This window comes from Phaethon aethereus (genome assembly GCF_964289735.1).
Source record: "Phaethon aethereus genome assembly, chromosome: 8".
In the NCBI taxonomy this organism is placed as follows: domain Eukaryota; kingdom Metazoa; phylum Chordata; class Aves; order Phaethontiformes; family Phaethontidae; genus Phaethon; species Phaethon aethereus.
This window is the reverse complement of record NC_138584.1, coordinates 11,633,562-11,777,226: the sequence shown is the minus strand read 5'-3', so window position 1 is coordinate 11,777,226 and position 143,665 is coordinate 11,633,562. Positions and strand designations below refer to the sequence as shown.

Genomic DNA, 143,665 nt, shown 5'->3' with positions numbered 1-143,665 from the left:
CTCTGTTATAGCATTAATGGTATCCCTTTTACTTGAAAAACTGATAGCCATTAAGCTCACTGTGACAACTGCTGCCAATCCACTCTTTTCTACAGTACATTATACACAGAGGTATTCTGTTGCATTCAGAAAGTAAAATATGTGTTTCTACAGGAAACAAAAAAACCCCCCAATATTTTACTTTTTTCCCCTCCAACATGTTACCTTGTTCAAAACAATGTCACATAGTAAAAACAGCAACATTTCACCCAGTTTAGCTGAAAAGAAAAAAACCCACACTAGATAATGGACCATAATCAAGATGTAGTTACTGCCTAATCACCTTTAAAGTTCAGAATTTCTTACTATAAAAATTGAAATTGTGGAGATGTTATAAAGTTTGACCTCTCATTGAGAAGCGATGACTATAACAGATCTGAAAAAACAGTGGAAGTAATTATCTTTTATGTGCATGTGTGGAACTAGTTACATACAGACTGGATTAAAGTGTTCAACTTAAGTGTCTATATAAAATTCTCATTGAGGCAAAGACCAAGGAATGCAATTAATACCAAACTGTAAACACGTCATTCATGTTACTTTGAGTGCACATCGACAACGTAAGAGTTCTCCTCATAGACTTTGGCAACAAGACTACAACAGGTCACAGCAGCATGAGTTCACATGGAAGACTGAAAGCACTGCAAAAGAATATACTAAAAACACCAACACCTCCTAGAAACCAGAAAAATCTGTGAAAAATGCCCCTCCTCTTGGTAAGCTACTCTCCTGCTCAACTGCTGCTCTCTCAAAGCCTAATTATTATTACTTTGTTTTTACAGTTCTATAGTCTCAGGTCTCTGTGCTTTAGCTGCATAGGTTGCCCTTGTTTGCACTCTAGCCATTGTAGGTCCAAAGGGTTACAGTTCTGTCTGCAGAAGACGACAAGAAGGAAAGATCTTGTGTATGCCATCTGCATTGAATAACTTTGTCCTTGTGCTCTCCTACCACCATAAGAGGCAGCTGCTTCGTGAGGTCCCCTACAGCAGAGGAACAGAAACCATTAGTCATTTCATGAATTTATATCCCAGCTCTTTGGGGGTTTTTTGGGGTGGGTTTTTGTTTGTTTAGTGAAGCTTACGTATGTGTTTCACCTTATGAAGCATACTTAACACAAGGCCTCAGTGTTTTGGATTTTAGGGATTACTGGACACAGTATAACTTTAACACACAGGTATTCAATTTTTAAAAAATATGATTAAAAACCTAACAGTACAAGAAAATCAAGTTGATTACGTATCTCTTATCTTCTCTAACTCTTCACAATAAAAATAAGCATTATACTTCTTTTGTTTAAAGGTCAATTTTATGAAAGCTGCCTGAAAGCAATGGCCATCTCATCAGGCAACAGTGTTAATTAGTTCTTCTGTCATAACCAGACCCGCCCAAGATTTAGTTCATAGCCTACATTCTTAGCAACACAGCTAGCCAATTGTGAACAGACACAATCACATTTGTATATGTTTCACACCCTTCAAAGCTCTACCATTTTTTCTTCCTTTAAACTGAGGCCTGACCTTTGAATGAAGTTCTCTTACAACTGCAATATTAAAAGCACCAAATTGAAAATTAACCTAGTATTCTTTGTAGTATGTTACCTTGCAAGTCTGTCACCTTAATTTTCATATCATATGATCCTGTGAGCAAGTAGTGTGCTCCTGGAGAGAAGCGAACAGAACGAACATCACTGGAATGAGGATGATAGTTCTGCACCATTCGTCCTCCTCGAATATCATACAACATACAGCTAGAGTCCTCTTGTCCTGTAGCCAGGAGACGACCACTAGGATCAACAGCTACTGAGGCTACAGCACTTCCTACAAGAGGAAAAACCCAAACACACATTACACTTAAGTCCATTTGTGCAACTAGCCAACCTTTTTTTATTAAACAGAAGATACATTGTATAAGAATACTGAATGTTGCCCTTAAATTTAAGGTGAACATGTCTAGTACTGTTATCTTAAAATGAGAAAATTTATGTTCTGGCACTTAAAATTCTGAAGCCATAGGTCATACTGCAATGGTAGCAAAGATACGATTAAAGCTGCATGAGAAAGTGTCTTTCTTGTGATGACACACATGAAGTCACTCTTTATGAAAAGATGTAGAAAAATGCAAGGAATTCCCCCCTCCCCTTTCTAATTTATTGCCCTCCCCCAGGTTTCAAGAAATAAATCCAACCAAGTAGTTCCTAAGAATCCTTTTGCAGATTTCTAGAGTATGTTGACAACTTGCAAAAACGGCTGCTCCTTCCCACCCCTTCCCTTGATTCTGAAACAGTTATCTTGTGTCTTGTTTCATTTTAATGTACTTGGAAGTGTCTGTTTGAAGGTCACAAGGCAAAGAACTAGCTAGCTTTTGAAAGGAAATGTTACTTAAAAAAACCCACACACCACCAACACACAGGTGAAGATATCCTCACAACTTCTTTCTTTTAAAGCCAAGCCTCCATTCTGTGACACAAAAGACCCTTACGTTACTCTACACTACTCAGACATCTTTAAAATACATTTTTTATGCAAGAATGATCAGAAGCATAATAGCAAGTTTTTACCTGTTCCATGAAACGTTGTTCCCACAACACGAACACAGCTTGGCACTCTCAGATCCCAGAATCTTACAGTTTTGTCTTGGGATCCAGATGCAATCATCCAGCCACTCCATGTATAAAGTGCTAGAATATGACCTGTGAACAAGGTAACATCTTTCTTTGAGCATTAATCAAACCATGAAATATTACAGTTCTAATAATATTTTTGCATTCAGAGATTTAGCATTCCTATGGAAAACCTGTACGTTGTATCATCTAAAATGCCAACAGCATAAAGCAATAACCAGTTTTGCATGTTCTCTGGAATGAGGCATGCACTCTCTCCATCACATTAATAGCCAATATATCTAAAGACACAAACACCCCCTGCCCAGATACCTCAAGAGCAATCTGAAGAGAAAAAAAGATTTGTGTAGAAAGAAAAACACAAAGACATTAAAAAACCCCAAACCAGCAACTTCATTAGAATACCATACATACCAGTGTGACCACTCAGCGCATGCAGGCCTTGTCCTCGCTGACAATCTGTTGTGTAAATATTACAGTCCCCTGCTCCAGCACTTATTAGAATAGCACCACCACTTTCTGGGCCTTCCATAAAAGCAAGGTCTCTGATTGTCCCATCGTGCATGCTGAACTCCAAATCTGGTCCTAAAATAATTGAAAAATGGAGGAACAAGATGAAGGAGGCTTCCTACAGTTCTTAAAGCTTTGCAAAAGGTATGTGGACCATCCCCACTCCCAATTCCAGCCCAGGTTTATAGAGCATATTTCTTTCTTTTTGTAAGCTATGGTAAACTAGAAAGGCTGTCTCTGCCAGGAGGGAAGGATCACTGAGAACACTGAACTACACAGGACAAGGTAGCCTAACTTCAAAACAGAAAAGAATAAAAATAAGAAAATCTATTAAATATATAATCAATGTAATTTGAATGGTTTTGCCAAATATTGGACAAATAACTGAAAGTAAATGCACACACACACTACCTGTTGCATTACAAGTTTCTGCATTAAAAGGCAGTACTTTCACATATTTATCATTAGAACCAGTAGCTAGCAGCTGTCCACAGGGACTCCAGGCTACACAGTAGATTGATCCTTTATGATGCTTGTTCCTTTTGAAGCGAACTATAGGTTGTTTCGGAGTATTATAAGCACTAGGGGGAGGAAAAAAAAAAAAAAGAAATACGCAATTTCGTTTTACTTGTAAGGAAAACAATGTATTTAAAATGAAAATACTGTTTTTCTATTATTTTAGGTAACATGAAATACATGTGACTGTTTGCATTGAAACATATACATGTGATCTAAGACAAAACAAAAGGATCTTCTCCATCCCATTTTTTCAGTTTTTCTTCATCTTCCCATTGTATTTGTGACTGGACATGCAAAAAGAACTTACACAATCCCTTTATCTATAAAGAGTTGATAGAGAAAATACAGTAATTACTAGCAACGTACAATGAAACCCAGAGTCCTAAATTTGTGGGATTTTTCTCTACATCCTTTATATTTCAACATCTTGATCCTGTGGCCACTTTTGTATGTACTTGAGTTCAGTTAAGCAACAGTAGGTTAAGAAAGCTGATAAGGCATGCACTATCTATGGTAGCACCCAGTACAGCTGGCATGGCTAAAGGCTGGGTCTGGGACTAAACTATCCGGCTGCAGATTGGAAAAATCCAAATACCTGAAAGAAGAAAGCAGAAGCCTGAGTAACCTCTATGTATGTGTGCAGGAAGGTGTTTCCTCTTCCAGTTTTTTCCACGCACCAGATAAAACCCCTAACTGGGGATTGTGTTTGGTATGACAGCATAATTATATGACTGGGCTCCATATACTTGTGTTTGGGGCTGCTGTTGTGCCTGATGGTACTGGACAATAAAAACTGAGGCTTGCTGTTTTTTTGAGGAAGTTGTTGTCTATGCCATCCTTGCTGTTGGAACAAGCGGGACTCATCAAGCACTTGAAGTCGTTAAAGGATCAAGAAAAATGCTTCTGTGTTAACCCAACCTGGGAGACGCATAAAAATACTGCCCTGAATCAAGTACTGTCTCCTCTTTGGCCATTAAATAAATAACAACAAAAAACCCACAGACAACAAAAAGAAAAAACATCATACATGTTCATCATTATGCAGCTCCATCACACGTTAACAGTTACTTGGGAAGACAGACGCCATAACTCTGAATGTCTCCCCCTTCCTCCTCCTTCCCCCAGCTTTACATGCTGAGCACAGCTCCATATGGTTTGGGATACCCCTCTGGTCAGTTGGGGTCAGCTGTCCCAGCTGTGCCCCCTCCCAGCTTCTTGTGCTCCCCCAGCCTACTCGCTGCTGGGGTGGGGTGAGAAGCAGGAAAGCCCCTGACCCTGTGTAAGCACTGCTCAGCAATAATGAAAACATCCCTGTGTTATCAACACTGTTTCCAGGACAAGTCCAAAACAAATCCCATACTAGCTACTATGAAGAAAACTAACTCTATCCCAGCCCAAACCAGCACATTCTCCACCCCTGAAACTTTCTGCCAGACTCCAGGTAGGGCCATTCTCCCCAGCTGTGGTGTAGAGCACATTTGGCACCTGCATTGGATATTACTTGTTGAATAAAGTGACTCTCAAAGCTTCACTCATCTACTAGAATATCTAATACAGCAGTCTGTGCAAGAAAGACCCATTCACCATTCTATGTTAATGCAGAAATCTTCACAGCATCTAATTATGCCATACATTCTTATTTCTGAAACCAGATCAGCTTTACACATGGCTGAAATAAAAACTGAAATAGAGGAAACTGATGTACCTCTATTTCGATTGATTAATTTCCTACAATGTTATTTCTCTGTTCCCACAGCGGGAAGTAGTCAAGTGCTTAACTTCAGTAACATCAACAATAGAAATTCAACAAATGAAATTGCTATTGAAAGAAACCATACTATAAATACTTGAACAAAAGAGGCAGAGAGAAAAAACAGAAGACAAACATCTAAATCTGTTTAAAAACTTTTGAGATAAACATGGCTTTAGTAAAGAATACCAAAATAAATCTACATGGAAAATAATTTTATTTTGTTGCCAGAGAGGAAATCATGACAGATTAGCCTAAATCAGGATCACCATTCAACACACACTACAGAGCTTCCTAAGTGGCCTAATGCACTCAGAGTTTGGATTCACAACATCTGTCCAGAAGCGGAGGCAGCAGCTAAGAATCACTGACTTTGTCCCGACATGGGAGCACCTGCCTAGCAGCACAGAGAGCACATGCTGCAAATCAGCTGTGTGGAACCACTGTGATTATTTGAGCAACATTTGCAGAATTGTAACATGGATCTATCAGTGTTTAAATCTCAAACATGTGAAAAAAGCGCACTGCTATTATACCTTTAGAGAAAGGAAAAAACCCCCACACCAAAACCAACCTGTCCTGAATCATACATCAGTTTAAAGGACAATTTAAAAAACTTAAAAATCCCAACTAAACTGTGATGTACAATTAAACAACTGCCATTTACCAGATATTCTACACAACTATAGTTTTTTGAAACACATGGAAAAATTTGAATGTGTGACTAGACTCAGGCTGTTACAAAGTTTAGAGTACCTTTAAGATAATGTAATCTCTCTGCTGACTTGTTAATCCCATGATGAAATGTTTTTGGGAGACTGTAAGCACAGTGAAAAAAAAAAAAACAATAAAAGGAAGAAGTACATGTTCAGAATTAAGGAAATCTCAGTATCCCCTTCATATCCAGATGCACTATGTCATTTGCCACAGCAGATCGTGCACTGTAACTAGAGACTAAGGCCGCAGAGTCAATCTAACCTTTCCCAGTGGTTAGAATAAGTTGTGTGAGAGCAGAGTTAGCCAATAAGGAGGTGTCCGTTCCACTGAGAATGTTTTGCATTGTTTACCAATTAAGAGAAGGCTGGCTGGGCTTCAAGCCCAGCAAGCCAGCTTGCATAGGCTATCAGAGAAATCAACTTTTTTTTTGTTTCATACATTGCCAATAAGTATTTTGAAATCAAACTTCAAAGGCTGCCTTACTGATGATATTTAAGGAGGAAAATAAAAAAACCAAAACATCAGATTACTTTTTGAACACTCTGGAAGCCTGAACATGAGTCCTAAACTGGTAAGGTGTCCCAGATAAAGTCACTGTCCATACTTGTAGCTCCTTCTGAAATTGTGAGGTTTTTAGATGTCTGCACTTTCCCCTATTCCAAGAAAATAATGTAACAGGAGCAGAGACAAGGAGATGGTTATTGAGATGGCAGTATTTATTTCCAGGTGAAAAAAATATTTTTCCCCCACCTATTAAAAAAAAAGGGTGAAACGAAAACAGAAAAGATCAGGTGCACAGTAAAGTGCTTTTCCTGTCAAGGAACCAGAGTATCAGGAAAACAATGTTTATAGCAACAATGGGCCAACAGACATGCTCTGGCAAATTTTGCTGTAAAAGTTGAAGAAGGGTATTGCTTTCTCTACTGTCAAGTCTGTCCTCCTGCCAGAAACTGAACCTCATGAAACCCAACTTGTGCTGTCTTGGGAATTGACACTTTTACAGCTGGAATATCAAAACCAGAAGCGACCACAGTAAACACAGAAAAGCCCACCTGCTGAGACAAAAAGAACACTTCTATAAAGAAAGGTGTGGTATTGTGGCAATGCATCTTGCCAGTAATGGAAGAGAGCAAAAATATAGCCCACAAATATACAAATTCTTCAGCAGATCATCTTATTTTTGTTTGGCAGTTCAGGTTTCTAGAGGAAAGCACTGCACTATTTACGACAAGGAAAAAGGTATGAAAAGTACAGATATCAGTAGCTACATGAGAAAGGAGTGCTATGATCCAGAAAAATAAACTGTTATACAAGCTTTCTCACCTTGGGTCAATTACTTCTGGATAGGCACACACTCTCAAAGTTTTGGAGTTAGAGCCAACAGCATATAAACTCCCACTGGGATGAAAGGCTACAGCTCTGACAGCTTGTGTGTCTTCTAGAGTATTAATGCAAATGAACTGCTTTTTTGATTTGTCATCCTGTGTAAAAAGATAACAGTCAAATTAGGTTCTGCAGCATAAAACTGCACATTTAAAAGTGGATGTGACTGTTTTGCAGAATAATGTAAAACTATTGTACCAAGTTATTGGTAAGTAGCAGCACCAGGCTAAACTACTCAAATTACAGATTTGTAAAACAATGCCTACTTCAGGTCAAGGAATAGCACACTTCAGAATGTTCTTTTCTTCAGCTCATTCGTACAGCTAACATTAGATTTGCATTTCTCATTCTCCCTTCAGGCTTCCAACAGCTTTTGTTCTTCTAAACAGCCCATCTCAAACACATGATATTACAGTTTATTTCTGTGTAGACACGTTTGATCTGCGTGAAACTTGCAAGGGGAGCAAAGCTGCATTTTTACTGAAAACAGTCCAGTTCATAAACACGGTTTATAAAACAATTATAATACTAAACCTAAGAATCAGCTTTTCACCCTGTAGATAACACAAAGTTATCACTAAATTATGCTAAGCTTTATTACATCATCCTCCAGACAACTTCATCACCACCTTTCTAAAATTTTGATTTGTATTTATCTGATGCAGAAACTTTGGTATGCACTTATTGCAAAATTATTTCCCTAAAGTTGGACCATACTGACCGGAGTCCAACAATCAAAAATTTCAACATGGAAAACACAAAACAATGGCTGTAAAAGACACCCGTTGGAACTTCTGTTGTACAAGGAGAAGCTGAGAGAGCTGGGACTGTTTGGCTTTGAGATCAGAAGGGCTTTCCAGGGAGTATGTGTGTAAATCTCATCTGTGTACATAAATACCTGACAGGAGGAGTAAAGAAGATTGAGTGAAATTCTTAGCAGTGGTATCCAGTGAAAGGACAAGAGGCAATGGGCACAAATTGAAATACAGGAAATTCCATTTAAACTTCTTTGTTGTTTTAAAAACACTGTGAGGGTGGTCAGACATGGGAACAGGTTGTTCACAGAGGTTGTAGAGTCTCCATCCTTGGAGACAGTCAAAATCCAACTGGACCCAGCTCCAAGCAACCTGCTCTCACTGACTCTTCTTTGAGCAGTGGGTTTGGACTCACTCTCCAGACATTCCTTCTAGTCTCAACAGTTCTGTGATTCCGTAGGTACTGCCTCAACCAAAATTCATTCTAAATATCTACTAACAATGAGAGGAAGTCACATATTCAAGATTAAATACTGAATCTTGTGAAAACATAAATTGTAAAGTACAATAAGAAAAAACTCACCTCATCACCTCTTGTCCTAGTCAGATTCCCTGAAGAGTCTTCCAACTGTGGCTGAGTGACAGCATGTTCTGATACACTGCTTTGATTCGATGAAAAATTTAAATTCACAACAAGACAGAAAAAACAAAAGCAGGGACAGATTTGTTTAGAAGTATTTTTTGGACTCAAGTTACTATTTCAGTCATTCTCAGAACTGACTAATTTGCGTGGATGTTATGTGTGTCTGATTCTTTATCACTAAACTATTATTTTTACAAGGGGTTGCTGTTTTTGCAGTAACTCCAGGCATTGAACAAGTAAATGCAAGTTAAAAGTATTTGTTTTCAATCCGTAACATACATACGTATACACATGTATATACACACACGTGGAAGAACGGTTGTTGCTTTCAGGTCAGCACAACCTTTAGTTAACACTCTGCCCTGCCTCTCTCTCCATCTAGTTTGTATTTCTTAAAAAAGCTTTCAGAACGTTAGAACACCACAAAATAAACAAGAACTATAAGATGGAATAAAAAGTGTGAAATTAAAAAATAAGCACAAAATACAAACCATAACAAATAACTACTATTTCTCATGTGTTCTGTCAAAAAAATTATAATCCCTATTAAAATATACAGAAAACACTGAGAATGCGCTAAATACCCCTATTCAAAGGCAAATTCATTTGATAGCTAAAAATAAATACAATCAGGTCGTCCCACAGTGCTAACTGAAGGACATTTCCAGTCCTGAACAGTCTCACATAACTTACGTTTGATTCCCCTGGACAGGTGACTCTTCAGGAAAGGGTATCTGATTAGCTGATCCATGCTTTCGAGGAGTGCTTGTATTAACATTTTGGCTATCCGTTGTTATCCTCTGGCTAGCATCTGAAGGTGGTGATGTAAAGTTACTTGCTGGACTGGTAGATGCATTCCCTTTGCTCCCATTACATTGCTGGCTAAGTGTTTGTACATCATTTCCAAGACTGTCCATGCCTATATTTAGTTCTCCTAGCTTCTGGATAGATCTAATAACAAATGACAACAACAACAAAGACCAAAACAGATTATTATAAGAACTTGAGGAAGGATAGGAATGGGCAGAGGGAGAAGCAGCAAAACCCCCCAACCTGTTAAGAAACTGTTCAGTAAGGTTCTGCTGCTGGTCAGCTCCATCTTCTTGATTTACACCTCCTTCCAACAACATCTGCTGGTACAACTGTCGTTGTTGCTCTTTCTGTTCTAAGTGCTGCTGGTATCGTAGTCTTTGTCTGTAATATTCCTGAAACTGCTCTGTTGAATCACGAAGCTAAAAAGAAATGAGAATTACTGATTAAAAAGAAAGAGTTAATTGCGGTATTTAACCTAAATTATTCACTTTCTAGTTTGTTATTTCAAACAGGCATCAAAAGGCCAGCAAATTCTCCTCTGAGGTGCAGCGCTTTTGTTCCTCCCTAAAACCAGATACAATTTACATATTAAAAAAAGGAAATTGCTGCCAGCCTGTGCTATTCACTGTTGAAGTAGTTTTGCCATAATTCAGATGACTCCTCTTTCCTACAAAACTTCCGAAGTATTACTTAAGATCAAAATAAATAGGCGATTGGAAACTGATAAAAATCAGAAAACAATGTAAGCTACATGCCAAATTCCAAGTCACATTTTCACTACAAATTTAGTCTTTTCTACCACATTGACACCTATCTGCCATCAGTCTGCAGAGCCAATTTACCTCTCCCAGTAGCCAACCCTGGTCTACCCAAGTGTTACATCTTCCTTCTGAAATTGCGCCGCCTTCTTAACTTCCTTACTTTCTGGAACAAACACAAATACTTGAGCTTCCTTTCTCATAGTGTCTTCCTTTTTACATACATCTTTAGCTTCCCACACTGCCAGCTCTCTAGAACTCACTGCACTTTAGTCCAAGGTCAAACTATCAACAGTGAAGTGCCATGCATTTTCTAAAGACAACATCCGTAACTGTGGATTTACTAACTAGCACAAAAAAAGTAGTAAAAGAAAAAAACCTCGTAGGTGGGTTTCTTTGTTTTCACAAGTGACATTCTATTGATTGTAAGTTGTATAAATTAGTTCAGACAATTCATGCAGAGGATCTTTCTTTGTAACTCTGAGCCTTTATATTTCTTCTAAAACAAAAAAACCCTTCATTATTATTTTGTGTTCGCTGATGCAATAATTTTCTGCTTTACAATAGATTTCCTAGCGCTGTTGCATTTGTAAAATGTTTACCACCTTAGGTTTCCTGAGATCCATACTTGCAATTTAGAAACTCCAAAGTTATCTTCAGAAGTCTACAAAGCATTCATTCTCTGCATTTCAAACGTGTGAACTATTCCCCAGTCACTGGGTTATAATCCTTCTAAGCAATAGGTATATTCTTGTCTATACTTCTTTCCATGACTGATTCTTGTTTGTTGCAATTGCATTCAATCCTTTGATACTTTGGATGCCACGTCATTATTACCCAAACTAACACCTAAACCTAAAGTATGTTGCCCAGATACTCTACTCGGGCTTCTAACTCAATCCTTCCAGGAACAATGCAAAAATAAAGCTATAAAAAGAAACTTAAATTAACTTCTTACTTGCATAGGTATACACATATACCACTACGATGTGGAAAACAAAACAAAGTGAAATTGGACTGCGTACTATATTCTTTTCTACTTCTGTACAGTAGTCTGGCCAACATCTTCAGCTATAGCACAGCATCTCCTGTCTTCATTCTCTCCTGTAAATTCTGCTTCCGGTTTTTTGCTTTCCAAAGCCTGCTCTGTTATACAGCTAGCTAAGCTCTCTCCTCCCTCCCCTTATTGCCAATGTGCATACACAACACTGCTGCAGCAGAGAAGTTACTCCGCAAAGTCCTGGAAGGGAGTCAAGCCCTCATGTTTGGAGGACTTTGTTAATCCTCCAGTATACCCCCGTTGCCTCACTCAAGTATCCAGAGTCTACAAGAATATAGCCCTGTCAAGACTAGACTGGTTTTCAGTACCATATAGGTGTCATAAGCCAAGACAAAGTTTACTTAAGAAAATCAAACTGGAGTCTGCAAACAAAACAGACCGCGTGCTCCATATTAGTCATCATTAATGAATTAAGAGACAAATATTTAAAACTGTGAAAAAAGAATCGAGTAGGCGGCTGTTTTGATTGTTTCCTACTGAACTATTATTCCACTTCCCCCATATTGCTGCTAAAGGAGAAAAAAAGGAAAAAAAGGATAGTGAAGGCACAAGCTTTGAAAGATGAATCCAAAAAAAGTTATGCTATTGGATTCTGAAGAACAAAGATACATTTACTAGGGAATTATCTGATTTTTATGTTCTCTGTGTTCTAGACAGAGAATAACGTAAGATGACGTTTGAAACTTGGTGTTAATAGCAAAAATTGCAGGCTACGTGCCAAATTCCTTGCTAAAACACTAAGAGGATTCTTAAGCACTGTTTAATCTAACATTGCTGGCTTTGAGTTCTGCAAAGCCTTTTTTTTCTCCGTGTTTAAGAAACACACAACACTTTAGCATGCCTTCTCACATCAGCAGTGTTGCTAATCAGCTGCATTACCAACTCAGATGACAGCAGAACTTTATACAATGGGGAAAAAACAAAAGAGTAGTTTCCTGTACAAGATGGAATATGGTATTTTCACTATAGTAAAAAAAAAAAAAAAAATCAAAGCAACTCATTGTCGTGCATGAAGCCCTCAACACAAAGGCAAATCATTATAAAATGATTAGAACACAACTCAAAGGGCCTCATTATTTTTAAACAAACAACCACTACCTCATTCTTCTCTTGTTTGGCTGATCCCTGACTCTGTGCTCCATTAATTGGTTCATTTTCTGGAACTGAACTTTGGCACAAAGTCTCACTGCTGATGGGATGCTGTGGCTCCACGGGCGTATCACTTCTTGCAGCAACATGGAAGAGAGGAGAAGCTTAATTGAGAAAAAATAAGAGTAGAAAATCCCCCAGTAAATAGAGAAAGATAACATTCTAGAGTAAAATATGATAATGCAAGGGTGCAAACTACTGCATAAAACTGAAGGTATTGCTTAGGAAAAAAAAATCCCACTTGCAGTGGGTTACACTAAACAAAACAAACCCCCTAACAAACAAAAAGCACAGTCCGTGTGCTTTTTCCACACGTTTTCCAAAAAGCCTGACCATCACAGGACATCCAAATTCCATGTTTTCTATCCCTACACTGGAATTACATACCCTTTAACTAACAAGTTATTCAAGATCTCCTGCTTTGAAAGCAATTATGTGCATGGAATGTATCAGATACACTATATGGCTAATGTCTTCTGTAAGATACTAATTTAATTAACACTACCAATCTAAATTTTATCTATTCCTAACATCCATCAGCTTGGACATTCCTGAAAGTGGTATACATAAAAATGTTTAGATCATTTTTGCTATTCTTGTATTATACAAGTATTACGGTATGGAACACTTTCCAAAATGCTTTAGCAATCAGTAAGTGTGCAGAACACGTTTAAGGCCTTGGATTCCTGTCTTCAGTCTTCTCAACGTAAAGCCCTCTTCACTCAGTGACTTGGAGCAAAGCTCTTTAAGAAGTTATTTCGACTATAACTAAAGTAACTTAGCTGACTAAAAGACAAATAATTGCTTGCTGAATATAACTTATAAAAGAAATACCATATTTCTGTCATGTGCAAGAAGCAAGGCCCAGATTTATGTAAAAGCTCAGCTTCTCAGCTTTCACCCTTGCAAATATTGCCATTTAAGTTGGACGTGTAATGTGGAGTTGGATTTTTTCTGAAAGATATAATGCCTTCTTGAAAACTATGGGTCTGGCCCCTTAACCTAATTCTAACCTTCAAGAGACGTATTAATTATGAAAAAACATGTTAAGATCTAACAACTTCATCTAACATCACATGCAAACGCCTATACAAAGAAAAACTGCAGCAATTTACACTTTATTTAGCCCACAAGATAACTCTATTTGTGCAGAATTATTCCAGTACACTAAAATTGAAAAAGGAAACAAAAAACTTTTGAGAATCAGTTTTAACATTGGTCCCTGGGCTACATGCACAAATGTTAAGGTTTGTGCATACAGATGTGTAAAACTAGAGGATTCACAATTCATTAGTATCTTCAGGAGGTACACTTTGTAATAATGGATCTCAAGAGATACTTCTGCAACACTTAAGCCATCCACAAAAACTCCAGTTGTGAAGAGGCTGGTAAAACCAAAGATTTAAAGTGGATCATTTAGAATCAAACAAAATAGCTCCTATCAAAATAAGCATTAAGAGAATGTATTAAGACATGTTAGTGCAAAAATTTCTGTTATTATTGGTGAACCGACATCAGTATGATATTTTTTTTTTTTAATTGCCTTTAGTTACAGCTGGTCTTTACCTTAACACAAAACACAGAATATTGCTGTAAGGCAAAACTAACAGACAATGTCATCAATTATGTCCAGGATTGAACACCACAACACCACAGCCCTAAAAGTGTCCTCTGCGGTCCAGTGCACCCAAGTACAGTGCTAGTTACCCACCTGGTTCAAAGAGCCAAGAAAGCTGGCAGCTGCTCTCTAGAGAGGCATGGGTATAACATTTAGAAAGGGGCAGAACTGCTGATCAAAATAAAGGCCAAGCAAAGCATGATGATAAGCTCTTAATGGACAAGTATCATTTCTTCTAGTTACCAGGACTTTTCTCTCAAAAGGTAAAACACACAAAGTTTTGATACAGGTTTAGTTCTGAAGAAAGGAGAGAAGTCACCTTTGCAGCCTACATTGCATTAAAATAAGTTATTAATAGCATTCACCACTATCGTAACCCAACTATTTCCAAGTCCAATACAAAACCCATAATACATTGAGCAGCCTTATTGAGATTTGGTTTGGGAAGTGGTAAGTAAATATTTAAGCCAAACTACTATTGTTAAGTGTTAGAGAAATGCTACAATGATGGCATATAGTCATTTCCATTGATTTCATTGGGACTACTTCTATATGTAAATTTTGAAGTATACTTAACCATTTACAATGTCAGGACCAAAATTTACAGACACTTGAGAACAGAACGGGATGGGCAAAGAAGAGAGAGTTACAGCTATTCGACAGTCTCCATTTCAGAATTCAGTAATACTGAACATAAGTCTTAGCTAGACTCTTACTATATAATTAGAGCATATTTGTGCTCTGTGCTAGGATTACTACTTTAAGAAAGTCCAGATTGAATCTATATTGCTCAAGACAAAATATGAAAATTTACTTTGATCACAAAAGCGTAAGGAAGAAAACCCCTTATATACAGAGTTTTAATTACAACGGAATTTAAACAATCAAATTATGTTTCAATGTTACAATTATGTTCAAAGTTACAGTGTGGGTAAGAACCCAGTAAGATAAAGTGCAACATAAGCCAAGGTAAAAATAAAGCTACAGTTGCACTTACCGCTCAGGTGACTCTTCAAAAATGCTGTGGCACTCAGTATTTTCAAGCATGAGGCTTCGGCTGAGATTCTGTACTCCTGGGTAATGGAAATTAGCAAAGGAGTGCGACATTGGAGAAGTTTTGGTCCCAAGGTCTGTGACTCGCTTATCGTGATTTGTTAATCCACACGACAGCCCATCTAAGGCAGGGTTTAAGGAGCGGGTCATGTAAGCATCTGCTGACTGAGGCCGCCTCATTGGGGATGATGGGTAAGGAGAGAGTTTGCTAATAAGAGGTGTCAAAAGATCAGCATATGCAGCTTTTGTAGGCTTGAGGAGTTTATCAACATGAATATTAAGCACCTTTTGTTCAAAAGCACAAGAAAAAACAGTAGCTGGCAGATTCTGCAGCCATGATAATAAGCTGAGGTCCAAGTCATCACAGCCATTACCACACAAGAGATCAATGCCCAGCAATACTTCACTTTCTGTGATTTCTTCTCCTGTTGCTTTACTCTGACAGAATTCCACACAACATTCATAAAGCAATCCCTTCATTACAAGCTGAAATAAACGATTGTTACTTGCTTTGAAGCCAGCCTCACTCAGTTTCCTATCAGCAGGAATAAACTCCGCCACCATGACGCAGGCTTCTTCAAAGCAGTGAACCCGTGCAGTGCTGGGATTCCAGTCCTTGAATTCTGCGTGGTTGGTCAAGCGAGGCAGCGTCAGTAGCAAGCAGAGTTTACTATAGTCTTCCTTAGAGGGACAATATTCCTCCAGCGCATGCAGGCACTGTACAGCCTCTCTCATTGTAAACTCCAGCTACAGAAATATTAACATTAACACAGTAGTTTGTAGTACATATGTTTCTACAATAAATCAGTTAGTTGAAGAAAAACAGGAGGTAGCAGAATTTCTCCGCTATCACTCCTTTATGACTATTACTGCTTATATTTCATTAAAATGGCATAGAGTTTGAAATTGCTGATGCAAATATAGTTACAACAGAGCCATATTCCTGGATGCTTTGGCTTCCTGAAATCCCCCTTCCTCATCTTCTACAGATCTATGGAACTTTTTCATGTCACTGCAGGTTTAATAGGCTCAAAATTTTAAAGCTGCAGCTAAAAAGCTTCAATTCTACTGTAGCACAAAAGGTTACTTCTATTCTCAAAGCTAACCGATTTTTCCCCTTTTTTATGTCTATAAAAATCTACTGGCGTAAGTTATAAAAGGCTGGAAGATTTCTCTAGTTCCCAACTTTTGAGTTGGCTTTTGTATTGAGATCTTCTGTTCTTCAATGAAAAACGTTTAAGAAGTTCAATAAGTTCCAGAAGATAAGACCTCCAAATGAATAGAGGGCTTTCGTACAAAGTTTGTTGATAGCTAAAGCTGAGAACCATGTTAAATACACATAACTTAGTATTTTTAGTTACAAAGATTCAAAAAATAATAAAAAATCCCACTTACCTATGTTACCTAGCATTTGCTCAGTACAGCAGCCTTTCATCCACAACATGCCAACACATTTGGTAACATTCAAAACAAAAAATAAAGGACATACATCTGATTTTTTTTTCTCTGCTGCTACCTAGTAACAGTATGCAGATCGAGCAATTAGAGGAATAATACGCCTTCCCTTTACAACTATAAATAAAGACTTACTTTTAGCTTTCTCTAGTCTGTCAAGAGAAGACCTTGCAGTGTAACGTATGTGTAATATCGCTCCTATGAGGACAGGCTGAGAGAGTTGGGGTTTTTCAGCCTCGAGAAGAGGAGGCTCTGGGGAGATCTTACTGCAGCCTTCCAGTACTTAGAGGGGGCTTACAAGAAAGACGGGCACAGACTTTTTAGCAGGGCCTGCTGCGATAGGACAAGGAGAAATAGTTTTAAGCTAAAAGAGGGTAGATTTAGACTAGATATAAGGAAGAAGTTTTTCATATGAGGGCAGTGAAACCCTGCCACAGGTTGCCCAGAGAAGTGGTAGATGCCCCATCCCTGGAAATATTCAAGGTCAGGTTGGACGGGGCTCTGAGCAACCTGATCTAGTTGAAGATGTCCCTGCTCACTACAGGGGGGGTGGACTAGATGGCCTTTAAAGGTCTCTTTCAGCATCCTATGATTCTAATAGGACAGCTAATTAAAATCAACTCAGTTTTGAAAACAAAATCAATTCTCCTAAAACTACTAGCATTCTTAATTTTTAATTTCATAATATTTTTCTGTTAGAAATTTGGTATTCCTGCATTATCAACATAAATGAAAAACTGTAATTTCATAATCTGCACACGTTCTTTGTCAGTTTGAAGTTAATGTCTCTTTCCATATCGAAAAAAATCTAAGTTCACAACTCCTGCTATTTGCACATTTAACTGAATTGGTCCTTTGTGTACACATCTATCCTTTCCAAAGAAACAACTGTGTGCTTTCTCTCTAAAAGCAACAGAAATTAAGATTAATTCAAACCTGAATATTTCACCTGGTCCTGATTATGACAATAAATTTCTGTGATCCTGAGGCTTGCTTCAGAGCATTGGGGATAGGTGGGGAGGTGGGGAGAGAGAGCCCTGTACTTTAGCATAATGGTGTAAAGTAAATATCAGGATCAGGACCACAAACACAGCATATGGTCACTGATCTATGCTGCTAGGTTTCAAGCAACCCTTTTATATACAATTCTACTCGAGACCTGGGACCCACATTTATTTCCAAAGCATATCAGTTATTTCTTCCATTGTTTATGAAACCATTTGGTAATAGCTAAAATGTGTTTATTTGGTGCTGGGAACTTCTGCTTTGCCTTTCATCAGAATATCTCAAGAGGCTTCTTAACAACAAAAAAATTCCCATAACAGACAATTCTTACATGCTGAGGCTCATCTTCCGCTGACATCGCATTGTTTACACATAAGGCTTCCAAGAACTTCTGCTTCATTATAATGTAACGAAATCTGCAGGTGAGAAATGAAATTATCATACATCTTGATCCAGTAGCTAAATATTCTTTTAGAGACAAGCAAGGTATTTTACAGCTAATTTTTGAGTTAGACTTAGAAATTGCCATGACGAGGAACTCTGATCTCAAATTTTAACAAACTGGTAACCACAAAATTATTTTTTAAACAGAAAAATGTTATTTTCAATTGTTGGTTTCAGAAATACTACATTAGAAAATATTAGAAGGCTAATAAGAAAAAAAAGTGTATCAATCATGCTCATTTCTTAAATAGAAATATGACAGAGCAGCCAACTATAAAAACCTAGTACAACATGCACCATATTCCTAAAGTGTACGACAAATGACAATTTAGTACAGATTGCATGCACATATTTTTCATAGCTTAAGTTAAAACACACATGCACACACTTTAGGAACTGTATACACGTTATAAAAAGCAAAAACTAAGGTAAAAAAAACTTGGAACTACTGCTTTCATACACAATACTTTTCATGTATTTTCGACAACTCAAAGAAATTGACCTCTGACATAAACTCTATTTTACCTTTTCTTGTCGAATTTTTCCATACATTCAAGAGGCTGAATGAATTGAAGAACCTCATCCCACTGCCCATCAAGAATCAACTGCCTAGTAAAAAAGAGTCACTCCTTTAATTTCACTGGAAAAAAAAAAAATCCTTCCTTCCAAGCAGGCAGCTCATTTAAATACACAAGTCATTTAAATATATATCAGGTGATCAACCTGTTTTGAAAAGTTAATGCTTTGCACAGATGCCAAGATGACTGTCTGATGTAACTCGTAATAAGAGCAAAATTAAAGTCCTTTCTCAATATTTTATAAAAATAACTGCATAGAAGGACAAATATTACTTTTAAAGACTCATAAAAAAGGACAAAATGGTCCTGTCTCCTGCTTTACCTGTAATTCTTACTTTAAAAAAAACTATTACTTGAAGAATATGAATACATATATTGATTCCATGAATACAACCTGAAGAATGAAAGCGAACTTAAAAATGAGTTAATTTTGATTGTATAAATACTGCTGGGCCTAAATGGGAGTGTGTGGGGTGTCAGAGGGACAGAAAACATGCAGCTCCCATATTAAGAATGGAGAGGAACAGCTTGGCAGGAACTATGCCAGCACAAGAGCTCCAACTCCAAGACCAGTGGGCTATACTGCACATGCACATTAGTTACATTTCTTCATGCTCTCTTATCACACAGAGCTCTCTATAAAAGGTCCAGATCTACATGGAATGGGTGAGTTTCTCATTAGATGTATACTCCAACTAAGCTACGAATGAGACAAACAAATACGATTAATAACTTTAATCTTTCATTCTTTCATCTTTTTCCAATACCCGTAACTATAATCAAAACAGAAACCAGGTGAGAAATCTTGTTCAGTGATAAAATTTATTTTTAATGCTTTTAAAACAGCTGGATAAATTATTTTCTCATGCTTCTATAAAGCTAAGTACCTTTGGCATGAAATAGAAAACAGCAATGTTAAAACACTACTGTAACTCCTTTTAATAATTTTGAGGGCAACATCATGAATGGTAAAATCACACCAACTCTCACACCTTAATGACAGCAGAGACCCTTTTCATATTGTTAAATTTATGATAATAAATAGGTATTATTTTGAAATGCAGATAGTATTTTGGAAACCACTCCACTCATCCTAGATCTTCAAACTAGAGTATTGTCAAAATATTTTATTTTAGATGTCAACAGACCACACATTCAGTTCCATGTGACATGGTAAGCAAATAACAGATCACTGCTGCCAACAGAAGATCTTGCTCTCCCATCCTACTCCTGCTCATATGCTTTCTGTGACTTACCCTCTTCCGACACTGGCACTTGTTAAGACTCCTTTCCACTTTAATTTGTTAACATGCCAGAAAAATAGCCAAGGTAAAATGAATGAACAAGCAAACAAAAAACCGATCTAACTCTAAACCTGTGTTGATGATGCTTAGACAGTTACTTCAAGTGGCTCAAAGAAGGAGGTCATTAACTTCAGAGCTGGAACACGATACAGGGGTGCACCATGGAATGGAGACCAAGAAGCAGCAAAATAAGATAAGGGCATAAGACCTCCTGCTTAGTGGCATGGGGCTGCCCACCAAATCACAGTCCAACTGTATGTTTTCATGCATGTGGTATTTAAGCACCACAGAAAGAAGTCCTACCTTAGAAAAAGCATGTCATCTGAAAACAGGCCATTAATGACCCCACTTTCTTTCTCAAGCGCCAGCATACTGATATGAAGTTTCCTTGAGTTTAGAAAATCTAGTATTAGTTTAATTATTTCAGCTTCTTTAACATTCACTGTTTCTTCAGCTGTCATGATGGCAGTCTAAAAGGAAAAAGAAGACAGAATTTTAGCTACAATCAATATCTTATTTTCTGCTTGGTTACCAAACATTGGCTACTAAAAAAACAGTTTTACAGGACAGAATATTGTAGCATTACAAAAGTTACATTGACAAGATTAGGAAACCGATTTTAAGAGGTTGGTTATGAAGCCACAATTAAGACCTAACAATGCATCTGCATCTTTTTTGTTTCTGCCCTATCCTTATATAGGGGCCCAGATAAACAAATCTGCCAAGAATAACCCTCCTGCAGTGTGAAAATATTGTGGTTACCAAGTCTGCAGTATGTAAAATTTTCCTGTCTGAAATGCAAACAGTGAAGTTCAAAGAGCATACAAAACCAAACCAGTCACTATGTCATTATCTAGAGATCTTACATATAAAGTTAAATGTTTCTAACACATACAAAAAGCACAGCGCACTAAAAACGCAGTTTTCCCCCACCCTACCCCTCCATTTTTGAAGTGGTGCATGGCAATTAAGCCAAGGCTTTTCATTCTTCCTTCATTAGGACACCTATTTCCATCTATACGTTTTATGAAACGTCTAAAGCAGCAAACCCAAGTTGGCCTAAGCCAGTTTGGCCACTGACTGCCAGAGCCCCATTCACTCACCTGCCTCCACCTGCGTCTTCCTGGCCCGCCCTTAGCACGCCTCACCTTTGTGAGGAGTTAGCTTTTCCACCAACTTACATGCTGAAGTGGCTCAACAAGGCAGGTCTAATGAGCTCTCCAGCCAGCAGAAAGGAAGAGTGGGAAGATTCAGCTGGGGCAGTGACAGGCCAAGGCCCTGGCTGCCAGCAATCAGATTGTTTAAAGCTCCCATGGATACAACATCCAAACTCTTTTGCAACACAATTCCTTCACGGACATGAAAGTTGTAGCATGTACTTCGCTTAGGAAACCTAAAATAAATTCTGCTTCTGGCTGTCTTGCATGGTTCCTTAAATCTGACTAAAAGTAGAAGCTGTTCTCTTTTTAAGGTTAAAAAAAAATTTAAAAAAGTAGACTTTACAGCTGTAGCTCCCACATTGATCTGCTGAAAAGTATCTCGGGATGTGGGGAGAAACCCTGTAACACAGCCAAGCCACGTAGCACTGCCTCATCAGGAGCTCTTCAAAACAAAGCTAGTAGCTACAAGAGTACAATTTCACATCAGGAAAAATTTAATTTAAGCCCATGTTATTGCAGAAAGGGGTGGTCCCTCTTCCCACCTCTGTACTCCCCAGACACAGGTCCCCAGCCACTTCATGGCACCTGCAACGGAGCTTTATGGTTAGCCAGACCACTCCTCTGATCCAGGCACAAGTTAAACATTTATCCACCCTGGGGACACAAGGGCACTAATGCCAACATAAGGAACTTAGAGCTTTGTTTTCTGGCAGTAGCAAAGTCTTAACCTAACTTAAATTGATTATGAGAATGCACCAAAGAACAGAGAAGCCACCAGTATCACTGATGAGCTGTCAGCAGCAGGTGATATCCCAAGGAACAAGGGGAGACAGTAGAATAAGAGTGATCAGAAAAATAAATAAAAGGAGATGACCACAAGAGAGGAAGATGTCCACAGCCATAAGTTATAGTTACCCCAGCTGTTCCTCCTTTCAATTCAAAAGAAGAAATAAAAATACTTCTTAATTCCCTTACACAAGCATTTACTTATGTGGAAATGTAGCAACTGTGATGCTGAAAGACAACCAACTGTGCGTAATGCAGCTCCCAAGACAAGCTGAAGAGATGATGCATACCCTACCTTGGAAAACTGGAGTCCATAAGCTAGTTATCTATCTCATACTAGCAGAGATGCACAGAAACTGGTAATAGGAAATTAAAGAACAGACACAATGAGTTGAAATAATCCGAATAAGACACTCAAAGTACTAACAACAAATTAATTATTTGCTGGAGAAGAGGGGAAGAGACAAATACTCCAGTGAAACTTCTCACTGTTCATCAAAACCCAATGCTAATGACCTCAAGAGGATACAAAGAGTTAGGCATTAATAGGAGGGTTTTTGTACTACGTTGTCTAAATCCCCAAGTTCTCCATCTTCTTCACAGTTTTATGCCAACTTTTTTCCAAGTATGTTTTTGCCAGAACGTTTGACTAGGAAAGCATTCGATTATAGCAGCATAGTTATTTTGGAACAACAGAGACCTAACTGTGCCAGATGAAATGGCCTAACTTTGTTTTAAAAATGGCTGGGTTTAGTTCTCATTTTAGTCACAGAAGACTCCAATCACCAAGTATTTTGACAGGTCTCATGAAAAGACACACCCAGAGACCACACGCCCACTCTCAGTACAGCCAAAGGAAAAAATTAAAATTTGTCCTGCAGCAAAGCTTTGCTGCAGGAAAGAAAGCAGATAGACACACAAATCCAAAGCCGGAACATCTTTCCAGATGCTTTTTCCTTACATATTAGCACTGTTTCAACTTCCCCTTTTGGCAACTGGATATGGATTTTCAGTTCCCAGAAAAAAACTCAACCCTAACCTTATACACTGGAGGGGAAACAAAAAAAAAAAAAAAAAAATCAACACAAATTTAACCAACCAGTTTAGTATTAACATCTTAATTCCTAACCTCACCTAATGCGTTTGCATTTCTCTTATCATACTTCATGGCACTTGTGTTTTTTCTATAGATTACATTAACTTCCTTGCCAGAAGACAAACGAAAACTTCGGCAAAGCTATATTGAGACTCCCCATCAGAAAACGACCAGAAAAAATTCAGAGTAAGGCTCCCTTTGAAGAACAGAAAACCAAGTTCAGCCTTCATTTCAACTGGATCTACAGGACTCAAGTCTAAACAGGAAGCCACCCTACATAGCTTCACGGTTGTCTTAAAATGAATTACTTATATACTCTATTGATGGAAAAATGAGCATAATACTCAGTACTTTGCTTAATAGTACAACTACACTAAGTAAAAACTAGCATCTGCAAGAAGAAGTTGTCTTCCATTTTCCAAAGTAGTTTTAAAAGAACAGGTTTGTCCTAAACATAAAGCCTTTGCCAATTCTAACACTTAGTTTCATTTATATTATTTATATTGCCCATATAAAGTAGGATAAAGGACGATCGACACCCTCCATATGTGATATGGGACTAGTAACAGCACTTCTGGTGTCCTGCTAAGAAAAATATAATACAATATCCAAACATAGTTTGGATACTAAACTTCTGAAGAATATTTGAAATATACCAATAAGCTCATACATTAACAATACTAGGAAAATATTTAGTTTGCATTTACCCTCAGAGCAACACTCCCATTGGACAAATGGCTCGAAAAGAGCAGTAAACCTACTAGAGAAGGTTTTCACTTAATTGATTTTTTTTTTTTTTAGGCCAATGAGCATTCTATAACGCATTATTAACACTATCATGAAACTATAAATATACATAGAACTACACATCACCCCCTATGAAATATATCAGTTTTTCTGACATTCAGTGGTGCGGTGTGTATGTGTATAAATAAAAATAAAAATAATTAAAAAGCAAAGAACAGCAGGGAAACTCAAGATTAGAGCTCAAGCTGCATCTTTGGTCCATCCCACTATATTGCTTTCTGCCTGCACATATGGCACATAACATCACAATCTGATCAGCTCAAGCACTAATACTCAAGAATGATTGAAGCACAGCATTACTTGAAATGAAAGTAAATGAGTATTACAGCTTAACATTTCAGGTGCCTTCAACCAACCAGGTTTTTGCTGCAACGTTTTTATCTTACCCAGTCTTTTCAGACCAGCACTTTTCCACACCTGTCCTCCTTCCTTCCCGTTCACTCCCCCTTATCATCATCTTCCCTTAGTTCTGCATTTACATTTGGTTTCCTCCTAATAAATCTATGTCAAGAAAAAAACCCAACTTCTTGCCACAAACCTGTCATACCTTTTCTCTGTAGCTTGAATTGACAAGATGTCCTTTAAACAAGCTCTTTGGAACATAGATTACCTCCTCCTAAATTTTCCAGAGAGGCTTCACTCTTGTTCTATTCTTACTCATGTTCTAAGAACATACCAACAGCAAGAATCCTCTCATGGTGTTACACACATAGAAAACAATTATTGAAAAAAACCAAAACAAACCACATTTATCCATATAAATATACTATTTTAGGAAAATGTTTATAAACTAGAAGTGAATTTTAAATAGTCTTTCTCTTTAAGTTACTTCCCTTAGAAGAAATTTAAAATTCATATGCATTCACATGATAGAAAGTTAAAGTAAGGTTTAGTACTTTGGAAAATGAGTAAATAGTGAAATTCTAAAATAAGTGTTATTCCTATATTATTTACCATCTGAAATAGAACGCTACCCAATAGTATACAATATTAATTCACAAAACTGGGCAAGGAATATAAAATTTCTAACTACTCAGAAATACAAGAAAGAAATATTATAGTTCAAATCTTAAGTGTCATACTGAGAGTGCGGTGATATGTTTAAAGGGAGAAGCAATGCCTAATTAGAAATCTTGGTTTGCTGACTTCCCTGGCAGCTGCAATGCCTATCTATAACCTCAGCATCTTGGTGAGCTACGTCACAGAAAAAATGAATGTGAAGAAGTAACACATATTTTAAAAGCTGGCTGTTTTGCATGAAGTTATTTCACCTATTAATCCATCCTGCAGTTGCTTACATATGACTCTCGGGCCTGCCCAGAGGCCACTCCGGAGTTCTGTCTACACAGACCCAATGGGGGACTTGAGGCCCAGGGGTCAGTACCTAGTGGCTCCGTTGCTGATGTGCCCTCAATCAACTTCCAGTTATTCTACACCAACAGAATTTATGAAGAAAAGTCTATAGGCCATATTTTTGATTACAACCGATTCCTGCAACGGCTAGTGAGACTCACTGACGCCCACTTTAACCTAAGAGATACCACAACTCAATATTTCAAATGAACGATATTGAACATATTAAGGCCTTAATAGAAAACCTTCACCAAACTTTGTACAGTTGAACTCTGTAATTGAAACCTTTTTCTACTCCAACGGGCAGCAAATAGTGTCCTCTTACATACTAGCCTTTTCTTCCTCACACAGATTTTTCACTGGCTTGCCCTGTAGTAATCCCTTTTTTTACCCTGCTTAGCTCAGCTGTTGCTTTAGAGCCACCACAGTAATCCTTATCTCACCAGGCTTTAGAGGTGACTGGCAGAGCTCTTTGCATTCACCAAGGCCTGTTACAGCACGCACACTCTTTGCTCAGAGCATTCCGCGTCACGAATGCCAAAAAGGTGACAAATCACGCAATACTTCCATACTAGAGTCAAAACTGAATGCAGAAAAATAAAAAACCCAAATAAGTTACAGAGGCTCTAAATGAAAGCATTTTGACTGAAAAACAACCTCACTTGCTCCAAATTCTTCTCTCTTCTCTCTTCACGTGCCGTTCCACACGAAATTCACCTCTGCTGGCGAAAGGGTTTAAAACAGCCGCACTGCTTAATTACACAGCGCCGAGCCTGAATTAGCATTTCGGGCATGTCAGCTCAGCACCCGCAGCAGACAGGGCCGCAGAAGAGCCGACGCTCCTTTGAAGCGGCCTCGGAGACAGGGCACACCCCGCGCCCGCCGCCTCGGGGCCGAGTCCCGGGCCCGGGCCCGCACCGCGCCGGCCACCGCGGCCGGGCTGGCCCGGCCCGCCCGCCCGCGCCACAACAAAGGGACGGCGGCGGCCGGGCGTCGCCGCCGCCGCGCCGGGGCGATGCTCCCCTTGGCGGGGGAGGCGGCGGCAGGCCCCGCGCAGCACGGCCGTGCCCTCACGCCAGGGACGGGGCGGGGAGGCGGCCGGCTCCTCGCCAAGGCGGCCGTAGGGTTGGCGAGGCCGCCGGGCAGCGCCCACCTCGCAGGTGCAGCCGTCAGCTCGCCCCGGCCCCTGCGCGGCGCGGCCCCCCGCCCCGCCCGCCGACACTCACCTGAGGGGCCCAGCGACCCGTTCGCGCCGTCACCGGCGGGGCGTGAGGAGAAGATGGCGACAGGCCTCGCTTGCGGGGTGGGCCCAGGCCCGGTGTCGGAGTCTCGCTCCCGCTCCTCGCTGCGGCTGCCACCCGCCCTCCGCACTGACTGCCCGGCGGCTCCGCGCCCCAGGACCCTCCCCGCGCCGCGCCGGGGCGGGGTGCCCGTGCCGCTGCCTGAGTGGAAAGCGACAGGGGGCGGGGCGGGGCCGGCGCGGCTGGGCGGGGCCTGCGCTGCGGGGGCGGGAGGGACAGATGGTGGCGGCCGCAGCCGCGCTGGGGCGGGGCCCGCTTTGTTAGCGGCGGGGCGAAGAGCCCCCGCCCGCCGGGGCCGGCCGCGCTCCCCCTCCGCGCCCCGAGGCTGAGGTAACCGCGGGAGGGGGCGCGGCCGCAGCTGCCAGCCCCGGCAAGCGCGGGCTCACCGGCGTCCTCCCGCGCACGTCCGCCGCTTTCCCGAGGCGCGCGGCGCCTGCCCCGCGGGCTCCCTGGCGGTGGGCAGGGAACGCGCTTGTAGCGGGGCGGGCTGCTGCGGGAACACCTGACAGGTAATTCGGTGTCCCCACACAAAGGGCTGTCCCCGCGGGGCGGCCGGGCCGCCCGCCCCGGCTCCCCGCCCCGGCTCCCCGCCCAGCCCCGGCCCCTCAGCGGCCCGCGGGGCCAGCCGGGGCAGACGCCCGCCCCCTCCTGCCCCTCGGCCCTGCCTGCCAGGGGCTGGGGTGGAAACTGTCCCCGGGCCGCCAGGTACCGATGCGCTGGTGCCTGGCCGCTCAGCTGCCTCCCGAGGCACTCCAAAAAACCGCCTGATTAAATAGAGAGCAGATGCGCTTTCTTTCCCCTCTCGATCAGGATCGCAGCCTGCCACCGCGCTCCGCCACCACCGCGTTTCCTTTGCTCATGCGGCGGAGGCTTATGGCTGGTTGGCAACGCCTTTAATTACCGCATGAGCTGCTGCCACATTTCAGGCCAGCCTTGGATTTTTTTAGTGTGTTTTTGCTGTCTTCTGCTTCTTGAGACTGTTGAAAAAATAACATTCTTTACAGAAATCCTATGTTATAGATACTGTATATGTATGTAATTTCACATTCAGTTACATTTAATGCATTTTTGTAATTGCCAGAAGACTATGGCATCTAAGAATTATCATGGTGGACAGTTAATAAGCTTTCTCTGTGTTTAAATATAGATGTGAGATGAGACACAAAATCATTTTAAAATGCTAGTGTAGCACTTGGACAAAGCCCCAGCGTGTGTGCAGCAGTGCCTTGGCAGGCCTTGCCAAAATGGAGACGGTGACAGTTTTCTGACAAAAGTTGTATCAGAGACCCGATTTATTTTTTTTTATTTATTCATGTGTGACATGTATCAGCAGTCCAGGGAAGGTTGTCAGGGATTTAACCAAAGCTGAACTGATGGTTAACGTTAAGAAACACAGCGAGTTCAAGTCTGCTGGCAAACTGTTTTGCTGAGTGTCAGCTGAAGGGCAGAGAGGAATTGTGTTGTTATTCTCTCTCTCTTTTCTTTCTGAAGAGGAATACAGAGAAATGCCCCACAGGCCGTCCAGCAAGGAGTGCTGCCTGAATGCACAGCAGTGACTCCACCAGGGACGAGCAAGGAACGTGGAACTTGATGGTCCTTCTGCGACACTCCAGTCCCAGCATTATGTCCCAGGAAGCTTGGTTCACTAGTAAAACACTGAATCCTTCCATTTACTTATAAATCTGTCACGTGTTGCTTAGTTGCCTTTGGAGACGCTCCAAAGTGCAATAGAAAACGTAACTATAGAAATGAAACTGTTTCCTAATACATATGATATAATAGAGATGATAAATCAGAGGCAGTGTGGAAAAACAAGATGACTTTAGTTGTCTCAACAAAACTGTATGCACAGCTTGCAGAACATAGCTGCTCAGAATGTCAGGCCTTTCACAAGGAAGTAGCAAACTCCTGTAGTCTGGAAAGAAATTTCAAGAACCAAATATCCATTCTCAGGAAGAGGTAAAGATTAGGTAGCATTACTTACATTAACATACAAAGTGCCTGCTTTGGAGGGCAATCATACTGCTCTTAAATATTTGGAGACGAAATGTAGTAGCATCCTATGAAAAGGGCAGATGGAAGCCCCTGCTCTCTGGTTATTCATAATTTTTTATCGGGCATAGAAAGATGTCTTTGCAATGGTCTTATCTTGCTTTGAACTCCTTAATCATTATTGCAGAGAAAGTAAGTCCCATGAACAGCAAAGCTCTGTTGGGTGTGGGTTTTAAAGAGCTTGAAAATCAGGATTAGTAGAGGAGGAGTTCTGCATTGCCTAGTGACAAGACAGGGCACTGCAGTCTGTTCTTAGAACCCTTCAGAAAAGAAAATGGCAATCGTGTGACTATTTTACAGAAGTTGCAGGTGAATAAAGTTGATGTCAGCAGGGCTGGAGACTTATTCCCCAGTGCTAACCTTGCACAAGAACTGCCAGCGGAGTCCAGCAGTTTGTGCAAACCATTTTTTGTGTTGTCAGCATAAAAGTGGGCCAATCCCCTGATTTTTAGTCATTATAACAGAGCCATTCAATTCTTTACACATTCTATTATGTTTACATGATCTTGCAAAAAGTTGAAAAAAAAATTCTGTTTAAAACTTCTGGAAACAGTTGTCACTCACTTTAGGAAAAGATTTCCTGAACTTTGGGGTGACAGTTCAGCAAAATGCTTGTGTAATCTATTGCAGAATTGTTTATGTCAGCATGGTAGCTCCAGTTTCGGGTAGCTTAAACAAGAAAAATACTGAGCCAAAGTATAATTTGGCTTCAGGTAATTTAAATAATTGCAGGCTTGTGGGGCCTTGCCAGGTCTTGTAACGCAGGCGTTTAGATCATTGATGATGTAGAAAGGATAAGACAGAGCTGCCTTGATGGCTTCATATTGCCTTTTAGTCCTTCTGCAAAGCTCCTTTAACAGATTAAGTGACATAAAAATACCTATAGATACTACTTTGTATGTCTCCATAAAGTTCACAAACCATTAACTGAAAAGCTAAACACATCTTACATGAAAAAAATTCTTTTAGTATCTTGCTTAACAAATTTGTCAATGGATAATGAATTATTTACTCCTAAGTCTTTTATGCATCTAGTTGTTCATAATACGAAATAAGAGTCTGAAGAAAGTTTTAAATACATTTTTCAGGGGAATGCTTAACCTTTTCCTACTGTTTTCTGTCCTTTCTTGAAGTCCTAGTTGTTATTAGCTTTGCTTATCAGAAGCAGTTCTGTCTAGCGTCTGTCAATGTTATCCTTGAATTCAGAAATTTGATAAAAAGCCTGGTGTCAAGAACGCCCATCTCCCAAAGAGTTTGTACTGAGCTCCTGAATATATATGTTGTATATTGCTTCCCTGACTCTTACGAAGACCAGTAGTTCTGAGTGTGTAACAGGCAAGGTAGCTGCTTTTCTCTCTTGCCAGAAGGAAATAAGCTAGCTTAGCTTCACTACCATTTTTAACTCTTTGGTGTAGTTGTCTAAATAGAGTGTATTTCTTCTTATGTCTGTGTGTAAGCAAGTAAGTCTGAAAGTATGTGTGCATTTATCTGTACACATACACAAACACACTACACATCTTTTTTCCTAAATGGAATAGTTTGCTTTTAAAAACAAACTGCTTATAAATGAACAAAGATGCTGTGCATGTTAAAAGTACTTTCTTTTCCTCTTCCATCTAGACTTGAAATAAGAGAACTTGTGTGGGCTTTTTTGTTTTTTCATTATTGTTGGGTTTTTATTTTTTAAAAATTAATTAGAAAATGTAAAAGCTAATGTAAAGGGCTGTGGCTGTCAAGATAGATCTTCATAGCCACAATTCTTCAAACTGTGTATTCAGCTCATTAAATTAGTAACAAGGCAGCAAAGAAATGCTAATTTGCTATTTGGAAAAAATATTAGTAGTCAAAGATTTAGCCCTTAAAAAGCTGCATCTTTATGTATGTATTTATTATGTTGTTGGAAAAAAAGACATCTCACATCTACACCTGATCAGTACAGCTGGATTTGAGAAATAAAGCTATTTTTTACATCACCTTTGTGTGGCGATTGATCCAAAAAGCTTAGGTTCCAAGTGTAATGGAGATGATTATTCTGCAGTTGGTGATACCAGATCTCTGCACTGGATCCCATAGCAGTACAAATTTTGATTCATAAACTCCGTACAAATGCAGACACACAGTACAGTTATATTCTGTCAAATTAACCAGGATGTGATCTAAAGTTTCTCAAGTATGGTGTTACTTGCTGAGGGACAGAGAAAATGAAGTCTGTTCTAAAGCCTGCCTGTACAAAGGCTGGTTTTATACGAAAATTCTGAACTGAAAAAAACTGGGTGCCACTGGGTGTTTGTGTTACAACATAATTCCTTGCTTGTGTCAGCCTGTTTGTGATGCCATACAGGGAACCGATTGAGCTGGCTGAAAAATAACCTGTTTTGGGGAGAGGAGGGAAGGCTATTCACTTTCATCCACATTAGTTTTCAATACAGCACTAAAAGCCCTACTATTTCCTGTATTCTTGAAGCTGCCCTCTGAATAGATCTGAAATTTAGAGATTCTTTATCTCCATAAGTTAGCCCAGCAATTCAGTCTGCCTGATGAACACATAGTAATGTCATGTCCCCTTTCAGCAAGTCCTTGCTTTTGCTCTGCACCCCAGCAGGACAACACAACCCCCCCCAAATGGCATGATCTGGACTAAAAAAAAAAAAAAAAGTCTGATTTACAAATCTGGAAGAGAGACCTTATTGTTTGAATACTGTTTCTGTTCAATTGCACCACTAACAAGTACAGGTTACTTGAATAAGAGTCATATTCGTTATTAGCTGTCTTGATGAAGGTAAGACTTCAGTTCATCTCGAAAACATTCCCATCCAAAGCAATCCTGTTACACCGACCAGGAAGCTTCTATGGTTTTGGAACAATGGAAGCTAACTGGAGTACAGGAGTGTATCAGTTGACTCACTTCTGAAGAGACCAGGGTAGCACCACGTTGTCCTCAAAAATGAAACAAGAAGCCTAATTCTTCAGTAGCCTCCCTCTGATAACATCAGAAAGCTAAATTATTCATGAAAGTAACACAAACAATGGGGAACAAAAGGAGAAATAAAAATGGTGCATATTTCCTACAATTTCTACATTGCTGAAGTACAAGAAGAATCAAGATTTAAACATTAATGGGAACTTTATATAGTTTCAGTTTATATTTAGATGTAAGCAAGAAAACAAAAAAATGTACTTTTGGTGCCATGCTTTTATTTAAATGAAAGGAAAAAACTACACTGTACCACATAAGTAGCGATGACAATATTTTACAGCACAGCATTTGAAAAAAATATGGAAGCTATGCTCCATAGTAGTAGACAAGTAAGCACACAATACACTGTACATTTTTCAACAGTGCCCATTAAACCATAATTAAATAGCTGAATTTGGCTTTAAACAGCCAAATAATAAAAACTAACAGTCATACTAACATAAAAAAAAATTCAGTAGCTATTATGACTGTTAGAATATGAAATTTTGCTCCAAAAACTAAGACGAGAGTTTGGCAATTCAGTCGTTGCAACAATAATAATACCCCTGATGAAAGCACCAGTGTGTTCTGAAAAGGTCAGTGATAAATACTGGCCTTTATGGAAAGCTTCCTTTTTTTTTGTCTTTTTTTTTTTTTATTCTTTTTTTAAACATGATCCCAACCAAAGATCCACTGTAATTAGAAAATTTGCAGGCTTAAAAAGGAAAAGCATATCTAGCTTTACTTTTCCTGTATTAAGTAAAACTTCATACTGCAAGCAATGAAATTTTCAACTGCACTATTCACATTCTACTTTTAGACATTGCACAAATCTTTAACCTGTTGACAAATGTAAATTTCATAATACATTCAGATATATTTAAAATGACTCCAAGAATTCCTGTCATGTATTTAAGCTCACTTTGATTAGATTGATGCATGTGTCTTGATGATGTTGCAAATTTTCAGTTAAATCATAGTACAGATTTTAGAAATAAAAAGCCTCCCATGATAAAACTTCTTTTGAAGTTATTCATCGTATGTGTATCAGTTAATTCCAACCTCCTGTTTTTTTGACTCACTGTATATTACACACAGTTTCATATTGTTATTCAAGATGTTCCTACAATGGTATTTGCAGGAACTGTCTAACAGGCAGAATGTGCAAACCCTCTTTCCCCTTTTTTAATATTATTTATATCCTATATACACAATATGTATACACTTGAAATAAAAGAGTTACATATCCTGGTGATACACATGCAAACAGTAGGAATCAGCTAACCACAAATAGTTTTGAGCCACATACATATTAAACATGTATTTTAAAGTGTTTTTTCTTTTTTTTTACAGTTTTAACAAATATACATAAATATAAGAACATAAATTACAGTAAAACTGACAGCATTTTTGAGAAAAATGTTTATAACTCAGATGCATTGATGCCTAAGGCCTTATAATAATTTAAAAAAAGTACTGTTCTAAACTGCTTAATGACATCTCAATTCCTGTGCATCTTTTATAGAAGTAAATGAGCACATCATAGTAGTGAGGCATAGTTTCTCTCTGAGCAGTTTAATGAGAGAAACATGAACATAGTTTTAGTCTCCCCGTGAAACAGAAAGGACTACATACTCATAGCACAATACTGTCTTATGTTAATGTAGTTGTCACAACACTGAAACAGAACAGAATCACAAATCATTCAATTCTTTTCCTGAGAATGAGATTTTTTTTTTTCCCCCAACAAATCCTCTGGTGTACATTATCAAAATAGCCACAGATTTAGGGGAGGCTTCAAGTTTGTAGTTTTTTTTTTTTTTTTTTCAGAACAGTGCTATCTTAAAAGCAAATTATAAGAGAAACAAACACTGAAACGGAATAGTGTTCTATAAAATAATCAAACACTGTTTTGAAATAAAACGCAGCCCTTTATAACTAATACTGAAAGATGCCTAGAGTTTCTTTTTGTAAATGGTCATATTCTAAATTTATTGAAATGTTATTTAGGCTTTTTTGCAATATGTGTTTAAAATCATTAAGTGTCGCAAGACATGATCTGTTAGATCGTGTCAAGAAAACAATTTATTAAGACACACTGAAAATTCTTCTCAGATGTCTACTCCCTAGAAAACTGATTTAAGCCTGAGCTGGAAGATCTGAAGGCAGGAAGAACAGACAGTGGCCTGCATCTTAAAATCAATGGGAATTAGATACACGACTCCTGAAAGATTTGTGACTTAGTGAATTCTGTGATTCTTCTGAATATTTTTAGTGTTCTGTCAGGCAAACATCAGGGATCTAGTTCCGAATGTTTCACAAGTTCCTATTCCTACCTTGGAGAAGCAGCACCCGACCATGTGCTTGCTCTTCATCTGGAACAATGCAAAATAATGCACATTTGCTTCAACTGTTTCAGAGGTCTACCAAATCTTTTCACTTTGCATTTTAATGGTATTATGAACATGCACACGGTCAGTCATTACATCTCAGATCGTAACTTACTGAAACAGGAGTAATTGCATCACCTAACTATACCCTGAGTTGTAAAAGAATTCATTTGAAGGAAACTTCAAGCAGCTCAAAGGTTTTTCCTTTACTGTTTAGCAAATCAGTATTGAAAAATAATTATAAATATTCAGGGGAATGAATATTGATTTTGTTACAGCACACAATAAGGATCTTGCAGAAGAGATCCATTCAGCTGTTCTTCAGTGACATACAACTTATCATTTAGTCTTTACTATAAGTCAGTATGCAAAGTTCAATGGTATTGAGAATATTAAGAAGTATTCCTTTAGTGAAAGAAAAAATATTTCAAGACAAGCACAAATACAAACATATAAGGCAACAGATATAAAAAAAAATGTAGTTTGAGTCGCTAAAGAGGAACATTCAGTGCTTCAGTGTATCTAATCAAAATACAGAGCAAATATACTCTATATGTTGTATTCGCACATACAAATCTCCACACAAGTCAAACATTTCCATAACCACTCATAATTATTCACCTACGTGATAATCTTCTGCACTCCTAAACACGGTGTTTACATTCCAGTTGGACATGATAATAGAACTTGGTGTCCAGTTTTAAGTTCTAAGAGTCTTGTTGGCAATTAGAAATCTATTTCCTATAGGCAGTAAAGATGAAGTGCAAGTTTATCATAATCGTTTGAAGCAGATTTTTTCCCCATCTACTATGCCTTGGTGGGTAAAAGTTTCTTAGGAGTTACTGGTCTCTTGGTTTGCCACAAATGGCTGTGAATGGTAATTGCATCAACACTGGCAGACAACGTTTTAGCAGGTATGTGGCTAAATTGCTTCCTGTCAGAGTTGTATTTATACAGTCCCTCTATCATTTTCTTTGTGATAGATTTGGGACCTATTCCCGTTAATTTATTGATTTCTTCAGTGTCAGGGCAGTATGTATACAGAGATCTGAACTGGCAGCCTGAATCCCGGAACAAGATTAAGAAATTATTGGCATCAGATTTTTCCATTTCCTTTAAAAGAAAGAAAGAAAGAAAGAAAGAGATTCACAATATGAATTTTGGATTGCAGTTAGAAAACATTCAAAATCATTGGACTGTCACTTTGAGTTTGTTTTCTACCACAGCTAAAACTTACGTCTAACTCTGTCCACTAAAAGATGTTATTGTCAATCTTTAGAATTTGCTAAGCTTTACCCATCTGAATTTTGATAAGGTAGTTATTTAGACAGTTTCAGCTATACTTGTTTAGACGTGTTCCTCAAGAACAGACATCCTAACAAGTTTTTTGTAGACCAAATGCAAATTCTTTGATCAGTTTCATCAAGCAGGTCTAATAGTTGCAAGTTTGGGAACAGGAAATTTAGCTATGTCTAGATGGGCCTGAAAGATCCTCCAGTGCTAAAATGGGGTTTCAGGCATCCCGAAGTCCGTTCAAGTTTGGTCAAACCATAGTGTCAGTTGAGGGGATTAAGCAAAGGTTCTTTATTAGCTGAAATCTTCAAATTCCTATTCCACCCAACACAACTTCTACAGGACACGTGCCCTGAACCTGTACAGCTTCTACCAAGTGACATACGCTGCATCCTAGAGTTAAGTATGACCTTTTTACAGTTGTTCTTTCCTGGGATTTCTGGGGGTTATTATGCTCCCAGTTACTTGAACTGAAAGAGTGTGTCTGGATTTCTCACTTCTTACTTCCAAAAAGTAGCTGGAAAGACAGAGAAGGCAGCATCTAAACATGAATGCAGAATTATGAAGAGAAGAAAGGGCAAGAAATACTGTTGTGTAATGTATTCCAGAAAAGGAATTAAATCCAGATTCCAAGTACCTGTGTTCTTTGATCCATTTAAATCTGTCAAATTTGTCATAGTTGGTAAAAGGAACAGTCCCATTTCTCTCAACCCTCAGACTCCGTGTTATTCCTCTTGCATGGAAATACACTTGTCCCTGAATTCTCACCCTTAAAATATTTGTGCATCTTCAGAAAGGTTTATACTAGCATAAGAGAAAAGGCTGGAAGGCACCTTTCTGTAGTAGAAAGTCCTGAATTTTCCCTACTGCTTGGAAACTGGAGAAAAGCCTAGAAGGGATGTATTTCAGTTCTTTCTGTTCATGAGAGCTGTGCTTTAGTTCTAAAGGTCCCAATCCGAGGATTCGTATGTCTAAGACGGGTAGTTTTCATGTTAGGGAAAACAAGTTTGTGAGCAAATTATAGAAGTCTACATATTGAAGTTTCCTCATTAAACAAGTAGTAACATATTAATTAACATGTCAATTCAGCTTCCTGGGCTGCATGTACAATGTGACAGCTATTGTTCTACAATACTAGAGAACCTTTCTCTCTGCACAGGAAGCAAGTCACAGAAGTTATTCAAGCCTTTCACTAAGAACTGGCATAACCTCAGAAGATTCCTTTCGGTATCTGCATTTATACTTGGAGTGTCTTCCTAATGTCCGACTTCGGATTGACTTAGGTGTTTATGCTTTTTAGGGAAAAATACCCTTACCTCCAGTATCTTTTTCTTTTGACCTTCATTTACTTTTCCAGCCAAGCAGCAATGTGCCAGTGCATTCTGAATTATATACTTATTAGATTTAGCACTAGGTTCTTTGAAGAGCTTTGGTCCTATGGAGGAGGAAGGACAAATCAGCCAAGTTCATCAATAAGCCAACACAGAGTTACTTTAAATGCTGTGAAGAACTTCTGGTACGGATCTTTTGCATCCATAAAAACACAAATTCAGGAACAAAATAGAATTAGGCTAAAGACCACAAATTTCACAAACAAATAAAATGTCATTTCTCAACTGTTACTGAATTTACTTACAAATACGTCTTTCATTATTAAGTCAATATAATTGGCACTCTTGGTAAATATATTTTCTCTCAGGGGACCTTTTCTATGAACAACAAAACGTTTTGCATTTTCTAACTGAAGTTTCAGTTGTCCAGGAGGGAGGAAATTCTTTTTCTTCATCTACAGCTGTGATTTCAAGGGTGAGGGTATAACAATGAAGCTGATGCGGTACTTAGAGTAACTGTAGCCTGTCCACCTTGGAATTGCAGAAATGTTTTACCCAAAAGTAGCGATAAAGATCTGGCCTGACTCTTGTCAGGTTATTCTGTCTGTAAAAAGACTTTGATTCATCTGGTTGAAGGAGAATCTCCTCTGTTTTTATTTCTGAAATATATGTGTACTTGTATAAAGACCATTTAAAAAACCACCAACATGTAAGTACCAATTCTGAGTCTTAAAAAGGAACATAATATACAAGCAATTACCAATTAAATTTAAGATTATCTCTCAGTTTGTCTATGCTTTGGGAAAAAAGCCAATAATCAACACAAAAAAGCTGTATGAAATCTGACTGACAGAGTGAATATATTAAAACATGTGAAAAAAGCTTTCTGTTCAGTTCCTAGGAACGGTATTTTCCTTCATTTAAAAATAAGCTCTAGATAATAATCATTACAAGATGATCTTCAGCACTATGGGTCTTCATGAGAAAACTCAGCAAGACCACCCAGACGAAGTCTCGTTACCCCTCCTGTAATTTAATTTGACACGCATGTGGCAAAAACTGACAGATATTTAATGATTTAAAAATAGGTAAGTACTTTCAGATTTTCAGGATGAACACTTTGCTTTCCCAGACTGTAGTAATTTCAGTGGAAAGGAGATAAGATTATTTTTAAAACAAACATTTTCCAGCACAGACAGCTATGCAGGCCCATCAATCAAACCTGATCTCCCTAAAAGTTTATCAAAAATATCTAATGCTATTTTACTCTTTACCAAAGCGGTAGTAGGTGGGCAAAAATGGAGTTTTTAGTAATTCTGATGGTGCTAGGTCTTTGCAATATCATGTGCTGTATATTTGGAGAAAAGGAATGAAAATACCATTATTATTTGATTCCTAATATAATAAAGAATTAGAAGTCAGATTGCTGTTTATTAAAAACTTTACAAAGGATCTGTTTGGAAACAAAGGGTGCAGAATATTTAGATTCACATTACTAAGCAGGTTTTTTCCTGTTGCAATTTGGTTTTTGCTTTTTATAACTCTATTCTAAATTGAACTTAAATTCCAACTCTTCTTGCCTTGCTAGAGAGACTACTCAAGTGCACATTGATCTGTGAGCCCATTTGTTGTTCTGATCCTAACCGCAGTTTATTCTGGTTATCACAAATGCTACTTAGTCAGTACTTTTATTTTTGATTTAAATTTTAACCTTGTATTATTACCATCTACTTTAAAGGTGGTGCAAGTAATATTTCTATGAAAGCGTCCTCAATCAAGTTTTAGGAAACCAAATAAAGAAAACTGAAAACTTTTCATGCATAGAACCACTAATAGCCAGGTACTTCTCTGAATATTGTTGTCACTGACCTGTGTATTCTGTAGCAGAGGCAACTGAAGAAGTTGTAGATGCGTTTTCCCAATCTTTTTCTCCATTACGACTACCACAGCGACTTGGAGATAAGAATCCTTCCACAGACTCAGACCTAAACATAAATTTTAAAATCTATTAAAAAAATTATGATGTTCAGCAAAAAAGCCTTCTTATGTGAAAGGAAGGCAAAGTGTATTAAGGTAGAACACAATTGAGTTGTAGACTATAAACCTAAATGCACAGTACTTACAGAAGAAATTAATGGATAACTGAGTTCATGTTCTGTATAAAGTATTTTGAATGATGCAAAAAGTTGGTGTTTAGTCAAGATGGATGTTAGTAACTTTTTGGGCTACATCTGAGGGACAGAAACCTAACATACTTTAGGCTGTGGAACATCATTACTAAGTGAGAATTCAGGTTACTTTTACATTGGTACTAGCAAAACATTGTTATCTCATGTAGCAAACAAACCAGTTCTTGATAGAATGATGAATGTGAAGTAAAAATTTAGCTATTTTATACCTATTGTTACAACGATTGTCAATGGGAACTGCTGTATTTAAGATAGCAAAACAATTTCCTTTCTAATTTTTGTTTTCACAAGAGGTAACTTCTCTGCTGTAATTCTTCAGGCTGTGTCTGCACTCCAAAATGAAGAATTTTGCATTTAAAGGTCTAAGCAAGATGGCAATGTTTTCTTAAAATTATTACAAGATAGTTAAAGTTTTTGGTTTTTTTTGTTATGGCTACTGCAAAAGCCAGTCAAATTTTCAGCTTGGAATGAAAGCTTTTCTAAGTGAGAAGAACGGCACTACTAGCATAATAAAAATAAAATAAAATAAAAAAAAAGTGGCATTATTATAACATTTATCTGCACACTAACTTCCAGTGAAATCAATAGATGAAAATTCAATTTATAATATATCCTACACCTTTTGTGATTAGCACCTGCATGAAGGAGATCTCAAAGGTATCACTGAAATTCACTCAGTGTGATCATCAAAAAGCAATTCTGATGCAAGGAAAAGGTGAAAGTATGAGTCTGGAAAGATACCAAAAGTAACTCTGTTACTTTCAGCAATTTGTGCTGTATTTTATCATATTTGAAAAGTCTCAACCCCCTAAATCAAAGCCAAAGCCAGAGGAAGATGTACTGTTCATTACAAGGATAGCACAGCACTGTACAACTAAAATTACATAGATAGGGGTAGTCCCCTGTAAAGTCTGTGTAGATAAGCTACATCAAACCTTTTCTAATAGCTAATATAGCTGTAAGAACTCCCTCTCTCAATTAAACCTCATCATTTCTAAGAGATGACAAGAGATGTTAGGATACTTGGATGACTTTAATAAAGTTTCTTATGTAATAACCAAAAAGTCAGTTCTCAAGACACCAAGGAAATCGAAAAGTCAACTGAAACCAGCTGCTGGCATGTCAAGAGTTGATGAGTAATGCATAGTAGCCATGCAAACACGACATGCGATATGGTAACATGTAGTACTCCTTATCAAACCCCTTCTCCTAGTTTGCCTTTCTTCCCTATTTCTTTTCTAGACAAAAAAATAGTATTTCTCTGAATATAATTCAGTTGTTACACAGAAATAATAATTTCCCTCTGAAATAATATAGATTTTGCATATAAAGTAAACAATTTCCTGTTATTTTTATCTCTCTCCATTTAAATCTCAGGTGATTTTTAATGCAAAATAAATTCTGGTTTTGGAAAAGGCTTAAGTCCTAGTGAACATTGAATACTTCCCTATACGACTAAGGGGAAAAAAAAACAGAAAAGAAGATTCTATGTTAAAAATAGAAAAGAAGCTATGTAAGTTGCTCGTAGCATACAGGTTTAATAAAATATCCACAAGTTCAGACTTAAATAAAAGCAGGTGCATTAAAGAGGCTGTGTGTACAGCATTTTGTTTTGACCTCATTTATAGCTGCCCAACTGGTTTACTTGGTAAAATTTGTGAAACAAATGATCATGGCTTGGTTCTCTAATGCCTGACAGTGGAAACTATCAACGTCTCAAATCAAGAAAACATACTTGTTCTTGGAGTACGCAATATATACACGACCTCTTTAAAATTCATGCTAGTTTTACATAGCTGATTATCAAAGTTTATTAAATGAAACTGTTATTTTTAGCTTTACCTTGGTGTTCTCTTGCCTGACTGCACACTCTCATTGTCCCCTGTATTCAGCGATGCCAATGAAAGACTAGATACTGAAAAAACACGATAAAGCTGTGAACCTGGATAAAAACAAAGTTAAGGCTTATAAACTTATGCAAGTAGTAGAGTCTGTTCATTAGATGCAACACCAGCATCAGAAAGTCGGCAAGAGACTATATATGAGACTCTTACACCCATACATGATATACCTGCATGCATATGTGGTGCACTTCATCTAAACACTTGCTGACACCCAGCCATTTGCAGCCACCTGGGATGGTCTTAGACTAGGCATTAATGTGGAGCATGGACATGGGAATACTGGTGCTATGCAAATCAAAGAATGCAATCAAAGTTAATAAGTTCTCATGAAAGAGAGCTTAAGAGACTTAATTTAAAGCTTGGGATGCATTCTCTGAAGGTGTTAAGGGAATACTTTAAGTTACACTGGAAGATGGAGGGAAGCAGCTGGAGAAAATGCAGCAGAGTAACAAGGCTATACGATGCTATAAGAAAAAGGATGACTGAGCAGCCTGGTTAGTTTTTTCCTAATTGTAAATCAGCATTACTTTTTACAAACATTACTGCAATTATGTGATATCTAAAAGAATGCTAAATTGTCCCACATGATTAGTGTTGCTATGTTCATAACTACACATGCAGTAGGCGAATGAAACAGGGAAAAACATGAAATCCAAAAATAATTTGTTTATTTTAATTTTATCTCTATTAAGCGGGAGTTTAGGTACTCTTACTTTATAATCACCATTTTATTTATCACTCTCTTATCTCCCAACTTTTATTCATTCTTAGCTCTACAGGTGCAAGAAGAGATTAGTGAAGAATACACGGGTGTGTATGAAACTTGCAACAGACATCGGTGCTTCCACTGGGTTTTCATACAGCTAACGTTTTTATTTGTTGATATATGCATGCATGCATAGCAGGTAAGTGACATTAATACTTTAATTTCTTTTAGCAAATTTTGCTTTCCAGTTTGGTCACGTGCAGCTTCAATTTAGCACAAGACACTCATAAATGCACGTGCTTGTTAGTACCATAAAACAAGCTGGTGTTTTAGCATGAACAGACTCTTTTTCCACATGAACATTTGTTACCTGGTGGACCTTTGATTGGTGTCTTAGGTGATTCAATATGATCTCTATGAATAGATTTTGGACGTGGCTTTTTTTGTTTGATTGAGAGGGAACGTGGCTTTATGACGGTATCCATTTCTTCCATGAGCTTTAGTTGTTTCCTTCTCATATATTCCTGCTTAATAAATTCTCGCCGTGCTCGTTCATCTTCCTTCTTCTGACGTTCTTCTTCTGTTTTGCGTCTAAAAAAATTATCAAATAAATCAGCAGCAGAAACTTTCCAAATTAACAGTTTTAGCTAGCACAGAGAGGACAACAAAGGCAGCAGATGTTTGGAACGTCAGAGTTATCAGACATCAGTACGAAGAACTTGGTTTTTTACAATTGTCAGACAGTTTAAACTTTTTGGGATACTGTTACTAGTAAAATCAAGACCATGTTTATCCACTTAACTGCTGTAACAGAGTGACTATTGTGCATTTGTGCAGAAAGAAGTCCAAAGTTATACACTCTCCCTCAGAATACAAAGTGCAAGGCAGGTAGTGCTCTGAGGAGCTTCACTCAGGCCAGCAGTGCTCCTCCGTTGAGTCTGAGCTACAGATTGATGCCACCTGCTGATTTTGCAGGACCAGCTGGCACGTGTCTTCAGCTGGGCTCCTCAGCACATCTGGCTCTAGGATTAAATACCTTGGAATATGAAGATGCAATTCTTTGACGTGGAAGTTACACTTTTAACTAAACCAGACATTTTTACATTCACCATTACTGATCACTGGAACGAGGACATGTAGTTTTACCTTGTCTCTTCCTTCTTATGTTCCAGTTCTGCTTCCAGCTGCTGCTTTCGAAGCAGAGTCTCTCTTTCCCTTCTCAAACGCTTCTCCAGTAATGCTGCTCGTTTCATTGCCATATCATTTTCTGCCTTTTGATCATCCTAGCAGCAACAGTATTTGAAGGAAAAGGACCCAAAAATATTAACATCTCTGAATTCAGCAGCTGATTTTGCCAAGTCATTAGACACTTAATTCTGTACACTGGGTTGCAATATCCTAACATACTTTTGCAGTATTTGAAAGAAGTTTATTTTAGAAGATTTTTCTTAAGACTACTAAAGACTTTTCATAAAGGAATTTTTCCTTCCTCAGTCAAACATAAAAATCAACACTGATATAAGAAAGCTTGCTAAGTGAAAAATTTTAGTTTAGAGTCAGATCCCACACTGCATAAAACTTCTGTCTTCAGCTTCAGAGAATTATATATATATGGAGATGAAGGTAATTTATCACAACACGCAGTAACTATGCAGCATATATAAGGAACCTCTGCTGACCAAGCCAGGTGTTTTGTTAGAACTGAGGAATGCTTCCAGACAAGCAAGGTACATCTCACATATGTGATACAAGATTTTGGGGTATTCCAAGGTGTAAATTCAAAATCTTGACAGCCTTAAACGTCTAGACCACTCTCTTACAATGTGCATTATAGTTAAAAGCCTATCTGAATCTAACTCTTTAATAAGACAACTGGGAGTGCTCTCACATACCAACTTCAGAAGGGAGTCTCTCCCTCCCAGTCGAGAGAGGGAAAAAGGCTCTCAGAAGTACAACTCAGAGACATTCCATATTTTAAAAAAATGCAGGCTGTTAGGTACTTCAAAAACTTTTAGTTAAATTTGGAGGCGGGATGGGGAAGTAAGGGCGAGATGGGAGCATGTTTAATTAAGGTCACCAAAGCTTATGTTAAAAATTAATCTACATTCAGCACGCATCTTCCTCACCAAAAATTCCAAGCACTCTTCCACAACTATGAGTGGAAAGGGATACTATGGCATGCTCAGAACTGCAGTATGGTAGAATCTCACCACTTTTATGATGCCAAATTAATCACCAAGTGCAAAAGATATGCTTGTACATTTAGACTTGCAGAACCATCTGCTTTGACTTCCATGGAAAGTCATCATTGAAATCCGTATCTGAATTAAGAAGTTCCCTTTCAAAGGAAGCTTAATAGCAGACATACACATCCACTAGTTCTCTTACCTTAAAAAAGAATCCACAACACACTTTCTGGTCATCCTCAAACTGTTCTCTATCACTCTCACCTTCATATTTCTCAACAGATACTTCATTTTTTTCTGGTGGCTTCAAATCTGATAGGGAAACTTCAATTAAGTTAGCTGTTTTGGGAGTTGGTGTTGGTAAAATCGGTTGGCTTAGCTGATCTTCATTTGGGGTGAGGCAGACCGTTTCTGTGACAGGCTGAGATAATACTTCAGAAACATTAGATTCAATAGGCTTAATCTCCTTTTCCTCCAACTTCTGTTCACACTGTTTCAGCAATTGTGGTCCTCCTCCTTTTGCTACCTCTTCCATAGGCTTGACTTCCTTCAAAAGACTTCCCCTTAACTGAGGTTCACCTATATGTTCACCATCATCTCCAAAGCAAACAAATGATCTAGTCTGAATAGGAACCTGACTTGGAGAAAACCTCCTCAAACGGGGAAGGCTATCCACAGACCGTGGGGCAGTCAAGGTACGATTTAGAGGTGTTATTTTTAGTTCATTTGGCCTAGGAGTCCTTTGCATTTTAATGTGGAAAGAGGCATTCTTCCTGTTGGAAGACTGTGGAGATTGATGTGTAGAGCGAGGAGATTCCTGTGAGAAAGGTGCAATGGGAGATGGAGTTCCCATCTGCCTTGATGAAGACTTAAAGTCCCTAATCTGCTTCTGAGGAGAAGGCTGAGGAGGAGAAATAACCCAAGCCTGTTGCTCTCTCATCTGCATCAACATCTCCTGTTGAAGGGATAGACGTTGCATTTCTTGTTGTAGAAAGTGTAAGGAAGAGTTTAGTTTTTCAATAGATTTTGTATATTCTAAGATATCTCCTTCATTAAGATTTTCTTCTGAGGGGCTTGCTAAATTCCATTGCTTTTCAGCATCCACAGAAGTAGCAGGAGATTTTAACCATTTGCCATGAGAATTTTCAGGGGTTTCTTTTATTAGTTCTGAAGTCTTAGTTTGTTCATCTGATTTTTGAGTTTCTTTTTCTTTCAACTGATTACTGTCAGTGAATACCTTCTCATCTTCAGCCCCTGCTGCTTCTTCTCGGAGAGGTGATACTCCATCACCTTTCTTTTTCACAACATTAAGAAATGCTGTTCTTCCCATTTTTTGCCGCTGCTTTGTGAATGCTGCTTCAACTTTCTTCTTCTGTGCTTCAATGGCTCGCCTCTTTTCCTCTAGCTTCATCCGAAGATGTACCATTTCAGAAGCCAGTAACTGTGTAGTGTCTCTTCCCTGAGGAACAGATGCCTCCTCAGGAATATGAGTCCAAGCAACCACATGAGGGATGTTCAGCTCAGAACCTTCTGGTGTGGTTTTCTGAGAACTGCTTCCACTGCTTCTACTATCTGCGTGATTCAACTTCCGGAATTTCTGCTCTGCAAAGCTGGTCATTTTAACCCCTGAACTTGAAGAAGCACTGCTGCCTGCCTGTGATCTAGTACTTACTGAGCTGGGACATGGACTTAATTGATCTCTGTGATTGCTAGCTCGCATGTCATATTCCTGGAGAAATTTAGATGGTTCTTCCATGTCAGAGTCCATGCTTACAGTATAATCTCTCAAAGAAGAATCCTCATCCATTGTCTCTGGAATATCTTCTGAAGGGACATGTATTCCGGTATCTACTTCTGTATTGTCAGTCACAGGACTTAGAGCACCTTTGGAGTCTGTAATTATGTCAGGCGTAGACTGATTTGGTTTAACGTTTGAATTCAAGATGCTCATTTCCTGATTGTGAAGAAAGAACCCATTTGTAATTTGGTCTGATTGGGTAACTCTGGGAGATTTTTCAGTGTCATGAATTATCTGCAAAGCCTCTTCAATGGTTGGTGTCTCAATCTGATTGCCAAAATCATCCAGAACTGCCCTGTTTTGCAGAGCTCCATTTGGAAACCTGTAGTGGCTGCTCTCATTGGCATTTTTTTGATTAGTGTTAAAAGACTGATTGGCCTTTGTGTCTTTATAAGCTATCATGTCGTTCTCCTCTTCAATATCTTGATTTTCCTCTTCTCCATTTACTGGTTTGAAGGACAGATTTTTTCTAATATGTTTTGGCATGCGGTTGATGTTTACTGTAAGGCCTTCATTGCTCACAGACCTAGTAATTCCTCTGTTTGAAGTAGGTACTGGAATGCTTTTTTCTTTGTCAAAAGAAATGTCAAATGAAACTCCATGTAATGATGACCTAATAGAGATTAGAATAAAGGAAATAACTGCGCAACTCATGGTTAATAATAATGAAATAGTCACATTTGGTTTTAAAATTATTTTAAGATTGTAGTATTAAAGGCACTGTTAGGTGTACTGTATTTTGCTTAGCTTCAAATATAATATAATATTAGTATATACATACATATTTGTATATTAAATAAGATATAAACATAAAAAATTAAAAAGCACAATAAAATCGAATATGACAAGATTTTCTTCAGAGAAAGCCAATGCTTTTTATTACTTTGGAATAAATTCTGGGCATTTTAGGAATATAGGAATTGCCATAGTAGATTAGAAGAAAAGTGTGAAGAGAGACACAATTTACACTTTACTGAATAACCCACCACTCTTATCATTTTTAACTTTAGTTTACACCCTACAGATTTAAGAGTTTATGACCGATCTAACTGAAAAACAAAACATTCAGCCTGATTGTTCCTACTATTCACAAAATAATGCAAGTTTAAATACTATTGAGCTCATTAGCCATGTTACTCTTACCATTTTTAGTTGATTGCGATAAGTAAATGTGAACATATTTAATGCCAACAATTACAGTATCTCAGTTATACCCCATTTCAACATTAAAAAATAGATCACTTATTTCTGAAGTTCATTTCCTATTACAGAGTTCTTGAACTATGACAGTTTTCTCTTTCTTTTTCTACTTTTGCAAGTCATTACAAGAACTCTTATTACAGGATTCTGAAAATCCAAACTACAATGGAGCATTTATTACTATTTATGACCAATAAATAGTAATTTTTTAACCAACTGGTATGGTAAGACTACTTACCTTTTTTCTTTGGGCCATGTCCCTACATATCCATCTACATAAGACATTGATGTGGACCTTCTGATGACTCCTAAGTGAAATTAAAATAGAACCCAAGGTAACTGCTATGAAAAATTATTTTAACATGACCTTCAGTTGCTTTAACAAGTTTGCTTATCTACTTAGAACACTGCAATGGCAAAAAACCGTATTTTTATATTGAGAATACAAGTAGAGCAACTGAGTCAATTTAATCCTGAATATATATTATATCCCTCATCCCTCAAAGGATTTAATATTGAGTAAAATATTCTACAAATACTACTAAAATATAATACAAATACTTGTTGTAAGCCATATTCCACATAATCAAAACAGAAGTCAAATTAAAAAAAAAAATACACAATATAAGAGAAACAAACACAAACTTCCCACTTGTACATTTTATAAATTACAGAACTCATTCATTAGTAAAGCACTCCCAGTAATTTCTAGATAAATAATGTTTGAATAACTATAAGCAAGATAGCAATTTACTCAGCGGATGACACCTTGTCTCATTGCCTCTTCCACCCATTTCTAAATTGTTACCTGGAACAGGTGAATAAGGCTGCTGGGGTGTATGCAGTTGGTGAGATGGTATATAAGTTGGACTTCCCAATCTATAAAGCAAGAGACATTAACTTAGAAGTAATACATCAAAAGCCACACTACAAAAGGGCAACCAGACTTCATGTCCTGGGACAACACAAAAACAGATTTATTCTTTGTGACAGGGGAAAAAAGTGAGGTGTAATTCTGTTCTTGCAATATTAATGTATTAACTAAAAAGAGAACACTATTATTACCTTTAACTGGACCTAATGCAGCTAGACCAAAAAGTCAAAAAGGTATTTCTCCTACACAAACGGCCACAGAGCAGTCTTAGTTTAGTTAACACACTTGTCTCCTGATTTATTTCATGAAAATGTCATTATTAGAAGGTTCTCATTTTTAGGTTTGGTTTTAGCAAAAACCTCAAACATAAACATGAACAAAATGAGGCAGTTCCTACAGGCCTCAAAACTGAGTGACTGCAGCTAATAGCACATACTTTTCATGCATCTCTTTTCAGTTGCTTAGTCTGAGACTTCTACTTTGTGTCTGGACTGCAACATGCACTAGAAGTGGATAAAGGAGATTTTGTGATAGACATGACTTTATAAATACAAAAAATATATTCATTACTTAAACAGTAGTTACAAAGATTTCCTGCTTTGACTTACAACAGATACTTTTTTTTGGTTCATAGAGAAGGTCTGTAATAGACTAGCTATGTTAATCCAGAATAGGATTAATGTAATTCAATGTTTTGTTCAAGGCGCTTCTTCAGGATCAGAATAAAGACATATGCATAGAGGCATGCATTTGTATGTAAAACACTTCTAAAGAAGACAGACTTCAAAAACAAGCTGGATTAAATCTTTCATGCTTTGAATTTTGTTCGCTGAGTTGAAGAGCACACTTCCAAACTCCCTTTTTTCAATCAGTAATTTTAAAAATATTTTTTTAGTGCTTTTACAGTATATACACAGTATGCTGTAGAAGTGCTTCTAAGTAGTATTTGTGTGAAGGATATTCACATCAATTTAAGAAAAAAATTGTTTTACAATCTACAAAAGCATCTTATGTAAGTATATAATAAATTACTCAAAATAGGTTCCCATAAATTCCTGATTTTTTTGTGCTAACACTACACACTAGCTACACGACGTATCTGTTTTAAATGGCTTTTGAGATTTCTGTGAACATTTAAAAATTATATATATAATATCCATAAGTTACCTTAAAAGAAAAGCATGCTTTCAAAATTTCATCCAGCAGCCTTTGAAAATTTGCTACCACGAAGAACATCTATGCACTTCAATTTCCCTCAAGAAAAGACTGATTTTGGCACCATGACTGTGGTTCCACGGCAACCTCGGACATCGTAACTGCTTGCCGCCACAGTCCCACTCCCTCCTCTGTGCTGGATCTGGCTCTCCATCCGATCCTCTGAGTCATTTCAACAAGCTAAGCCAACAGAAAAAACATTCCCTTTTTCCGACTGGGTTAGTTTTTTCTGTCTTTGTGGACTGAAGCGACAATATCAAACACTCAGGGGGGCAGGAACTCACAGTCGGGACAAGGAGGAAGGCCAGGACCATGACATCCTGCAGCCAGGTCTGTTCTGCCAGGGAACCTGCGGCCTGTGTGATAGATTCCTACCATCTGAGATAGCTTCTTAGGCCCCTCCTTTGTCCTACAATGCAGTGAAGTATCATTACGTTGGATGAAGTACCCTGGTTTACAAGGAAAGATATAGCTCTTTCTATTATTGATGGACTGTTCTCATAATACTCCAACACAAAACCATATCCATCACCTGCAGAGATGCTAAAACAGTGTTGTGATGAGCTAGTACAACACACAATCCACCACCCATAAGGTCTTCACAAGGATTTTTTCTGTATCTCTGAATAAGTCTCAGGAAACATGAGCAATATTACAAAACACATTGGTGGCAACTTACGGACTTGAGGGTTAAATCTGGAATGATAATGGCACTAAGAAATGTAAAGGCTTTTGTAAGTGTTTATGAATTGAATTCAGATGCTTATCGTAAAAATTCCAATCAGTCCTCTTCGGTTTAGAGGCCAGAACCATCTGCACAAACAACATGTACACATTTTAAAAAAAAGATGGATTTATTTAGATGCAAAAAAAAAAATATGTTACTGACAGAATTTCTTAGGCCAGGGATAAATGCATGGTTAATGGCTTCAGCTGTGGGTTTTTTTTTTTACCCAGTCAAGGCTACAGAGAGTACCGATAGCTACAATTGTGGTGGTGTCTAGTATTCACCTACTAACTTTCTTTACATTTAAAGAACATCTTCTCCACAGTGATCACTAAAGCACAAGAATAAGCACGGCACAGAACTCTGTTTCTTTAGTTTAATTTGTTTTCAGTTGTAACTGACATACGATTTACTATCTTCACAGAACTTCTAAAAGATAAGTCACTGAAGTTTTGTTCATAAAGGGGAGGACATCAGGTTGGAAGCCACATACAAGTAGTGATTTTTACTGCACACCCTTCTCTGTTCTATAGGACAGTCATAGTTACAAGCCCTTTGTTGGACTGCTTGCAGTGGCTCTGCAAGGTGCGAATGGCCTTGGGAACTCCTGTTGCAAAAGATATGTTCAGAAGTAGAGTTTCTTGTTCTCCTGGTTTATATGCTTGGTTTACACTAAAACAACTTCATTGTCTATAAGGGAAATGCTTCAGATACACACAGAAAAAAAGATTTGGAATCACAGCATTTAATGGTAGTAAGAACTATTACTCCCTGATTAAAGTCAGCATAGATTCCTAAATACTAAAAAAACCCAATCCCATAAACCAACCCCCCAAAACCAACCAAACACCCCACAGCCCATCCAAAAACAACAGAAAAGGCTGAATAGGATTAGCTGGGTTGGAAACCAACAATGTGCTGAATATCCAATTAAAATGCTAATTTTATCTTTCTCCTCTGCGTCAGTTCAGACACAACCAATAAACCTTTGCCCCCAAATTATAAATACAATGCAATGCTACCCCTCATCCCCTGTGTTCGGATCAGATCACTGAAAGGCTTTCTTTACCCTGTCAAAAAAAAAAAAAGATTAAAAAGAAGGCCTAACATGCAATTTCTTCCTGTTCTCAAATGTATGATCAGCTAGACAACACAAGGGAAATAGGATGTTTGCATATTGCTTCCAAATCTGTAACAGTAATACTAAAAATGATGTTTCAAATATATTTACAAAAATGTAACTAATGCAAAACATATTTAATAAAGCAGTTAGCTTTCCATTCTTGATGCTCACAAGACTTGGGAAGTTCATAATAGCATAAGTATTTATTTTTACTTATTTGACCTTCACAGTAGTTAAGTAATATAACCAGACCAAACTAAAACAATCACTCAGTGGTTTTCTTGCTGTTATCTTTGTTTACTTTATCATTTTTGGAAAATTTGCTGTGAATTCTGGAAAAATAGATCTTTCTGAGCAGACCTGGTCAGCGGCCCCCCATGAAATTGAAGAGGACAAGGCAGCCATGTGACACTTCTCTGCTGAATGGTAAGGGCTGTTTTGGAAACGGGTAAGACAACAGCACGCTGCCCAAGTGGCAGACATGTACTGTACAAACACGAACATGCTGCCTGCCATGCAACAGGGCAGTGGGGGAAATAGTTGAACTATGGGATCTTCAACAAAATTCTACAGATTATATTTGGTAACTCAATACTTGAGCATTGCAAAAAGGCAACGGAACTAAATAAAAATTGTGTTTGATTTTGAATAGAAAGGAGAAGATTGTGAAACGGCACTAGTGATTCTCTGACATTACCTGGCTATGAAGTCAGAACCAGATGGGCCATCCACATAATTTCTTCTGTTAGCATTCAAGCTGTGAGCAGAAGCTTCATCTTTTGCAGTTTCAGCTGCCAGGAAGAACAAAGTTCAAGTTATTATAGTTTAGTATTCCATTAAAATCTACAGTAGAAAAGCTGTCTGAAATAATCTGATGTAATTATTTCCAAAGATTTAAAGATTATTAATTGGTTCCATTATTTAGATTAAAACTCAGTCACTTCCTTTCAGCTTTACCTCCTCCAAAGTTCCCATATTGGCACTAATTCAAGGAATGAAGAATGACAAAAATTACTAGAAAAGGCAAGGAAAGAAATAATGGAAAAAAAAAACCCCCACCAAACTAAAAGAGAGCCACAAAATTAAAAGCAAGCAATCTTTTTATCGAAAATAAATATTCTTCTTCTGGAAGAAAATTTCATTCCCCCAAACCCTCAGACTGACTTTTCATCTGGAAAATAGTATTTTGGTCATATCCTGAATTAGTTAGCAATATTTAAAAGATTTAAATGAGATTTGTATATGCTATAAAGCATATAAATGAAAAAGAGGTACAAAAGCCACACAACGAAAATCTCTTCCTAGCTGTTGGAGAGACAGTCACAGCGCTACTGTATGAATGTTTAAGTTCAATGACTCTACACTCATTAACCGATCTCAAGGCTTACCCGAGAGGTGGATTTTAAAATTTGACAATTTACTGATGGAAGACTGCCGTTGCAGTCAGGTACCAAATGCAATTTTACAATTAACTATCTGCCCCCTTTCCCCAGATTTATATTCCTTTCTCTTGTATCTTCTCCTCAGCAATACAAGCTCCTCAGGCTTAGTTCTGTTCTTGGCTCCTTATGTCTGTAATCCCTGCATGGGCATAAACGGATTCTAAGCTTGTTTAGGTCAGGAAAATTTGCAAGTGCTTATACCACAACAATTTAAATGAGTTTTTGGTAATAGACAACAAAACCTAATCATGATTTCTGAGATGAGATGAAGATTAACACGAGGGAAGAGTACTTTGCTGCTTCTTTATGGGGGTCATACGCTACCAAATCCTGTTAACTAAAATATTCACTGTATTGGTAAACACAATGGCAATCTGTACACATACATATTAAAAATGATCCTTAATATAATTACCTTGGGGATGCACAACAACACGAGGTTGTACAAATGATGGTTTCACTACTTCAAACCACCAGAACAATTCTGCCATGAACACCATGTAGTTGCTCTACAAAACAAAACCAAAAAAGTTAAAACACAAGCCTACAAATAAATAGATTAAGGAGCATTTGGGATATGTCTCTGCATTTCATCCAGCTTTCATCATTCTTTTCTCTACTGATTTGTTAGAAAATGAGATCAGTAAGACCAATCTGTAGCATCAACTATCTAATACACATCACTCGACCAGATAGTAACCATTTGAATGTTGAATGTTTCTTAAGAAGTGTATGCTCAGGCCTGATGTCTTGCAGGCAGGACAGAGAGGTACCAGAAGGGTGGAAAAAAAGAGTAGTGAAAGGGCCATTGTTATGCAAGACTAGGCAATAAAATTTTCAGAGCTTTTTAGCATGAAAAACTCTGGCAGCCCTTAGTTTTAGTGTTAAGAATTTGGAATCTGATTTAGGCCTTTGTGTCAAGCATGCGCTTTTTGCCACATTTGCAAAGATCTACCCAAATTTACAAGTCTTTCATGCAAAATAAAACCCAGCAGCAGCATTTGTTCAGTATGGGTTAGGATGAGATTTTAGCTCCAATAATTTATGCACACTTAATATATTGTTGATATAGCTCCCTGCTGTATTTTCCCATTACACAGCTCTGAAACACAGAAGTGTGGGAGCCATCAGATTTAACACAAGAGGTATAACAGGTGAAACGGAGGAAACAGCTGCTGACACGAACTACAACAAAAAAATCCAGACAGGAAAACCAGGCAGAAGCAGGAGCAGCAGCTTCTGCTAGGAGTGCAAAAAGACCAGAAGGTTTGTTGACTGTGGAGGCTGAAGAGTTCAGATGCCCAATGATCACGGTCCTAAGCTGCTATGTCCATATGGTTCAGTGCTACTTCATATCTAGAAATATCAACCGAATGAGAGCAATGGGCAGACAGGCCTGAGCTGACTCAAGCAAGTGCACAGGCTTGTGTCACTCTTCATACAAAGGCTGAAAACGCACACAATACAAACCTCTACTTCCCCATTAAGTTGGGAAACCCTAATTAAACAACTTTTTAGAACAGTTTGTTTTAAAAAGTTTTTCTGCTATAAGACACAATAACATCTGGCTAACAATACTTAGAAAAGTGAGTGACCTTGGTCACCTTTTTCATGTCATTAACACTGAATAATTTCAAACATCCGGTTTATTTGCTGCACTTTATGCTATTTTAATTTAACATTCCATGCACTTAAAAGAGAAAATATAAATTAACAAGCTTATTGGTTTAATTTTTACAAACTAACAACAACTTCAAGAGCACTTACAATTTATAAACTGATGTTGAAACCCAGTAATATATTTCCACGTGACCTTTTTTAAAAATAAAGCTTTCTTAACATTTGGTCCTATAAAACTTTCTGTGCTTGAGAAAATTAGCATTTCTATACTAAATTATCAGATGCTATCTCTCTTTTTATTTTTCTTTGACAATGGAATTAAGTGAAAAGAACCTCTCAGGGAAAGTAGGAATTTATTTATTTGCTTCAGAGAAGAGTTTCAAAGGAAAGCAATGTCTCTTCTGAGTTTTGTGGCAACACAAAATCAGAGCTGATTGGGAAAAAAGCAAACAATGACATCACTTTGCCCCCCCCCTTTTTTTTTTTTAAACAAAGGGGAAAAAAATCTGCTTATAAGTAAAGGATGTCCATTGAGTACATAACGTTACATGGCACAACATTATGTAGTGAATTAAGAATTGTGATGTTAATTAATTAATGTGATGTTAATTAATGTTGTGAATTTAAGAATTCTTAAACCTATTCACAATAAAACCCACAGCTTGCCCTGGTCTTCCATACTTGCTTTGGCTTCTGCCATTGGCAAAGTGTTGTGGGAAACAGGATACAGTGCCAGGTGGACTTTCAGTTTGACCAAGAACAGCTGTTATTTTGTTTTTTTTTAGACTGGAGTTGGCTTCTACATTTTCTATATGACTGAAAATGATGTTCAGTATAAACTTTGCTATCATAGACATATTAATAGAGCAATCTTTATATATGTTAAACATTCAGATTAGCAGAGCATAGGACATTTTTCTAATTTCCAGCCCTTTGTTAGCAGCAAGACCTTCATTTGTCTCCTTCTGAAGCCTTGGTGCAGACTAAGAACTGTGTTTGGGCTTCTGAAATAAACATATATAGTCTTTAAAAATTCGTTTAAACTTATAAATAATTTACTCATTCAACTTCACAGAAATTTGTAGGAAAGAGACCTACCTATCAACATATATGTTATTTCTTTTCAGGAGGATTTTAGAAGAATGAGGGGTATTAAATATCAGCCAACTAACTGCAGATTTGTAAGAGTATAGCAAATGATTTAGCTGACAGTTCTTTGACAAAAATAAGAAAAACTCTGAGAAAGTAAAACCAGTGGTACACTGTTTCTATTTTAACTTTTTCTTGGTCCGGTGAAAATAATCCCCTGGTTGATTCAAGCATTTAAGGCTGCAAACTCTTCTGTTGTCAATTCACCAGCTAGGGGAAGAAAACCTAGGCAGAAAAGATGAAGTTTTTGCGATCCAGTAGGAAAGAGAAGAAAACTGCTTCGCATTCTGTCATGGACCCATTAACTTTCTACTGCACAGCTAAATAAATAGGCATGTTTGCACATATTCAGATTGCTCACATTCAATGTTTAACTGTCTATTTGAGCACAGCTGGTGTATGCTCACAGAGGAGGTATTCAAATTAAAAGTTTTATCCAGACTATGCAAGACTTCCATTTAAGATGTCTTTTGACAGCTTCACTACGTTTTCAGTCCCTCAAATGTCAAATTCCATTGTTGCATTAATTCTGTTGCCTTAACAATGTGTACCTCAAATCTTGGAGTGTGAGCAAATGTTTGACAGAAGTTCCAAACAAAACATCATTTTATTTCAGAAACAAACCACAGGCATTAGTGTTAAGAACATCTTTCTTTTAGAAACATTTACAACAGGTGTTTAATAAAAAAAGACAACCTCAATTCTGCATAAGTAAATTTAAAGTATCTATTTGTCACTTTTGATTCAGATTTATTTTTCCTGAATATTTCTAATGTAGATAAGCCTTTTCTCCAGGAAAGGGATACTTTCTTAGACTGAAAGCTGCTCATACACTTTAGTATATGGTGAAGGGATCAGCCAGATGTTGCCATAGTTGATACAGACAAGCTATAAGTAGACTAGGAAAAACCCTGTCTCTGCTTATTCAGCACAACAGAACTGAAGGAGGAAAAGTTCACAGCAAAATCTTTTCCATTCAAAGAAAATGTTAACCATAGCATTTTGGCATCACACACTGATTTCGTTAGGTAGCAATATACATAAAATCAGTTGTACTTCTCAGACAAAACATGATTTTTAATACTACAATTTCAAAATATCATAATTTCTACAATTTTTCTCTTAGTATTTCCCACTCCTCTTACCTCCCCTCAAACTTTTAAACTTGAATTTCTTTTACTACAAAAAATTAATTATAAAATGTTATAATCACAGAATCACAGAATCATTAAGGTTGGAAAAGACCTTCAAGATCATCAAGTCCAACCATCAACCCAACACCACCATGCCCACTAAACCATGTCCTGAAGTGACAAGTCCACACGTTTTTTAAACACTTCCAGAGATGGTGACTCCACCACCTCCCTGGGCAGCCTGTTCCAATGCTTGACCACCCTCTCGGAGAAGAAATTTTTCTTAATATCTAATCTAAATCTCCCCTGATGCAACTTGAGGCCATTTCCTCTTCTCCCAAGTAACCAGTGATAGGACAAGAGACCAACACCCACCTCGCCACAACCCCCTTTCAGGTAGTTGTAGAGAGCGACGAGGTCTCCCCTCAGCCTCCTCTTCTCCAGACTGAACAACCTCAGTTCCCTCAGCCGCTCCTCATAGGACTTGTGCTCCAGACCCCTCACCAGCTTCATTGCCCTTCTCTGGACACGCTCCAGCACCTCAGCATCCTTCTTGTAGTGAGGGGCCCAAAACTGAACACAGTATTCGAGGTGTGGCCTCACCAGTGCCGAGTACAGCGGCACGATCACTTCCCTACTCCTGCTGGCCACACTATTTCTGATACAGGCACAATCACAGCATTGTCCCCATCCGAAAGAATATATATTTAAATATTCCAATTTCTTACATTTCTGTTGAAATGCTGCACTTAATAGTGTGACTATTTTATGAAGGACTCAGACATTCCTTCTGAGAATATCTTCTATGCAGTCCTGAGTTACTGCAAGACAGTTGGCTTTTCCAAAATCACCAGACCAGTATTTATTGAGGTAAAAATGAAACTGTTGGCTGCACAGCCTGGTTAGAACGGAGGCTACTTTAGATGTTTGATGGTGAAGCATCATGATGGAAACTGCATTTTCTCACAAGTTACTTTTAGTCAGAAATGGTCGTTAATAATAATGATCAAAGGGGAAGACTGATGATCAGTACCTTAATTTTTTTTTAAAAACTAACTGTGGGTCTGTATAGTAATCCCCTGTTACCCAGGGCTAGAAAGAATGTAGATACTATTTCCACAGATTTTGCCTTGATTATACTGAAAAAAGTTTAAATAGCTCATCACATGATTACCACATGCACTTATACATAAAAATATTCAAGAAGCGTAACAGTATTTTAATAGTACTAAAAAATAACTAAGCTTTGAGCAGTTCAGCCTGGCTCAAAACGACTGAACAGCAGATGGCAGACTCGCAGCTTCATAGATGCTTTTATTAGCTACATTCTGATTTAATTTTTTTTCAATTTGATATTTGCCGACTGTTCATTAGTTGCATGTAGTCAGCTGTACGACTGATTACATTTTATCTCTTGCACCTTCTGGTACTGTACCATAAAAATCCATCTGTTTAACAGATTTTGGAAGATCATCCGTTGAAAGAAAAAAATATTCCCATATTCTGAGTATAAAATCTGAAGTCATTACTTGCTTCTCTATCAAAGGGAAATATAAGCTATCTTGCTTTACAAAATTTTATATAGAAAAGATAAATTATTTTCTTTAATACCTCTATTCCCCCTCCCCAATTTTAAAAATCACAATTAATTTTTAAATCAAATTAGCTAACAGAAATAGTACATCCAATCTTGCCACTTCAAATAAATGATATCCTTCTAGTAATTACAGGTTTTGGATCTGTGTATTTATAGAATAATAACTACAAGGTCATATATACAAGTGATACAAATAATTTATATCAGCCTTGAATCCACTAAAATTGAATGGAAAAGCAGCCATAGAGGCTTTTTGGAATTTTCTCAAAACAAACATTTTCTCGAAAAATGAACATAAAAATACACTGTAAAATTTATATCATGATGCACATTAAAATCTCCATTCAGTAGGCCAGGAAAGTAAGTTACCTCAAACGCAAAGTGATAGTTTTTATGTTGTAAAAGCGCCAACATGCATCAAGACTGAAGAAAACTGGAGTGTTTTAACCTCTCTGGAGAAGGCCAAACTACAGATCTGTGTATGACCCATGCACTACCAGTTTGTCCTACCTCCTGCCACAACAACTCAAGTTGAAAACTCCAGTATGTCTTATTTCAGACCAGAACAAAGTGGGAAAACTGGCCAACTAACATTAGTGAAAGGAAACCATGCTGCTTCCCTTTAAATAATGAGTCAGGATCATTTGGTCCCTCTCAGGAGAGAAATATTCTCTTAAAAGAACTGTTCCCTGGGTGAATCTTCCTTTTCAATCCTGATCCAGAATCCTTTTAAACCAGTCAGATGGGAATCAAATCCCTGGACCGACCTGCACCATACGTACCTAACTGCCTCACCAACCACAGCCAGCCGCTCTCCCAGGTCCTTAAGGAGTCCATACGCACACTTACAGTGACTTCAGCTCAAATCCAGGCTTGGGTTAGCACTCTGATTGGCAGTGGGTTTTTTCATTGATATCGGAGGGAAAGCTCTACAACACTTGTGGACATAGTGTAGCCCTTAATTTCTAGGATTTATCCATGTGAAGTATTTGAACACTATTTTTCACATCTCAGAGGACATGATGCCGATTATAGCTTCTGCTTACGTTGTTTGCAAAGTCACCATCAACATGACATCAGAAAGTGCAAGTATTCAAAATGTTCAAATACAACAAATATTTTTAGTATAAAACAATCCTTTAGATACTATATTCTCCTGTTCAGTTCAACAGTGGGAAAAAAAAAAGAAAAAGGGAAGTTCTGGAACAAGCCTCTCCAGCTGGCTTACCGGGCCTTTGACAGCACAAATGTTTGTTCTGTCTGCTCTGGTTAGTAACTACATGCAAAAAAAAGGTACCTATTCCACGTGCTTAGTTGTGATTCTGCACTATTTAGAGCCTGGCCTACATTTAGGTCAGAGGAATGCCCTTCACAGACACGAGACGAGAATCATCTCTCAGATTTGCTTCATTTCACATTCAAAAAAGCTTTCATTCTGAATAAATGTGCTTTCTGTATGAGTTTGGGGGAACAGACTCTGCAGATATCAGAAAACAGCATCCAAAGAGAGGAATCGTCCAAGCTGAGGGGCAGCACATAAAAATCTCCCAAGAACCAAGAGGCTGGAGATGTGTGGCCCTGCTGAATCCCCAAGAACCCCACACTCAGAAGAGCAGAACTGGCCAGATCTGTGTGTCATCAGCACATGCTAGTGTCAACAACAGCTTGTATAACCCTAACCACACCCATGAGGGCAGTAGCTGTTATATGCAGACAGAGAGTACACTATTGTATGTATATACACACACCTAAAGGGACAAGTGACCCCTCGAGAGACTTTCCCAAAAGCCACTGGGGACCCCCTACTTCTGGGAGGCCACTGGGTTGGCCTCCAATAACATTCCATAACACCTTTATTCAAGCCACAAATGCTACATACTGACTATTACACTGCAGTGCTAATCAACTCTCGGGCCAAAGCAGTAAAGAAGTCTTTACTGTTCTGCAGCGTGGTTCATGCTTCCTGTGATGGCACTTCATGCAAGTCCTTCTGTTTCTAAAAACTTATTCTCTGAATAGGCAGAACATGGGCTTGTCAAGACACAATAAAACATCTCTCTCAGTTCTATGTAATTTCCCAGATACAGGTAAAGAATACGATATTTAAAAAAACAACCACCCTCTCTCAGGATAAAACTGCTTACAGAAGTGAAGAGAGAGGATCAGGGCAAAAAAGCAATATGCACAACTAGAGAGATCTAAGATTCTCTATTCTTTCCTTTTATTGAATATGCAGGTATGATTCGGAAAACGTTGTTATTTTTATGTAATCTCTCTCTACTTGTGTTTGCGTGTCTCAAAGGAAAACAGTCAGGAACCAGTATGGTCCCTTAGTGTTGCCTCAAGCATCCATGGAATGTATTCAAGTATTTTTTTCTTTAATACCAGTAACCCTGCCTTAGTAAACATCTTATGAAGAACTTCACAAATGTATTTTTCTTAGAGGAGAATGGGCAAGTGAGGAGCAACAAAACTTACTTTCTGCTTCATTTAATTATGACACATTAAAGCTGTCTAGAAATCCAGACAAAGCTTATTTCTGCTCTGTGCTAAAACAGAACTAAGACAACAGTTTCATAAGCGCCTGTATAAAGTACACTGGATGCTTGTAAAGTGAAGTTTTAAATTAATCTGACTTTGCTTCTGTGGGCACAATCACCTTGGTCAAGTCCTACACTAAATTTCTGTATCTACCCTCATGTAACATAACAGGACAGTGCAGTGTGCCCAGTAAAGGATGTAACATATGTACTTTATGCTTGATCACTTTAAAATAAAGGGCCTCTGCTCCCTTCCTTCTCAAGGACTAGCATGAAGTCAGGATACCTAGTGTAATTTCTAGGACCACACAAGGCACAGCTGTAATTTTCCCCCCACCTCGAGGCTTTTTCCAGAAACATATCAACAGTTTGGTTCTTTTTATTCTTTCTGTCACCCCTATGAACATAACAGACTCTTAACCAAAAGCATAGTGCCACCAACTGTGCAGTATGAGTCACCCCGAAAACAAATAGAAATTTTTGCTGATTAACAAAAAGACCTGAAACAAAGATAGATGCTTCTATAAATCCTAAATCTTGGTATTATATAAATTTTGTAGACTGGGATAAAGGTGACTCCTACTAACCAGTTTAATTCAATGTGTAATATTTAAATTAACCACTTACAATACAAGTTTTTTTCAAAGTGACAAAAAAATTCTTTGGAGAATATGTACATTTATTAAAACTTACTCTAATCAGATGCACTGGAAAACTAAGAGCTCCTTTAACTGTGAATTTATTTTGAAAGCAAATTAATTCTTAACACTGGGAAAACTGAGTTTATAGCACTAGCCAAAGTTTCTGTGCCAAGTTTTAGAAGAAAAACTTGGCAGCCTTTCTTTGTAGCATTTACATCTAAATAAGTATCCACACCACAGCAACGTGTAAAAACATGATCACAAAAGGGCCTTCTCAGTTCTAGAAATACTCTAAATCTTTGAAAGAAATCTAAATCCCTTCTAAAAACAGTGTTCAAAAACAGCAAAATTACTGAGCCTGTAGCATTTTAGAAGTGTAAAGTCTGATGCATTGGGATATTGGCCAAATTTTTAATATTGTTACTTTTTTACAATTGAAGCTTCATAGTGCATACTGCCTTGAGAAATAATTCAAGCCAGTACTATGAAAATGGTATTATTCTTTGGATTCATTCATGACAATTAATAATGAATTCCATTTATGCCATGTATCTGTAAGCAGAGAGAAACAATCAAAATGCAGCAAAGGAGTCCTACTCAAGACCAGCGAACATGGTTGTAGGACCATACGTTGGGAAACTATAGGCAAGAGAGACTGCAATGCAGCAGACTTTCTACAAGTAGGTAAGTATATTACTGTATCTGAAATTTAAAAACACCAAAAGCTGATTGAAAGCAGTCACTACGCAATTTTGCATACACAAAATAAAACAGCAACAGCTAAATAGTCTAGACTTACAGGACCTGGTCCCACTGCCCTTACTCACCCTGGCAGCTCATTACTTATTTGAAAAGGATTGGGTTCAACCCTACAGGAGACAACAAAGCTGTATTCAGGCTCTGGCCTCTGTGACTCAACTTGTGAGATTGCTGTAAAGATCATAAAAGCAGTGAAATGACACAGATATTTAGAAACCAATTACATCCCATCTGCAATGGATATGCTGACTACATAAAAATAGTATTTAATTCCCTAAAGGCAGGCCAACAAGAACCTTAAGCAAACTAAGTTTTATATAGAATAAAGTCTTAGAGAAACACAAGAGAGAAAATTTAAAGTTACAGTCAGGCAAGAAATAATTCAATCACTCCTTGTCTTTCCACACAGGCTTAAGAAGTTACACAATAAGTGAAACTTTTTTTTTTTCTCTTTCTAAATGAGCAGAATCTTAGAATGACTGAAAACACTTCATTGCTTACTCAAACAACTGTATTTGTTGGAATTCTGTTCCTGTTTGTGTTCTGGGCATAAAACCGTTAGATTTTTCAATGAAATTAACTCAGAAGTTTACACTTCTACAAAAGTGAAACAGCTTTAAGCTTAAAAATCATAAAACTATTGTGTACGCAGAAATGAGTAAGAAGGGTGAGTAATAATTCCATAAACAACTCTTCAGTATTTTGTCCTTTTGTGAAAGCCTTAATAAATTAAAACTAAGACGTATCAGTATTACATTTTAACAGAAATATCACTGACCATATGCTTTAACTAACAATTAATAAGAAAGAAGGTAAACTGTGAAATAGCTTTGCACAAAATTGAAGTTTTTATAAATACTTTTACAAGTGCCTTTTTAAAATACTTTGAATTACTAGAACAACATAACTGCCAGAAGAAGGTGGTTTTACATGCTGCTGAAATTAAGTGTTACCACTTAATGCTATTACCACAAGAGATGCAACATGCTTTTTCATACAGCCATATAGCAGCAAACCAAAAAATATTAACTATATCATTAGCAAAACAGTCCTGTGGGGGCTGCTTGCATTTTTATTTAGTTTCTTTTTTTTTACCTTTATTGACGAAGCTGCATAGAGCATATCCTCAAGACTGAAATGGCAACACTGGTTAAGGTACTCCTGACAAAATTCTTGAATCAATTGTAGATTATATAAGCTGTCAGCCAAAGACATTGTCTCTTTCAAACAAATATCTAAAAAGGAAGAACAGAAGCAAACGTTATAGTCAGAGATTTGCAGAAAAGAGCTTTTTGCTTTTGTGGATTCCGGAGCATTTTCTGGATAAATTCAGGCATCCCTCCCTGCTCCCCTCCCCCCACCCCCCCCGAAGCTTTTCTTTTTCCATTTCAAAAACTTAAGAAATTACAACTCTATATTTTATCTTTGCACTTTTATATCTTTAGACATTCTTCTAAACCCAAATTGTGTTTTTTCACTATTGACAAGTTTATTTTTTTCTGCTTTGCCTTTTGTGAAAATGGAAGTTATGCTGTAACTTCTGCTATTTCCATAGAATGAAAAACCGTATTTAATGACTAATATACGTTTTTTCAATTAGATGTTCTATACAGCAATGGCAGTAGAAAACGTATGCTCTTTCACAAAGTTCTCCATACATACTAGTTCTTTGTCTTTGCAGAGGGACCCGAGAGTACATTTTAATGCTATTAAACCTGTATCTTCCCAAAACCCAGCATCAGTTTAGTCTTACATATTTGTCTTTGTGGATTTAGATGTTTGATATGAGGTTTTACAAGGATCTGAAGCCTCTGATATATGATTCATCACTCTGTTTGAAAGTGCTATTTAAACACAAAGAAGTGGTAGCAGTGAACAGACTAGTGTAGTTATACTAGTATTCTCTGAACACTGTTTATGCTCAGCTAACCTCCTGTTCTCCTTTTATGACTGTTTCTTGGAAAATTAAGTGGCAATAATAACTTCCGTGTAAAAAGAAGGACGGAATAAAAGAAAATGAAATATACTTCCAGAGTATGCATCAGATTTTATCCCTAAAGCAACAATGTATGACAGAGATCCACAAAACATTTTTAAATTGTTTAGGATAAAAGGTTTATTCAGATAAGGAACCTACTTTGATGCTAGCTGGATAAGGATTCCCATCCTGAGGGAATCAGACATATTCCATCATCCCAATCCCACAGATGATGATCAACGTGAAAAAAAATTACTGAACTGACTGAAATGGAATTAAATTTAGTAATGCAAAATGCGAAGTCATGCATTTGGATCTAGTGAAATTCTAATTCGATTCACTGGTTGAAAGTGATGTAGAGTAGGAAGGTACTGTTTATTAGCCGACGTAAAGATATTTACGAGCTTTCAGCATCATGCAGCTATGAAAAAAAGCAAACATAATGCTAAAAGGTATCAGAAAATTTAACTGCAGTAGTGATAGAGAAGCACTGTACAACGCAGTAATGAGATGACAGTCTGGATTTCTGTGTACAATTAAACCATCCATATTCAAGAAAGATGAACTGAAACTAGACTAATTGCAGAAGACTACTATTGAGGATAATAATAAGAATGGGAAACCACTTCAGAAGGAGAAACTGAAAAGGCTTAGTTCAGTAGCCTGGGCAAAACAAGAGAAAGAAAATATATCAAAAAGGTAGACATCAGATTAGGAGAAGCTATTCCAGCCAAAGGGCACTGCTGGAAGAACAACAAAGGCACATAGGCAGGCTACAAGCACATTTAGGCAGAAAACAAGAATTAAGATATAGAACCATGTCAAAAATGGAGCACTGCAACAGTGGGTAAGCAGAGCACAGATTTTAAAAGAGCTAGACAGTTTTAAGACAGAACATGATAAATTAATTAAAGGGATTATATAATTTCATAAAATAGCCAATTTCTTGACTCACTGACATAGGGAGTCCTTTCTAGTCCTGTATTCCTTGAAGGAAACCTAGATTTGAAAGTTAAATAGTCTTAATGAGAAGAAACAATCTATTTCAGACTACAGAGAACTCTAATTTTTTTTTTAATGCATTTTTAAGCATTTTTGCATATGCATTTTTGTTACCTGCCTTCCCCAGTTCCATTACAGAACCAAATCTCAGTGATATTTAACGTGCATCGACAATGACATTTAAAAATAGGGGAGATGGGTAAAGTCTTTTAAGGTGCTTGTAGTCGCTTCAGAGTACCCTTGAATTTCCTCCTGAGACAATGACACGCATGTTTATACATCTTTAGGGAAGATGACATCAGGACACATAAAAAGAACATTAAAACTGAAGTTCCAAAAATGACAAGCGCCTTGTCTTGTTTAAAGTCAGATGCTGGAGGAATCTGATGGTAAGTATATATGTGGTCACACAAGGTATACAAGATGTTCAGACTGTCCTTATTTTCAGTCATGCTAAACCAGTAAGAAGGAACTAGGTGTTATCCCCATTCAACACTACCCAAGTTTTAACTCTTCCCTAATTGCATACCATAGTATATATTTGGCTGCAACATTTATGTAAATGGAAAGTTGTATTTCTCAAAATTCACAAGCCGAAGAAGAATGGTGAATGCATGCATCTTACTGTCTTTCATCTTCAACGCCTACTGTGCTGGAAGCTTCCTATAAAGTGGTTGTGCAGATGAATTCCAGATCTCAGTCCTTAGCAAGCTTTATACCCTTGTTTGCACTCCTGGATTTCTCAGGATGCCTCTGTATAAAGTGTTCCCACGACATCAAAGGTATCATGGACAGAACACAGGCAGAAAATGATGGGTGTTAGCTGCCAAGATATTTTACAACTACGTGAGGCTCTTAGTTGCCAAGAGGAAGATATGACTTTACCCAGGCCACTGAGCAAAAGAACAAGATGAAGCTGCTCATCATCACAGACAATTGCTATTATAGTAAAGCAGGACACCAATACATTCTACATGATATATTTTTGTTTACCAATTATATAGGTAACAGATGAACTAAAAGCACAGAACACAGAGCAACTATTGGCCATGTAGCACATCTATGCGGAGCTTGACTAACCCTAACCTCTTCCATGTTTTATATCTGTAACTGCCCAGATTCACAACAAAGCATTTATGCAGCTTCAAGAATAAGAATTTTCCAGGTGGTTTCAAGTCTCATAGGACAAAGGCAAATATGTTGCCACAGTCAGACCTGCAATAATATATCTTAGTATGTTTATATTAGTGTGATAACATAAAAGTAAGCACAACATGGAAGGACAACTTGGTTCCTTTTATTTAAATGTAAAAATAAATAGGCACAAAGTTAATATTAAACCCACCACACTCAAATTATGCCTCTTGTATATAGTATTTAAGTACCTTCCTTAACATAGTTATCAAACACACATTTCAACTTTTATGGACATGTGTATACAACCTGAAAGACATGTTAGACATACCCTCCAGTTTAACGATATCTGGACAGTAGAAGTGAATCAGGGCTGCTAGAGCACAACCATCTGTACCATCTTTCAGCAGATTCTCCACCAATGGAATGCAGGGCAGCTGCTTAAGCAACGTTTGCTCCTTCCTGTAACGAGCCTACAACACAGAATGAAGAAGTTTAGACAGATAAAGGCTCTGAAACATATGAAGAAAGAGATTCATACTGTAGGTTTTACACTCTGTTAGTCAGTATTCAATAAATAGCTGAATAGTCCCAGTGTTAAATTTCTTGAAACTATTCATGTTATGCCCCATTTTGAATGGCATAAATAATATCTAAGAGGAAAGGAACCTACAATGCTAATATTGAGCCTTTCCTTCCAAACTACCAAATTTTTATGATCTCTCTATAGCACGCTGAATTAAATAACAACATATACCTTAATTAGCATTCACTACTTATTGTTATACAATCAGAAATGATCTATGTGTAAACATGAGACAAACCCTCAGCTGGTGCAACTTCAGTTTACTGGCAAGTCAAATGACTTTGTGAAGTTAACACACCCATGAATCTTGCCCAAAATCTCATTCATGTAACTGACTTCATGACAAATTCAGAAACAAGGAAATCTGCATTTGATCAACTCCCTTTTTGTTACTAGTATGTGTCATTATGAGCAGTCGTAAATATAGAGAAGCATTAATGATCAAGTGTTATGACCATGCAGTGGCCCAGTTATAAAAGCAAACAGTTTGAAAACCAGCTTGGTGTATAAAGAGATTATTAGTTCAGAACACCAAGATAGCATTTATCTGCAGTGAATGTATTTTTCATGGATTGATTTTTTTTTTTTTTTTTTTTTTGGTGGAGGGAGAGAATGGCTTAGTTAAAAAAAAAAAAAAAATTCATCATTCTTAGTTTCTTTTCACTTCTTCCTGGGAAAAGAAATGGAGGTGGAAGAAAGTGATACAGATTTTTCATTTTTATTATTATTTACTAAGACTTATTTTTAAAACAATACTAAAGGATCACTCTTCTAGTCATACCACAGAGCTACTTACGATGCCAAGAGTGTTCCCCAGTTAATTTTACGTTATTTTCATTCATCTATACACACAGGAAATCTTCCTGTAGGGACTCTGAGAAGTCTTCGTGGATGTTACTCTTCCCAGAAAAGCTGAAGCTGACAGTCTGTATCTCCTACTCTCCACCTCTTGGCTGTGCCGGAGCAGTTGCTGATGGGGCTGTGTGGCAAGACCATTGATCTAGCTACATCTTTCCTCCTTTGTTTCTGCAGTGAATGAGTGGGCAGGGGTGGAGGTTTTATGGGTGGGGTGGAAATTGTTTAAGCTAGCTTTGCTGGCAAAAGTAGTCTGTGGAACCACAGACTAACCCTGAAGGCTATACTTACTGTCACTGGCTTTCTGTCAAGGATCACATGGGATAATCTTTAGTGAATATCAGTATCCTCTAACTTGCCCAAGAAGTACAAGTCTAATCTGGCAGCAGCAGACACATGAGTTCTAGAAAAATAAAGGGCTTGTATTTGGCCCAGAGAACTTATACTTTAACCAATTAATATTTTAAAAAGCCTGGGGAGTTAGTCTTTTTTTCATACTTGAAATGTACTGGTATTTGTGTATCAAAAGTATGCTGTATAAAAATAAAAATGCCATGCTATGGGAAATATTCACTGACACCAAACAAAATCATGTGTTTCACGCATTATTAGTATTATGTTTCCCATGTTAGTAATACTTCCTACTATTTCTAATGAAATAGGCCAATTATGCTTGCAACGAAAGTTCATTCTTTTTCACTCCATGGCAACCCAGTGACCCACTAAGATGAAAATGCTGTAAGTTTCAAATACCATGTTGATATGTCCATGTACTTCCCCCTCAAAATGCCTGAAATTAAGTCGATGAAATATTACAATTTAATAATGACATAACGACAAAAGATACAGGATACAGATGGACTAACATCATGGTCCAAGAAGCCCTGTGTAATTTATATATTCTTTTAAAAAGCATCTTTTTTAAAGGAGTGTTCAAAAAGATTTTAAATTGATAATACAGTGGTCTTGCACAGTAAAATCAGTGAAAAAGTCTACTGTCACTTTAAGGATGCCTTCACTGGCACTTCACAGTGCCTGCAGATGCTGGAAACTGTGTCATATCATTAAAGTGGACCTAGAAAGAGGACTTAATTCATTGTAGAGAGTATGCCAGGCATGTTACGTCAGGAAAAGTAAACGTATATAACCTGATGTGCTAAGTTTATTAGGCACAGCAGGCACTGTGTTTCAATTTGCTTGAAAAGATAAAAGAAATGATACTGAAAAATAAGACACACTGATAATTGCACTGCATTTTTAATAAACTTCTATTTGAAGAAATTCTTCTCATCAGTTGCAATGTTTGCTAATAAATACAGATGCAATAATACAAAAGATGAAACTATTAATTATAAAGCTTGAGTGCTAATTTAAACACAAATGCTAATACAGGCATCTTGTTTCTGAGATCTTAAACCAGCCTGATTTAGCATTTTTGAGCTTATTCCACTTTAAGAAGCCTAGGTATAGTCGAGACACTTGCATATAAACAAGGTCGGCTAAGGATGAACCAACACCGTATCAGCTACTCTGTCATCAGTGCTCATGTGTATTCCGAGTTAATCATTAATAATGAACACTCTTATGCATTTACCATATAGTAGATAACATGTTATAAATTTACTTCTCAGAGTAAGTTTTCAGCTGCCTGTATGCTCAGGAATACCTCTCTCTCTATGAAACACTTGCTCTATGTAAAGGGAAGAGATCAGAAGACTGGTTGAACTGTTACAGCAGCTTGAGCCACTGCCCTCCTACTGTATTATGTGACCCATTTTTTTGCATTCCCTCCATTTAATTTTGTTTTGGAATTAAGATAGCATAATTAAAGGACTACACTATGAAGAGCAGTGTATTTGTGTGTGTCACAGCTGTGACAGGTAGCATTATAGAGAAATTGCCCGTATAGCATAAACTGTTACAAATTTGAATACCGATTAGTCTGCCGAAGACAGTACTTGTAAACTGGTTTTCCAGACACCAAGTAATTTCTGTTGTTGCCTATATGCAATTCCTTTGTTAATTTGAATTTATCTTTGCAATGTATGAACAGTCTTTTACTGGTTATGACAACAAATATCTGAGGGACTGCTAGATCAGTTATTTGGTAATCCCTACATCAAAGACAGATGAGATTTAGTTCTTTGGAATTTAGACCAGGAGCATGTAATTCTGCATATACCCAACAGCTATTTTGTTCCCAGCCAAGCCTGTTGTATAATAAACAATCTGAATGCATTTCAGGGGTGAATTACTATACGATAGAGGAAGATAATGATAACCCAAGGTGACACAGCACAGAGAAAACAAACTTTATTATTACTGACCTGAACAGATACTTTTTATTGCTTTTAGTGAAATTATAGTCTCACTAAAAGTAAACTGCTTTGGGTTACTTTGTATGGGGAGAGATTAACAGCAGCCAAATCAGCTGAAAAATTACGGAATTCTAGACGGTGTAACAATTGCATATTGTTGAAATAAATCAGAAAATTTCAGATTCCATGTAGCATCAACAATCAAAAACTATTTCTACACGTCTCCTTTTAAAAGAGAGTCAGTATCAAATAGCATATGTTTACTGAAAGCTTATGAAAAAGTAGTTTGCAAAAAAACAAATCATTTGACATTAGTTAATAACTGGTAGCACTGCCTTATACAAACCCACAGAGAACTTGACTGCTTGAAAAGTAACTCCTTACCCAGCATCATAGCTTACTTTTATTTCGCACAGATTACCTTGCAAGATAAGCTTCTGTATTATGCACACCTTTGCAGAGCAATCTCTTATAAAATTATCTTGTAGAGATAAATGGAATGAATGACTAGACCAGCACGACATGGACAAAGCCATTCCCAAAATAAGCTATTTGATCGAAGTGAAGCGGTTGGGCAAACTTACAGGAACCAGTTTCCAAAACCATTTGGTAGGAGACTTCAGAGGAAGCAGTAGGAAAAAAGAATAAAAGCAAAAAGCAAAGAAAAAAAAGGAACAATTTATCAGATTTCATAAATTACTTTTATGAAGCAATTTTCTTTAACATTCTCAGTTTTGTATAACAGTGAATTGTAATTTAATGCTAAGCATTAGTGCACTGTAACCTCTGCATAGTGAGCTAATTAGCAGAAATAACACTGGAGAAATATGTCTGCAGTTTTTGTAGAGCAACATTATAATTTTCCCACATGAACAGATAAGATTGTCAGATCAATGCAGTTTTATTTAATGCTTTCACACCTCTAATTGTACCCTACATATGCAATCCAACTGAAGAATTCATTTGAGACTTGAAGTCATGATATCACAAGTATCAAAATGAACTCCAGCAGCACATATGCGGAAGCAGGGAAGCTAAAGCAATGAAAAAGAAGGGTATGAACACACTGTAGTACAGTACAACCAACTGCAGCGAAGTTTGCATTAGTTACTTCAAGCCAAACAGTTATGTTTGTAACATTTAACAATACATTTTAAACAATCTTGTGACAGTTTTCAGAGCAACAAGAGGTGCAGGCAGTTATATTTTTGCAATGACAAAACACATTAGCATCAGCTGCATGATGTGCAATGACCTGAAATGGAGATGGACTTTTTGCTACTGGCAGGAAAGTGATCAGATCTGATACATACAATTCTAAACTTGTAAGTGATCAAAAAATACAACACCAAATTATAAGTTTTATAAATACAAAGTTTGACCTAAAAGCTTAATCCTAAGCACACTGAAGTCAGTGAATTTTTCTGTAACTCTATACACTAGTCTGGCATAATACTTCTACTATTAAGAAAAAAACCCATCATGTAGCAGTATTATAAATATACACAGAAAACTTCACCGCTCAGTTGATTTCCTGTAGAAATAAAAAACCCCAAACATTCAAACCAATTACTGAAATACAGGAAATATATATATATTTTTTTTAAATGAAGAGAAGTATTTTCTGGAAATGGTGAAAAAGTAGTTTTAAAACTATTACGGAAAAAACTACTATGGCAGCTTATTATTTTATGTAGTTATTTAACTACTGTGCTTCTATAAAACCCTTAAAATAACTGTAGTAACGACACAAAGCTTTTATGTAAAAAAAACCCCTATTGTAGATGAAAGGGTGTGCATTAGTAACATGACTATTCTCAACATTCTTCTCCATTTAATTGGACTGTTACAGTGGAGAATCCTAAAGCCACTCAGAAGACATGAACTATGAAATGCATGTTCATGTCTGGCTTCTAGACATTTCAGTCACACCCAACTAAAGCACTTTGCATAGAGTTCAGTTTCTCTTCACCTCACTGAAATATAGTCAACTTATGGAAAAGTACGTGAATTTGAAAACAAATCATCTTCATTTTCAACTGCAATCAGGAATTCTAAATCATATCATAAAGCAAGTTTTTAGGTAAGTGGACTGAGATCAGCCCTGGGCTGCCAGAGATCAGCCCTGGGCTGCCTATCATTCTACTTAACACTGACAGAAACATTCTTTGATTATCAAGGTGAAGTCTGTTTCAGACTTGGACTCAAAAGGTCCATCAATATTTACTTAATAATAGGCTGAATAACTATTATTTGGAAAAAAACACACATTTGTTTCAATTCCAAAAACTAGCTCTCTGTAACAGTACAAACTGAACTCCAAACTAGCAATTCAATATACATTTTATTTGTCCACATGGCTGAAACTATGGTTGAGATGACTATGAATATGGATCAAAGAGGCTGAAAGACTGAAGATAATCAAGTTTAAATTCAAACAGACTATAAGATTTATAAATATACACTTTGTAGAGGCACTTAAGGAAAAGAGAGAGAGAAATGCTGAAATCTCCTGCACAACGTAATGGGAATTCAGTGTCTGTTGAATTGGCACTTGATATCACCAGGAATAGCCTTTTTCCCCCGTAGAACTTACTAAAAGCAAAAACAAAACTGAAAACTAGAAAACAAACTGAGCAGAGAATCCTGAGTGACTTCTCCCAATGTTTAAAATAAACAACCAACCACAAAACAAAACAAAAACTCCAAAGAAAAAAAACTCCAGTCCCTCAGGTTGAGGACTTAAGAGTTTTACAAGACTGCTTAATCCCCCCTAACAACAAGTTTTAAACATGACTATTATAAATTTAACTCGGTATAAATGCATTCTATGGTGCCAAAAAACAGTAGTCATCGCCCTTCATTAAATACTTGTTTCTGCTGTCTTCCTTGCACCATCATTTTTGTTCATGCAGCTGTGCATTAATTGGATAAAGAAGCTGATCCTGCTTGCAAACTTTTCTTCTTGACAGGTTAGCTTTTGCTAGCAGTGTGGATTTATGACACATTAAGTTGAAAGTGCAACTACAGCGTTAGTGTTTTACCTTCACGCAAAAAGTTGCACTGTTTAAACTAATTATAAAAATGTTTAAAGAATTCAGATCTTTGGAAGAATACTCTCACATTTGTTTCTGTCATAGAATTTGCATGGATTTGGCTTAAAACTGTTAAGACCGATTCACTCTAAATCACAAAAGCAGACAGAAAAATAACAGGTTGTTGAGAAAGCTTTCACTATATTGAAAATCAGTAGTTTAACCAGTGCAACTGTACATTCACTACATATTATTCAATGGAAGCCTGAAAACCAAAGCTATTCACTACAAAACTTGAAATCCTAATTCTGAAAGAAGATGCAGAGACTCTACCAGAGAAAGACGAGGTTACCACAAATCACCGGCTGATCAAGATCCACAGAGGACTACCTGGAACTAAAAATCAGACATACTCCTTCCTCTCTTATCTTCTACAGGAAGCTAGCAGCAGAAGGAAAACAAAAGCCATCTCATGATCTGTTAATACTGTTTTTATCTATCCAGAAATAGAAAAATAGGTAAATCTTATCAGTTGTATCATTTATTAATCTGTGTCTATGACACTTACAATTCTTAGCAATGTTGATATTTATTATTTATTGCAAAAAGGTTCACCACAGATTTGTCACAAGGTAGTAAGGCATTAATTTGGCAGGCTTGAGGATTATGCTGAAATTGTTTTTCACAACTGAAATTTCTGAATTTATCACAGTAGGAAATTATAAAATAATTAAAAAGTCTACTCATTAACTTTGTTTCACCTTTTAGGTACATAACTTCGCTGCTACTTGGACAGAAATGAAAACTAAAGAAAAGCTTTCCCTAAGGACTAGAATGATCTATTCCTTGCATGTCTGTTTGGCCATCTCTCTAAATGAGTGGAAGAGGCAGGTTCAAAACCTGACCACAACTTAGAAACTCTAAAATGGAAATATCCAAAGTTGTTCGGCTAGAGCAGAAGGAAGATGGCAAAGTTTCTTAAGTTTTAGAATGAAATCACCACCTTTGTATCTGCTTATTGTGTTGGTAACATGGCAGAACCTAAATTACAAAACAGAGCCCCAACCTGAAAAGGATGATGGCAGACAGAAAAGAGTCACAATGAAACATTCCAGTTCCCCTTCATGCTAAGTTTTAAAATACAAATAGAAGCAACAGTTAGGAGTTTAAAAACGTCAAAGAAAGAAAATAAGACAATTGAATTCACATTGCCAGAACTAACCTACAACTGTAATATGAGCATAGAAAATTCGGTATTTAATAAATATAGAGAAATAATTTAATTTTTACATAAAGATGGAAAACTGTAATAATATTGCTTTAGTTAATACAAAGGCAGAATTCAACATCCCACTCCATGCCATTTTTAATTTAAGAAAAATCTACTGATACTAGCAACTAAATCCAGGCATAGCGTGAAATTAAAAAGAAAAAGAAGAAAATCAAGCTAATTAGTATTCGGATAAAAAATTATATACATGTTTCAGCAATACCCAAACCTGGTATAGGAATTAGCTACAATTGTTTCACAGCTTCGCTGAGTTATATGAGGTAGGGTCAACGCCATAAATAACAGGACTTGTCACTGATTCTGTGCTATAAAGACAGGAATGCATGGACTGATGCAATATAGAGACAGATAATCAGGGTAAAGCACCTGGGTATCTGGGAATAAATACTAGGAGATGCCTGACAGAAGCCGCATGATAATTTAACAGAAACAATTCATCCATCCAATGGATCTGCATTATAGTTTTCTTTGGAAAGCTAGCATTCAGTATGATCTGCAGTTAAGAAATACAGGTTTTAGTTATGGTGTTTGATGTGTTTCTAAATCTCAGATGCTTGCATGTGTGCAATCACCATCAGCTTTAGCAAAAGTGAGAGGAAATTTGGGTAATGCTGTGAGGCATATGACAAAAAGAATGGCTGAGATTTCAGAGCAGTTAGTCATCAGTTGAATAGACCAGTGTTTCTCAAAGAAACCCTGGAGTTAAATAATCTGAATGAGTTGAAAATATGTTGCTATCTTCCTGCATGCAAAATAAGAAGTTCAGTAATTAAAATTTCTTAAATACTTCAGAATAGAGTTGACTTGAGTATTTCATATTCTAGACCTGTTTTCTAGCAGCAGAACCCATTTTATCATTGTATTCACTGAAACCTTAATGAACAAATGGTATTTTGACTCATTATCCAAGTAATTTTATCCTCACTTTTCTCATATACTTAAATGTGAAGGACACCTAACTTTCCAATAGCTTTTTTTTTTTCTAAAACCATAATCCACACATTTACTGTCAGAAGAGACATCTAGGGGTCAACTGAAGCTTGAGGTTTTGCCCATGCTGAGGTTTTAGCTAATGAAGTTATGCTAATACAACACCCTTGCATGGAATACCTTACTTGACATTGTAATTTATCCAGCTGAATCCCACACTGAGGCAAATAACATAACATGTACCTGGGATAACAGTATCTAAAATTCAGTGTATAAAACAGAAGGACTTAATTACAAATTTTCCCATGATATGGCAACTGTAGCATAATTTTGTTATTTTGCAAATGCATTTGTACATTGGCCAACAGAACAGAGCTCTGATTGTCTTACAGCTTCACAATTCATGTGAAAAACACCACAAATGCATATACCATTTTTACGTAAATGTTTTATTCCATTGGGTCCATTTATGGGACCAGAGTTACAAACTATACAAGTCTTTCAACAGTTGATTCAAGAATACTGACATTATAAACTAAAACTTTATCTTGCTATGCGTAATATAAAATGCAAACTATAATACAAGTGAAAATAAACGTCACTGAATTCTTAAATACAAATTTAATGGCATTGCTCTGATAATAACATTCTCTTTGATGTATCTTTGTTTACCATATTAAGAGTCTCATGCACTTTGCATTTTAAAATCTGTCCTCATTTCAAAGTGACCTGAAAACCACACAAAACTTCCTACTATTATTTTCAGGAAAAAGAAAAATCACTAGAGGACAGAGGATCATAGGTTATCTCTCTGGCCCCCGTTTACTTTGTTTTATCTAAATTTGAGAAATGAACTTGTCAAGGACACCTTATTCTCCAGACTTCTATGCCATTATCACTATTGAACACAGATCAAATTTTCTGTATCAGGATATATGCATCAGGGTCACACTACTATTGTAAAAGATGCCATTTTCTTTTGCTGAGTCACATACTTACTAATTAGCCTTCATCATTCCTCACATTTAAAAAGAAACCACAAGTGCAAGGACATTCATTGCATTCATGCTTTTTGAAGCTGAACTTCTAATCCAGCCAAGTAACCTGCAACTCCTTCAGAGCAGCACTGAAAAGGAGATAGCTGCTAACATGAAAACAGACCAGGAAGGGAACTAGGATCACAGCCTTGCAGTAGCTAGGAAATCTGTTCTGCATTCAAGTGCAGGGGTAATATCAAAGGGTGTTCAATTCAAACTGATTACCAATTCCCCAATAATAATTACATCACAATAGAATAAATGATCTCATTCTGCAGCAAGCAATTTTACATGCTCTGGAACTGTATGCTATCGGTCAGAAATTTTGATGGGTATAATGCTATTTAATTAACTGAGCTCCACAAAGAAAAGGAAAAAAATCCTGCTAGGAAAGGGAATCACATATAATCTGTTTTTATTGTATGTATAATAAAACCTGTAATCAGCCAGTATTTTGGACGATAGCAATGCTTCCCATGATGCCACATACAGATTTCTCTTTTGAGATGCAGTTGATAAGGAAGAAACATTAAAAATCATGAATAAAAATATGGTGCTCTTTCATATCAGATCTGACTACCGTTTTAATTCATTCGAAAGTATTCATTAATCTTAATAAACTCCTTAGGACTAACAGATGTCCTCCTGTTATCAAAGATTTATTTGTCATAAAGGACAACTGGGAATAAAAAAATACAACTCTATTCGTGTTACATTGAAATGGGTATTTTCATGGAAATGATAAAACTAGTAACAAAATGACTGAATACTGGGAGTTTGCTTTTCTTAACAAGCAGTTAAAAGTTCTATGTCTGCAAATGTATATTGACCTATACATACTATATCTAAGTAGTTTTTGTTTACAGATGAAGTATTTTAACTCCTACACCTACCTTTTGACCTCCTGCAGATTCTGCACTGTGGTGCTCTTTTAGTTTTTGTTCCTGTTCCATTATGTCTTTCAAATGTTCATTTACCTAGAGACAAAATAGTTTATTCAGTGGTCTGTTCTAAGAAAGAAGTCATCAAAATTATAAGTTTTGAAAAGGTCTATAAATCACTACCACTGAGTTAACGGAAAATATTAAACAAGTATTTCAGACTATAGCCCTGAAGTATAATCAGCAATCTCAGTTCCCAATGCAATCTGGGGTCACAGGTTGTTACCTTCACATTGTACAAGCCAACCCGCCCCTTATTATGCTTGATCACTCTTGATTAACAGTGTATCCTTGTTACTTGATTTGATTGTGCAGTGAAGGTAGATCACTTCAAGCAAGATGTGTTCAAATACAAACAGAATACCTTGGTTTTAAATCATGGTAAGTTACATAGACAACTCCTAAAGAGCCAAAAAGAGACCCTCAAGCAGCTGTCATGGCATGTCAACATGACAACAACCAACTAAGACATCATATGCACTATATATTATAGTATTTTATTTAGACTTACCACTTATTTGGTTCACATAACGTGTTTAACTTGTTTCTACAAGCTTTGCCTTTTATTATCCATACACACCAGATGAAGGAACAGTCTGTATCAGACACAGTCTTGATATACCTTCATACATACATATTTTACCCACTCAGCTCTAATCAAATCATATAAACTACAAAGAAAAATCACAGCTTGCTTTTCCAGTACTCATACCTTGTTTATCCAGTACATGACAGCATCCTCAATGTCGTAAGGTAGATCTGTAGCTTGGAAGAAGGATGAATACTGCTGAGTGCATGCAATCACTTTTTCAACACTGACCATCTCTACGGTATATGCCATCATAAGAGTATCGATCATGGCCAAGTGAGCACTCTACAAAGAGAAGCAACAATACATAATTAGTTTGCAAATCAAAGGATCACTTTCTTACATATCGTTTCTGAACATAGTCACATACATTAAAACACCAAAACTGTAAACCCCACAAGTTATCTGTGTGGTTGTCAGTTTTTGAATGAAAGATACATGAAGACAAACCACACAACAGATTTGAGAACGCAACACAAAGTACAGGGACATTAATTACAAAAATGCATATTGAAAGTGGAAATAACTTGTGTAACAAAATTAACACCAAAAATAAAGAACTGGAAATGGAAAGAATAAGCAATTTTAACAATTCAAACATTACATTACTTTTAACAGAGCTAGAGAGTTCTTTTAAATCTGTCACCCTAGTGAAAACAAAAACCCCTGCCTGATCAATGTTATTTGTACTGGAAATAAAAGCTGAGACTTGCTGATAAACAACCTTCTACCATCAGGAAAATGCTGCATTAATAAGTGGAAGTTTATCTATTCTTAAACTCATAAACCAGGAAGACACAATTACACTAACCTTCAGTTAAAAACAACATGATAGTAAACATTTACTTTTCTTCTAGTAAACTAGAAGTAGCTATGTACAACTAGGTTTAAAATAAGCATATACTGATAAATAAAACATAGCTTCTGTTAAAAGAGGAGGTATGCTTCTCCTGGTGTTATTAGGTACTGAAAGACAATGACAACTTCACAGTTTGTAATAATTAAAAACAAACAAAAAACCCCACCAAAAAACCCAAAGCAAAACAAAAAAAAAAAAAAAAAAAAGAGGATGACAACCAGGATTTACATTAGATTCTTGTGACTGAATAAGAAAATTATGGCAGTTTGTAGATGCAGTGTTTAGAGCTAAACAGATTTGTTTCTGCTTCATGATAAGAACAGCAACAGCTTTCTAGGTATTACGCAGTATTTCCCATGAAGCAGAACAATTTCCGAAGAGACTATTTTTTAAAAACAGCCCTTAAACACAGCTCACGATGCAAAGATCCCAAACACTTGTTACACCATCACTTCAATTCTATAAAAAAAAAATATTCATATAAACATCTCACAAGGTAGCTATAGCAGCCATGGCAACAGCAATGAACAACATGAGTCACACAGCAATATGCTATCTAATCATTAGAATTAAGGTAGTACATGCACATCATTTACTGCAGAATTGCCAGCAGGAAAAAGATGAACAGATCCAGACTTTGTGCTGCCCTTAGTGTTTCTATCGCCAATGAAAGTGATGAACCTGGCCTCAGAAGCAGGCAGCAGCACATACTCATTTTGTTTGACAAAAAAAGGCAAACTATATTTTATCTACTAAAGACATTCACATACTGTTCCTAACAGCCAATCTTCCTGGGACAAGCTTATTCTCTTTGGACCCTGAAGGTGACCCGAGAGCCATCTGTCTTTCACACACTCCATCCATACTCTTAGCACAAGTAGTGCAGCCAGGCTAGGAACCAGCATCTCTTCACTCCTGCCACCACTGATTGACTTATTCAGAATAAACTCTTTTCAGCATATTCATCTGCCTTATGAATTTATTTACAGACCTTTAGTGGACAACTACTGATACAAGCTCTTGGGTGCAAATGAAGGCAAGAGCTGGGCAGCTAAATTCTTGCCACCCAAAGTATTTAAGAAGGAAAAGACAGAGTATTGCCCATGCCCCGCCTCCTGAGGAAACTGCATTCCAGTGTGAAATACGGCAATTCTACACACAAATACAAGTCACTCCTTTGTTGGCCCAGAAATGCAGTGCAAAGGAGGTCAGATAAAGTATCACATTAACTACTAGTAAAATCCCCAAACCTTGTGAGGGATTACAGAGCCGGGGTCAGCCATACGAACCCATGCAGTTCTGTAGGAGTTTCCAGCTCAGACTGCAGAAGGGTACTTTAGCAAGTGCAAAACAACAAGGAAGAAGGGAAGACTTGGATCACCGCTGACATCCAGGCGCCATTGCTCTAATGGTCTTCCCTTGCTATATCTTCGTTGCCTAGTCTGAATGGCACCTGGGTTAAAACCTTGTGCCGTTTCCAGAACTTCCCCAGAAAATGAAATGGAGATATTAAAATATCAAGAAAACGCTGGATTTGCTGTTTAAGAGGAGGTAGCACACAAAAGATGTTTCCCAGTCAGACATAAGAGCGGCCTCATACGGAGCGCTGCCGCTAGAGGTGTGCTAAGAGTAGTCTGTGCTGATCCAGAACCGCTTGGACTGCCTGCTGCACAAGAGGATTATTTTCATGCCCGGCCTGCAGGGTGGACACAGACTTCTAGTTGAGGTCTGACAACCAAGGAAGCTCCAAGCAGGTTTGAAAGCAGAATCTTGTTCCTCCACTGGGGATCCACGACTAGTTCACTGGCTGCTGTGCCTGTGCTCTCAGACCAGCCTGCAAGAAAAGCAATCACTGGCAACCCTCCCAGAGGGAATTTAGTAGCCTTCACCTCCCATGCTGGATCATCAGTTTCTTTGTAAAACTTGATCATGCCTATTAAGTGGATTGCCAATGGAGAAAGCCACAAAGTGTTGCTAGAACTGCCAATATGCTCAATATCTTATAAATACATTAAGAAAATTATTTACAACTACCTAGCCGAGTCACATTTTCAATGTTGCTAGCAAATTATTAACGAACTGCAAACTACTTAAGCAAACAGAGGGAACACTGAAAGGGATGACCTTAAATAATACCAAATGTAATAAACTTTTACCCACACTGACTGGATCCATGTCACATCTCTCTATTTCATATAAGCTACCAAGTTCAAGCATCTTCAGTGTCAAAAGTGACTCCAAATTACTTTTTTTATAATCCAGGCAGGATACTATTTTTGAAAAAGCTCCTTTTGAGCAAATAGAAAAAAGAAGAATTTGAGTCAATTTGCATCTATTATCCTGAGAAACAAACTACAAAATTGCTGTTTTTCCCAGTTAGCAAAATCAAACTTTATTTTATAAATAATGTCTTTACTAATAAAAATAGCTAAAACTATTAATATCTATGGATAAACAGGTAAGATAACTTATACCTACTATAGTTGTTTGTTTTTTTTAAAAAGGAGGTACAGAAAGAAAGAGAGAACTGTTTAATTCCAGATAAAACTCTGCTGGTTTTCTTCCACTTATTCTGGAAGGAGTCAGACAATCTGCATTCTTTTACATCTTTTAATTCACTATGCTCAACAACAAAGGCTAAATTAACAAGTGAAGTACAAAAATAGTATCCTACTGTCCCAAACACAGGGTTTATCAGCAGAACTGCTGAAGTTACCAAAAAAAATTTTTTTAAATGGTTCTATTGATAGTAAATAAAGTCCCATTTTTTGTACATCCCACTGAACAGCATTTTTTAGGTACAGCTAAGAAAGCAAGAAGGAGAGGTCACTTTTACTAGTCATATCCACAACTATGACTGAATTACAACACAAGGAAGCAACCTTTCATATCTGAGGGGGAAATACAGATACCATTCTGAACTGGGCAGAAACTAGGATCAGCTGCTCAGCAATGTCTTCTTTCCCTGAACAAACTTGTAATACAATGCCTGATGGAACCCCCCAGGAGCTGCTGATGACTGGTACCAAGACAGTACTCTAAATGCTGCTATTTCCTCCAAGATGTCCACATTCTGAGACACAATGTAAAATAAAAAAAACAGTCAGGATTTCATGCCGTCACATACCTCCCACATCCAGAACTGCAGCAAGGTATACTTGAATAAGGACACATGATTTTGAAGAATAATAATTTTGAAAAGGAAATAATTAAAGAAAAAAATCAGTAACATATTAAACTACACAGACTAGAATACAAAACCATTAGAGAAATATCTCTAAAAAAAAAAATCAAGCTCAACACAGCAGCAGTGAACAACACAGGAAGTTATACACTGCTTTATCAGAAAACTTCTGTTAGGCAGAGGGTTGTTTTAAGCCAAATAAAAAAAAATATTTTCATTTTTTAATCATTTCACTACAGTGGTGCAAAGTACTAAAGTACTTACATAGCACACTACAAAATATTTAAAAAAATACTAAATGCTGGATTCTTAGAGGTATTTTATTTTCTAAGACACAAACATGGTTTTGTCTTTCCCAGCTACACCTTGCATGGAACACAAGAGTTTTAACTCTGTAATCTTTACAATCTCATGTAATTACTAGTTAGTTCCTGCCCTGTAATATAAGTTCCACAGCTTTATTTTCTACTGCTGAATAGTTCAGTCAGAAGCTTACTGAACTGTAGAAGAAAAATTATTCTGAGCAGGACTGCTAATGCTTTCTCCGTCTGCCTAATCTTTGATCATGGATCTTGCTTCACCTCCAAATCGCAAACAACTTCATTAAAAAGTGCACAAAGCAAAAGGTATATATACTGTACGCACAGATACTTATGGGTAAATACCGCATATTATAGACAGCTCTTATTACCTAACTACTAAGGATATTCCTCATATTCCATTAAACGATATTCAAATCGGGAGTTCTGTTTTGGCCTGCCACTTTGGGAAAATCATAGACAAAACCATTTCCCACTATAGTACTTGAAGAAAGGGACCGAAAGAAAACAGATGATGTAATCCTTATCCTCATGCTAAAATAAACAAACAAACAAACAAACAAACAAACACATAAATGACTCTTTCCTCAAGTCTTTTATTGAAAGAAAAAGTTCCCTAGCCTCACTATGCTTTGGAGAACAGATTAAATTTTTGACAGAATATGGCTTTTCCAATCAGGAATATCTATTTCTGTTCTTATGGAAGTTGGTCATGCTTCAAGAATTTTTTGGTAAGAATTTTGTGAAGGAATTTGGTCATATTAAAAAAAGTCTTCATACTGTAGTTCTCACTTGCACAATAAACAGAAATATTTCTAGCTCAATTCTCTAAACATTTTGCCTATACTAGATCAGGCACTTGAGCAAAGAACAGAAATTAGCTCTCTACAATTAGCTGGGAGAATATTTCTATCACCTTTGCATCAACAGCTATGCATGAAACCAACTGTTTCTGCCTGCTGAAAACAGGTTTTGGATCCAGGTATTTCTCACAATACAGTAAAAAACAGTAAGTTGAGCCAGTTACTTCAGTTAACAGTAAAGTACAGAGTAAATTCCATGGGCTGGATGAAACCTACACTAAAGAAACTACATACAAGTAAGCACTAAGATTACAAATATGTTGAATGTTTGGTATATTCCTAAAGTAATTGATCTGTTAATGCTAACTGTAAGTAACATTTCTCAAACTAAAACTGAAATCCCCATTAATGTTCTGCCAGTATATACCAGTTCTTAAATGAATGTTGTATTTCTTTTTATGATTATTACCACAGATTGATTGCTATTAAGACAGAGCAAAGATAACTAGAAACAAAAAGCAAGAAAGAGAATACAGTAACTAAGAGAGAGAGATAATCCCCCCAAAAACAGTCACTGAATTTCTAACTGCTAGAAGGTATTGATCATATGGAATAACCATTATAGGACACATACTTAAGGAAAAGAGACAGGTAAAACTGAGTTGCTGATATGCAAAGCAGAAGATAGACAGGAAGAGCAGGCAAGTAAGGGATTAAACAGAGCACAACTGCAGCAAAAAGATGTGCCAAGAACACTGTGAGGATCTCCTTCTGTACCGTGCTAACTCATGTCTCCAAATTCAGCTTTCTTGCAGATTCTGTGAACAACGCAGTTTGAGGAGGCTGAGTAGCTTTAGCCTACAGGCACCCTTTCCCAAAGGCCCTCCCCTAGATAATCCAAGTGTCAAATGAATCTGCTAGCATAATGAGATACCATCTAAATTCCAAGTCTCAAAAGAGTGGAAAATTGCAGAATTCCAGCTCAGGGAAAGCACAGGCCCAATACTGCAGGAGGTGAGGAAGGAACTCATGAGCAGAGCCAATAGGTGATAACTCCCATTATTAATTTCAAAGCTATTGCTTCATTTGGCTAACATTCATATATTAAACTGAAAATAATTCTGATACTACAAAGGAAACAACAGTTTTAAAAGATTTTGATCAACAAAATGGGACAGCCTGAACTAGTCAGTTCTGCCACCTTTGATGATTTTTGGACCTAATTCTGTTCTAGCCTCACACAGTACTTATGCCTAGTACAGTTCTAAAATAGCCTCAGTTGTCTCGCTGTTCTTGTCCTGCAATGGCACGATCACGTCAAATTACCTCTTCACTGCATTTTCATGAAGAACAAGTGCTTAACTCTGATAAGATGCTTGTTCAGCAAGAACGGGCATTACTGAGTCACGCTAAACACATCACAGCAGGTTCTGCAAGGTAGAGGGAATGGTTTTTACTCTCAGTATTCATTATAACCTTCTGTATTTGGTTAACTTTTAAACTTTAGTAATCAATTATATGAATATATAACAAACATCATTATTTGACTGACTATACACATCTGACATGGGAAATGTAATCCACTTCCAAAAAAAGGATTTGTTAAGTACAGACACTTGCAGAGTTAAGCATTTTGACAGCACTTCCAGGTTCTTCTACCTAAGGTTTCCTCATTATGCTTGTTAGGGAGTTTAATAATTTGCCCATTAACTCAATCCTTAATAAATACTTACCAGAGATTCCCAAATTATTTCCAAATCATGTAATCAAGTGAGACCCTGCCCCACTCCAGGTCATAGAGAAACAGAATACCTGCACAACATGCATTGGAACCAAGAGCCAGCAAATGGTGCTTATGACATTATTTTTGTCTTATTTTATAGTTTCACACTACCTACTTTAATTAAAAAAAAAACAACAACAAAAAAACCCAACAAAAAACCACTCAACAATTACTCTAGAAGTTGCCTGTATCCTATTTACTGGAAGAATCAAGTGCCTAGTGGTAAAAACCACAAAGGCACTTCAGTGTGTTTATGCCAAGTACACCACATTTCAAAAATAAAACATTTGTAGTTAGATGGGTTAAACTAAAATAAGGAATTAATGTAGAATAACTGACCACAAGATAGTTATACACATTTAGATGAATAAACAGCACCAGCCTCAAATTTCCTTGAGTATTTTATTTTTGCAGATAATTAAGGATTTTCCTAGATCACACTATCAAACCCTGACCAGATATATCTGAAACAAAAATCCCTTAGAAAAATACACATTCTGTTACATATGCGCACTGTCTCCTTAGTCTTATGCTCTGGACATTTAAACCAAGAAGTAGCAGTAATTATATAAAATACCATCTGAATTTCTTCTGTCACAACAACCTCCACCAATCTTTGAAGAATACAGGAGTAGGAAAAAGAGAAACAGGGCTTCAGTTATAAACCAATTATATTCATATATAAATAAGAAGTAGTTCCTTCTTCCTGACTCACTCATACCTGCATAGCAATGACATTAAAAGCAGTGGTTTAACTTCTTTGGCAGCTCAGCCAGAACACCTCCAGAGGTAGTTATCACCAGGAAGTATCCAAGCCTATTCACCTCAGAACATGTGCTGAAGGTACACAGCCTTAGGAGTGCTGGAGAACCACCTCTTCCTCATGGAGATGGAGCAACAGTGACAACACAAGCTGAGTTGCCTCAGAATTTAGGGTGAGGAGTTCAGGTTTGAGTGATGTGCTGTAAGTATGTAAGAGAGGAAGTTTGAAAGGGAAAGAGAGAAAAGAGGCTGAGGTCCCAAAATAAAAATAAACGTTGGGCCATGGTACTAATTCATGGAAATGAGAATGGAGGAAAACAGAGGCACATCTTCTGCAGTGTGTGACTGAGCTTGGCACTGTGCCACAGCATGCTATAAGTCCCACTGACAAAGTCAGTCAGAGCCACTGCTCAGTACATGATCAGAGCAGACTAGTTTTGAAACTTTGCAACATAGACTTCTAGTTAATCCATTTCACTGTTAAATGTTGACAGCCATTTCTGAATGGCACCTTTGTTGCTCAGGTAGCTGATATAACACGCTTTCTGACAAATCTGCACTTCTGTTTTGTCTTTTTCTTAATATGAAACCATGTAGTTACTCTCACACTTTCTCACAAACCTAATAAGGTTTAAAGCACTGAATGAAGGTAAAAGACCCACCCGGCAGAAGTCGCGCCATCAACTTGATATTACAGCAATAATTGACCAATATTTTGCCTAAAGTAATACAGAGGATGAAATTTTACATAATTCTCAACATTTAACACATCTCTTGACTGCCCAGTGGCCTTGGGTTCTGATGAACTAAGTTCTAATAATGAGCTCTTCTGCACGTAGCACTACTGAGAGTGAGAGAAAAATGATGCTTTGATTACAGTGATGAATAGTACAATATCCTTGTTTGTTCCATTACTATGCTTGACACAACAGATTGGAAGATTGATTATTCATTTCAATTTAGGGTGAGTCTCAGTTTGAGATAGAATGTAAGAAGTTCAAGTTTCTACAATTTGCTGGAGAGGAACTCAAATAATATTTGAAAGAAAGAACTTAGAAACCTAAAAAAACTTAGACCAACCCCCTTTTCAAAGCAAGACCAAGTAGCTCAGGTTTCTCAAGGCTTTCTCCAGTCAAATTTTTAGTATCAGCAAGGATGGAGAATCCACCACCTCTTTGAACAACCACCTAACATCTTCCCACCACATTAGAGTTAGCTGGTATCCTTCTCAGTACAAAATCCCAGCCTCATGGAAAATATGTGTCTAAACTAAAACGTAGAAAAAGATTATGTAGCTCTCATTTGCTTCAAATACTGAGCTCTCAATATCACTATCTGTATCAAGTTTTGGTTGTTTTTTTGTTTGTTTGTTTTTAAATAAAGGTAAACACAGAACACTGCTTTCCTACAAGAGGAGAGAAGTTAACTGTGGTTCCCTAATTTCTCAAACCAAAAAAGAATCAAAGTAGGGCCAAATCATCAATGGAAATCTCCAACTAAATTCCAGGATTGTTGCAAAAAAACCTGCAACTCACACAAAACCCAGCTGAACACTGCAAATTGCCAAGCTGCTCAGTTACAATTAAATCCAGAATACCTTCAATAAACGTGTAAAAAGATGCAGACTTTCATCTAGCGTAATTCAACCTACCACATAAAACCTAAGTTGTTACAAGTGAGCATGAGAAGTTGAAAACAAACGGGATGCTATCTTTCAAAAGGAGGAAACAAGTGTGAATTTTTGCACGAAGAGTCAATATAAAATGTTCATACATTTTCATATGAACAGGCTCCTTTTTCCAGTCTGTTTTTCTATGTATACCCTTACACGTCATTTTTTAATGTTTCATTTACTAACATTATGGTGAAGTGGCTGCATCTGCGCAGTTCTGGGACTGGCCTTCGAGGGTAAGATCATAACTCTTACATTCTACTCCATTTCCTCAGGAAATGTGCCTCCCAGCTGGAACTCTTGAGAGACTCTTGCCAAAACACAATACTGGAAATAAAGACTTAAGTTACTCAGGGAGGCATTTTAAGAACAACTTTTCATTACAAACAAGCAATTTAAGTTTTTGTTGCAAAACTCATCTTCATTTTTGAGAGGTGACGATCCTTCTTGGTCCAAATTCATATTTTTCTTATATGTTGGGGCGTCTACCTTTTAGCATCTTAGACATAACAAAAAAACACTAGTGTTGAAGCTAATGCCTCTAATATGTAGGCATCCAAGATCTAGGGACAACTTCATTCTGTCACATGTCAAATATCACCATGCTGCTAAAGAAATGATGAAATGTTTCTGTGATTTTTGTTAAACTGCTGATGTACAAAGATCTATTTTTAGGACAGAAATATGAGAATCTTTCTTGATCTAGGAAAATATTGGCTAAAGGAATCAAAACATTACATCTGGTTATTTCAACATACTATATTCAAAAACAGGAAAACTAGCTTCAATTTTTATATGAAAACATAATATGAAATCTTCCTGCATTTGCATATGAACAGGCTCCTAATAGTTTCCTTGCTGTTTCTTTATTAACCATAAAAAGGGCAGAGAAATAATGACATCACACTCATTACTGTAATGGCAATTACATTAAGAATAAGAGTTATTTGTCCTTTTCCTCAAAGGTTTATATCACATTTATAGACCATAACACAATGAAGTAAGACATGAGATGGAAATCGTCCTTGTCATACATTTTCTTCAAAAAAAAACCAGCCAAGGTCAAAAGAATTTCCAGTCTCCGACTTAAATGAACTCTATCAGCAGTGTTAAAGGAATTATAACACACACAGAAAATTATACTGATCACAAGAAACCTGTTTCTCTATAGCTGCTAATGTATTAAAACCTTGTAAGTTTTTTACAGACAAGCTGCTGACTAATAACATTACTAAATCAGACAGCTGACCAACATTTTTTCATCTACTTATTAAAGGATTGCTACAGGCCAGCCACGACACTGGCTGCTAAACAAGGACATGGTCCACAGTGATGTTATAGTAGAAGTGGGAAAGGCGCATTACGATTGTTTTGATAAGTATATTCCAAAGCCTTTCCACTTGCTTGGTTAATCCAGACTAAACACCAAGCTTTAAGACAGATCCTGATCCTCTCAAGTACAGTAGGGCTTCTTCAGAAAGAGACTCGTACATATGCCCACATGGATATAGAACAATTATTTTACTCTAAACTTCATGATCTGTGATTTCATCTTCCGAACAAACTCTGTACTCAGGTATATAATTTACACTTAAGGAAGAGCAATCTGTGTGTCTTCACAGAGATTCTGCTCTATCAATAATTCTTTTTAATAGATTACTTGCACCCAGGGATGTCTACTTCATCCACTGCTGTAGCTTTTTGCAGGACATCTGCCTGTAGTCCCCATCACTACAGGCTTCTGCTAAGCATAGGGCCATACAGGCTATGTCTGTGTCACGAACTGCTGCAGATCAACAGGAGCGGATTGGTAGACAGAAAAGAGTTGTGTTGAGGACGGGACACGTACAGTACTGACTTCTGTTGTCAACCATCACTCCACTTTGAAAATAATCTGGAATTTAGGCAGATTTCACAAGAATGGCAAGCTCAAGGAAATATTAACTAAAGCTTTTCTTAAAAGTTATTTTGGTAAAGGCATGAAAAATAGTTCTAGATATGATACCATCTTCAGTAAGTACATTTTCTTTCCAAGAAAAATTTCTTTTTAAAAATGTGAATTAGCTTGTGGCCTACACACAGAAAAGACTAGAATGTTCTTTTCCAAAGAATTAAGATAGAACAGGAGACCACTGTGAACTAGATACTACTTCTCAGTTAACTGGCAACCAAGGTGAATCGATGCCCATTCCCATTCTTCACAAGTATCTGTTTGTAAATTGATACTTTTTATGGCATGAAAATGAATTGTACAAGTCTCTCTCCTCCACCTCCTTTGGTAATGAAATAACTGCCAGTTCATAAGTCTATTTAAAGATTAAAACAATAAAACACACAATCATGTTCTTATTCCTCATGCCGTTTTGGTTCATAATGTTATTCCAGGAGGTGTTGCATAATTAGCAGCTCTCAAAACACAGTAGTGTCAGTTGAAGCAATAACTGATTCAGATTGTAGTAAACAACGAGCTGCTTTGGCAAAATATCACTCCTTTTCTCTCCAGCTAAGGCAAGCTGAGTAAGAGGGCAGGGCGATAAATAAAAGTAAAAAGAGAAAACAGATGAACAGAAAAACACAATACAGAAACATGAAAATTGCTAACTCCTATCCTTTCATTTTCAAAATAACACATTTCAATGACTTAAGATGGCGATTACTAGAACATAAGTATTTGCTGTGCTTTCAAGAACAGCAGTAAATACCAATAGTATTAGTTGAAACCTCTGCTACAAGCACAACATATGTCAGTGCACGCCATCCAGAAACCACACAAGCCCTTCGCATAACAATGAAATCTTTGCTTTGGCGAAATGAGTGATCCCCATATAGGAACTTCCAACTATTGAATCACATTGTTAACTGGGAAGAGGAGAGACAAGGGAAGGAATGAACAGGAACAGAAAGTATTTTATAGCTGTCCTTAAATGGATTCAGAGACCAACAGTATTAAGAGCCATCAGTAGTGCCACATAGTGCCATGGAGGGATCAGCGCAGCGCAAACAACAGGTAGGGGGGTAGTGTGTTTAAAAGCATGCAACTCCTGGCAACAGTCAGGCTGTAACTGACTGAGTTTTGTCTGTCAAAAGGGTACAGCCACAGAACAAAAATCTTTGATGGGCAGGTTGAGTGTTGAACATTTGGAGGAACTGAAAACTTTTTTGTGTGGAAGAGTTAATAAGGTGATGTGAATAGTAAGGACTGCCAAGAATGACATCAAGCCAGGCCAAAATCTCTGGAGAGGTATTGCTGCAAGAACTTAATTGACCATTTTCTTGATTGGACTAAATAAAGGGAAGTAGAAATTGTTGTTTCTTGATTTTTTCTTAATTTCTGACTGCCTTATTTTGCTCTGTGTTTTAAGTCTGTATGCTTGAAAACAAAAAACAGATGTCAAATTGCAATTTTAATGAGAAGGAGGTGTGGGAAAAAAAAAAAACCCAAACAAACCACAAACAAACTCTGTAATTCATTAATCCTTAAATGGGAAAGGACGATGATCAAGAAACTTGTCTGAACTACATGTGAGACACATTACCGGACATTTTAGCAACCAATTCAAACGCATTGGCTTCGAGTATGGTATAGCGTAAGAATTGAAGATGGTGTCTGTAACTTATGTTACCAAAATACACAAGGGAAAATTTTATCAAACCTAAAAAGCTGCCTGTGTGCATAGGCAGGTCAATCTGTAGTATTTCAAAAAGTAAAAATCAATATTGTGGTAGTACAAGAAGGAATGGTCACTATTACAAAAGCTGGTACATCATTCTCACTAAAGAAGAAATACCACAGCACATTTAGTGGTCACAGGTAACAGGCAATACAGATTACAGTATCCACCTGATCATCCAAAACATGATAAATCCAAATCAGTACGCAATTTTGCCAAAGAAAATTCTTACAGTACATGTTACAGATATGAAAGACTGAGCAGAAGAACTTAACCTGTATTAAAAATTAAAAATTGTCAATATTTTAAGATTATTTTAAAACATAATTTGGATTATTCGGGGTTTGCTTAATGATGTTAATTACTCTGCCATAGAGGAGGTATTAACAGTAAGCTGTACTACTGTTGCTCAGTTGATTTTTTATTTCTTAATATTTTTCTCCATTATAAACAACAACAAGGATTTTTATTTGCTGTACTTCTCCATAGCTGGCAAAATTGATTAGTCTTATAGCCATTAAATAATACAAACTCCCTCCCTAAATATCATGCACTTGCATGTCAAGTGATGTAGATTTTGATGCTAATCAGTCCTTTGGTGCATTTGTCATTTGCAGTATTTTCATGGTAATCAAGATTACAGGAAACATCACAAGGAAGTGTTAAAATTACCCAGATTTTTTTTAAGTTACTATTAAATATTCATTCCAAGCAGAACATGAAAACAGATGATGTTACTCTCTAGAACACTTAGCAATTTATTTTTTCGCCTCATCTCTTCACTGCTCCAGATTATAAAGGTTACTCATTATAATAAACTTATTTACTCCCATTCTCTTAGTAATTTCCACTTGATTTATAACATTTTGCAATATTAGTCATATGTTCTATCTTACGGGAAACGTGACTACAAAGTGAACTGTCATGTATAGATACCTCCTTGGCACAGAATTTTCCCCTACCATTCTTAACAGTATTTACTGTTAAGAATGAATTTCCAAAAGAACTTCCATTATCATCTTTTGGCTTTTTACAACCAGGCATAATCAAAACCTGCTGAAACATACAAACAGTAGATTTTTAATAAATTTAACCTGCATTAAGACTAAACACAGTTTAGGAATGATTTGAAAAATAATCACAACGTGGACATACAGCTCACTCTATTCATCCTCAAACACAGAATAGTTACTATTTTGAGAGATGTTACTTAAAAACTATGATAAAAAGTCTTTTCCAAGTTATATGTTGGATACATGCACACATACCAAGCAAGGCAAAGGGGTGCTATAGAGCCCCCCCAAAAAACAACACAGGCTAGATAAATGCCAAGCCTACAAGAGTATGTACACATGGTTTCTCCTTGAACAGAGGGCCCTGGGATATTTTAGCTTCCAGTAGGTAACGTGTACCTAATGTATAAAATGCAGCTACAGTGGATATATTAATTTAAAGCATTATTTTATTATCCCACAACAGATGAAAGGTAGAAGTAGACAAGTGAGGGATCTCAGATGACTGAAGAACTATTTCACAAGCTTGCAATTGTTGATCTCCATCAATCACCCATGCACCCATAATCATTACTTTAAATAAAGCAGGTTTCATTTCATAAAGACAATTTTAAATTTTCATATTGCTGCAAAGAAAAACGACAAAAAGATAAAAACAATTAAGATAAACTGATAGGAACATTCGTATTAGTACACATTCTTTCTACTGCATCTGGCACTCTTACCATTCATCCTCTTTGCACTTGCATGCAAAATAACTGACCATCAAAAAGTACATGGTATAACTGTTGCTATATAGTTCAGGAACTTAAAAATGAAGTATTAAATCCAAATCACTTTATTTTGGTTGTGCCTTTTGCAGATGAGAAAGTAGCTGTTTAATGCAAGTTATTCATACTGAAAAAAGTAGACAAAATCAGTTTTGCGCTCCCAATGAACAAGCACAGAGAGGTTCAATCAGAGCAGCTACTGCAGACAAGAGGAACATTACCGTCCCTACTCCTTTCTTCTCTGTGCATTATAGCCTGCAACTTCCTTCCACCATCCCAGAACGTGCAGTCACACAACAGGAAATGTGCTTCCAGCTCCATCCTTTACCCAGGCCTGAGAGCAGCATACCAGGCTGTACGCCGGGACATTACAGCCGCAGCAGGAAGCGCTTGGAACAGATGTATCGCTGTTCAGATACCCAGTGCCCATATCCACTGCAGAAATAGCTGCAGGCTGACTGCCAGCCAGCTGGACCACACTGATCTACTGGACAACTTTGACTATAACTATGAAATGGTTCCAATAAAGAAAAGGCATGATAATAGTGATTCTTCTTCAAACCTTTTACTTGGATACTATTTTAAATACTTCCACCATTCATTTAACGTGACCTTTACAACAGCTTTTGAATTCATCTCTGACTACACCAGCATTTTCTTTACATAAACTATAAATTCTTTTGCAATTCTACATATATCAATGACAGACTATAAAAGTTACTTTTAATGCTGTCTTTACCTTAAGCCTTTGGGTTTTGAGCAAAGCTGAGAACAATGTTATAGTGTAGGCTGGGGACATGAACTGGAAAAATTAGGTTTTGGCCTTAGTAAAGCAAGCATGTAGTCACTAAAACAAACCAATCTGAACAAGCTGAAATAAAATCTGAGATTCCTTAAGTCTCACTACTAAAGGTATGTGAAATAGCAATCTGCTGCTCATCTATTAAATGATGTACACAGTATATGACAGGCTACTACTTCATCAGTTACTCCGTTAAATCAAACAGTACAAGATCCACACTGTGTATCTACAAGTTTTGATGATGACTGAAGTGCGTGCTCGTCTAACTCCATGCAACAGCATTTCAGCTCTTGTTTTTATTGCTTTTTTAAGATTTTGATGGGAAGGCAAGGGGGAAAAAAACCAAACAAAACAAAACCAGATTTCATTACTTTCTCAGACATCCCCTGGTAGCCAGATCTGTCATAGAAGTAGTGACACCTCATTTTGCAGCCATAGTAAAAAGTCAATAAAAGCCCATTTTAATGTATTAAAAGCGCTACCTAATGCTAAATGAACTAAAACTTAAGGCTCTTAGCATTCTTAATGGCTTGATTCCCTACTTGTAGATTTGGCCCAATAATACTCTCTAATATTTGTGTATATACACACATACTTACACACACAAATATATCTAAAGGAACAAGATGTCAGATTAGCTTTGAATGCACATTGCAAATAACATTACAAAAGGCCTTAAAAAATGAGAATGAATCAATCATTCAAATGTCATTATGCTTTTGCCAGAGTCCCAAGACCACAAATGAAAACATCACTGTGGCTTTTCTTAGCTTTCCAGTATTTGGCATTGCCACTTATTTTTTACCTTTTTTTTTTTTTGGCACAGTAAGATATAGAAATAATATTCCCAATTTAGTTTTTACAGATACTGGTATTAAAAAAAAGGGGGTTTTTTTTTGAACAGATTATCTTTATAGAGTAATCAGTCATTAGAAACACCAGTTGGTTATTGTTCCAGATGTTTGCTTAACAAGTCTTGCTCAGCTGTTTATAAACTTAGGACTGTTTCATTCCACTGTCACCTTGATCCAACATGAAAACTTGCCATTACACCCTGGTTTTTCAACAAGACACTGGATGAAACAATTTAAACTCTTTCCTAATTACTGACAATGAAGGTACTGCCAAGATATAGTAGTGAATGTATTCGTATTTGCAAAAATATTGCTATATAATTACGGTAGAACACACTGCTTGATGAGATAGAGACAAACAATTCTTTCACAAAAATAAATAAAAAAAGAAATAAATTTATATATAGGCCTGATTTTGTAGTCTTCTAAGTCTGCAGATTTTATTCTGTATTGGATTAATTTAATAAACATTTCACTGAAATAGTGCTTAAGGCAAGGCTGCTTATTATCTACTGCATACTGAAATTCACAACAATCTAATCCAGCGGAAAACAAGTCACCTACCAAGCTTTTAAATTTCACCTCAAAATATCATTTAGCTTTCAATATATAATCAGGTTCAAACTGCTTATGCAAATGCAGCTAATTGTATCCTCTAAAAAGGCATCTGAAATGTGTAAAAGATTACAAAAATAGTTACTGTAAATATATAACAGCCTACGGAACATGTTTTTTCACAGCAAGTACAAAAGTTAACCTTTAAGACCGAATGCTGGACTTAAAGAAGCTAAGAAGTTGTCAAACAATTCATAACAAAAACTAATGTTTAAAGTTACAGGAATAAAATAATCTTCCACTCAAAGTGCATGTATCTTGATGGCTCCAATGAGTTAGATTACTTTCAATGTATAGGGGAAAAGGGAAGATTTTCAGATGTGAGATAGAAGGATATGAGGCAGAGAACTTGTTTGTGACATCAATTCCAGACAAAATCCTAAGTTGCTTTTTCCCCTTTTCCCCCCATTACTTTAGGTAACAGTCATTCCAATACTGTTACAAAACTAACCTTCTGAAAAATTCTAAATCAAGAGAAACCTACTTAAAATATTTGGCAAATTACTAATTAATATCCAATAGCATCTATCACATGCTCAACATTATCATGATGTTGAAAAGAAACCCATCCTGAATCATGCCACTCACACCCTAAAACTGAGACAAAAACAGCAGATTAAGTTGACTGGACAGTATTTTTTGTATTAACTACATATTGTTTTAAATTTAAGTGAGTTTTAGATAAATAACCTAAAGTCACCTAACAGTGAAATAGTTCTTTCAAAGAAAAGTTTGGGATGAAAAGAAGAGAAAACAAGAGGCATTGTGGGATAGATGTTATAAAGGAAGAATAGCCTCAACATCTAAGAATCGTAGATGAAGCTCTTGGAAATTTCTTCTGCTAAAAATACCGTAGAAAACAGTGACTGACAGGTAGTCGCAATATTTGCAAACACGTTTTAAAACAAGAATTAAAAATTAATTGTCAATTTCAGTTGGAATAAAAATGGACAAGTTCATAAAAGGAAATAATCTGGTGTGTTATTTTAGTAAATACTGTCTACGTAAAAACATTCAGCCTTTTCAACCAAAAATGAGGTTTTCTCCGCCTCCTACAGTGCACAGCAACCCAACACTTTTCATAAGAAGGCATTTCCCTGAGTTGTGCAGCACAGAACTTCATTTTCACCTTGCTGCTTCTCAAAGCTAACCTTTGCTTAAATATTTCATCACTGAGAGGCAGTTTTAAAGTCCAGGTGCATTGTACAACTTTGCACAATTGTTAAAATATTTGTTACATTAAAATGCCAGACAAAGTACAGTTCTGTTGTTAATTTAAAAATAGCTCTTATAATAGTAGATCTTATTAGAGAAGTTTGGTAATATCCATTTCAGGTCAACTATAGATAAAATCTGGGATACACATTCATTTATATTTTCTAGTAATTCAAGTATCTTAATATAGATTTACATAACTCTTTTTTTCCTGGGGAAAATGTACACCCTAAGACAGTATTTATTATATTTGCAAGCCTCAGACAACATTTAGTAAAAAAACAACTCAGTCCCCACTTCAAGATCTTTTTTCTTGTATACAAACAATACTTTAAGATAAAATTCTCTGAAAGCCTCTGACACTTGCTACAAATATTCCCATATGGAATTGTCAGTTATCTGTAAATAGAAGACTTCCAGTCAGTCTTTCCTGCATACGGACCTGCTATTCTAATGAAAAGGGCTTAGAAAAAAGCAAATTGTGACCCTCATCTGTTACTGTTATAGGTACAAAGCTGCTGGCAGTGCAGTGAAAGACAGTCCTGAAGATACTTCACTGACAAATTTGTAAAGAAAAGAAATTTCCTTGTTCTGTAGATCCTGTTCTTTCCCAATTAAAAGGTAAGAATGAAGAAAAGATTTTTTCTTTTTTCCTTTTGCACCTCATATAGTGCAGAGCAACCCAACACTTTTCAAAGGCAGGCATTTCCCTGAGTTGCACAGCACAGAACTTCACTTTCACCTTGTTACTTCTCAAAGCTAACCTTTGCTTAAATATTTTGTCATTGAATTTCATTTGACCTCAGTGTAATACTAGTAACTGGTATCAGATAACAGTTTAATGTATAACTACACTAAGTAATAAAATTTTAAAAGTTCAATTATTAAAATCCACAATTTTCTTTAGTATAGTATGTTCCTGTTTTAATCACAATCCATTATTTTGCCCCCAGAAATTATGACAATAAGGTAAGAGATAATACCATGTCTAGTTGCCAACAGATTAGCGATGTATTATTTTAATCTGTAAAGTACCATGTACACTGATGCCATTGCAAAAAGCAGAGGAAGGAATTATGCTGTGGGAGGAAAAAAAATTATCATCCTTCTGGAAAAAGATATTCCCAGCAGTAGGCTTTATCACACCATGCCTACACGCAGATCTGGAGGTCTCTGCTTTATTGGGGTTGTCACAGATTGATGATGCCCTTTGGATAATATAACTGAAGCACTTCCAGGAAGCATCTCCAAGCAACTGCCTCTAGTTATCTTTGGTAACAAAAACGAGGAAAGTGGAAAGAAGTTAAGTTGCTTCATGACAATGAAGCTTTGTGTATTGATGGACTGTGTGCTCCAGTCTCAGGAGTAACTTTACTTCTCCTCCCACCCAGCCATTATTCTAAGTCTCCCAAAAGATCCAGTTCCCATCCCGAGCCCTCTAATCTCTCCCATTTTTCCTCAGATCTACGTCCTGAGTGCCGCCTTGAACTGTTCTCAATAGGTGCCGACTCAGGAAGGAAGCTCGTCAGAGTCAATAGCTCTGCGGTCTGCAATTCAGCCTTCCCTTTGGCAAAGGAGTGAATTTGGCTCGCTCTCCTCTAGTCCAGCAGCTATATCTAACATGCTTGTAAGGATTTGTTCAAGAAAGAATTTGTAAAATAAATAACCAGCAGAAGATAGATATAGGCCATCCAGAAGTGGAACAAAAGACAAAACCAAAATATCATTTGGCTAGCATTAAACCTGCAAATTCAGGTAGTTTTTAAAATTCTTTTCAAAGGAGGGTTGGGAAAAGTAGAGAAACAACGCAAAGAACAAGAAATCAGCAGTGTATGCATTCAGGAAAACGTAAAGGCAAATTTAGTCCATGATTATACTGGAAGAATGGTTATTCTTCCAGATAAAATAACTAGCAGAAAAAAATAATCTAGAAGGCTACAGTTTGGATAAGACAACAAAAAGGGATGATACAGTCAAAAAATAATATATGTTAAAATATGAAAAGAGTCTTGCATGATTTTAGCTTTAATTTATTCATCAAGATGGTAGCTAAGATGAGCATTATCTAAAAATAACTATGAACCAAGAGGTTCATATAGGAAAAAGCGATGTAACCGGCAGGGAAGACATGCGGTTATCACCCCAGTGAATGTAGTACCTTTTTAAATGACAGTCAGTGCTGGCAGTCTTTTGTGCTGCTGTCCAAGGTGTCAGCCATAAAAAGAAGGCTAGTAGCTGATTTCTTTGATGACTGAGGACACTCATTGTGTTTAAGGGTAAGAAGTAAGAGCCTACAGAGAAACATCTCAATTCTACTACAAGTATACCTAGTGATCTGCATTCTTCTGATCTCATGTAAAATAATGAGAGTCAACAAGCAGCTTGATTTATTAAAAAAAAAAGACAATAAAAAGATAATGCTAATTAAAATGAACTTATAGTACATAAGCCACTTCTAAAATTGGCTTATAAATGTAACTGAAAAGTGTAAGACTCATTATGAGGGCAAGGCATCTAACTTGATACTAATACATTCTGATTAAAAAGAATTTTTCATGCTTGGTACATTAAACTGATTTATAGTCTGGCCAACTAACCTGAAAATGTAACTCTGAGCACAGAAATAGCAATGAATAGGTGCATTCTCCCAGAACCACCACAGGGACAAGTTATCAGATTACCAACTGTTACTATTTTTACCAATGGCCTGTAAGAAAAAACACTCATCACATCAGGTTTGAAGAGAACACAAAATTTGTGGCAAAGGTAGTTAAGGAAGAAGATGAATCAGAGGATTAGAGCAATTGCTTCTCCCTCGAAATTTGGGAGAGTAAGAAGAGAATCAAATAAGCCACACTGAAATGGAAGGTCCCACCTTAGCTGAAAAAAATGCAAGCTACAGTAATCAGAAAGGTAGTATCTTCTCTAGTAAAAGGAAGGTTTAAAGTTGTTTGGGAAAGGGAATCTAAAACAATTGACACTACAGCCTATCATACATATGATAAGAGCATAATTGTGTTTAAGTCATTAAGACATCAGATCTTGTTAGAACAAGCAAGGTTGTATTATCCTTCGCTCTCCCCTGTAATCACTAGAAGCCAGTAATACCAAGACACATTGAGCCTGTTACCCAAGTTCTCAGTTTCCCTGTGTTCTGGGTAAACCACACAAATTATCCCTCAATGCCTACAGGCATATGGGTTTTTTTAAAAATTGTTGTTGATGTTGTTGAAAGTACATAGTACCTTAGCAGGATTGGTTGTTCTCCCCCTACCCCCCAAGTTTTGACCTGGAAAATGAAGACTTTTCAGGAATATGTGTGTGCTGACTTAAGAGAAAATACAATTCATGATACTAACTAACAATAAAGAAAAAAAAGTACTAGAGAGTACCTAGAGACACCATAACACCTTAGAAGACACTGGAGTAATTTGATGCCTTTATTGTCTAATTACTATACTGAAACTGATAGCAAGTTCACTAAGTAAATTGATTGACTAGGGCTTTTAGCATCAGGATTTTCTCCTCTTTAGCAGTTCTCTACTAGTGTCTATGCATATTTCTTAATCAACTCCATCATTATCACACTATTTTATTTCCCAACCACATAAGTTTTCTCTGTATTTCTTCCCGTTGATGAAGAAAAACTAAAAGCAAGAGTTTGGATCATCTCATTTTTTGCAAGTACCTATGTATTAGATACATTTTACCATAAAGAATTCATCAATACAGAAGTTATGAGGCTTCCTTGAAAAAAAATTATATACTGAATTACATTAACTTAGTCTTTTTATGGCCAGTCACACCATTATTGTTTTTTTTTTTAACCTCACATACACAAGCATGTCTTTACAGGGCCCTTGTAAGTATCACTAGACAGGTTTGGTTTTGGTTTTGTGAGTAAGAGAGTTAAGAAGAGAGGTAAAGGAAAGAAAAAGTAAAACCTGTTCAAAATTTTGAACAGCATTTTCTTTCCCTCAACATTTTGCCCATTCCCCTGTTTCCCTTTCATGTATTAGGATATAACCCCACATACTCCTGTATTTCACTCTAACTTCCTCCCCTGCCCTCCCCCAGATCAAAGGTGTTTATGTAACACGACGCTTAAAAATGTATTGAGCTCCTTACAAAACCTGGCTGCCTTCACAAAACAATACCACAGAAATATACCACCCAGACCTACAGAATTCTTTCTATGCAATAGACAAGGAATCTTTTAAAAATGTTTATTCCCTCACAGCACACCCTCAAAAAGCAAAAATCAAACACAGGGTATTTTTCACCAAAACATGTGTCAGTAATATGTGGTAGATTCAGTTTCAAGATAATCCTAACATGATGGAGAAAAGAGTCAGGAAAAAAGTCTGTATTAACCTTTTGCATAAGGGTGGAGAACACCTAAGTAACACAGTCTTGAGGCTAGAGAGTATAACCACCTGAACATGAGCATACAATGAATGCCATGCTGCCACAGCTGACATGCAGGTGTGTGTCAACTGCAGACTCTAGTTTGCAAAAAATGAACCAGTACTCTGTGTACCATGCAAGCCTTGACAAGGCCCCAGTTAGAATCCTGGGTCCAGTTTTCATCACAAGCTGCTAAGAAAAACTGGCACCAAATGGAGGACATCTGGAATGAAGACAAGGTTTGGGAAACAAAGTGTGAAGGAGACGTTACCTGCCCATACATAAAAGGCTGCTACAAAAAGGAAAGGAATAAACCCTTCTTCATGTTCATAGTAGACACAGCACAAAATAAGAGGCTGATACTGCAGAAAAGATTTAAGAAAGAAATTTGAGAAAGGAGACTTTCTGACAGTAGGGTTCTTCTCACTGCTCATATAGCGAGCTAAAGCCCCCACTGCCCATAAACTCCAGGGACAATTTTATAAATTGTAGGTCAGCAGGTCAGTGTCAGTCAGAAGAGGGTAAGGTGGTACAACGTGTACAACTAAAGCTCTCAACAAATGTTGTTGATAGTACAGTTTGCATTTTCTAGCTGTTTTCAACAGCACTTAATTGTTACATATTGCAGTAGGTTTGTTGACTAAATGCTACTGTGCAATTAACTTCAAAATGTATTAGTTTGCTTTAATAGTATGATACCTCAATTTCACATTTAAGAAACAGGTGTCCCTATATAATGAGCTTTCATATTACATACTATATACATTTAATAATTACATCATTCAAAATTGATCTACCATTACATGTTTACCCAGCATCTACATATTCACTCTGCTCTTCTTGTCATTTTTCTTCTTTTAAAGCTCACGATCATTTTTAACCTGCCACTTCTTTATCAAACCTAACAGCTAAAAGAAAAATAAATATACACTTCACATTGTATATACTTATTTAATAAATATTGCCTGATAGGTGTTCTAAATTGTGTTCCAAACATCCAGCTTAAAGCTTATAAAGAGCTCTTGCCATTTCAACTGACCTTCTCATAGATGGAGAGAAGCTGAAAATTTTCCACATTTATAGTAGACAGTCACTTTGTTAAAGAGTGCTATTACAGTCAATTTGTAAGTTTAGTTTAACACGTTTCCAAAAAATGTTTTAATACAAGTCTTAAACTGTTTTATTTACATAGGATCAAAACTACTGGATTTTACTTTGGGTAATTTGGAGATTTATTTCTGCAAGGTAATAAAGTTTCCTACTAGTTCATATAAACCTAATAGTTAATAGAAAACCTACCAGTTTATGTAAATGACTGAAGTGCACTGCTATTTACTGCATCTCCCTAAGCGTCAACAAAAAGACTAGACATACTATGGAGACCTTACAACAACATTTTGTTCCTTCAACTTTAGGGGAAAAAAAAAAAAATCCCATAATGTTAAATTGCACGAAAGTCGTAAGAACAAAGATTTTAACGTTCTGATACATCTACTGTGATGACAAAGTGTGCTCTTTGCTGATAAGTGCAGGCAGATTGCCAGGTTCACATGTGCTGATGAACAAATGCAGATTAGCAGGGGTTTATTGTACTATATCAGAGCAGCTGCTGCATTATGGCGAGTACAAACTGTATTCCTTCAACAGACAGTGTGGTTTCATCGCCTCATTGCTGTGTGCATGTACTACACAGAGCTGGTAGTGAAGCTCTCCTTATGTTTACATCATAGACACACACCTCCTGCTAAAAGCAGCTCACTATTTTCCATAATAGGAAGAAAGCAGTACTCTTAACCAAGTAACTGTCTGCTACAACCATGCAAGATTTTTCGCTTTCCCCTATCCAGCAGGAGAGTATTAAGAAAGATTTCTCGCAGTGTAATTTAAGTAAACCATTTGATGAAGAAATACCTTTTAGGTAGTCTGTAAAATAATTCATAGCTGTTTCTTTTTCTAAGCAGTTTAGTTGCTATACTCCAAAATATACTTAACCATACTTAAACCCAAGTAAGACCATTCCTAAACATTGATTTAAATAACCTTATCACATATTGAAAGTGATACAAAGGAAGTTCACAGCAGCAAACCAACAGCCAAAAGCTGAACCATACTACTTAACAGTTCTGTTGAAACAGGAAGAAAGTGTTCTTAAACTGTGTTTAACAAAGTAAAACTTTTTCTTTCAAGGTCAATGAAAATACTTCCTGACCTGTTCAGAAAGCATTTTTAACATTGTATCTGTCATTCTTCACAGACTTTAATTCATACCATCTTTCTTTCATAATTTATACCCCTTTTAACTGTTTTTCCTTGTTGGGCTTCAGGAGTGTGTTTGTTTTTTCTTGGTCTGTTTTCCAGTTGTCTCTCTCTCTCTTTTTTTTTTTTTTTAAACACATTAAACCCCCACCACCTTTTTCTTTTTTCCTCTCCAGGTTAAAGAGCAGCATAAGAAGGAACACTGACTAAGAACACAGTCAGAAGGTCTTTGGTTCAAAACTTTAGTTTGCTCAAGGCAGAACACCACCAACTATTTTTTTCGGCCCTCACAGCACTCTGTTTCCTAATTAGCAAGGAAGCGAACAAGACACACAACAGTCAATGATGTGCTGCTTTATTTTCTCATGAAAGGCATGAGACGACTTTGGGAGGTACTACCTCCTCTTGAGGTACACATTCACTTTATTTCCTATCATCATTCCAACAGCAGTTTGGTTATTTAGTATATTACGTATCTCAATTGGAAGATGTGCTGCAGAACCCTCTTCTCATTTTAGTAAAAGATTAAATGTGATTGCCACAATTTTCAATTAAAATAAACATGAGATAACGTTCTGCTACTTCTGACCATTGCCTGTTACATTCACCTGGCAAAGGCAAATGTTAACGCCAGTTCTGTATAGATCAGGGATTTCATGGCTGTTCTGAGAACATGCTTTCAATGCAGTACAAGCAGCACAGTCTGTTCAATAGCTCTGCACAACTGAAATGAATCTTACAAAAGCTGTTAAAAAGAACAACCAGATTTTATTTTCCATGCAAGGATTCTTCATGATATAAATGTGAAATGCCAGTTACATTGCTGGAACCCTGAGTAAGACCAAAATCCTACACAGATTTTTGTACTGAAATTAAGGATGCAGGAAGGAAAAAATACCAAAAAAACCCAAACACAGAAAAGAAAATTAAAGCTAGAGAAATATAGAAGGCTTTCACTTTTCTTTTGTAGGGAGAGTAGCAAACATGAAAGCAAGTGGACTGGATTGGATTTTTAGCACTGGAGTTGCTGGAAAGGACCAGCAAGAATACCTACTTTGTACTCTTTATAGACATAACTTTGGTGTCAGTAGCTCTGCTACTTTATGCATTAGTTGCCACATTTGGTGCACAAGTTGAGCAGAGAGCGTTCCATGAAAACCCGAAGGATGTTGCAGTGGACTTTGTGGCTACTTAAGTCATCCACAAATCCTTGTTAAACATATTTCAGAACTGATGCTCTAAGAATACAGGTCTAATTTCTTCCACTAGAGATCTTTCTAATAAGTAACGGTCCTTCACTGCAATTTTTCTTTTCAGCTATTCATAGGCTAAGATACATATGAATAAAAGTAAGCACAAACCAGTTTAATTATGTAATTTTATTTCATCTGCAGTTTCTTTCGGCTGGCTTGGAGAAACACAGACGTGACTCAGTTTGACTGCAGCCAAGCTAATCATTTACAGTGCAAATGTTAAGAGCAGAATAAACTTTATGAAGAGTGATAGCAGCTACCATGACCAAAGCATAAACTGGCACCATGTGCTTCAGGGTACTTAGCATCCACATGGCTTCACTACATCAAACAGGTATTTGTGCAATGCTGACTAAATCGAGACAGTATCTCTGACACAAGACTAGCAAAAATACTGGATAACCTTACAAGCAATGTGTGTGAATATGTGAAGACTGAAACTCAGTGTCTACAGCAGAAATTGAGCAAAAGATACGGGACATCCAAAGATTACATTATCCCAGGCCGAAATCACAGCTGACTAGTTCCATGAAGCACATTAGACTAAACTCAGGTTCTGTTTCACTACTCTATTTGCTTATTATTTTAATTTTCTGTGAAACATACTACTATGCAAGGTGCTTAAATATCACAAGTCATTTAATATTAGAATCTGGTGTTTTACCTAACAAATTATGGTATCTATGGGCTCAAGTCAAGTAACTACAAATTCTTTTTGTGTGTCCTCATCTAACGAGTAATTCACAACAGCACAGGAATGGAAACTTGTTACATCATGCCTAAAACCAGAAAAAAAATGAATCAGGGCAGAAGCCACATCTTACTTCTTTGTTCTATGAAGTGCCTGGTACACTTTTGGTTGCCTTACAGAGTTAAAGGAATTCTACAGCATGAAAATGCAGAGGCTGCAGCATGTAGCTGCAAGCTAGCTGGGTGAGCTGTTTGAGTCCTTCATGAACGATAAATACTCCTGTGATGAGAGGGACTGTCATTTCAAGTGAATGCAGTCTGACAGAGAGACCAAAAATCTGGATTGCCAAATAAGTTAACCACTTACTGTCTGCTATCTTATCCAAAAAGAGATGCAGATTCTGGCTATAGGTACAAAATCAGCACTATCAATCCGCCTTCCTGCCACTAAGTTTTGCTGGCTATGACTTAACCTAGCAATTAGTACCACACAACAGAAAAGCAAAACTGGTGCAAAGGTCCGAGGAATTGCCCTTACTCCCTTCTCCGGGGACTGACTTCAACCAGCTCTACTCTAGACCTGTAAAATGAGTACCCCTTGGCAGGTGGGCTACTGTAGCTGTGATCCTAGAGCCCATCTTCCAGTTTAGCTGCTGAAAGGCTCCCCAAGATGACTCCGTAACGCAAACCAGAAGTGCAGTAACTGGGAGAAATATGGAGATTTGCTTCAAAAGCACGCTCCTGATCGCTACTAAAAAGCTAATACAGGCACACCTAATTATACCTCCGATATAGCCCAGATTCACAAACTGCTACAGAGTTCCTCACAGAAGACATCTTCAAGAAAGAAGCTAATTTGCAGCTAAATGAATGAACAATTTGGATGACAGCATGCTACTTTTTGTGTTAAAAACCCATACACACGAATTATGTCTCAGAATTAGGGGTGTAATAATTTTTAATCCTACCAGCTATTATGGACTTACTGCTGGAGTTTTACTGGAGCCTCTTACTATCTTCAGATCTTGGCTGACAATTGTGGAATTATATGGAGGATTTAAGTGCTTCTTGATTAATGATAGTACTTTTCAAAAATAATTACACATGGGTATAAGTTTAAGGTAACTGCTCAGCTGCTTGATATTTTTCTGCAACAGTATTTTTCCAAGTTAGAGTTCAAATTTACACAAAAGTTACACTTCTGCATTATGCTTAGTACAGTTTTTACGTTTTCCCATATTGAGAAGATAATACAAAGAAATATTTGAAAGTATGGCATATTTTCTTGGCGATAGTATTTATATACAGGGTATTCACTAATTTCTTCTAGTAGCTAAATTTTATTTAAGAAGTAAATATCTAAACCTGCCTTTTTTCTCTTTTTTTTCCAGGAACCTTGCAAGACAATTTTTTTTGTAAGTCAGATAAAAATGCTTTATCAATATACAACAATAAGGGGAAGAAAATAGATTTTTGGCACAACCCAGTAATGGTTTGTATTTGATGTTGTTCCCCTCAAGCTTGCAATTCAGTTGGTCTTGGCCCTGCCACATTAGGGACAGAGACTGGGCAGTACAGCAGTCCACAGCTTGGGTAATTATGCAACTTCAGTGTCCCTGCAGAGTACCAGGCAGCACAGCACTATGATGCTGATTCTTTATTCCTTTCCCCAAATGGACCAAGTGCATTGCAGGGATTTGGGGGAGGGAAAGCATTTCTTAATTCCTCACTAAATCTGTTTATTCTTCCCTCTACTTGAGGCAAACTGAAAGAGATCACCAGCATATGAATACAAAATGTCTGGCCTGATTAAATATCAGAGTTCTCATAAAAGGATTGGATTTGTCAAATATATTATTCAGGTGATATAAAATTATTGCCATAGTGCAGAAACTTGTCTACAAGTGTTTTCCGGTTCATTCTGTAAGGACAGATTTATATGTTCTTTAAATATAAAGAGATCAAATATGCATATGAGAAAAAATAATCCAAATTGCCACCTTCTTGTGTACCTGACATTTGAAGGTTCAAGTCAGTTTGGCTCATGAAATAAATGTGAAATTTAAGAGAGGTAAACCAACACGGAAATATAAAAGTGAATCTTGACTTGAAAAATGATGTACACATATTGTATCTGGAAGCATTAAAAAAAAAAAATCATTGCATAATTATCAGACCCATGCTGAGTTCTTAAGCTATTTCCGATTCCTATAGCCTGTCAAAATCTCACACAAGGTTTCTTCACTATGGAAGTGCCTGCTTAAGACAGATTTTAATTTTTTTTTTTTTTAAATGCAATTGAACTTGCCAACTGAAATGATGTTCAAAGTTTATGGAAGCTAAGTTGCTTATATTTTTGCAACTTGGCTTTCACAAACTGTTTTAAGCATCAGGTAATTCCTTTTGTAGTCCTGACCTGAAGTATAATTTTCAGGAGAAAAATACTCTGGTTCTTGGTTCAATACTGTTTCAATTCCAAGTTGTAGACTATTTCTGCACTGTTTAAAGTCTAATGCAGCAAAGCCAAGACCATATGAACTACAACCTGGAGAATAATAACATGGTATTTGGTTCTTTCGTTCCCCTATCAAAAATAAAGGCAACAGAATGATCCTATCAAATAAGAAGATTTAACAAAAATAAACATAGAATTAGTTTTAATAGCTTGCAATGCATGGGGAACAGAAATAGAGGTACCACTGAATAGTTCTATACTGTTATCACAAGTTGCAATCTCTCAGGGACAGTTTCAATTACAAGTTTTTAAATCAGAACAAGTCCAAATAATATCCGAGCTTTCAATTTTATCAGAAAAACAAATATAAGACATGTGAACAAACCAAACATGGGAAAGACTAAACTAAACCAGATTCCACATGGATTCCCCTACCGCTACAGAGGGAAGGCTTTAACAGAAGCCTTTGCTCCTGGTACTAGTTACCTAAGTGCCTCTTCCCTAATCCCATTCCGCGGGGGGAAACAGATATATGCACACTCAAACAGAAAAATTTGCAGCTTCTCAAATTAGATACTAAAGGCAGCCATGTCAGTCATGACTAACGAGGAAACTACCATCTCCTGACCTCAGTGCATAAACAAACATATCAATTTCCTAGACTTTTCAAAGACTTTAATATATAAGGTGCTTCCTAGAAAAAGGTTCAGTTATAGCTATTTAGGAAACAGAGAAGGCTGACATTTGACATGCTAGCTTTAGTAAGTAATCACACATGAAGTAAATCAACAATTAATCACCACAGCCATCACTGCTACAAACATAAAAGGAATTCAAAGTCTGCTGACCACAGCTACTCGCATTATAATACACAAGTAGAATTAAAACATTCCATACTCAAATCTCTTTCCACAGTTTCATACCATAACACAACTCACCCCTTTTCAGCTACAGAAACGCAGTATATCTGAGCAGATAACAATAAATGCCCTCTAGCAAACACTAACATCTCTCCCCTACTTATGGGGAGGATCGGCTAGCAAAGAGAATGACTACCATACTATTTTCTATTGAATTAATCAAAATTAGATCGAACATAGGTTTAACACAATCTGGTCTACCAGAGGAATGCATGAGTTAATTACATATGCAAACTTTCAGTTCTATAGAATTGAAAAAGAAAAATCATTTTATGCTCTAAAACAGAATATACATCTTTAAGACTTGTAGAAACTGTGACATATGGAACACTAGGAAAACGTACTGGAATACATGAAGGGGATAATTTTCGCACTGTCAATACTGTAACAGCCAGATTTGAAATTCTCTGCCAACTTTGCTAATTGTATAATAAGGAAAACTGTTGAGACTTCCCAGTTAAAATGTAGCATTGCTGCTAGGAACTTGCATAGAGACATGAGCACAGCATGACAAATTAAAACTCTTGGGGTCAGAATATTAGTATTGAGACTACAGTTTCACAACCATTTCCTTGGTAGCAACTGTTTTAGACATGGCTGCCATTTTGCCCAAGCCAGTTGTGTTTCCACCCTGGTGTTCCCTCTCATTGCCACAGCCCAACTGCTTGTGAACTAACTCAACAGCACCAGTACACTCATCTGTTGCTGGTGCTGGATTGGGGACAAGTGACATGCACAGAGTAGGAATCTGGGGATGTCAACTGTTATGACACTGATGCTTGTCTAACTACTTGCTGGACTATACCTAAACAACACAGGAAAGAATGACACAAAAACCCACACAAGCACAGGGGAAATACAGAATTGGTATTCAAATGCACTTTAAGCAATATTAACTACTGAATTAGAGATCAGCACACCAAACTAGAGAATACTGATATTTCTCAGCTGACAACTCTGAAAATACATGCCTCTTACAACCGCACTAGAAAGGGATCAAATGAAAAAAAAAAAGATCAAATGGGAAACCCACAGGCTCATAAATGCAAGACAGTAATCTTATCCTTCTTCAGAGACAAGAATGGAATTAAGTTCTGTCAAAACATGAATGGTGAGGAAGTTTGTTTCTTAACGTCTTAAATGCTTTGACTTTTATGAACATTATAAATGTGTACTCCTAAACTACCCATGATTGTTGCAAGTATGCTGCAAATTTGCTATCACTTCACTATGTCTTACTTGCTATCCACAGCTTCTTTTACTAAAATGCCACTTGTTCTTTGCTGAGCTCTTCCCTTTTTAAAAATGACATCAAGATCAAAAAAAAAGACTGGCAATATTTCAAGTTATTTGCAGTCACTGATCACATCTTAATCATAACGAAAAAGTGTCTTGAGTAGTTTTATTATTATTGTTGAAACATTTGTATCTTCAGATCTTAAGTATTCTATGAGCAAGAAAGAATTTTCAAATAAAAAAAGAAAGTGAATGTAAAGAATTTAGTCTTTATATCACAGTAACTGATTACTGCCAGTCCTAAAAAACATTTGTGCAAACTAAGAGGCCTAATACTTCTTGGCAATACTGTAAGGAATAAATCTAATTTTAGTTAATTACTAACTAGTAGCTTTGATGGCACACTTGTAGAGCTTCTGCAACCTATCATTTGCTACTAACTGATCAAATAGGAGACACTCTAGTCACATTCTGCCAAATACTTGTTAGTCTTATTACATGCTAGTAAACACAAGTTGCTAATAAGCGGATGATAAAAAGAGAGCTGTATTAATTTTCACATACCTCCATTCTACCAGCAGCTACAGGTCACTGACCCTAACAGTATCAAAGGACTTAAAATAGAGAAGTCAGCTAACTCCAGAGGGTAGATTCAAACAAAAAAGACCCTGGGAAAACTAGACTGCAACGTATAGATTCAGCTAATGGATGACAGAAAATTTATAGAAGTCCTTTCTCTATTAGACATTTGATTCCCTGTGTCCAGTGCATTCTAACCTCAAAAGACCATACTGTGCCATAAATACCTCCAAGTACAGCAGGAAAACTAGTCCCAATCATATCACAACAAAACTTGCTTGTGATTTCAAATGAGCAAGCTTTAGTTCCGTATTAGAATGGAAATTGTCAGCTCAACCTTTGTAGTCTCATACTTTATGTTTACTTATTTTCTCTATCAAACATTAAACAATAAAAAGGTGAAAATAATTCACTTCAAATACAGTTGAACTGTATTCTATCATACTGTAGTTTTATAAACAACCTAGGGAAAGCTTTGGCTATATGTAGCCATCCTTTTTACAGGCAATTTTTTTTTTTAAACTCTGCTCCAATCAAGGAAGCAAATCCATGACTTAGGACCTTAGCAGTAGAATCAGTCATCTGCTGAACTAATGTTTTAATTAGCAGTTGTATAAAGCAAAGACATATTATTAAAAGTCTCCATCGAAAGAATATACCATTGTTGTGTGTTTTACATTGACTTAATACATAACTGGTGACTACTGAATATTATTAGATTGAATTGCCTATGACATAAAATCCTTTTTTTTTTGGTTTTAAGCTTTTAACAAAAGATTTCTATAAGGAGAGGAAAACACCCAACTATTTTCAAACTACTTTTCCAACACAGAAATATTCACTGTCAGTGCTGTAAAACTGAAATAAAAGTGCTCATATTGTCACTGCTGTATTTAAAAATGTAACACTTGAACTAAGTAGAACGATAGGTGTTTTCAAGCATCAGTACTAGATTATTAGTATTAGAGGAAATACACCTGCACTGACAGCTATGAGGAGACAGAAAAAAACCCACTAAAACAAGCATAAGCCTCTCAGTAATTAACCACATGTAACTCTTGAGAAAAATACTTCAACATAATGACACATATATAAAGATAGATATTTAGTTGTTGGGAGTAGACAGAAGAATAGAAGAAACATAACATAAAAGCTTTAAACACTCACCATCTGAATTGGTTTTTTGTGAAGATCTCGTTCAGTCACCAACTTTTCTTGGTCAGTGACATAAAGGCCTTTTTGTGCCAGGGCTTGTATAACAGCATCATGACCTAGAAGTGGTTTTGCAGCATCACTCTTGAGAATAAGGCTCCCAGCACGACAGTAGAGTTCTGCAGACAGCAGCAAGTTAACAACAGGTGGTTTAATGTGCTCCTGGTCATATTGGTCTGTGTAAAATGGTTCTCGTAGTTCTTCTGGAACATTTTCTACAAAGAAAAAAAAAAAAGCATTCGTCAATATCAGAAATGATAGATATATTATTGGGGGGTTTTTTGTATGTATGAACTCTAAACTATGTTAAAGAACGCATATTCAAGGGAAGGCCAGAGCGTTTACCAGTGATCATGATATAAAACACTAGGGAAAACTGCATACAAAGGTAGCATTTGAACTATGAGTAGAAACTTAAGAAAAATTCAGAAAGAATTCCACACTGCAAAGGCCATACAGGAAGGCCAACCTGCGGTTTACAGCATCATTACTTTAAAGTTTCTTGGCTTCTCCAGATACATGCCCAAACATTCTCATTTCCTTTGGCATTAATATATAGGTCAGACATAAAGGCAGAACAACACCCGTTTAAACACAAAACTGTGCTTCTATTACAATAATAAAATGGAAATGGAACATTGTATTTTAGCACAGAATAATTTAAGACCAAAAGGGAAGCTTCTACTCAGCAGCCTTCCAGGCTTCATATATGCAAGAGGAATTTGATTACTACGCTACCCATTTCAAAGGTCATGCATCACAGAATGACAACAATCCAGCAGTTAAACATAAATACATGGATGTTCTATTGCAATTAAAGGAATGGAAAAAGAAAAAAAAATTATCATTTTCCTACTGACAAAATATTGAATTCTTATTTGTCTATTTGTGCTACTGACTTCCTTTAAAATTGTGGCTTTCCTCCTTTTCCAATGAGCTGGATTAGCACCCACAGAAAGTTATGTAGGAGTCTCAAATTTATGCTGAGATTTTAACCCCAAAATTAGCCTTCCAAAACAATCTAACAGTTTTTCCCAAATACAACACAATACAGGCAGACTATACTTATAATCATCTATGACAAAAGTAACAGTTATAAATTAAATATGGTACTAGATCAAATGAAATCAAATCAAGTGAAGTGGAAAATAACTTAGGTATGGTTTCAGACTTCACTTTTCTATTCAAACACACTGCAAGATGCTCCATTTTCCCCGTGTAAGAATTTCATTCTCCATTGTTGTAAAATTAGTTAAGCCAACAGCATTTATGGGATAAAGACCATGTGATTCTTCTCCTAAGCCCAAGTGGAAAAGCCTATTCAATTGCTACTAGGAAAAAAAGTGCATAGGAAAACAGTCATGCAACTCTAGGTTCCTATCCTTTTGCTTTCAGCTGAACAGACAAAGTTTGAAGCAAAGGGTGAAGTAAACAGCCCAATACAGGTGGAGCAGGAGAGAGAATAAAAACAGAACATGCCATCACAAGATAATGACAGATTATCTTCTTCCTCATACATATTCTATTGCAGTTCATGTGCTTCCATTAGGGGCTTTGGTCTTTCAAAGTTAGCCACTTTCTAGTCACGAAAGAAGATATACCTTATAGGGTGCAAAAAGGGAAAGAAATATTAACACATACTTTCTTAAATGTCAGAAGGATGGTAAAAATGGGTAAGACATCGCTTCTTTTTTGCCAATTCAGAATATCAAGGGGAAGAGGGGTATAGTTTATAATTTGCTTAAACCAACAGCCTAAATTTTGCTAGCAAGCTGACAGCTCTGCTTTGGAATACATATCAAAATATACTATCAGCAAAACTAATTTGCCCTGTAAAATACAAACCTAGTGCCTAATAACTTTTTTTAACAGGGTAATAATAAAACTACTAACAAAAAAATCTTCTAATGTCAGGCAACGATACTGCACACTTCTCTTGCCACTTCCCAGCTTCACTAACTGACTCTGTAGGAGTCCGTGATCTAATACTATAAAAAAGCATTTATAATTAAGGAACTCTGAGCTGCTAGGTACCTGCTTCCCTAGATATTATTTCCATCTATCTCAATTTTACCTGTCCTTCATTCTTTCCTGTTTGTCTGTACGTTCTCTATTTAAATATTAAGCTCATTATTTCTGAAGTCCCTCATGATCCATCTCCACCTCAGTATCAAGAGCTCAATCCTCATCATGACTTTATCCTCTATAATTCCAAATGCCAACTTTTAAAGCATCTTCATGTTATTTCATCAAGCTAGAGAGCATTATTTAGAAAAAAAAGTTTTCTATCTTACAATGCACAGGCAGCAGATGCTGCCTTTTTTGAAGGCAAAACACACATCCTTTCTGAATCTCATAGGAAGTTAGATGGGGTGGGTGGGGACAACAGGGAAGAAGAGATAAAGCCATTTGTAATTTCTTAAAAGACCTAAAAAAAAAAATAAAAGACCATATGAAAAAATACCTCAAGGCAGCAGCAGTTAGCTATGCACAAACAGAAGTCACATACTCTGTGTCTTCGGTGAATCTAAACTAATGACAGATTTCAAGTTTGAAAATTTCAGACAAAAGAGAAATCCAAAGATAGGAAATAACAAACCCATCGCCCGGTAATGAGTAATTTCTGATTTTCTGTATCACTGAAACAGACTCTAAAATGAGATAAGATGCAATAAATGCATTTATCGTGAAAGAACTATATCCACTACTGGGGTTAAATAATAAAAAACTCAATACACTAAAGAGAAAAAAAAAATCAAGATCATAACTATCAAAGGCAAATAGAATTATTTATAAAGGCTATTTCTTCTTCTGAAAAATACAGCAAAAGACAAAATGAGATGTATGCCATTTCTTTTATTTCGTTGGTGTTCACAAAAATAAATCAAGATTAGAAACTGATTAGTGTTCAAAAATAATACCAGAAAAGAAATTTATTAGAGAAAGACAATATAGAAACAAGGGGCTAGGAGATTACAGATTCTGAGTTTATGAAAACAAAACCAGCAAAACATGTAAAAGCATACAAGTAAGGAATCCGTGCTGTAACAAGATCAGAAATCTTCACAAAAATTCTTGTCAAGAGTTCCCTTTGCACAGACAGGAACACGTGCACTTTTCCCTGTTTATAATGTGTATCAAACTGTTTGATATCAGAATAGATCCTGATAAAAATGAGAACACTGCTTGAATCTTCTGTTATAGTAAAAAAAAAAAAATTAAAAATTGCAGCAGCTAGACATTTAAGAAACTCCTTCGTAACAGGATCTCAAAGTAACAGTCCTTCCAGAATTGCATGCTTTGCCTCTGCAGTCCTGTGGAGGGGAATTCAAGCCTACATCCAGTTCTCAGCAGATTACCAGAACACCCAACAGGGTCAAAATCCTTTATTAACAATGATGGCAGGATTGGAGATTGTTAAACAGCTCTGTTTGGCAAAAAACCTTAACATCAATTCCCAATATGTGCATTTTACCAGTTCCTTTCCTTTGCCCAGCTGACAAGAGTCTTTCAAGATTAAACTCTGAAGTAAATGAACAGTTTTAAAATAAACAGCTTATTCCACATACTGCCGTAAAGTACCATGTGACCTTGAAATTTGCGGGAAAGTACAGCAATTACGTTTGAGAGACATCGCGCACACTGAGTTCGGGGAGTTGAGCACATGAAAGATGCATGAGACTAAGGGAGCTAGGTGTACTTCTGCTGGAGAGGTTGTAGGAGGATCTAACCGTGCTCTTCCAGCACCCGACAGGCAGGTTTCAGAAACACGGATTTGGACTGTGCAGTGAAGTGACAAAAGGCAGCTGTCGCAAGGGAAATTTCAACTGTATGTAAGTAAAAAAGTTCTCCACATGGAGAGCAGCAGAGCACAGGCACAGGTTGCCTGGGAACCTGGCTGTGAAACCACCATCCAATGGGACTTTCAAAATTTCAGTGGATAAGGCCCTGAGAAACTTCTTCTAACTATGAAGTCAGCTCTGCTTGGAGCAGGAGGTTAAACTAGATGATCTCCAGAGACTGCTTTCACCCTGCTTTAGGAAAAAAAAAATGCCAACAGGACTACAGGTTTCAATTTTGGAAATACTTTCTTGGTATGGATTAAAAAAAAAAAAAAAAAAAAAGCTTGACATTTTGGATTTTGTAAATATTGAACTGTGAAGAGAATAAATAAAGCTAATGTACATGTTCAATATACAGGGAAAAGAACAAAAAGGAAATACCACATTAGCCCAAAACAATAACGTAGATTTAACTATCAGGGTAACAGTATTCAACATGTCTTCAGGTAATTTTTCCATAAATTATAATGGACTCAAAAGTCCTGCAGGTGCTTTCTTGAGAAAAGAGGGGGAAAAAAAAATGGAAGGACTTGTTCCAAGCTTTAAAGCAAACAAGGGATTATTACCTCCAGCACCTCCTCCCCACTGCCAACAGATAGATTTGTAACTTAGCTTTCCATTTAAACTGACCACACTAAAGGGCAGGAATCATCTAAAAATAATTCATGGCTACCACCCCTGAATTTACTTTTAAAAACTATTCTATACACAAATTCTCTGCTCAGGTAAGTGTGAATTACTCCTTGGAGGATAGTATGAATTCCTCTTCTGGAAAAAAATCCTTGTATTAATGTGGAAGGTCTACACTTTCTTTAAAAACAAACTGGTTTTTTTTGTAAAGCTTCCAGACTTCCACACAGATGAATGCAATCCTTTGAGTTACATGACTATTGACTTTTTCAAGTTTATAAGACTGAACAATTCCAGATTTATGAAAGTTTCCATTAAGGAACTCCAAAAACTTAGAAGTCTTTGTCAACAAGGCCTCTTTTTTTTTTTTAATTATTCCTGAGGACAATATAACCAAGTTAAAATATTTCACCATGGGCCTTCTAATTAAAATATACATCATTCTTGGGAGCCATGAGGCCACATTAAGCCTCAGCCTAGAAAACTTCCATCTCTATCAGTTACTGAATGAGAACAGGTCAGAGAAGCCATGATCTACATTATTTCGCTTTTGATGAACCTTCGTAGTTGCCTCAGTAGAAGAGGGAGACATTTCTATTTGCTATTTTATTTTAGAGACACCTTCAAGACCTCTGATGAGTACTCCAGTTCTAAGATTTACAGTAGCTTAGTAATCCATAGATCAAACTGATGCTACTGAAAAAACAAAAATCATGAGACAAGACTTGTAACCAGGAAGCAGAAAACAAAATGAGACAGTTGATATTGAAAAAGAATTTTTACTTTTTCATTTGTTGAATCAGTCTGCCACTTACATTGCTCTTGGCTAGCATGCAGTGGGCATACTTCTGCCTAGGGGCAAGTATCTGAAAGGTCAACCTCTATATATTTATGGCAGACTGAATTTCAGTATCACAATTCTTAACTTTGCCCCCCTAATTAAACTGGACTTGAGAGATTCTTGGATTTACCATCACAGAAGTACTACAAATAAACAGACCCTACCCTCCTGGCTTTAGATGCCACAAAAATAGACCACTATACACTGCTGTGACAGCAGTTCTGCACTTAAGGGATTCCTTATTAAAAAAACACGCCAAAAACCACACCCACCCCACCCCCTGCAAACCAAAACACCCAAGGAAAAAACATGCACAGGCTCTACCTTTATAGCCCACACAGACTTCAGTTATTTTCTCTGCACTGCAAATCACGTAAGAAATGCTCTACTAGGTCACACTAATTGTCTATCCTGTCCAATATTCTGTCTTCAGTAGCACAACAGGAACTGCTACTCACAAGGCACACAGAATTTGTCTGTTAGGTGCATTTCCTATTAATTTGGGGAGGTTTAAGATCTACTTTATGGAAACCTGCGTATTGAATCAGGTTTTGATGAACAAAAGAATGACTTAGAATTAACCCTGACAATAAAAGGATCAATTCTTATTAGTATAAATGCCTTCAGAACTTATTTTTGAGACAGGTAAGATATGAAAAATATAAAGACAGCATAGCTATAATACCATCTAACTCAACTAGCACCCTGATGACTGTTATAGTCAAGATATGATTTAAGTAGCCTATGGAATAGGGCAAAAGATTGTTTCAGAAATTTAGAGATAAACACTTATTTACTGAACTATTACAAAACTATTAAACTAAAGAAAGTGTTTTGCCAGCCATAACTGGATAGACATGAGCTGACACATCTGCTTTGGTGTCTCGCTTACAGGTTCTCTTAGTTTAAGCCTGCTTCTAATTGAAAAAAAGAAAACACACAGGAAACAACTAGAACTGCAGAACTCTTACATTAAGCAAACAGATTTCAGAGGCTACATTTCAATTCGGTAGCAAAAAGGTTTATTAACTACCACCTGACCCAGTAATAATGTACTGCCCGGGGTGGGGGAGAACTTAACCTATTTTTCTTGCAAAGTCTTGAAGGTTTTTCCCTCCCAGCCCCATTTTGCAGAATTATCAGCAAAACACTCATTCAGAGCCCCGCGTTTACCAAAGCAAGTAGTTAAAAGTTATTAATTTCAGGAGTGAAATTGTATCCAGTTTTGCTCATTAAAATCCACCAGCTAGCTGTAGAAATGAAATTATGTAATACCTCATGCTTGAAAGGTGAGAGGTTCCCGAGTAATAGCATAAAAATACACAAGCCACCTTTAAATACGGAGTCACTAAATTAACGCAACAGATTACCCTAAATCATGGTGGGGGAGGAAGTTGAAATACACCTGCAGTAGTAACTGCAATGACAGTCAAAAAAAAAAAAAAAAAGGAAAACTACATAGAGATAGAAGATATGTATTTCTTCTCGTCACCTGACATAGGTCAGATCATCAGACCTATTTGTCATAGATCCCATCATGAGATCTATTACATTCTGCAGACAGGCACTTCAGATGTAAAGACAAATAGTCTCAGAATGGGCTCAATAAATTGAAGTCATTGAAAGAACAGATTATAAACTACCCCATCTGATGTCTATCATGTAGTAAGAATCCTGACAACTGTTAACTTCCTAATTCACCTTCCCATACTTTTGTACATGCACAGTCTACAACCCTAAATGACTCTGCCAAACCCAAGAGATCCGTAAGCTCATACAATTTTATCTACTTTTAAAAAAGTGATTCACAGTCAAACCATGTTTTAAATGTGTTCAACAGAACCGAGTGATATGATCAACTTTTAAGTGGACCGTCTCAGTTGCTGATTAGTGCAATCAACAGATTTTAGTAGGATTGAGCAATTTGTCAGCAACTATTTTAGAGAGGCAATGGAAAGATATCTGAAAGGTATTTTTTTCCCTCTCACCAGAATCTCAAACGTTTGTTTGTATACAAACTCTTGTGCAAGTTTTTGCTAGCTACCATACTGAGCAAAAGTAAAGAAATTAGGTCTGCTAGGAAAAGATTAAAAGATGTTCTGGCCTGCAACACCCAACATAACAGATGAGAGTATTTAGTTAAAACTTGCTTCTGTCAGATACACAATGTTCATTTCCTAACTTCGTGGTTCTACTGGCAACATCTGCAAACAGCAGTAAGTAGCTGCATATAAATTCTGAAAATATTAATCATCAGGAGAATGCTATTTTTAAATTTCTTGGCTAACGTTTAGTTGCAGATGGTGCAACTTGTAATCTATTGCTTCAGACACCTAAAAAGGTTAAATTGAATGTTAAAAGGTGGATGGACTATTTTATTTTCACTGCAAAAAACACAACAAGGTTTAGGACAAGCACTCAGACTTGTGCAGCTTTTACTTAGTCTTTAGATTATTCCTGTCAAATAGAACTCATGTTAAACCAGTGAAATTTATTACTGTGGCAGGATAATACATTGTATGGGTAGCAGAATAGCAACAGATTTAACTTGACTTTAAAATTGTTCCCATAATTTTCTGAGAATCATACATGTCAGAGACAGTCTTAACTTAGTAACTAAAAACTGGATGCAAAGCTGTCTGAAAGACATTTTTCCAAGAGTACTCAGAGGTACCCTATCAAATGGGAAAAACACGTAATTGAAGGTTCAAGAAACAGTATTTTCATTCATGAGGTTCTAGAGAAGCGATTCCAAGCTACAAAGGGATTGAAAGCATCTTGGAGGACAAAATTATAATTCAAGATGATTTTGTTAAGTGCAAGAAGTGGTTTGAAAATAGCATGCAGTTATATAAGTGTAGCTGCAAAGCAGGAACCGACAACTGTACAATTACAAGATGGGAACAACTGAGTAGGCAGCAGTTCTGCAGAGAAAGATATGGAGCTACAGTGAATCACAGACTGAGTCAACAATTCTAGGCTTATGCAAAAATGACAAACATCATATTCTAGTGATTAAATGAGACTATTGTAGGTTGGAAAGATGAAGTAATTTTTCAAATCTACCTTGTACTGGTAAGGGTTTAGCTGGACCATTAGATCTAGATTTAAGTACAGAATTCATGCAAAACCGACCACAGCAAAAATACATTAAAAAACCAAAACACAGAGTCTGAAAAATCTTGACTTACAAGAATAAAGTTGAAAAAAGTCTGTTTTGTCTAAACAGCAAAACAGACAGGAGACACTGTTTTTCTCGTGTGGAAGGTGTTATAAAGAGGTAAGGTGCCCACAATTCTCACATCCACCGGGAACAGGACAAGTAATAGGTTTACCATGTAGCAAAAGACATCAAGATTATTATGCTCTTCTAACATCTAAAGATAAATAAAGATTCAAATTGACTAGCAGACACACCATGGAATCTAAGTAGTTACAGATTTTCAAAAAACAGGCTAAACAAACATTTGTCAGGAACAATATATATTTAGCTTAGCTTGTCTTTAGGATGGACAACAAATTTTCCAGCCACATTTTCTATGATCACAGTAGAGCGAGAAGACAAAAACCTTACGCTCCAAAATAATGAAATCCGCTTCTGTTGTTTTAGAAATTAAAAGGATACGGAGTAACACAACATCAAGACCTTTTTAAAATTATTCCTATGAAGTAGGTCCTGTGTACTTTTAAGTCAAAGAATATAGTATCAATGCAGTTCAACCACTTATTTGGAAAGCAGTTTTTCTATACTGAAATGGTTAACTCCCAGCATGGGGAATTAATGCTGAAATTTAGTGTTTGCAGATTTAATTTCTAAGGTCAAACATTCCCACTTTCATACCTACCACCTTTTGTTGATTTTTTCCCCTCCTTCCATTTACTGTATGTTGCATCACTTAAATCATTTTGTTATTACAAAATATTTAACCTCACCTGTCCTAACACAGATGTATTTTCTTTCAGCAAAACATCAAGGCACAAAATCCTACGCTCCCTCAACACTTAAATATGAATTCTCTCTTCAATTAGTACTTCTTAAAAAATTATTCATTCAAGATGCCTTCAACGTGACTGTTAGTCCATTCTTACTCTTGTACGACACCTTACCAACAAGACAACTTACTTTGACTTGCTTGTGTTGTGGGCCAGTCTATTCTTGCAGCTTCACTGGGGACAACAGTAACATACAATTGGTCTTTCAGTTTTTGGATGCAGATATCGATCAAACACCAAAAGTCACTATGAAACGTTAATGAAAAATCCCTACTTTAAAGTCTTTTTTCAAGAGAGAATTCTCTTCACAGCACCTAGCCCAGCTGCAATAGTGTCAAAATTGTGCATACAATATGCTTTTAAGAATGTGAAATATGTCCACTGAGAGATGTGCCCATTTCGTATATAAAGATTTAGATTTCTTCAATGGATACATGACTGCAATAACTTATACTTTTCATTAATCAAAATGAATGGCATTAATTTATTTCAGAGAGGGTGGGGAAAAATCCTTCACTTCCCTTGCCCACTTAAGGAATTCTCACATTTTTAAGGATTAAAAAAAAAATTAAATGTGGCATCCATAAACATGTTATTCATGCTTTGTGTTTCCTTTGTAGGAAAGTATATAGCAATAGGTAGAAAACATGACTGAGGTTGCCATCTACTCCAAAGGACTAAACCAAATAATTTAACAAACCTAAACTTCCTTGCTTCTCGGAAAAGGTGAAGGTCAGTTCTTCTGTTTTGCTCCGAAGTATAAAGGAACCCTTTGTATACACTGTTTTTCCCTACTTCTGCCACAAACTCTTCTTTGAGACTACTAGTGATATTAATCTAGTGGAAGAACTGCGATATCAGAAAAACTACAAATATGCATGTTTTCCCCTCTTCTTACTATTACATTACGGCAGTACTTCGAGGGCAGATGGAGCTATTATCTCCTCTAATCTTGTTTCATATGTGCATCCCAGAATAACCACAGCAATGAAGAGAAAGAGGAAAGGAATTTGTTTCAGATCACATTTTCTATAGAAAGTAGCTGAAAGTACCCTGCAAGTTGCTTTACACATCCAATAGAAACCCAACCAATATAAACCAAGACATTTCAACCACAGGCTGAGAATTTGTCAAACTCCAGTAGAAAAAGGTTTTCAGGTTAGAATGCTGGGTTACATAATTGCACAAGCACTATACACCCACATTCCCACGAGCAGGGCCTACAGAACTGAGCTACCTAAAAAGATAACGATCTCTGAAAATCCTGAATCAAGTACTTGCAAGAATTTTCACTACTACTTTACCTCTCACGCCTGCAAAGCTAACAAAGCCATAAACAAAAATACTATATACCTGCTCAGATTTCACTAAGTAAGCAGAGTTTGTTGACAAATCTTTATATGAAACAGTATGTCAATCTTTTTTCTTTCTGAAGTGACTAACATCCACTTTATTTCAGCAGCTATTGACCTTACTGAAATTTCACAAGGTTCAACCACTTTGAAAGTAGCTTTTTGGAAACACCACATCAAATAGCATGCCTCCCCCAGTTCCCAGGGGACATCGTAAAGATACACCTTTAACCCTGTTCAAATACATAACAATGCTCTAGCCTAAACACAGAAATTGCAAAATTACAGAAGGAGGAACCTTTTCCTGTTATTCTACAAAGAATAGGGGTAAAAATACTGACTGTTAATATCTAACTCACTTTTCAAAGAAAAACCCTATTTTTAATCCACAGAAAATTAAGTGATTAATATACTACTTCTATATTAAAAAAAAATCTTCATAAATTTTCAAAATGCTTCCCTCAGAAGAACTCTTTAAGTCTAGTAATTCCTCAAGGCCCAACAATATTTCAGACATAGAATAATAGGTCTGGTATTCCTCAAGGCCCAGGTTTTCACAGACAGAGCAGTAATGCCTTTCGGAGGCATTACAATCAATTCCACTTACGCTTACAGACAAGGACAGCCTGCAAGATTGTGCAGGCCAAAAACCTGGCATTAAACGCTCTTTTTCCCCAAACCCTTTTTATTGCTTAACCACTCAAACGGCTACGGGCTACTGTATGTATGTACATATCAAAACTAACAGCACACATCCATTTCCATTGCTACCCCCCAACTGAGCTCTTGAACAACGTTAGGAAAATTTTCGAGACAACAGACAAACATGGGTTGCTGGTGGTTTTTTTCACATTCTAGAAGTGTGACCTAGGGAATAAACAAAACATAATTTACAGAGCTCGATACCTAAATTGTATTAGCTCCAATACACAAAAATTACTCACTAATGGAAACAGTGGTACTACTACTAAAAGATTACAGGTAATTAAACAAAACCAAAAGAAAACAAAACAAAAAAACCCCCACACGGTGTAAGGGAACCTAAAGATGAGGGAACAGACCAAAAACATTTCCTACGCACCTCCTACTCCCCCCCTTCCCAGCTCCTCAGGGAAGGGCTCGCACGTCCTCGGGAGCGAAGCAACCGAGCAGGAACCAGCATCAAAGAAAGGGAAGAAGACGACGCCACCTACCTGTCCCAAAGGCTTTGGCCACCAGCCAGGCGAGATTACAGGCAATTTTCGCTCGGGAGAAGTCATAATGGTCAAAGGGTTTGATGGCAGGAACAATAAAAGTCTTCCTCATCTCCTTGGCGTCTGCGGCATCCCCCATCTTCTCACAAGACCCCTGGCAATTCGGAACTTACATGGTTGTTCTTCCTCCTCCTCCTCCCGCGGCCGGGAGAGGCGTCTGTAAATACGCCGGCAGCAGCTGAGGGCAGCGCCGAACCCAGCTGTCCGTAAAGGGCTAACGCCGCCTCCCGCCTTCCTCTGCACAGGAATGTGGCAGAGCCCGAGTGTCCTCTTCTTCCTCCTCCTCGCTCTTTGTCTGAATTCACTCACGCCGCCGCCCCCCACCCCCCGAAAAACGGCCCCCGGCTGCCGCGGGCCCCCCTTCCCCGGGGAGACCCTCCGGCCAGGGCTGGGAGCCCCAGGCCGCCGCGGCCGCCAGCAAGGGCCCCGCAGCCGCAGCGGGCCGGGACGCGGCCCTTCCCGGCCCCGGCGGAGGCGCCGAGATGTCAAAAAGCCGGGGACCGGCCCAAAATCACCGCGCGGCCCGCCACCCCCCCTCAGCGGCGGCCTACAGCCAACCGAGAGCGGCGCCAGCTACCCCGCCGCTGCCCCGCGCCCGGGCGCTGCTCCCGCCGCCCCTCAGCAAGGCGGCGCTGCTCCCGCCGCCCCTCAGCAGCTGCCGCTGCGGTCTCCCACCCGCGGCTGCCGCACTGGATGGGCGAAAGGCGACTGCGCATGCGCTACCGCCACGGCCGCCGCCACCGCCTCCCCGCTCGGGCGGGGCGGGGAGCCCGAGAGGGAGGGGTGGGGCGGGCCGCCCTCCTCCTCTTCCTCCTCCTCCTCCTCCTCCTCCTCCTCCTCCGGGTGGTCACGCGGCCGCTCCTCTCCCCAGAGGACCGTCTTGGCGCCGGGCCGGGCCCTCGCCTCAGGCCGAGGCGGTCGGGGTGGGTCTCGCCGAGGGCGGGGGGGCCGAGGGCGCCCGGGCTGGTCTAACCTAGCCCAGCCTTAACCCAGCGGCAGCGGGAGACGGGGGTGGAGTGTTTCCCGCCGGTAAGGGGGTGCCTGGCGGTGCCCGGCTGTGGGGAAAAGGGCGGTGTCCCTCGGCCGCGGGGCCCGCCCGCTGCTGGCGTCGCCGCTTTCCACAGCGCGGGGGGGCCGGCGCTGCCGCGCGCCGACCGGTGGCCTGCGGCTTCTTCTGGGAAGGCCGGGATCGGCCCCGGCGCTGGAGCGGCAGCGTCCTTCGCGCGTCGGGCGGGCTGTGGTTCCGGCGGCCGCCGCGCTGCGGGGAGGCTCTGTGGGCCGGGGCCGCGCTGAGCGAAGTAGGCGGGCTTCTCACCCCTCTCGTGTGTGTTTGGGCCTCCTAGTTTAAATTGTGTTTATATAACATTTCTTGAATTCTTGGGTAGGAAAACGACAGAACCTTAAAAATGGTTCAGGGCATGTTCACTTAATAATTGTAATAACAGGCGGTAGTAACGATTTGCCCTAGAGACCATCTGCTGTCTCACTCACGAGTACCTGGGCTGTTTTTGGAAGCGTGTAAGATCACTTTAACAGCGCCTTATGTGGAAAGAAGTACTAGTCACAGTAGGAACTAGTAACTGGGTGATTAATGACTTGCATTCACACAGAATTGGATGAGTTGGCTTTGAAGTGCGGGTCTGAGGGTGTGGCTGTGCTGGTGACCGGCCGCTGCGGATGGGCAGGCCCTGCTTCGCCTTAGGATGGGCACTCTGTAATGGGGTGACCAGCACTGCCAGGGCGTAGTAAATTTGTGCTTTTTGGCAACGAATAGTTATTAGGTTGGTGTAACGTAGAAGCATGTCCTCCTTCCCCGGCCAGCCTGGGTGCTCTAGCAACTCTGTGGTGAGCCAGTTCAAGAAGCTGATCTGGTCAGCAATTAATAGCTTATTTTCGTAGTTAGTTTTTTATCTGGCTGAGCTTTCTTATGTCACTAAAGGACCACTCCTGACTTACGGTAATTATTAGTTAACCTGCCCTTTTTCTCCCTTTTCTTTTTTGTTCATTTAGTGTCTTCTCAAACTGTTGCAGTGGAGGATGGCAGTCTGAGGTGGGTGGGTTTTTCTTTTTTTGGTGTTTTTTAGCCCCACTGAGTCTGGAAAAGAATATTTAGACATAGTCTTAGCATGACACTGTAAGGTTTCAAATATTACTTTATGCAGACTTATTTCTTTGTGTTTAAAGTGAACTGTGAATTGATCTGGACAGAGATTTTTCACTGTTACATGGCTATGTATGCTTCTGGCACTTCATGTGCACAATAATATAAATATCATGATTATGAGGCCATAGTGTACTATACAGTTTTACCACCATGGATCTACATTTAACTAGTAATGAGTAAATGAAAGGGTTGTGGAGCTCAACAGTTGAAGGGATCGTTGCTGACTATCTCCCCATATGCTCTCTGGGATGGGATTCCCAAACTGTCATGCATACCACTCATAAGTGGTACATAGCTAGCTACAAAACTAGGAGCTGCTGTTGGCAGCATTCAGCAGAAGGGAGGGGAGGAGGAAAGTTTAGAAAACCTTGTTTTATCACACTCAAAACTGAAATTCCCAGATCCTCTACAGCAGAAATAGGAATAATAATACCAAATCAACATGAAGGTGTGACATGGGAAAACCTTTGCTATTTGGGAACAGTATATGCTTAGTTTTTAACAACTAAAGTAAAACCTGTATTTGCACATTTTCCTGAATTTATTTTATATATATAGTTTGGAAATAAGTTATATTAGACATCTAACATTGTTTTAACTATTTTTTTTTACTAAAAAACTTTTTTTGCCACTAAAAAACTAGTTTAATTCTTCCTGTATATTTAACAACAAACACCTGGAATTCATAAGCTTTAAAACCTCAAATTATTAGAGCTAGGAAAAAATATGTATGTCCCAGATCTCAACTCATTTGTTTTTTGTATGACTAAGAAAATACCTAAAAATTAGATCAACCTAGAGGAAAATATGTTTAGGAAAACTCTAAGGCCATTATTTAGTTATGACGGATATAGGGTTCATTTTGAGAGGTCAAAAGATTAAAAACTAGTCCCTATAAAATAATATGACACTGTCAGAAACAGCTAGCTTAGAGAAATGTGGCATAATCTGAGACTAGTGACACTTAACTGAAGCAAATAAACATGTGGTCTGGTCTTCCAAAATTCTTGCAATCATGTGTTCCTTTTTACTTTTTTTTTTTTTAAAAAAAAGTGACTATTGTTCTAGAGACTGCATCTCAAAAATGGCAGTAGATACAATTATGGATAGGTACATATATAAACATTGCTACCAGTCTAATTTAAAATGCAGAAATTTTTGTGGGTGCAGGCTTTGTGCTGATAAAACCTGTTCAGAGTCACAGAACAAAATCTAAAAAAAGCTGTGTTGTGGTAATTGCAAATCAAAGTGGTGGGGTTTTTTTTTTAATTTGCTTAGTGCTCTTAGAAGTGAATGCATGAATATAAAATCTAATATGTGTAAGTGAAAAAGAAGACATCACCGCCAGTTCTTCTGCTTTTGCAGGTATGCCAAAATGTGATCTTGCTTATTGCATTGTCAAAGATATCAGTTGTCAATGTGGAAAATTATTAAAATTTGCTCTAATTGTTCAGAGTAGATAAACAAAAAAACTGAGTGAGGAGTCATCCCCTTCTGCTCTGCTGTTGTTTACCCATCTTAAAATATTTTAAATAGCGATAGTATCTTCTGTACACAATCTTTCTGCTGCGAAGTATTTTATACTCTAAAGTTCATTCCAAGCAGAAAGACAAAGTATTTAGAATAAAAACAAGCAGCTCAGAGACCTGTATTTTTTTAATCTTCTTTCTCCCTTTCCCCCCTTTGCTCTACCCCAAGTTAGAAAACCATTTGACTAGTTTTATCCTGTAATTACATCATGGGCCTGATTCTTCATTGTCACGTGTCTAGGCATTTACACAGTGGGTGCACCAAGCCTGCAGTCAATGTGAGGCAACAGGAACAAATATGACATGAAGATATGAATAATGGTGTGGATGACAGTTGTTGCTAATAGTTGTAAATTTGAGAGATAGTGTAATGAGCCTTGACTAACAATTTTATACCTCCATTTTTTCACTTGCTTTAAGACTCACTTGGCTTCAGAAGAGGCTATGTATAGAGTAGATGCGCTTAGACTAAATTTAGGCTAGCACTAGATTACAGAGAGTGTTTAAGGTGGAATAATATCACATACATAATTTCTTCCTTCACAATACTTCATGATAAAGGTCAAGTAAAATATTTTTAAATTAGCAGTACCATTACTGTTTTTGCTGTGGCACTGTCTATAGCCAGACTCAGCACTAGTGGACAGACAGCTTATCAGGCTACCTACAAAGGGTAGAAAAACCACTCCTATTTCAGGTTGGCTGGTTGCATTAGGGCAAATCCAGAAACACAGCAGCTCACAGCAACTGTTCTGCCATGTAATGCTTCAGTCTTAATATTGGAAAAAGGTTAGGAATAACACCATGGGTATATTCTCTTTAATTGCTGCTATCAAATTTGCCTATTAAAGATGATCCCATCTGTTTGCCTTAGCTTAGAGGATATCGGTCATGATAGAAATGGTAGTGGCAGAGGGGAGGGGCGTGCCCTGTGGCCTGTAACCTCTGGCAAAGAGACAGCCTGCACAACTGGATGTGGTGCTGTCAGACTGTCAACATACAGACCAAGAACCAGTCATGTCCCAATGTGATCCTTAAGAAATGTGCTTGTTGACTTCAGCAGGTTTTGTGTTGGGTATGTGTGGTTGAATAGGTAATCTACAAATGATTCTGTAAGGTTATTACAGCCTAAGGATGACTTGTGAAATGGAATTACTGATATTCCAGCCTCTTAAACTTATGATCTGTTATTAAATATACTTCTTTATAAGTAATGGTAAAACCAGTAAAACTGTAAGAGTTAAGAAATTACATTTTTTTATTAGATATTTTCAAGTGAGTGATAGTCTGAATTATTAAACTTCTTTGGCATTATTACTGAAATGCGTGTATGTAGTTTCTGCAAGCTAGGAGTTTTCTCAGCGTATGATTCTGGAGGGGAATATGTTCTTCCTGTTTCAGGATGATAGAAAAGTACAGGAACAGTTACATAATTATTGTCTTTCAAATTCTTCTATTAATTTGTAATCAGAAAGTGCTGCGGCATTTAAAAGGGAAGAAAAGTTTACCAACCTTTACAAATTCTAGTAGAGTCATGATTCAAAGGGAAAATACAGCTTTGTATAACATTTTACTTGGATTGTTTGTGACTTTTGATACTGTTAAAAAAGGAAAAAGGTGGAGTAATAGCTACTTTAGCTCATTTACTACTGAAATCTGCAGAACCAAAGAGCTCCCCAATGAGAATCAACTGTGGTACATAACAGATACTTCTCTTAATACTTGAATGCTACTGGTTTCATTTCCTGAACTTGGCTTTGACTTAATGTAGCTCCCAATTCCACTGGGTCACCAACCAGGCAACAGATCTGTCTTCCTCCTGTGGTCTGTGAGAGGCAAAACCTTTCATCTTCCTCGACACTCATGGCTGGTTGGTTTGTTTATCTTTTTCTCCAGTTACTTTGGTGTCATCTTTTCAGAGATTCTAAAATTTATTTTTAATTTTTTAATCTCGTTCTCAGACTGGCTGCTTTCATGTTCTGCCCATGTCCTGGAATTGCACTCATGCTAGGGGGTTTTAGATGACTTTTCTTCCCACGTATGTTGTGCAATACTCCCTAATTCCAGTGATTTCTCCTTCTTGACATTCCACTGTTGACAGGTTGTCTGTGCAGAGAGTGAATACCCTACTATAACTGATTTTTTTTTTTTTTTTATTTTATACCCTAAAACATAGGGAATAGATCCTACCCTCTTTCATTAAATCTGTGTACTATTTCTTTTATGGCTACCAAGTGTCTGATGTGTTTTCTAGGGAAAATCCTAAGCGTGATTTTATAAATACAACTTTTAAATACTAGAGCAAGCTTAGCTGGACTGTAAAATAAATGTATGGTGCGAAATTTACATTTAAAAAAACCACTTTGTACAAAAATAAAATGCAATGTTACCATTATGGTAGCTGTTAGATAATGCTTTATTTGCGCTCCCGTTCAGAGGAAAATGGGCATGACTATAGTTTTCAAATTATGCATTCAGGTATAAGAAATTTTAAACCAGTTAGCAACACTTTTTCACTAAGTCTGAATGAGAGTGAGTACTAAATTGTGTGCGCTTTCCTGTTGAAGTATATTCCACTGAATTGACTGGCTGATTATTTTTTTCATTCTGTTTCTACATGTGAAGAGAGATCTGAACGTTCATAAAAGCTCATTTGTTTTGAGTACATACATGATTTATTAGCGGAGCATGAATAGACTTTAGTTTCCCATCTTTTGGCTCTGCTTTCAGTTTCCACTGAAGCCCATGTGTGTCTGAATGAGACCAGCAGTAAACAGGAGGAATGCTCTTTTAAAACAGTAAAATTCTGGTGTCATTTAATTGCAGCAGAATTGTTTTGTGGAAGGGGTGGTAGTGAAGATGGATGAGGAGAGGAAAGCAAGGGAATAGTATAGGACAGTACCCAATGAAGGTTTTTTTTTTCCTCTATATCTTTTCTGTAACTTCATAATCCAATTTTTAACTGTTTGGGGTTTTTTTTAGGCAGTTTCTCCGTTTCCCTTAACTTACTGAGAAATTGCATGTTATTGAGGAATTTTTGATGACTACGTTAGGGAGCAGGTGTAAATAACTGGTACACTGTTTAAAAAGTGGCTGTTGAAAGTGTGTATCGAAGACTTTTATTGTAACCATTTATACAGTGACCCTTGATGGTGTTGGAAATTTTGATTATGCGTGCATGGTAAGGTCATCACAACCTGAGTGCATAGAACTCTGTTACATTTAATTATCTTTTGGCATAACTTAGCTTGTTTATAATAATTTCTGAGTAGCTTTACAAGTTGTATGCCTTACGGTTTGTTTGGAAATATTTTCAATATACAAAAATGTATAGCATATCTAAGCCTCATAGAGGACTTTTTAAATCATATTGTTCTACATTTCAGTATATATTGGAAACATGGAAAGAGCAGCAATTATTTTAATAGCAGCCTTAAACTAAATTTAGCAATAAAAACTCAGCTTCAACAAGGATTTTTTTAAGCTTTAGGTTAATCCTATATGTAGTTCCCATCAGAAATCACTGGTGCTACAAACATGATTAAATTTAAGTGTGTATATAATTGTGTTTCTGGATTAAGGGTGTCATTCAGAATATTTGTGTTTGAAGAAAAGACCTGGATGATTTCTTTCTTCTAGACAGACTCTAAAGAGAAATTAACCTACAAAAGGTTTATACATCTCTCTGGTTATTCTGTCCTCATATGCTATTCTTTCTATATGGTGTACATGGCCTTGTTAAAGCATAGGGTGTTATCTCAACTGTCTCACCTGGGCAGGGAGCAGTCATGGTTCCACTTGTTGGCACAAAGACTAGAAATGTCAGTCACCATCACAGGCGTCAGAAACAGAGCCCTCTCTTTGTATTAGCTGGCATAGTTAAATATGGATGAAGGAAGGGGGCAAGCAGGCTGAAGCTTGCTGTTCAGGGAATGTTTGAGCCTTAGTTGTGATGGTCGCTGCCCTGGAAGCAGTCTGAGACAGACAAAGTACACCTGGGACTCCCACTTCTGCATAGTGCTTCATAATATCCTATAATCTGGGGTTTGTCTTAACAGCCACAGTACAGTCCTCACGAGTGATCATTTACTAAATGAGGAAAGAATCAGCCTGGGGAAGAGTATGCTGGTAGGCCCTGTGTTGTACCAAGGGGATCGTTACATGAAACAACAAAAGTAACCCCTGGAGATCTTGTACAAGAACGGGGTCTTGCTGAGGTATATACCTATCAGTTTCCCTTTGGCCTGGCAAGTCTTCTCTGTTTGTGTCAAGCTCTTTCCTCCTTTTCTATTTATTCTTAACAGAAAAGAAGCAATTGCCTCATTAGAGAACGTAGAGTAATAGAACAGATTTCATTGCAGTGAACCCCTGGTTTGATGTAGGTCCAGCTTGTTGAGCTGAGTGAGTATTTTGCTATGCATAGGGTAACTGTTGGAATTGAGTACTTGAGAGTCTCTGGCCCAGCTGGTAGTATGCTCTTTCAGAAGTGGGAAAAGCAGTAAGTCATGGTCACCAGAAGAGATGGGGAAGCAAAAACTGGCTCAGTAGGAAAGTGTATCCAAGGTAGAGGGCACACTGCCACGTTTTATTCTCTTTTTACCTCCAAGGTCTTGAGTGGTATTGTACTGGTATAATTAGGAATACTATTTGACTTCTTTCAGTAAAGAGATGAACTGGATGAGGGATACTTCAGCAGAAACAGCTGAGAAAATAAGAATTATAAATGTTATTTATGTTGTGGTAGGTCACAGAAGTTCTAGTCAGAGGCCAGGGTATCACGGTGGAAATGCAGAACAAAGTGATGAACCATTTTAGTTCAGAATCAGAATGATAAAATATTAGATATTGTAAGACTAGGCAAGCAGTAACAAAAAAGGCTTTGATATTATTACATTGCTCTGATTTCATTATTTAAGAGAGCCCAGTCCTACAGAAATATCCTTGCTGCTGCTAGAGAGCAGGTTTCCTGTGTATCAACAGAAGATTAAGAGCCATCTGCGTAGAAATGCTTTGTGTGTCTGCTTCTGCTGGCTGTTTAATCATTAGAGGAAGACATGCCATGCTTCCCAGGGCCAACACCCTCCTGTAACCACTGACTACCTTTGTGGCTTCTTGCAGAGCAGACAATGTCAGTAATGCAGAAGCCTTTTTCACTACCTTGCCTTTTTGCTTCAAATTCCACTGATCTGGTAGGAGCTCTTTGTTCTTTCTTGTCTGGCTAGCCATGTTTTTTGCTTGTTCAGTTTGTATAGTGCAGTAGTGCTCTATTTTCAAGTATTTACATCAGTAATGTCAAGGGGAGCTGTTCCCCTGCAGCTTTAATTTACTCTGGAGCTGACTAGAATGAGAATCTGAGTACAATGACTTACTCCAGTTCATACAAACTCCTCAAGAATGGTAAAGTCCTTATACACCCAGCATGTTTGGCTGAATTGCAACTTATCTTAGAGGAACTCTTGTTTCATAGGATTGCTTAGTTTTAATTTGTGTTGAACTGTAAGGTAGGTAGAGATATTCTGGGGAATAATGTGCTTTAGGCAAATTTTCCTGAGTGAAAACTCAAGTTAGTCAAGAAAATGAGCAGAAACATTTCTAAGCTACTCTGTCTCATCGTATTTTCTGGCTCTATTCCTCCCAGTGTTACCTTTGAAATGATCTCACCAGATACATTCAGAACAGTTTTATAATTCATTGATATGTTTTGATTGTCTTTTTTAGTTTTGAATTGGTGGGAGGTTTCTTCCTCTTAGGCATAAACCAAAGCCACTGCTTTTTCACAGCTCAGGCAACTATCATAGCCTTCTTGCTTCTTGACACCTGGCTATTGCCTGAAAGAGATCTTCCTTAGCTTGGGCTACAGTCTGTGTTGTGCCTAAAATCTAATTTCTATGTATCTTGCTAATTGCCACAGGAAACAATATTGCTTTGGCAAGGAACTGTAGAAAATGACCTTGTCCTAATGGGTCATGTGCCAAAAAAAGAAAATGGGAACACTGAAATGGGACTTTTGCACAGCTCAAAGCCTTGAATCATTTGGTTCCAAACAAAACGAAAACAACCCTACATAATTTAACATGGAAGTTTTAGGCTTATGTTTTGTAAGAGTGGTGTGTTAAACTTAGCCAATTTTTCACAACCTGGCCTTATACCCAAGTCAGCTGAGTTGTATTAAGGATTAGCACAGATTTAATCCACTGAATTGTTTAGCAGCTAGAATTCCATAAGTGCTTCATACGCATTTGATACAGCCTCCCTTAAAAAGGAAACACGTCAGTGGAGTCTTGACCATACAGCACAAAAGTCACCTTTCATACTGCAATACTTCAGACTTAATACCAAAGAGTTAGAAAACGTATAATGTTCTGGGGTGCAAACTTGCTAACCAGAGGGTTTTTTCAATAAAGCAACTAAAAAAAAAATATATGAAGTGCTAAATTGTTTACCTTATTTAGTGTAAATTTAATTTATCCTAAAACTTGAAAATGTATGTTAAAACGTGTAATCTGAATTCTTTTGAATTAATTCAGGAATTAATCATGCTGGATTTTTTTGCAGCCAAGTTACAAATCCCAGAAAAATAAAGTTTGTGTGGAAGGTTCTTGGCAGATCTCTCTTGGGAACAGCACAAATGAAACTGTTTAACAAGGACGCATTCATTATTTTTGTCTTGTTACCCTCTGTTATTACAGTCACCAGCTATAAGTTTACTGGCATGTTTGAATCTTAATAAAAAACATGGGGAGCAGTCATTTTTGAGACTTGCTTTCTTTTTTAATAGCTATTGTGCTTTATCAAGCTGAGCTAATGTGTTGTCTGCCATGTTCTCACAGATAACAAAGTTTAGGAAACTAACTGAATTTCAGGACAAATCTGTTGCTTCAACTTCAGTGGTCTGTGGTCCTGATATATGCCATTAAACCACAGATGGACAACTTAGTGCCACCATGTCATGAGAATTGGAGGTTTGTCTGCTTAGTGTTTGCAACAACTAATTGATAAATACTGCAAGTGATTCACAGAAGCAAAAGCTTAGGAGACTTAAAAGACTTATGTTTTTGAACATCGTGATGTATTCTCATCTCTTTTGGTTATCTGGAATACTGTAGTCTCATATAATTGGGTTTTATTAGTATTTTCACTTATTCAGTGTTTTCAAGTCCTCAGCTTTATCGCACCTTGACCATATTTGCTGGTATGTCTAGCTTAGAAAACAAACCATTCTCTTTTATGCAATAAAACTTAATTACTCAAACAAAGTTTTAGATGTATCCCTTAGGACAAAAGTACTTCAGTTTTATATTTAATATAAAGCTTCCTTACGAGCTTTGTAAGAACAACATTTGTGAGAAAAATCCATACAATATCCAGTGTTCGGTTACAACAAAAGTTTGGTTGGCTTCTCTGACTGATCGGAGGAGCAAAGCCATGTTCTGAGAATGTCTTCATCTCGTTTTAGGTAGGTGGGAGTTTGGCTGGACTTACATGAGGGCATGGAGTGAGCTGTTTTCAGATGAATCATTTCTCCTGCTTGGGTGTGGATTTGGGGGGATATTTTTAATTGACGTGCTGGTACCAGCAAGGGCTGATTTACCTGGAATTGAACTAGGAGCTCAGTCATTTTGTCTGAGCTGGGTTTCTCAGAAGTATATAAATAAGAAAGCTACCTGAGAAACCTGGAAGTAGAACCAAACTTTGACATGGTAAGTATTCAAAGGTGGACTGTTAAGGCTTAGGCTAAGATCAGTTTTGGATTCACACAGACTTGGTCCTCTCCTCATTTACCCAATCTATCTTCGGACTGATCTATAGGACCTTGGTATTCCCAGATTGAGATGTAGCCTAAAGCCTTTTACTCCCTCAAAGACTAGGAACTTTATGCCAGAAGATAGGTATAAATAATGCTGAGACCTGCTAGTCAGTCCTGTTACTTTGTCATTCTTTAATCTGTGCTTTTTTGTCTGTAGTATGACTGTTAGGTGTTTATGCATACAGTAACATTTGCCTAGGAGGGCAGTTCGTCTTTGACATGAGTGAATATCCAAGTGCAAGGATGAATTTAGTTTAAATATATGATCAGATTAATGCTACTTCTTTTCACTGATGAAGCAAGAAAAATAAATAAGCAAATGGAATTACTGGAATTTTAAGGTATGTTTTCACTTACAGATTACATAGGTGTTTTAACTCCTTAAAATTTGAGTAGTGTAGTGGTTCTATAATTACTTGATGATGGCATGTTTAGCTATATTGAAATACATTTTTAGGAAAAAAGTTGTACCACTCAGGGGGCTACTTTAGTTCATTTTTACATATAAATATTTAGAAAATTAGTCCCTAAAGAATTAAAGGGGTAGAATAGTACTTGAAATCATAGTTAAATGACACAGTGAATCATTTCTGAGGCTAACAGTACCATGTGATGCGAACCATTTGTCCAGTACATAATTGTTCTTGCATTTCGAGTTTCGGCATGGTAGCTTTCTGTTGATAGGTTTTACCCTGAGTTAGGTGTTGTCCATACTAGTGCAGCCAGCATAAACACTATATTGTATATTACAACCGATGGGACAGAAATACAATCGTGCTAAGATCAGATCCAGATTGCTGCTTTACCACTATGTTATTTTCTAGAGCTAATGAAAACCATGGCCACCTAGGTGATAGAAAAAAAAACTTTGGGCTATTGCAAATGGCTGTACATTATTTAGTAGGGGGGAACTGGCAGGATACTTTAGCCCAGCTACTTTTCCAGCTTCACAGGTTTATGGGTTTTGGAGTTTATGGAAAAGAAATTATGAAAATGAATGAGCATTAACCATAGCAAATGTTAACAATCTTTTCACTCATTCTTTTCTATGCGTAAGGGAAGTAGGGAGGAAATACATCTAGAGAAGGAGCAGTGAAGTTGATGCATATATTTTGGAGATAAGAGAAAGTAAAAAATGTTTTACCTTTTGAAATTAAAGCCATCTGGTATACTTTTCTGTTAAAAAAGTCATGGACAAGTGACCTACTTGGTGACTAAGTATTTATACTGCATTACAGTCCTTCTGGAAAGGATTTTAGCTGAAGGCGTAACTTTTTTGGTAAACTAAGTCACGATTCTTTTATCCTCTGTTTTGCTTAGCAGTCGTGTACAATGTCCGTTTTAGCATGTGACAAAGATCTGTGCTAGTGAAATTAGTATCAGAGACCTGCAGTATGAGTCGGTGGAAAAAAATATCCACAAGGTGTATTTTTTTAAATTGAACTATTAAGACTGCTTTGAATATTCTGTACGCAACGAGTGACATTTGAGAAATTAAAAAAATGGTAGGCTAGAGCCCAACAGTAACAGTCACTTAGAGCAGTGGTGAAGGCTGACATAAAGGGAGCTTTTGAGACCTGAATCCTGGAGCTGTGTAGCCACCGAGGCTGCTGCTAGCAGAAAATACAGGAGCTGGAAGGATCCCCTGTTTCCTAACAGCTGGCAATGGCTTCCAAAGGCAATAGTCACAGCTGTCAGTCACTCCATAGTGGGGACATGCTGAATTTGGCTTCTACCCTGACAGCAATGAGTTGGCTTTTTGTAAATGCAGTTATGGCTTTTCCATGTCCTTTAATAATTTTTGTGTGAGGGATTCAACTAGGCCAATGTGAGACCATCATGTGGCATCAGAATAGGGACGAAATGTAATGTAGGGAAGCATGAAGGTGAAACCCAATGCTTAGTATTGGCACAGATTTAACAAGACAACTGCTAAAAAGTCTAGTTTTTAGCAGCTCTCTTGCGTGTTTTCCAGACCATTCTTAGTACAGTGGTTTCTGCTTTCAAAACTATCAATGCTGGTAGGAGCTGTAGAGATGGAAAGGGAAATTTATTACCCATTTACTCAAAAGGCTTACGATGTAAATTTTTCCTTCAGTCTGTCACACTAATGGATTATAACTCTGCTTCTTCCACCTGTCTCCCTGTAATACAAATGCAACATAGCGCATAAACTGTTACGTTTATCATACTTGCTAATTAATTAGAAAGGTCTGTATCTCTTAAGAAGTGCTATGATTGCAAAGAGAGGGGGCAGGTGGTAATACACACCTGGCACTTAATGATTCCTGTTGTCTCTTGTGGATTTTCTTTTACTCGTCTCCCATCCTTTTGTCTGGGACCTCAGAGCGGGGGCAAGGATTTAATTTCAGTAAGTGCATGTTCTGGGACTGTTACCTTGTTTTTAGAATAGATGCCAATTTCCTATACCTCCAAACTTAATTGAAACACAAATCTAAATGGCAAACCGATAAGCAGCTTTCAAACACAATGGTTTATATCCTATCAGAAAGAAAAATAGATTAACATTAAAGGAGAGAATTTTTAATTCTTAATTCTGCACCTCTAATTAAGTCATATTTCAAGATTTATTTAATTCTGTTAATTTCCACCTGAATTTTCTAAGAATCTGGGTTCTGGTTTACTGCTTGCTGAAGTCCCTGGAAATTTGTGATTGTCTTTGCAATCTTTTGATCAAATAGTTGTTCTTTAAGTCTCAAAGACCTAACAGAGATTTCTAACTTTGGTTAAATGATTCTTATACCCTAAAATCATTCCTTTTTGTTGGAAAAGGCTACTCTATCTTGTACAAAGAAACTGGTTATTGTATTATCTGTAGTTTTTGCAGTTGTGCAAACGCTATGGCGATACTAAATCAGAGAGTCTGTTGATTCTTGAAGTAAATATTATATGCAATATTTGAGCATATAATCACATACATTAATTATGTTCATAGTTTTTGCATGATTTGTCCTGTACAGTTATTTCCCTATGGACTAGTGGCATTTAATTCCAGAGCTTCAGGGCACCTCAGCCATACGCTTTTAAGAATTCAGATTTAATTAGATTTTTTTTCGTTCCCATTTACCGGAGATTTCTGCAGAGACTAATATTGACCAATATTTCCTTAGAATGTGGCTCTTCAAAGAGAATGCTCAGGAAGCCTGAAAAACTTAGTCCAAGACTTCTTTCACTGATTATTTACTTTCAAAAAGCTTAGGAGTTGCCTGTTTGGATTAGGCAAAATTAGAAAAACCAAGCCTCGGAATAAGTATACTGTGTGCAATATCTCTACTAAATCAGGACATTTTCTACCAATATTAGCAGAATTGATTAGTTAATGGCTAGCCACCATTATTTAGTTTTAGATTATCGGGATTTTTCCTGTGTAGTTCCTTTGAAACTGTTAATTCAGAAACTAGTGGAGTCATCGACTCATTGATTCCTTCAATCAAAGAACTATTCATTAAATATGCTTTGAATTAGAGCTGCTGTTGACTACCTACCTGCAAATCTGCTAAGTGGCTTCAAAATCCCAAAACATTAAAGAAAGAGAAAAATACTTAGTTTCATAGCATCAGGTGGAGCAGACGGAGGTGCCAATCCCCAGGTAAGCATGCTTTGACTTCCATATCTTCTGAGTGGAAAGACAGTCCCACATTCCCCCTCCCTTTCACCCAAGCGGTGGATGTTTTTTTAACTCCAGTTATACGTATTGTGGACACTTTTTAAAAAATAAAAAATTCAGGGAATAATTTTTATTTTCTAAGTGACATCTTCATAAACTTCATGCTCTTCATCCATCGTAACATTAAGAGCCATTAAGGCACTGGGATTCCTTAGTTCAGGATAATGATACATATGATACATATTGAGATATTTAAAATAATTGATAGCATAAAGTAAAACCAAAACTATTCTGTTTTAATGTTCAGATTTGTCAGTACTGACACTTGCCACTTGAGGGAGTGATGCATTAGGTGCTATTTGGACTCAATTTTAGTCCCTTCTCAGTACTTTGCATACACTGGGAGCTCACTCTAAGTGGAAAATTCAGATATCACGTGAGGATATTTTGGCTACAAAGGAAACTTAAAATGCACTGTATTAAAATGTTTTGGACGTCACCCTTTGGGATGTATTTATCTGTTAATGAAATCGCTGTGTGGAGCTCAAGAACACCTTGCTTGCCAGATTCATGGAGAGGTGCCTACAGGTTGTGTTCTGGTACAGGTTTTAATTAACGGGGGTCACTCTGGCAGGTATCGCTGTGGAGAGCTGAGGCGTATGCTACAGTCAGGCAGCTCTCTGAAAGCGTTGTGGTACTGCCCCTGCATTAGCATGCAGAATGCCTGTTTCTTACGAATTTAGTGTGCCTGAGAGTAGAGGGATTTCAGTCGCCTGCTTTAATCCAATCTTGTTTTACTGAATTATTTATTATTTCCAAGTGATAGGAAAGGTTGGTTCATGCTTCTAAAGAATGGCTGTGAGATATTATAGGGCAAAGCATCTCTTTTTAAATGGAGGGTAGGAATGCAAGTTGCCATGCTTGCTTTCTGTATATTTGATATGGAAACCATGAACAAGTATCTTCCTGATATAAGTTAAAATAAACCAAAAAGTGGGATACCTTAGTGTTAATAATTTGTGCTTGAATTACTGTTTTCATTATTTATTTTAACTTTTAATCAATAGTTACTATCTTTGTTATTCTAACATAAATTTGCCTAATGTTGAAATATTCTGTTGCTGTAAACTTGTGTAGTAAATCTATGTCAGTATATATTAGTCCTTTTGTACCTGTGGGTTTGTGTATGCATTGTTACATTTCTGTAGCTCCTAGTATTTATTTTAGAAGTTACTCTGAAGAGGCATATTAATTACATAAGGATTATATTTGAACACAGGTTTCTAATAATGATACATGATACTTTCCTAGGCAGCTATTGTACTGGAACACATGCAGTGTAGACAGGATGAGAAAATTGTCAATTCTTGGTGTTTCACCAACTAAATTACATAACAATGTGACTATACAAAATATAGATGCTACTTCTCCACTTTTTTTTTTTACATGACCTGGAAACCTTAAGGTTTTTCCGTTTTGGAAACGTTTTTCCGTTTTGCACATTGTCCAAAATGTGCAAAAATGACTGTCCTAATTGTTCGTGGTTTTCTAACAGGACTTAAACCCAACTTTATTCAGCCAGTGCTTGAACTAAACAGTTTTTAGGAGGCGCAATACCAAGACAAAACCCTTGTAGGATATCTGAGAGCATCTTGTCTGTGGACATTTTGTACAATCTAGTGAACTCTAAAGGTACAAAATTTGAACTTCAAAAATCTTATTAAAATGTCACTTGCCTCAGATCTGATTAGCCGCATCAGGAGCTGAGAGGATGGGAATTAAATTCACCAAGGCCATCTATTACTTTTACATACTTCAGCTTTCTAAAGTAGCTTAGCGAAGTGACTGGACTAGAACATTTATGCTTTATTCCAGGAAAAAGAAGGATTTATTTAGTGAGCTCACAAAGCACACTATCTGTTCCAGAAGAGTTTTTGCTACATCTATCCTGATTAACTTCTCCATGTAAACAAAGAATAACATACTATGTTCTTTGGAAGGTTGCACGCCTTTTTAGTTGTGAGCACTTTTTATAAAGCATATTAAGATTTCATATTAAGTTTTTTGTTGGAAGAAAGAGTGAACTACCAATAGCTGTGCAGCCATTATGAGCCACTCGAGGTACAGTAGATCTACTGTGTCTGTTCCTCAGTCATCTCTTTTTCAGACTGACGGGTTTATGTAGCAGTGTCTTGGATGGAAGCCCTTTCACACCTCTGAATATCCATAGAGTCCTTTTCTAACTTAATTTCAAGATCTACTGTAGTCTTTCTCAGACAAGGCAATTGAGTGATGGGGAAATCCCAATTACAAGAAGTATTCATATCAATGAACTGTCAGTTTATACAGTCATGTTCTGTATACCTTTCCTAGTATATCTTACGTGTAACTTTGGCTTTTCTGACTGCTGTTACACGCTGAACTGATGCTTTAACAAAGTTACTCTTTTTAATTCTCAGATCTTGCTTCTGAATAGTAATGGCCAATTCAGAGCCTATCATCTGTACTCAACGTCAAGATATGTCTATGTACCTAGGTTTGCATTTGTCTGTCTGAATTTTACCTGTTATCATAACCAAATCTTCTAAGGCTTTTGTAAAGCTCTTCTCTTGGCCCTTGTGTTAAGTATCTGAGATACCATTGCCAACAAACTTCCTCGCTCTCTTGGTCTTCATGTTGCCATATCAGTCTGCAAAAAGGTACCAAGTTTTTCAGAATTTACTGTTGACCCTCTCTCCACTGTCGGACCCCTTGTTAGTGAGTCCCTAATCTTTCTTTCCTGTATTCTAATCAATGGTATGTCCATGTACCACCATTTCCTCTTACCCTGCATTATTTTAGTGTCCTTAAAACTTCCAGTGTGGAACGTCTTAACAGCTTTTGGAAAGCATTCTGTATCAGTGACATTTGCCGTAATCACAGCGCTGTCAGCCTTTTCTAGTACCACAGAAATTTTTTATTGGGTATCAACAGTTGTCTTTACTGAATGACTTTTTAAGGATTCCTGGATAATTGATGATGTAATAATGAAAGAGACAGAGGCTGCTGTTTTTTATTACCAACATAATCCTGCACACTGTTCGATACTTGGTTTCTTTTACTCTTTAGCCAGCTTGAATAATCTCTGTGATCTCCTTTTATCTTTAATGCTGTGATGAATTCTGAGTTCATCTTCTGAAAGGCCATTATATGCTAAAGAAAAGAAAGCTATTAGTGTGTATTATAAACAACAGTGGAGGCAGGTTTTCTGTTTGGAGAATGTCAGTTTGTGTTGCATTTAAAATAATTTGTTACATAATAATGATCTTATAAAATGCAGCATAATACATGTATCTTCAAAGTGATTATAAGGAAAACAATCAGTACCTAATTAGGAAGTGTTCATTATTAACAAAGTAGTGTTTGTATGAAACAAATACAGGGCAGAGGAAAAATTGAAAGTCATGCATCCATAAGTGAATCACAGAATACACCCACTGATTACATTATTCCTTCCACAGAAATGCATTTGCTAGACTTCTGCATTTTGCAGCTCAGAACAGCAGGAATATGCACTATGAACAAAAACGCTAAGTAGCTATATTACAGTATGGACAGTATTATTTGATCTTAAGAGCTTAAATGTGTCTGTAATCAGCGTGCAAACTTTTCTCTCATGGCAGGTGAGGGCAGAACGGTAGCTTTCAACAAAACAACAGTGTTCTTACCATTATAAAAAGGTACTTCAATTTTCTTTAGATTCAGTTGTTTCCGTTAGATTAATTTTTCTGTCACAGACATCTATGGTTAGCAAAAAACCAGAAAAAGATGATACATATAGAATATTTGCATACTGGTATATGGACTTACACAGTATGAAGCATGTCATATCTTATTGCATATTGTTGAAATACTGGTCTGTATTTAGCAAATGATGGTTTGAATTCAGGAAATGACCTTGTAAAAATGGAAGTAAGAAAAGGAAGTTAGCCTATGTTAGAAACTCTCTGGGAGGGAAAATGAAGAAAAGAAAGTCAGTGCAAACAAAGGGGAAAGACAGAGGCTGAATCAGAGAAAAGTGGGTATTTTCACAGACAATGAGGAATGTATGGAGCGTGGGTAAGAGGTGCATGACAGTTTTTCGTATCTAGAAAAGCTCTCTTAATCTTTCCAGAAGCTCAATGGTCTCTTCCACTTGTACCAGTTAATTAAAAATCCCACACAGACCAAAACCCCCTATTTGCACAAACTTTGTCTCCCTACTGTGACAATCTACTACAGAGAAATCCAGCATACTTTAAGATAGACCATGTTTCAAGTGTGGCTGCACCTGAACGTTACGGAGTGCTGCAGGCAGCTGCTCAGAAGCCCCCAGCTTTGTGTCTGTGTTTTAACCCCATTCCCACTGGCTCCTCTGACTGTTCCTCTGCACTGCCATTAAACTGTGTTTCCAAAGGGGCTGCTAGTATTTGTGGATTCTCTTTTAGCAGGAAGTGGTGGTGGAGACCAACAAAAGTAATGAGCCAGAAAGAAAATGGAACTCCCCATCAGTGTGGATGCTTTCAGCCTAATGGGATCAATGTTGGAGGAGGAGGGAGGTAAAGTACAATCTGATTTGGAGTATCTGGAGCGTCTGGGAATACATCAACCCAGATAGCTCCCAACAAGGTATCTTTTCCATGCACCAATGGCCATAGGGTATACTTTTACTTCAGGAATACTCTCGTGTTCCTGCTTCTGCTCAAAACCAGGAGCTCCTGCAAATGGTGTAGATACAGTGACACCATTTCAGGGTCCTGGTGTTATAAGGGAGTACTTGGCACGGGTTGACTCGGCTCCTTCTGGTGACATGAGTCCTTGGAAAGAAAGGGAGTGGCAGTGACCACCCTGTTCACAACAGCCAAGCAGCGAAAACCATGAGCTTTCTCAGTGGATATAGGTCCAAGCTTTAGGACTCTTTTCCATAAACTTGGTTTTCTTGTGGCAGTGGCTCTGGTGCAGGGGTCACACCCAGACTGTCTTGCAGAGCACAGACTGAAGTCTCTTCTGCCCTGCAGTGAAATGTGACAAATTCTGGTGTTCTCATGCATTGTGATGTCGTGTAAATAAGGTATACTTATTTATGATTGATAATAGTAAATATAACTTACTCTATTTGCAGTATATGAACAGCGCTGTCATCATGCCCTTCCAAGGGTTTTAAGTGGGTCAAAGCATGCGCTGGGCATTTACCTGGCATACCTTACGCCTCCGTCATGTGCAGTAATACGTTTTCCTCATGTGTGTCAGTATTTGCGTCTTTGTAGCACCCGGCAACGCGGGCTGTAAATACGGGAGTCCTGGGCGACGCCCCCGCCCGCCAACCTCAAGGGGGTAAACAGCCGCGCGTTCAACCTCCCGCCCGCCTACCGAAACTGGACTCAGAGGTGACCTCTCCCGGCGATGCGGTGTTCCCCGCCCGGGCCGAGTACGCAGGCCCGGCCGCCCGCGCCTCTGGCCGGGTAAAGCGGCGGGCGGCCGGCAGGCTTTCTTCTCTCGTCCTCTGCCCTGCCCGCGCGGCCGCCCCTCCTTCCCCTGGGCGGGGAGCCCCTGCCCTTGGCTCCCTTCCCCTCGGCTCGCCCCGTCCCCGGCGCGTCCTCCCGGCTGCTCTCCCAGCGCGCTCCGGCGGCGGCTCACTGCCTCTGTCGCCCGCTCATCCGGCACTGCCTGCGTGTAACCGCCGCCATTTTGTGAAGAGAGGCGGAGGCGGTGGCGGTGGCCCGTCGCTAGCGGTACGTGAGGCGGTGTCCCTCCGCCGGCGAAGAGGTGGGGTCGGGGCCCCGCCTCACAGCAGTGGGGCGGGGGAGGCTGGCGGAGAGAAATGACTCCGCGCTGTCTCGGTCTCCTGTGGGGTGTGTAGCCGCAGTGGAGGGCTGGGGCAGGCGCGGCGAGAGGGTGCCGTGCTTCTCGGCAGCCCGGCGGGTGGGGCCGTCCCAGCGGGTCACTACTGGCGGCGGGACGGGATCCTCCCGAGGAGCCCGTTGGCGGTCTAGCCGCCTTCCCGGCCTGGCACTCGTCGTGAGCGCGGTTTGCTCCCCTCCCCCGAAAGGTTACCGACTTTGTGAAGAGGTTTGTTGTGG

At 37.6% G+C, this 143,665-nt stretch overlaps 2 protein-coding genes across 4 annotated transcripts; both read right to left on the bottom strand.

Annotated features, from left to right (window-relative positions):
• Nucleotides 1-876: 876 nt before the first annotated feature.
• On the bottom strand, nt 877-20,643 carry WDR47 (WD repeat domain 47; the record flags this gene model as incomplete). Of its 3 annotated transcripts, none has more annotated exons than XM_082002697.1 (14): nt 877-1,019; nt 1,638-1,856; nt 2,597-2,728; nt 3,074-3,244; nt 3,581-3,750; nt 7,479-7,636; nt 8,877-8,952; nt 9,630-9,887; nt 9,990-10,168; nt 12,666-12,792; nt 15,332-16,134; nt 18,179-18,263; nt 18,817-18,900; nt 20,477-20,643. In XM_082002697.1, the coding sequence occupies 14 exons, from the start codon at nt 20,632-20,634 to the stop codon at nt 877-879; spliced, it is 2,763 nt and encodes a 920-aa protein (XP_081858823.1). The 3 variants fall into 3 exon arrangements, with proteins under 3 accessions (XP_081858823.1, XP_081858822.1, XP_081858821.1); XM_082002696.1 differs by having other exon boundaries at nt 12,666-12,789; XM_082002695.1 differs by having other exon boundaries at nt 8,877-8,955; nt 20,477-20,634.
• A 13,974-nt stretch (nt 20,644-34,617) lies between these two features.
• Nucleotides 34,618-122,532, bottom strand: CAMSAP2 (calmodulin regulated spectrin associated protein family member 2). Its single transcript, XM_082002751.1, has 18 exons — nt 122,380-122,532; nt 110,484-110,743; nt 77,321-77,482; nt 76,561-76,644; nt 69,959-69,991; nt 65,947-66,088; nt 62,597-62,736; nt 52,478-52,571; nt 51,318-51,411; nt 47,490-47,560; nt 46,920-46,989; nt 43,886-46,094; nt 42,644-42,780; nt 41,868-42,088; nt 40,730-40,802; nt 38,568-38,683; nt 36,684-36,802; nt 34,618-35,187 (listed from the first exon to the last, which is right to left on the bottom strand). The coding sequence occupies exons 1-18, from the start codon at nt 122,516-122,518 to the stop codon at nt 34,882-34,884; spliced, it is 4,470 nt and encodes a 1,489-aa protein (XP_081858877.1). The 5' UTR covers nt 122,519-122,532; the 3' UTR covers nt 34,618-34,881.
• Between the last annotated feature and the right edge of the window lie 21,133 nt (nt 122,533-143,665).

Coding starts and splice junctions, on each gene's coding strand:
- CAMSAP2 (XM_082002751.1), bottom strand. CDS start 122,518: ATGGGGGATGCCGCAGACGCCAAGGAGATGAGGAAGACTTTTATTGTT. Junction 52,572..62,596: donor ATGCAGCTTCGTCAATAAAG/GTAAAAAAAAAG, acceptor TTTGTTTTGTAG/AGCAACTACATGGTGTTCAT. Junction 36,803..38,567: donor CTCTGCTACAGAATACACAG/GTCAGTGACAAC, acceptor CCTCCTCCATAG/GACCAAAGCTCTTCAAAGAA.